This window comes from Periophthalmus magnuspinnatus, chromosome 18 (assembly GCF_009829125.3).
Source record: "Periophthalmus magnuspinnatus isolate fPerMag1 chromosome 18, fPerMag1.2.pri, whole genome shotgun sequence".
NCBI lineage: Eukaryota > Metazoa > Chordata > Actinopteri > Gobiiformes > Gobiidae > Periophthalmus > Periophthalmus magnuspinnatus.
Window position 1 is genome coordinate 23515091 of NC_047143.1, and position 144179 is coordinate 23659269.

Here is a 144179-nt window from a genome sequence, read left to right on the forward strand (position 1 = left end):
GCTTTTACAGCAAAAACGTTGTTATTAAATCAGACAAGAATATATATGATTATGTTTTTAAGTTAAATATCTCTTCTTGTACGTATTCTCTACAAAGACTCGTTCATTTGCCATATTTTAATTTGAAAAAACTGAAAAAAAAACCTAAATGCTGACTTGTTGACGACTAAAATAACGGTTTGATGCAGTCTGAATTTTCGATATTACTTATTATGAACCAATTGGCATGAAATGAATAAAAAAAATAAAAAAAATCTTGTAAACTACACTCCTACATTTACAATCCTCTACTCCAGGAAATCAACTGATATACAACTGATATAAGGATGGTGAACATTAACTTTTACACAAAGGACTCTTGTTGAAATTGAACTAAAACATTATCCAACAATTATAAAAAATCCACTGTACTATTTCGAGCTAAAAGGCCCAGCGCGTTCCTTCTCTTACTGTCCTCTCAGCTGTGATAATGTGGGCACAGAGCCACTCCTCAATCACCGCAGATTGAGTCCAGGTGCGAGTGTGTCCTTCCAAGAGCCGCCATGTTGAATCAATACCAATCCAACTCCAAAATGTATTCACGAGTCACTGCAAACTCTTACATTACAGGACGTCAGGCTTTATACTCCAGCAGCGTCCGATGCACAAAGCTACGTTGGCATTTCTATTTTAAATGTGTCCTCCTGCCCGACCATCCTGTTGTCCTCACGGCGTGCCTGCTGTTGCATGCTGGGAGGAGAATGTCAATAGGTTTTGTCAAGAGGTGTGGGTTAAGGTTAACTTCATTATACATATCTACTTGGAAAATGGAGATAAACTCAAGCCATGCATCCTGTAAAGTTTATAATCACGATAGAAAGTTTAACTGAGAATTTGAGGTAATTTTGGACTAGAAAAAAATATTGGATTTTTTTTTTTTATTTACATTTGACTCAACGAAAATATTAAATTGAAATAATAATTTAAATTTAAGTGTTTTTTTTGTTTTTTTGTTAAGGTTTTTTTTTTTTTTTTCAACATTGGGGATAATTTAGGTGTTTTTTTTAGTGGTTTTTTTTTGCCAATTTTGTCCAATTTCTATTCCTATTGCATAATACTACTAGCACTTACAGCTGGAGTACCCAATTTTATTTCTGTAAATGAGTAAATGTAGTTTTTCCGAACGGATTTGAGAGCGCTGGAATGAGTAAGATAGGTTTAAACATCTACTTTTTCTTCCTCTTGCATGGCGTGACTTTAAAGTTAGCAATTCCCTTTTAACGTTTACTGCAAAACAAATGTAACACTGTCTAATTTCCTCTAATACCCACATGCCAATCCTTTGTACAAAATGTCCAGACAGCTCAAGAATCGCTTCATCACGACTAACTTGTCATATTCAAAAATAAGCACTGACAAAACTGGAACACTTCCCACAAACTTCCCTTTGTCCCAAAACCTCTTCCTCATCCTCCTCTTCTTCTGAATAGGGGAAGTGTCTGTCCTTCACACTGTCTGATTTGCTTAGGACGGGCGTTGGCGTCTAATACTAATCTGAATGACAGCGCTGGATGTTCTTGGCTCACTTACAGAGGCTGGATCAGGCCTGGCCCTGTGACCTTCCACGCAAGAACAAGGAAAAGTTACAGAGTACAAAGTGTGGGAGGCAGCGGTGGCGACGAGGGTTTAGAGAGAAAGAGAGAGGGCAAGATGGAGGGATGTGGATAAAGGGATACAATGTGTGCCCTGTGTCCTTTTTGTAGCTTAGTTTGCACTTTTGTCAGACATTTATATAACTATTCTAATCAAACCCCTCATCATCGATCAAACATGAGAAATATTGACAGAATGTCCCTAGATTTAGTTTTATTGCTAATAATATTGATAGACGCTGCATCGGACTGATATGGTAAAGATGAAGCTGAGTCCAAAGGCAAAACTCTCGATTTACCGGTCAATCTACGTTGCTACCCTCACCTATGGTTATGAGCTTTGGGTAATGCCCAAAAGGACAAGATTGCAGATACAAGTCGTCTAAATGAGTTTCCTCCGCAGGGTGGCTGGTTGTTCCTTAAGCAGGGGCATCAAACTCATTTTCACAGAAGGCCATATCAACAAAATGGTTGCTCTCAAAGGGCCAGATGACAGAATAAGTACAGAAGACAGTATAAATGTAACTAAATATAACCAAATGTAATGTAAAATAAATGTAACTATTTTTTAATCTTGCTAATTAACCACATCCATAGTTATTACTTATTCAAGTTACAAATATTGCATGTAGATTTGCATAGATATGAAAAAATGGTTGTGCAACTGTGTATCTCCTGATAAACTGTTATTTTAAGACATACCTGGAGCCAGGACTCAGAAAATGGATGGATGCTAATAATAACAGATGGAGAGTTTGAAATGTACAGTACTACTTAGATATATTATCATTCACTTTCAGTTGATGGAGTTGTTAATGGAGTGTTTAGCTTCAGCGTATGTCGTGAAAATTATCTGTAAAATAATACCAAAACATACAAGAAGAGTGTCTATGTTGGTTTATTACGTTTGCAGCAGTAAACAAACGGTTCCACATGTGACAGACAGAGTTTCTTGCTGCACTGGACCCTGAGCAATGGGGTAACACACTTAAATACTTTGTGAGGTCCAAGCCCTTCTCCAAGTACGATTCACATTTAGGTCAGTCGGGCTGGACATTTGGCTTTCTTAACTCAAAGGAACCACGTTTACATTAGCGTCTGAGCACAGGTAAAGACGATCAAACAAAAGACGTGAAATAAAACCGCAGACATGTAAATAAAAACCTTTCGCCTTCTGTGAGACGAAAGGATTTGACTAAGACTAGTGTGGCTTTTAACACTTCTTGCTGTGTATCTTGGAGAACGGAAAAACAACACACAATACTACAATTTCCACCACACGTACGACATCCAATACTGATCTCTTCTGTGCAGGTGAGGGTTCAACGCCCAAGCCAGATTTTCAAATAAAACCTTCACCTCCAAATCAGTCTAAAATAATCTACTTCGCCCAATCATGTTCGCAGTTGAGCATTACAATCTCTCCAATCAAAAATCTTAATCCTTTTCTCACAATCAATATTTTCTCATTTTACCGAGCGTACCGAGAGTTTCGCCGAAGCAGAAATGCAAAACAAACCAAATAATCCAACAGCAAACCCGTACAAAAATAAGATTAAGCGTCGGTCAGCAGTTTGCAGCTTTAAGCAACAAGTGTGACGCTACGGCCAAACTCCGTCCCGGCGTTGTCCTTGTGGATCTGTCTGGCCCCTCCCACTGCCGCCAACATAAACAGCAGATAATTATGAAATTGGACATTTTCTTAAGGCGTAATTACCTCCAGTGAAGTTCTGTTTAAAGCAAATTAGCCTCGCAGGAAGTTGAAACAAAGAGTTAAAACAGGGTTAATTGAATTGTAAGCCTTGTCACTGAAGATTACCAAGTTGGAGAAACACCACTTTAATTGTGTTATTACCATGTGGATTAAGGCTTGGCTATTTTTGTCCCTTAATTATAGCCGTATTTAAGTCACAGTGATTTGGGCAGAAAATTTGTGACAATCAAAAACGACGAGAGAAGTTTCATTTCAAACTGTATAATGCTGGAGGATTGGATTGGCATTTTCAGACATAATATAGGGATTAAAGGATATATAGAGATAATGGGTAATTAATTTGACAGGAACAGACAGAAGAAGATGCCATCTCTGAATCAGTGGATCAATGCGTTCTGACTTTTTGCCTACACATTTTGGATACTGTTTTCAGATATTTTAACTTTTCGTGGAATAAGGTTGTGGATTGTGGTTCATTCTCTTACCCGTATTATTTCTTTTTGGACACGATTTACGTCTAAGGAATAACACAACTCGACAAAGTAGGCTTGGTCACGTTGTTCCGTTATTTCATTTGCCACTTTACCATATACAACTAAACAGCTGAACATTTTATTTGCTAAAACAGTTTGCTCATACTTACCTGCTTCACCGATTGGTCTACTCCAGACGAAGAGGAGGCGTGCCCAATGTCGGCCATTTTTGTAGTCTTTGGTCGAGGTCATGTGCCAGACCATGTGGAAGGGTGTTCTATTTGGAGTCATTTCTGTTTTTTTCTATGCATTTCTGTATTTGATTTAACTCATCTTGTGTTTGTAGCTGTATTTTAAACACATTAGTTAAGTGACTTGTACCTTATATGTATTTGGCTGCTTACCTGTATGGAAACATGGACTTGAATAGCGGGTGGGTGTAGTTGTGTGGATGTCGGGTTTATGCCAGGTTTTATATTTATATTTATTTTTAATTTTATTTATTTATTTCGAGCACATGTATCGGGTACACTTAAAGTACATTTCACAAATTTATCCTCCTCAAAAAGGACTGGGAAAAAGAAAACTTATTAAATCCCAACCCAGTCTTCATTTAAGACATAAATTCAAATAAACGATGAAACGTTTTGCTCCGACAAAGACAAAGATTTGAACTTTGAGAGTGTTTAAACAAGAGAGAAATGTGAGAAAATGTAAATGCCTGTGTGACAAAAGTGTATAAAGCGTGTGGTGAGGGGTTTGACAGCCAAAACCATATCGAATAATTGTAAAAAATAACGCTGATATGTTGCAGATTTTTATTTTTAGAACGTAACCCGAGGGACCACTGTAAAATACAAAAATCTCTAGATATACGGAAGCCCTGAACTCAATGAAAAGCCATAAGTTTAAAATGCAAGAGTTCAAGAGTGTACGGGCATCTGGTCTAAAAACAAGCGAAGTGAATTTTCTCCCAACCATTCGCTCTCTCAGTTGTTGTTGTCGTCGTAATGTTGTGATATTTTAGTGCCCTGAGTACTATAAAAATGTTTGCTTGCTCTATTTTTGTCTCGGAGTTTCATATCTCCCCATTAAAGTGTGGTGTCCCTCCTTGCACTGGCCGTCCAGGGGAAGCCGGGATGCTAGCACAACGTCGTTAGCCTAATGGACAGGAGCTCATGATGGCAGGAATGAGTGATTGCATTAGGATGCCATTTGCTCCGGACTGCACAACAACATAAAGGATCCGCAGGAACAATAACGGTCTGGACTGTCCCGGGAGGTGTTTGGGGCCCATAAACCCAGACGTTGGTGGTTCAATTCCAGCTCCACGCACTGCTGCTGTTGTTGTGTCCTTTTGTGTAAGTGTGATGTACATAGACGTAGATTAGAGGCCGCTCTTGAACCAGTCTAATCCAAGGCAGTTGTGGCAGGAGGGAGGGGCAAAGTACTGCATTTAGATAGTACTTTTGAAGGATCTCACAAAGCAAATATTGAGATACAGATAGCAAGGAGAAAGCTCTCGTTTTTTTCCTTTAAACACGGCTTCAAAATGCTTGAATAGCGCCATTAAGTCCAGATCTGAGCAAAGTAACACTCAGAACTGTACAACAATGAACTCATATCCATTTCCAGTGTATAAAACAGTGGAGAGGAGCAGGACTGTAGTATTTTTGAATGTTTGAGGAAGCCGAGTAGCAGAATGCACCGGGAGCCATGCTTTTTATGCTTAATGCTGAGGAAGAAGAATAAAATCTAATCATTTCTCTTCCAAATAGTGTCTACTGAAGCAATAGCAAAGCGATGCTAAAGCTAATGTATCAGAAAATAACCTCTCCACTACTTATGAGTCATTTACCATTCAGGTGTTGTGATATTATTATTTGCAACCCTCGCTGCTCTCTCTCCAGCCATAACACACTGTAAATGAGCTATTTATATGAAGTAAGCACAGACCCATTTTATTTGTCACTATTTTCAATGGAGTCATTAAATATTGAAGTCGTAATAATTATGCTAATTGTTATTGATGCTGCTCGATGATTGCCAAATAATTAGGCATGATGCACCACATTTCCAGCTTCCTGATCACGTGGAGTCGTTAGTGATGGAGGACTGGGCTCACTCGTGCTACCTGCAAATGGGATACAGAGTGTACAGCGCTTAGAATAGACTGCAAATACATCTGGTGGATTATGTGTTGGGATTATAATTGACTTTGATAAAAAATAGATAAAAAAAAACATGAATACTAACTTGATTTTATATTATTTAAAGGTCCTATATTATGCAAAATTGACTCCGGTGAGCTTTGAGCCATGGTATAACGCTGTTACCTCATCAAAAACATACCCGGATTTGTGTTTTGTTTCATTTACACATAATTGAGTGTCTACATCACTAAAGCTCAAAATGCTCTGTTGCACCTTGTGATGTCATGAAGTGGTCGTTTTCAAGTTAACACCTTTACTGTTTGTTCAGTAGAGATTAGCAATTCCAGGTCTAAAATCAGATCAAAAATATACCTGGAGTTGTGTTTTGTTTTATTCACACATTTTTGAGCAATTGTCCCAATAATCTCTACATCTCTAAAGCTAAAAATGCTCTGTTCCACCTTGTGATGTCATGAAGTGGTAGTTTTCAAGTTAGCTCAGTACAGATGAGCAATTCCAGGGCTGAAATCATCCAAATGATTCTAGAAATGAAGGTGTGTGGAGTTTAAAAACACAGTGGAGCACTTCCTGTATTACCACATGATGACATCACAGTGTGTTATCGGAGAGAAGAACTGAGAATAAATATGCAGAGTTAAAAATTTGTGAATGAAACAAAAACACACAACTCCAGGTCTGTTTGTGATGAGGGAACAACTTTATAACATCGATCAGAAAATAGAGTAACATGGGGCCTTTAAAATAAATGATTATGATATATTAATGATCAGGGTGTTAGTCAATTCATATTCAAAAATGCAAATAGGTACTATAATAAACATAAAACCAAAATTAGAAATACACTTTTGTTCTGAAATCCAGAGATTCAAAATCACAATACAATGTTTCTTCAGTTTTGTTGTGCTATTTTTGACACATATTTACATATATAAACAAATACATCAATAAAATAACGTCAAATCTGTCAAATAAATCGGTTATAAAAACAGCCAATTTTTATGTGGAATTTTTTTAATATTTGCATCTATTTGCCACATGCTGTTGCAGCGCCCCCTAATGGCTTGACTGTTCCGTACAACAGGAATTATGGATCACTAGAGAACTATGTACAGCGCAGTTTAGGTTCAACGATTTTATTATAATAATTTAAGTTCTTTAGTTCAAAAATGTGGATGATTAAAGCGTCACAAAGGAGAGACAGAGTTGGTTTTGGGCTGATCTTAAAATTCAAAAGACATTGTGAGATAGGGTCAACGATTCCCGAAACAGCCACAAGGGAAGCGAAGTTTGATACTACATCCTGAAAGAAACATGAGATCCTAGATGAGAACTATTACAATCCAGAACAAAAATACACACAACGCCCTTCACCTGTAAATAACCAAAATCCTTGCCTTTTGGCGTAGCTCCCAACTAATCCATCAACCAAATCCGAACGAACGCAGCTCACACATCATCACTGACACTTAACTCTGGGATTCCTTCAGGTTTCCATTTTGTGTTGTTGTTCTAATTAATACGCCACGTCTCGGGCACACTCGAGGTAATTACCGTTGTTTTTTTGCCAGGCAACACACAGCAGATGGTGATTGAGAATAGAGGGATGAGTCGCTCAATCAGACGCCATTTGTCTGTAGCTATTAATTATTCGGCGAAGAATACAACCAGTCCCCAAAGTTGATAGTTTGAGGGGGAAGAAAGATTTTGGCCTTCTGTCGCTCATTACGTTTAAATGGTGAAAAGCGCTAAAGCTAAAGCGGTGGATGGGGAGAACGGTGTTTTATTAGCGCTGTCATTATTGTCGCCCATGAGGTGGTAAATGATAGAGGCCTTATTGGTCCCCACTAAGAAACATGTGGGGTATTCTTAAAGGTCCTATATTACACAAAATAGACTCTTGTGAGCTTTAAGCCATGTTTTAATGCTGTTACGTCGTCAAAAACATACCTGGAGTTGTTGGACATGTTTGAGTAACCCTTTATTATTAGTCTGTCTACATCTCCAAAGCTCAAAATGCTCTGTTCCACCTTGTGATGTCACAAAGTGGTAGTTTTGAAGCTAACAGCTGCATTTTACCAGCTTTTTTCCAGTAGAGATCGGATATTCTAGGGCTGAAATGATCCAAATGACTCTAGCGAAAGTGTATAGAGCTTAAAAACACCGTGGAGCACTTCCTGTATTACCATTACTGTGTCTTAAACATGTGTGAATGAAACAAAACACACATTGTGGATTAAGTGAGTGTGGGGTCACGAATAGTCCTCACAGGTCTGTTTGTGATGAGGAAACATTATAGCATAAGTTTAGATTGGTTAACGTCATCTTAAATCTGGCGTACCCAATTTGTATTTCGCTAAATCGGCTTTTTTATTGTTGCTAGATGTGTTGTATTTGATGTATGTGCCATAGTTTTACATGTCTTTCATCCATCTACACCAAACTGTTATTCTTACTTAACATTAGCCTGTCCAGGGACTACACCTGATAACTAGTGTTTATGCTATAACCTGGCACAAAACATCTTTCCTTTTTTTTTTTTTAAGGTCAATGTAATGTTGTGCACTGTCCCTGTCAAAATAAAAGCATACCATACCATATTTTATTTTTGTAAATGAGTAAATTTTGTGTTTCCCCCTAAGAGTAGCACTTTATGACAAAATGAGACCACTGAAAACTGTCTGCCACTAATAATGAAGTATTCTTATTCCTCGTCAACCCGGATGTCAAAGCTAAAACGCAGTGCTCTGATTGGCTGTGCTTGAGACAGACCATCCCAATTTCCAAAAAAAGAAAAAAGATTACAAAAACTGTTCTCAAGCTGCGCACGAAAATTAATGAATGTGGATATTAACGGTGTGCCAAAGGGTTTGTGAGAGCTAGGAATGAGTTAGATTTATTTTATTTATTTAAAGGAACATTATTTAATGAACATGCAACGTAAATGTGCCAGAAGTAGCGCTACACTTAAGGTTAGTTAGACAGATTGAAACGCCTACTTCCTCCTTCTGCTGTGTGAAAATCAGAAAACCTGGCTTAAAATCCCGATCTAATCCGGCTTTAACCTGGAATTGGTCACTGTGCAGTCCTGATACAGTTGAGGTCGCGTTCACACTCATCACATCAGTATTGGGATTAAACAAGAACGAAATCTGTGACTAAACCTGGACCAGACTAGGACTAAGCCACGACTAGAAAGGGACCAAAGTCTGCATTAGGTTACACCATAGACTGTATGAAGAAGTGGATTAAGTGAGTGTGGCGTCACGAATAGCTTTCAGCTCCAGTCAAATGAAGCTCATCGACGCTACCGGTTATTGGGCGAATTTGGAGCGAAGTTGCATATTAGGAATTCCGACTGCAAGTATCTTAGCAACCGAAGAGCCAATCCGGAGCGAGGCTGTTGAAGGTAACGCCCCTTCCTGGCCACTCCACTGGTTTACTAAAGAGTGGGCGCTTAGCAACACTACCAATCAAACATGTTGCGAATGCTAGCGGGATCATATATGGGGATGTCCAAACTATGGTTCTGGGGCCAAATGCGGCCCTCAGACAAATTTTTATTGGCCCTCAGCCCAATTGATCATAATCAGTACTTTTTTACGGCAAATTTGAGTAATCCTACATATATAACCTAAATAACATCACATTGCATTGTCATATAGACCTAATATTAACATTTCAAGCCTTATTTAAAGTATGAAGTCAAAACTATGTTAAATACACCCACCTGAATTATCCACTGTTGAATATTTTTCAAGATATGGCACTCGGTGAAAAGAGTTTGGGTACCCCTGATATATATGAACATTTTAAAACTAAAATGATGAGCCTGACTGGAGCTGTTATGTAAAGAGGGGCAACAGTTTTTCAGTAGAAAGTGAATTGCAGCCAGAGTCAAAGAAGCCAGAAGCACACCCATGATCACCATTTCTATATATCGTCTATGGTTCACACTCACCCTTTGTATCAGTTTGTAGTTGGTTAAGACCTAATGGACTTATTCTGGACCTAGTTTAGTTTAGTTTTGCTCAAGTTGTAGTTTTGACCTGGTTACGTCAAAACAAAGTCCTCTGATTTAATCCTTGTACATTAAGGATAAACTAACTGTACCTACTTTTCTCTCTTCCAGTTAATTAAAGTTGGACGCCAAACATTTTCTGATATGGTGTAAAGCTGATGCCAAGTGAGATTTTGAAAAGCACAAAGAACGTGTTTGAGAGATGTCTGATTTGAGTTGATGGGAACACAGGGCGCTTGGGGAGATGTTTGGTTTTTCATATGAATCAGTGATACATGACTACTGCAGTACGGCCCTTTGTGACCAATCAGTCCCATTTGTTCATGTACTTTGATGGGGCTAACGCGCGTTCCCCGGAGCCAGTATGTTTCAAAAGTCACTCTCTGCTTAAAAGAGTGCACTTGGATACGATTTTAAACCCAAAAATGGCATAAATGGAGATCATGTTAAAGGTAGGCTGTGTAACTTTTCTGGTAAAGGGTACAAAACTTGTCTCCTGGAAAGTCTGACAGTATGACAGTAAACATCTCTCATCGTCTCAGTGGAAACAAGAAGGTGACGTCATCGGGCCAAGTTACGGGACAGGTCTGCGGAGAGGCGATCCCACTCATAGTATGAATATAGTACATGTTGTGAAGATGTTTTTTTAAATAGGGAGATATATGTGTTGTTTTTTTTTTAAATGAACAAACCAGGCAAAAGAATAATATTTGAAAATAAGAAGATGGCAGATCCTCACCAGAAAAAATGTCACCTGTTAATAATGGTTAAAAAGTGAGAATTTTGTTGGAAGCCATCTTAAAATACATACACTGCCTGGCCAAAAAAAAAGTCTCCACCAAAAAAAAAAGTCACACACTCTAATATTTCGTTGTTCCGCCTTTAACTTTGATTATGTCACACATTCGCTGTGGCATTGTTTCGATTTTGCTTCTGCAACGTCACAACATTTATTTCCATCCAGTGTTGCATTCATTTTTCACCAAGATGTTGCATTGATGCTGGTCGAGTCTGACGCTGCACAAAGCTTCTCCAGCACATCCCAAAGATTCTCAATGGGGTTAAGGTCTGGACTCTGTGGTGGACAATCCATGTGTGAAAATGATGTCTCATGCTCCTGAACCACTCTGTCACAATTTGAGCCCGATGAATCCTGGCATTGTCATCTTGGAATATGCCCGTGCCATCAGGGAAGAAAAAATCCATGGATGGAATAACCTGGTCATTCAGTCTATTCAGGTGTCAGCTGACCTCATTCTGCTGAACCTAGACCGGACCAACTGCAGGAAGCTCGCACCTATTTGCTTAGTTAAATCCAGGTGGTGCCTTTTTTTTTTTGGCCAGGCAGAGTATTTTATTTAGCCTGGAAGTGGTGTTATGGCTCCCACTGTGACTCCAACATAAGCAGAGGGTCACATGGGTCACCTTTTTATATAGTGCTTTTCAAGGCACTCTCAAAACATCAAGAAACCACTCACCCATCCACAGTCTCATTCATACACCAGTGTACGCACACTCTGGGAGTAAGGTGGGTTAAGTACCTTGCCGAAGGACACAACAACGGCATTCATCTGTGGGTCAGTGGATCTAACCACTCTACCGATGATGTTTATATCGAGAGCGGGATTCGACTCGCCAATCTTTGAGTCAGTGGACAAACGCTCTACCAACTGAGCTACTGTCGCCCGGTGAGACGTCTTCTGGGGAAAGGAGAATTCAAAGTACAAACTACGTCGTTGCGAGGGAAATAATGCTCAAGGCTCCCAAGTAGCACACACAGGCTACTCGCATAATTTGATATTTTTAAGCGATCGTTAACAGCTCCCTGATCCCGCTTCTCTGTTCTGCCATAATCCTCTTCATTTCGTTTCCTCTGATATTTTTGTGAAGTAATTATTAATCCCCATCTTTAATTACGACGATAGCATCTTAGACATAGTGCGATACCACATTGTTTTAAGTCATGCTTTTATATTACAACGTTTTATCATTTCAGGGGAAGAAAGGATGTCACCGAAACAGCGTTGGACGAGTCTAATTCATATTTTACCCAAATCTTACATAGTGACCATACAGTGTAGAGTGGTTTGAATCATTGGACAGTCAGAGCAAGTGTTGCCCCAATTCGGTTATCACCTCCTGGGAAGATCTTTGGTATGTTAATTCTCAAGTGGTACGTTCCATGCGCCGTTTGGTCCATATACTTGAAATTTAAGATCACCGGGGAGTAGACATAGTTCAACCGAGATCGATGTTTGCAACACTAAAAAACCTAGTCAGAATTAGATGTAACAACAGCACATCCACCACTGTCATGTGCCGAGATGTTGACATGACACTGAAATATTTTTGAGTAAATGTGGTGCTCGGCTGAGTAAAAAAAATCCTCCTCGGTTGTAAATTGGGAGTTGGATTGCTCATGTTCCACCCCACGGGCTTTAATTAAGCAGTCTCAGGTAGTCTAATCTTATTATCGGAGACTTGCTTGTTCCACACTCTAACCTGCTTACATGACACCCAACTGCAGCGGGGCGGTGAGACGCTCCCAAACGAGCTGTCATCATCGCACTGAGCTTCCTCTATTTTCAGAACACGAACCATTTACACATTCACCTCCACAGTGCCGCCAACAAAGGCCATTCTGTGAATACGAGCTGCAGCTGAAGCACAGGGGCGGTTCGAGAATATTGTAGAGTTAGGAATTTCCACCTGGAGTGAACTGTGGTTGTGGGTGAAGCTCCATCCACAAGGGGGCACTAAGGAGTCTAAGTGTGACAATTTATCATCGCTGGATATCAGTCATAATATTTGGACCATTGAAAGGTAAAAGTTAAAGCTTGAGTGTAAGAGAATGTACAACACAACTCATCGTCGCAAATGGATTTATTTTAATTAGATTGGATTGGCCTCTCTTTTAAACAATATTTCACTATCAAATCTGCACTCGGCTTGGGGAGGAAAGGCATTCTGAGCCAGGGGCGGCGCTAGGAAGGGGGTTTGAGGGGGCACTGGCCTCCACTAGAATAGCCAATGCATAGCTCCCCCAAAGATCCTCCTTTTCTCACTTTCATAGCACATTCAATCTCAACTAAAAATGTTCAAATGGCGACCAGAGAGTGTTTAAAATGAGACAACAATGAAAAAAACGATTCCATTAGGTTTTATGTCACTATATTTAAATTAAACAGCGAAACAAACATGTTGGGGGTGTTAAAAGGCTCTAAATGAACATGTTAAGTGAGCACCCACATTGAAGACCTTAGCACCCCCTTAGCTCCTCCAACCAAAAATCCCTGGCAGTCCGTCTAGACCTGTCACGATAACACATTTTGAACTACGATATATCGCCACTAATTAAATTTAATTAGTGCAAGACAATCCTGAGCTGCGACAACCAACAGAAATACCCAAAATCTCCCACTTTTGCAAAGAAATATATTGTTCCAGCTTTCATATATTGAATGATAAGTCGATATAGTTTGGATTATCGTGACAGGCCTCGCACCGTCCCTGTTCTGAGCTTCTAAAACTGGACAACCTCAGGGAAGGGGACACAAACAAAAAACAAAACAAAAACTGCATATGAAATAATTAGGCCAACTTCATTTTACTAAACAGAGCGCTAGTATAGCTGAGTAGTTCAAAAAGCTGTGTCCAGGGAGTAAACAAGAGGTAAGATTACTTCTACTGTGCAGTGCAGTTTGTCATTGGGGAGCACAGTGCCGCTGGGTGGACAAATAAGTGTACTGCAGTTTTTCGTACCTAAAACACCTCATCATTTACGTCTAAATGCTGATTACATCCAGCTTGAATGTAAATATCTCTTCACTAGCATTACCTTATAGAGGAAAAATCAACAAAAAAATCAACAGATTCCAGGTTTTATGACTGAGACAGCTAAGAGATTATATAGAAATTCATTCATGACAAAAAAAAAACAAAACGCTGTCCAAGTGTTGAAAACACATAAGCCTATCCTGGCTATACTACAAAATTACAAATGCCAATGGAATAATTCTTCCAATGATGTAATCTCAAGCCAAGAAACTGCATATACTGGCAGCTACAAGACCATTTTGTGCATTTGAGCAGCGCCCGAGACCCCAGCCAGACCCCCAATAATATAGAGCCTTACACAACAGCAGCAGTGGCATCAAACCCCATTATCTTCCAAGGCTACTACTTACGTCCAACTGGAGTCAGATAGCTACTTATCTCCTGGTTAATAATAAAAAAGACACATAACAGATAAAAATGCCGGACTATCGTGATGGAAAGAGAGAGGGGAAACAGAGGGGGGAGGAGAGAGATAGAGAGGGACGGTTGGTAGAGACAAAGGGAGGGAGGTTCTTAGGACAGTTTCATTCAGTGGAAAGGGCAGCAGCGGGGACCTCCTGGTGTAGTGGAGAAAATGAAAGGCCGCAGCTCTCTTCTCCGGGGCTAAACAGCAGACTTAATAAAAACCACAATCAGACCCCCAACCTTAAAGTTTAATGCACATTCTCCACATATTTCTCTTTGGAGAAAAATGGAAGACCCCCTGTGAAACTAGATTCCAGATTATAAGGCTTTGTCCACTACTCAATAACATATTATTGTAAAGAATTGTGGCATTTAATACTTATTTTATTTCATCCAAGGGTTTCAGAGTGATGGAAAATAGCACGGTTGTCATAGCAATGACATTTTTTTTAAAGGACTCAAAATGACATCTATAAACATGAACCTAAAACGAAAAACACATTTGAGGTCCATATCTGGGGCTCTTGACCATAGTGTGGTGCTAACCTTCAACTTTCAGTTATTTGAATCCAAAATTAATTCAATAGATATTCAAAAGTATTTCAAAATAAACTAGGAAAAAGTATTCATTTAGTCATTGTGAGACAAGGCCTTTTTTCAAACCATAGACCGGGGGCGTCAAACTCATTTTCACTGAGGGCCACATCAACAAAATGGCTGCTCTCAAAGGGCCTGATGTAACTGTATAAATGTAACTAAATGTGACCAAATGTAATGTAAAATAAATGCAACCACTTTTTAATCTTGTTAATTAACCGTTTCTATATTTATTGCTTATTCAACTTACAAATATTGCATATGAATATAGATATGAAAAAATGGCTGTATCTCCTGATAAACTGTTATTTTAATACAGTCATACCTTTTAATTTGTTTTGTCGCGGGCCATATAAAATGACGTGGTGGGACACATTTTGCCCACGGGCCTTGAGTTTGACACATGTGCCATAGACTGTACAGAGAAGTGGACTAAGTGAGTGGGGCGTCACCAGTAGCGTTCGTCTCCAGTCAAATGAAGCTCACCGAGGCTAGCAGATACAGGGACGAATTTGGAGCTGAGTTTCATATTTGGAACTCTGAACACAAGTATCATAGCAACACAAGAGCCAATCTGGACCGAGGCTGTTGAAGCTAACGCCCCTTCTTGCCCGCACCACTGGTTTAGCAGGGAACGGGCACTTAGCAACACTGTCAATTAAACCTTTTGCTAAAGCTAGCGGGGAGCGACCTCAAGAGAAAAGGCGCCTGATTTGTCTGTTATTAATGTTTATATCTTGATTTACGGACACAATAGCGAAATAAAAGCATCTGGATCGTGTAGAGCGGGTTAATATGAACATTTTAAGACCAACATGGCGAGGCTCACTTCAGCAGACAGAGATGGGTGACGACTTTTCAACGTAAAGTGAATTAGAGCCAGAGCCAATGGAGCCGTACGCACGCCGATGATCACTATTTGGAACGCTATGGGTTAAACTCACATAAAAAACATTGCGAAAGAATTAATTTTAAGTAATCATGACTGATCTTTAATAATTTCAAGTAATATTTTTGAATACAACTACGTCTTTCAAGATACTTAGATTTACGCGAGCACTAGAACAGAGACAGAAGATTATTATAATAAAGCCCCATTTAATATCAAGCACGGCATCAACTGACTATCCATAGTGCTAATGAAATTGTTCCCCCCAACTTTTTAATTAACTCGCGGGCTCGTGGTGGAGAGTCAAGTTGTGGACACAGACAAAGACGACAATGTGTTCCTTCCCCAGGTGAGATGAATTTCAAACAGGCAAAGTTATTCAGAATAAGGCTCTGATTCTTTATTAGGAGCCAAACTTCAGAGGGAGATAGATGTGGGCTGGGCGGGCCTGTGCCATTGTGGTTTGGAGTTTCATACACAAAAGGGAAGATAATAGGAACCAGATCGCAATTCAAACACGGGTACTGTTTGAAGAATAGGCTAATTTTGTATTAAGTGGCAAAGGAATAGGTAAACGATGTAACAGTTGGAGGCCGTGGTTTGAGTTGAAAGATTACTAATGCTAAAATATTGCTGGAGGTTAGTAATAAGGTACAGATTTGGTCCTGGTTTGAGATCTGTTAAGTCAGGTGTACCCAAACTGTGGCCCGGGGTCCAAATGCGGCCCTCAGACCAAGTTTTCTTGGCCCTCAAGCTTCCGGGCAAATTGGCCCATATTACCTAAAACAGTACTTTTTACTTTATATTACTGAAAATCTACTTTAACAAGCCCACCTCAAATATTTAATGTGTCCCACTGAGGATGTAAGCGTAAATAAAGGTCTAACTTGTAATAGTAACACAGATTTGAAGTATTCACTGTATCGGTGACCAGTCTATGGCCCTCAATCGGCCCTCAGCTGTGTTTGTGTTTCTATATGTGGCCCTTAATGAGAAAAGTTTGGACATCCCTGTGTTGAGTCCAGATGGAGACTTGGTTTGAACCTGGTCTAGTCCTAATCTAGTCCAGATGGCAGCAGTATTTGTGGCCGAAGTTGTACAACTTTTAGCATAATAGTAGCAGTAGTAGTAGCAGTTATGGTAGTGTTATTACTCATATAAGCACCTAAAGCCATCTCTATTCTATTTGTCCAATGATGTTGCTGTGATGTGTCTGGTAAGGTTTCAGCGCTATCTTCGTACCGACGGAGGCAGGACGATAGCTCCATCTGCAACCCGACTTCTTCAAGTGTGTGGGAGTAAAAAGGCCCCCTCGTCCCGGTTTAAAGGCTTGTGGGCACGTTTCCATATTTCGATTGCCTCCTTAATCCAGCGATGATGCTTGTTGTCTTTGGCCCAATGATGTTGCCTCTGTCCCAGTCCATAATGTGGGTCTTTTTATTCTCACACCTGGGATACTGTCCTGAAGAATTCGAACTGCAGATGGCGCTGTCGTCCTGCCTCGACGTACGAAGACAACGCCAAAACCTGTTTAAACCAGTTGATCGGACACATCACAGCAGCATCTCGTGACTACTCTGAGGAAATGCCCAAACTGTCAATTATGAAAACAAACTAAACCTTGGTATGAAAAAATGATCTATTACCACATTGCACTAAAAAGCTCTTAAGACGGCAATGTTTCCTCCAAGTTTTCAATGTTCCATTTGAAAAACTTCAAGGATCTCTCCTTGATGGTAATCGCTCAAAGCGGCACACCATAACGCCTCAAAGTGCCGCATGACGAGACATTTATCATACTAAAACGCCAGGCATTTCAAACACATTTCCCTTTATTGGCATGGTGAGGCTGATGAGAATTGCACATAAAAAATTAAAATTCACAAGAAAATCGTACAATAGGTAGAACCACAAAGGCATTGGTAAGGACTTGGCAGAAAAAGGCAACGTGGATAGGACACAGAACATCCAAAAAGACACACACACCTCCCTTAAAATCTCACGCACACTTGTACACGTAATGTCCTTCCAAAGAAAAACAAAGCAAGACAGTGTCCTCAATAGGTGACATTATCATTAAAAAGTCCGCCACAGTTGAAACCATAAGGTGTAATATATTGCTACTCTAGGCAATTTACAAAGCATTTTTTATTACAATGTTTAAAGCCACATCAATCAATGGGACACGACACCATTACCCAAATGCTATACAGACAACGGAAAGGGAAAAACAATGCTATAAAACACAGGTATTTTTTCACTTCCTTCTTTGAAAAATGTCTCCAATAGTCAAACTCCATAAAAGGAAATCTCTGATCAGCATAACTTTCATTATACACGTTTTTTTTCTCCTTCCTGTGATGAGAGCTGGTTCTCTCATTACTCGGAACAGGATATTAATTGAACTAGAAACTGCAAGGTTACCTTTTATGTCATATCTGGACTGTGAGCGGAGAGAGAGAAGGGGAAGAAGTGGTGCGGCATGCCTTAGTTGTGTAGGGTTTTCTCCTATAGGCCTATACATGCATCAGCCAAAACATTACGACCACCAGCACAATCAAATTTAAATTATGTGGATTACATTCTGTTGTTCCAAGTTGCTTATTGATTTTGTTAGATGTTAAGTCAGATGTCCTCCCTGGAATTCTTGTTGCGTATTGTGGGATTGGGGGAAAAAAACAAAAGAAAACGAAAAATCAAGTGTAGGTCAAGGTGTTCTCAATGGTATTGAAGGATGGCTCAAATGCAGAGGACAACAAAAGCCAACCTTAACCTTCAGATATTCACCATTGTTGGAGTGAGCTGCATCAATAAACATTCTCATTTTCTTGCCGCTAACACACCAGCACAGTGGTCGTAATGTTATGGCTGATCGCTGTATAAAACGGTCAAAAAATCGCCATTGAGAAAATCGGATATCCAAAGTGGTTCTGGACTAGCCATGCACTACACGTCAAATATTGTTTCCTAGACACACACACACACGTGAACGTTTTGCACACGAAGTACCACATTGTAATGCGTGCAGTACAATCACAGACATCTTTAAAGGGAAAAGCAGAGGGAGGCCAAGACTTACTGGAATGGAGTTATCTTAGCTATCAGCGACTGGGTAATGGGTCCAAAATCCCCCCCAAAAAATCACAACGATAAGAGCTAAAATACAACTCTGAAAAATAATTTATTGCTTTTTATAGATTTTTTCCTTTCATTTATATTATTATTAATCATCTTGCAATTATTGTGAATATTATTACTATATGTTATTATTTGTACATCAAATACAAGATCATTAAAAAAGTCAGGAAATGAATTGTAAACTTCTTGTTTGGCATTCACATAATCAAAAAAGCGTGAGTGCAGCCATGTCAGTGTTACCAGTGGGACAACTTAATAAAAATCCTGCAAAATTATTGTTATTGCTTCTATGTGGACTTAGAGACGCATGAATGAGACGTGATTTTGGCTGAAACGATGTGATTGTTTTTGGAAAGGCATAGAAGGTCACAAAATCCCCACCAAAAGATATTATTGTACACCCTGTCAAGTGATTGTGAGTTAAATAACAGAAAAATAAATACATTTTATGAGGTACGCCACATCAAATGGAGATCATAAATAGATTTGATTCAAAATAAATACATAAATATTTCGGATTAAAATGATTCGCTTGATCAAAAACCTTCCAAAGAATCAAACTGTATATGTATATGCTGATTGCGCTCAAATAATTCGTAAAAAAATGGGGGTCCATTTTTTAAAATCATGGAAAAAAAACGTTAAAAATGCGTTTTACACTGGCAAAAACACTGAATGAGAACGTTATAAACAGATAAAACTATACATGGTGACTTTTTAACCCCTTTCCCAACAAAATAACTTAAAAAAAAAAGGACATTGTTTACTGGCTCTCTCAAACTGAGCAGTCGAAGTCAAAGTCGAAGTTTTTTGTTCAATTTTTTTTTACAATCATGTCATGACAAAACATCATGTGGTGTACAGTGTTATGTAATCACTACAGATCAAACATTCTCAATTAAGAAACGTTCTCTTTCATTTAAAAAAGGCTGCGTTTTACAGTGCATAGCTGTAACAAATAAAGAATTTTCTTATCTGATATGTACATAAAACAAAAATATTACTTTTTATATTTGTAAATACACAGCTACATTTCAACTTCTTAAAATGTAGACACCCTTGAGAATTTTCTAAACAATTCCCACTTGTTTTGCAATGTAACACCAGATCCACACAGCAGATTTCTAAAATAAAAAGAAATGACAAAACAAAACAAATCTGGCTGAACAAGCTGCTACCCCAAAGGATTGTGGGTATTGTAGTGCTTAGAGAAAAAAAGACAGTTTCTTTTCCTTTTCTTCCTTCACAACAGCAGTTGAGTGCATTGAACCTGCTTTGAACAGATTCTGAGGGTTCACTGGCTTTCCCACAATGCATTGCTTCTCCTTCTTCATCAGCAGCTTTGTTCATGTAAACTTTATTTGATATATTCATTTTTCACGATATACGTCTATATTTTTTCTTCATATAAACTCTGTGAAATAGAGTGTAAATCTTCTCATAGTCTTGAGAAACAGTGAGGTATCGGAAGTCCCTCTCGCGTCATGTGACAACGGACGGCGGTTGCCCCTGACGACTGGTCGGTTACCTTCTCAGGCTGCGCTGGGCCTCTCGGAGCAAGCTGTCGAAGTCCAGGGAGTCGTACTTGCTTTTGGTGGAGGCTGGATCAAAGTCGTCTGAATGAGAGTCTAGAAGAAGCGACAAAAACACACAGGTCAGTGCAGGAAAAATATATGAAGGGAAAAGGGAACGGAGGGCAGATGGTAGGGCTAGTATCAGTATCAGAGAGGATGGAGGGTGTTTCTCCAGGGGTCACGGTTATTCCCAATTTGTCCTAAGCAATGATGGAAGAAAACAAAGTACAAGTAGTAAAGTACTGTACTTTGAGGTTTTTAGGTATGTGTACTTTGAGGTTTTTAGGTATCTGTACTTTGAGGTTTTTAGGTATGTGTACTTTTAGGTTTTTAGATATGTGTACTTTTAGGATTTTAGATATCTATACTTTTATGTTTTTAGGTATCTGTACATTTAGGTTTTTAGGTATCTGTACTTTTTTCTTTTACTTCACTACATTTGCGAGCGGGTGTTTGTACTTTCTACTCCACTACATTTTTGAACTGGACTGAAAAGTAAAAAGTACTTCACTTTTCATACGATTTGAGAGGTTATTTTTTACCTTGATCGTAGTAACATCCTGACTAAAGTGTTCAAATTCATCTTTTGGCTTTGAGCAAACAAAAATAAATACACAAAATTAATAAGAAACTGTTTCATATTGCTACTGTTGACCAAAATATGTAAATATATATATGGTTTTTTTTTTTGTTTTTTTTAATCTATACCACTACATTTACCTCTTGCCCTGAGCCCCTAAATTTCTCCTAATATATGTTTCAAGCATTATTTAACCTCCTGAGACCTGGTGTCCTCATCTGTTCCTCACACATTTTGGATTGTTTAGGCCACAGTGCAAATTTTTAGAAGAACAGCAACAAGAACATGTTCAATTTTGAATATTTCTAAGAGTTTAGAATATTAATTTTTTTGTTTATTTTTATTTTTTTATTTAATTATTTTTATTTAATTATTTTATTTTTATTTGTTTTTATTTTTATTTTTTTGTATTTTTATTTTATTTTTTATTTACTTATTTTTTTTATTATTTTATTTGATTAAAGCTCGGGTCTCAGGAGGTTAAAGTACGAAGTCAAAACTATGTTCAATACACCCATCTGAGTCATTCACTGTATTGACCACTGGCCCTCCGTGTCGAATATTTTTCAAGATATGGCCCTCGGTGAAAAGAGTTTGGGCACCCCTGATATAAATGGACGTAGCTAACCCGCTAGCTGCTGCGTTCCAAATAGAAAGTGAGCTTGGACGCGCTTCCTGCTCCATCGACTCTGGCTTCAATTCGCTTTCTATTGACAACTCATTCGTATTAACCCGCTCTACATGATCCTGGTATCTTTATGTTACTATTGTGTCCGTAAATCAAGATATGAACGTTAATAACAGACAAATCAGGCGCCGTACTTCCTCGAGGTCGCTCTCGTTACCGTTAGCAACAGTTTTGATCGACAGCGTTGCTAAACTCGGCTCCAAATTCGCCCGTTTAACCCTTAGCCTCGATGTGCTTCATTTGACTGGAGTTGAATGCTATTTGTGACGTCACACTCACTTACGCCACTTTTTTTTATACAGTTTTGAGTCACAATAAGATGTTTTGGTTTTGTATTCCTTGGATTCATTGTGTATTTCCGGCGCACTGTTCCATCTTTCTTGTCTCCTGCCAGTCTCCCAGGCTTTTACACATTACTGTAGGTAAAATGCTGTCTGTCCATCTCTCACGCTGCCTATTCTTCTTGATGAACCTGATAATACACAGCGCCTGTCTTATCTCCGCCTACAGACAGCTTCACAAATGGGACCCCCAAAGACCCCCGCAGCTTTCTCCCCCAGCTTTGAGGAATTGGGATGTCCGCCGCAGCTAAAAGACGCTCCGCTACTGATCTAATTCAATGACCGGCGGCTCAACTGTGTCAGACCGCGTGCACCTTGAGGAATGAGAAATACCTCGGCGTTCCACTTCAAACTAATGGACAGTGTCTCGGAAAACAAAAAAAGGGAACAAGATGGAGAAGTGTGGGTAAGGAAGGAGTCTATGCTATTAAATTCACTTTCTATCAGAGAAAAGGGGGACCAAAATAGCCCAATTCCAACAAAAAGGGTCTTTCAATTCAACTAGACTGATTAGTCAATTATAGTTTAATGTCTCTCCTCAAGGCTGTAGATTAGTAACTGTTTCTTTGTGTGCCAATTTTTCAGCACTTAAATTGGCTGGTTGCTTAAAGGAAGTGGTTTTCAAACTGTGGTGCGTGTATCCAAAGTGACTGGCCTGGTTTAATTCTCTTATTCTTGGTTTATTGCTGATTAAAAAACGGGGAAAAGTAACTTCCAAATAAGGCTATAAACCATAGACCAGGAGTCTCAAACTCGTGGCCCAGGAGCCAATTGCGGCCCGCGAGATGATATTTTGTGGCCTGCAGGACAATATGAAAGTTTAATGTTAGCGTGGAAGGTTCCGCCAAATCGGTAAACACCAAACACACATCGCTCACGCTGTGTACTCCTGTCACAAAAGATTCAACAAATAACGATGTATAAATAAAATAAATCCACAAGAATTGGCATATTTCCTCATGTATGTTGAAAACAGTGATGATGTTTTAACAAAGCTTTTTTTTGTGGAATACCTGATCCTCACCCAGACTCTGCCTCCTGCGACTCTAGCTCCAATTTCTTACTTTTTTCCTAATTTTCCACTTTCTATTGGAAAACGGTTGGGCCTTTCTCTGTAACTGCTGCTGTCAGACTCGTCATTTTGGTCTTAAATCAAGATCTGAACATTAATAACAGACAAATAAGAACCAAATTTGGATTGGCTCTTTGGTTGCTATGATACTCGCGGTCGGAATTCTAAATATGGAAGTCGGCTCCAAACTCGCCGCTATAACTGCTAGCTTCGATGAGCTTTATTTGACTGGAGCCGAACGCTATGGGCGACGTCACACTCACTTAGTCCACGCCTTTACACAGTCTATGGTCTAATACTTAAACCTCAACTTATACATAAGAAATATTTTCAGACATTACTGCGGAACTGGAAATGTATCAGCGACACTCCAAAGAATTTAGATATTATTTTTTGGTAAATATCGCCCAACGATTATAGCAGACGTCTGTATAATCCCTCAGTTGTCCAGGTCTGATCCCGAGCAAAAGACGAAGTTTAATGAACAGCGAAACGTTGATTTGTCCAGTTGACAGATTTAAACTCCGTCCTTTACCATTATAGTACACATAAACGTCTGGTTAATTTGGGTTCAATCAAACTTAATTCCGACTGCTTTTGTCTCAGTTTAGACCTGCTTTTATTCTGGTTTAGCTCTGGTTTAGGACTGGCTCAGTTTCGCTCCAAATCCCTTTTTTTTTAGTCTAAGGGTATTCTTATCTAAACATGGTAAGGGCACCGACTTAAACCTGTGTAAAACGTACAGCAACAGCTTCACGTCTGAAAGATAAGACCCTATATTATGCAGCTCTGACCTCATATATTAGTGGGAAAAACATGTCAGACGCAGGAGATGTCAATAACCCGCCTCCCATGTCACCTATAGATGGACATAATTATCTCTCCAGCCTTTTCCACTCTCCCTTCTGAGAAAACAACAGTCTATTTTCTTTTTGCGGCTTGGCTTAGGACCAGGGAAGAGGAGGAAGCCTTCATTTCATTGATAGCGTGCATTATTTATTAAAAAAAACAACTTTTGGCGGTATATCTGTATGTGGACAATATGGAAACCTTGATATCGGATTGTGCGTCTGTCTTTGCAAAATGAGCCGTCATGAGAATACAAGGTTGCATTAGAGCTTTTGGATACATAATAGTAGCAGATACGCACAAGTAAACAATGGAAATAATGGAAGCAGTACATGTAGTAGTATTATTAGAAGTACTAGTTGTAGTAGGAGTAGTAGTAGTGAATTACACGAGGATCCTGTCCCAAACCAGTGCATGAAATACGTAATTTGAAGGGTCAATCTGTAATTCTTTAAGCAAAACAGGCTATAAAAGGTTGACTTCAACACTTTTTCGGTCATATAAATCTATTTTTAAATGTTCTGTATCTTTAAAAAGCCTGAGCTGCAACAAATAAACAGCAAAATGAACCAATAATTAGCCATAGAAATGATCCGTTCTACCCTCTACAGCTCAAATCTGACGTTATTACATAAAAATGGCAAACAATACCCCACTTTTATAATGAAAATATATGTTCCAGCTTCCGGTCGATATAGTAATTATCATGACAGGACTATCAGGTCATTTTACAAGTTTAAAGAAACACTGTGTAACATTTTGGTAGTGGTGTGGAACATGGTCCTTGAAGATAAATATGCTTTATACCGTGGTTTGAGTCAGGTTTGTGGATATGCGAGCCCGCTCACAACAAGGCTGCATGTTTTTTGAGTTTTTGGGGTTTTTCTTAGTGCAGTAAATTAAACGCTTTTATTTTGGTTAACCTTTTAAAAAGTTACACAATTGGGCTTTAAGATGACGGACTGAATTTTGCACCCAGTCAGCTTACAAAATGTTAAAAAAAATGCCTATAAAAGGTTGATTTCAACACTTTCGATCGTGTTTTAATTAGCATTTTTAATTTATATCATAACCGGATTCGAAATAAAGACCATAATCAATCAATCTAATCATAGCGTTTGCGTTTTTTACTCAAAATTCCCCGTACTCCATCCTTAACTAATTAACTTCTTCATTACGTTACACATCCGCTGGTCTTTTCATGCCACTGTCAGACTGCACCTTGTTCAAACCCCACAACAGCTGGTGCCAGATGGATCCTCACTCGGGACGGGGCATACGGGGGTGGAGGGGAGTGATGTTTTTTTTTTTCGTTTTTTTTTTTCATCGGGACCTAACCTTGTTCCCACCTTCCTCTTTCCTCTTCTTCATCATCATCCCTTTGTCCTTGTAAAAAAAAAAATCACCTCCTCAACCCCTCCTCAGTTCTTAATGCGCTTGTGATCTCGGGACACCCACGCGTTTGGGATATATGTACAGCCAACATGAAAACGCGTCGCAAATTCAAAGGGAAAAGGGGGAGAGGAGCTTTTAAGATCTGCCTCCGTGAATGCTTTTCAGAACAACAAAGTAGAATAGGTGTGTTTTGTGTGCGCGAGTGTGTGCGAAATGTGTTTTTTCTAGAGAGGAAACTCATACTCGCGATGGGGGAGGAAGGTCCTTTTATAGGCGCGGTCCTCGATCGACCTGTGTGTCCTTAAATGCCTCGATGCTCGGTGGGTATGCCCTCTCACTTAACCGATAACAGTTCAATAAAACACAATCGAAATGGTTCAAACTGATCTGGGCATGCGCAGGGGGTGGTATTGGAAAAGGAAGTGATATGTCAAATAAATATGGAGTTTTTTCCTATCAGTGACTTTTTTTTTTTATAAACCTGTTCAGTTCTCAAAAATTCAGCCTCACTGTTTTTATTATAGCTTCATACATTATATTGCTAGATAATAACACATTTTGGATCACGATATAGAGGATTACAGAGAAGTATTGCGATAAACGATAATATTAAAACGGCTTTAGTCAATGACACAAAGTAATAATCCCAGTAAATCTATTTTTAAATGTTCTGTATCATTAAAAAGCCTGAGCTGCAACAAATAAACAGCAAAATGAACCAATAATTCATCCATATAAATGATCTACAGCTCAAATCTGACGTTATTACAAAAAAATACCTCACTTATGTAATGAAATTGTACCGACAATACCAAAATATACGTTCCAGCTTCCAGTTGATATTGTAATTATCATGACTAAACTACTACTAGTTTAAAAAAAAACACTGTGTAATATTTTGGTAGTGGTGTGGAACATGCTCCTTGAAGATAAATATGTTTTATGCCGCGCTTTAAGTCAGGTCTGTGGATATGCGAGCCCGCTCACAACAAGGCTACATGTTTTTTGAGTTTTTTTAGTGCAATAAAAACTTTCATAAGGAAAATAAACGCTTTGATTGTGGTTCACTTTTTAAAAGTTACACAGCTGGGCTTTAAGATGATAGAAGAACGTTCCAAATAGGAAGCTCCATCGATTGTCGCTCCTCTCTCTGTAACTGCTGCTGTAAGATTCATCATTTTGGTCTTAAAATGTTCGTATTAACTCGCTCTACGTGATCCTGTTTTTATTTCACTATTATATCCGTAAATCAAGATATGAACATTAATAACAGACAAATCTTTCCTCAGAGGTCGCTCCCGGTAGCGTTAGCAACCAGTTTGATTGACAGTGTTGCTAAGCGTTACCTTCAACAGCCTCGCTCCGGATTGGCTGTTTGGTTGCTATGATACTTGCGGTCGAAATTCCAAATATTGACCTTGCTCCAAATTCATCGCTATAACCTCTAGCCTCAACGAGCTTCATTTTACTGAAGCCGAACGCTGTGGGTGACGACGCTCCACTGCTATTATACAGTCTATGCCCTAAACAAAAAAAATGCAATACCTCTTCTGTTTCCTTAAATTTTGCAATCTTTCCCTTCTGCGTTATAGTGCTGACTCGTTGAAGCCGCACAAATATAAAACGCAGCTGCAGGGGGGCTGATGGGAGGAGGACTAAACAACACTACAGCACTTACCCAAGTCGGTGTAATGTGATTTGCCGAACTGCTTCTGTCCGCCAAAGCACAGCTCGAACTGGGGCTCGTGTGACCGGCGTAAGGTGTGTCCCTTCTCCATGGCAGCGAAGGCGTCACAAGTGTAGCGGTACGTGATGAAGCCAAAATTGTCCCTGGTCAAAAATAGACAAAAAGCCTTACGTCACAGAGATGCTGCTGCGGGGGTGACAATAAGCACACAGGAGGGAGGCGTTGACTTTAGCTATTTATATGCAAAGGAGAATCGATAAAAGTGTGTCTTTGGGGTGTGGAGAAGAGCAGGTTAGCGAGGCAGTTTTGTCAACATAAAAGCGGCTTTAAGAGCTGTGGATTTGATCTAAAAATGTGTCAAATGGGTCTTTAAATGCCAAACAAGGAAGTATATACCCTTAAAAGCGTCTTAACAATATAGAAGTGTTGCAGCGAAATACGCCAGAAGCTAACAAACTTTTTGGCCGTACTTAAAATGTTCTTTGCTAATGAGAGTCGTTTAACGGCGCTGGGGCCCTGAAGGTAAACACAAATGCATTGTATAAACATAGGCTATTAATTATAGCAATTAGCATATCAATTTAGCATGTGAGCTAAAGGCTAGGCAATCTGTGAACATAGTGCTTGCGTCTGGTTTAACAGGAATGGCTCTGGAATTGGCAATCTCTACTAAACAAAAGGCAAAAGGAGCTGTTAACTTGGAAACTACCACTTCATGACATCACAAGGTGGAGTATTTTGAGCTAGAGAGACTAATAATACGTATTACGCAAACATGTGTGAGCTAATGACACTATAACATGGCTCAAAGCGTCAAGCAAGAGTCAATTTTGTGTTATATACGAATATCGTTTAGCTATACATCATAAGACAGCGACGCAATTTCAATTCACACATTCAAAATAAGTTATAAACGTTAACCACTCTGCCACTGCTTTTCGTTGACCTTTTGCAACCGGCCCAAAACTTTCCGTCTGCATGTTCAAGACCAATAACACATATTTGAGCTGCAGACTCGGGTCTATCCAGAGGGCAGGAATGTTCTAGTAAATGTCCGCCGTCTCGCCCCCATCACACACACACACACACAGACGCACACCCCGGTCCCGCGGCCTTACCCATCATCCCTCAGGTTCACCGCGCATTCTTCAATTTCACCGAAGACTTCAAAGCGCCGTTTCAGCTCGGTCCTGGTGCAGTCCGACCTCAGCCGGCCCACGTAGACGGCGCGCCTCTCCTCCTGTTCGTTAACAAGAAAAACGCCAAAGATTAGAAGGATGGGCTGAAGTCTGCCTGTCGTTTCTACATGGCACTAATGAATTGGTTGTGATAACCCCCAAAGCCTCGACTCCTCCCGAGCGCCGCCACCTTGCCCCTTTCACTTTGTTTTGTTCCTCTCTGATTGCTTCTGCTTGTTTTTTCTTTTCTTTTGATCTGATAGCGTTGCAGTTTGGAGGTGCTTTCAATCTCTCTTGACGCTACAATTCCTCTTTCTCTCCGCCAAGTCATCAACCGGTGGCGGCACGCAGCGATTTTTATCAAATGATGCCGTGTCGCGTTTAAAACTGTTTTTCATGGAGGCTAAAAATAAAACAGAGGGGTGACTCAGCCGTGGAGCAGAAAGTTAAACAGCGCATTTGATTGGAAGAGTTGAGAGAAGTAATTAAAATCTGTAGGCCTAATAAATACACCTAATACTTAATTAACATAAAAGTACTCAAGAAGATCACTGCTTATTAAACGCACGTGTTTACTTTGCCATTACCGAGTTCCAGATGACCCGTTAAAAAGTGCACAGCTATTTGGGGAATGTTTGAATAAATTAGTGAATTCTTAAAGGGACCATTTATTGTTATAATACAGACCCAAAACACCATGTTCCACCTTGTGATGTCATTATTTGGTAATACAGGAAGTGCTCCAATGTGGTTTTAAACTCCATACACCTTCAGTAGAGTCATTTGGATGATTTCAGTCCTGGAATTGCTCAATCTCTAATGAAATATAATAGGTGAAAGGTAGCAGCTAACTTGAAAACTGACACTTCATGACATCACAAGGTGGAATGGAGCATTTTGAGCTTTGACTAATAATAAAATAGTTACTCAAACATGTGTGAATGTAACAAAACACAACTCCAGGTCTGTTTGTGATGAGATAATAACATTATAACATGGGGTAATATATGATCCTTAACTAAAAACGAAAGAGTTAAAAAGAGAAAAGAAGTTAGAAGAAAAGAAACAGAAAAAAGAGTTAAATACTTAAAATAATGAGGGGAATCTGTATTTTCGCTCACAAATGTAATGCCGTCTTTCCTTCTAATAGTATGATCAGTGGTGGGATTTAAGAAAGTAAAAGTAGTACTGTACTTAAGTATACATTTTGGTGTCTGTACTTTACTTAAGTCGATTTTTAAGTGGATGGTTTTTAATTTTACTTTACTACATTTGACAGCAGGTATCTGTACTTTATGCTCGACTATATTTTTTTACTGGATTGAAAAGTAAAAGTACTGTATTTTCCAGAGTATAAGTCGCACCAGCCAAAAGAAATGCATAATAATAAAAGAAAAAACAAACATATATTTCTCAAATAAGTTGCATCTGAGTATAAGTCGCTCCCCTGGCCAAATTATGAAAAAAGTGCAATTTATAATCTGGAAAATATGTCATTTTTTAAATTCTGAAACCTGCTGAAAAGGTTGAAGGTTTATTTTTAACACGTTCATAGTTTGACCAAACAAAAATATAAATAAAAACCTCAAGAAAGAAAAAAAAAAAGATCAGTTGAACCAAACGCGCTAATCTCAAAATCACTACATCTGAAGCTTTGTTAGACCACAAAATGGGCGAAAATACTTTTACTTTTTACTCTTTAAGTACATTTTTAAACAGGTACTTTAATACTTTCATGTGATACTTTTACTTGGGTATTTTTGTGCTCCGGTATGTGTACTTTTACTTAAATAACAAAATCGAGTACTTCTTCCATCACTCGTTTTGAGGTTCAACAGACAAAACATCACCCACACTGTAGTACTTTTACCAGACGCAGTACCGTTCCGATACGCAGTAATACTTTCACTTTCATAGCTATCCGTTCTTTCACCTCAGGTCTTTGTACTTTTCCACTCCCTTTAATGCATATACACTCACTTTGGTACAAAAATGCTTGCTGAATTAGTGGTTTACTTGCTGACAGCTGATAAATAGGCGGTCCTTTCTTGACGGCACCCCGAGGGCTATTCGTGTGTGTGTGTGGGTGAGCGGGAGAATGGGCGAAAAACACACAGATATGCAAACAGACAGTTGGAACAAGCATCTTTCACGAGGCCGACTCTCAAACCTGCTCTGACAGCCCGGCCTCTCCACGCCTTGTAATTGTTTGTGTCTCTATGTCGAAAAGTCTACGCCTGCCAAGCCGAGTTTGCATTACTGCGTCATTTACTGGGCTCTTTATCAACGGGTGGTCGCCGCTGGAGACCTGACTAATGTCATACTGAGACAAAGAGAGGGGAGGTATAGAGGAAATGCCAAAATTGCAAACTGCGTACAGGAAATATTATGAGTTCAAATTTGTTTTTCGTTTGCGTCCTGAGCTGACATTTCGTCTTTTCTTTTAGCGTTTCCATCTTGGTGTTGTCACAGCAAATCTCCGTCGCATGCGGGAGCTTATATTAACAAGTCTGTTCACGTTAAAATGTCGGATTTTGAAATATCAATACTACTGTCACTACGAGGCGACGGTGGCTCAGTTGGTAGAGCACGTGTCAAACTCAAGGCCCGTGGGTCAAATACGGCCCGCCATGTCATTTTATGTGGCCCACGACAAAGTAAATTAAAAGATATGACTGTCTTAAAATGTCAGTTTATCATTAGATACAGTTAAACAGCCATTTTTTCATATCTATGCAAATCCATATGCAATATTTGTAACTTGAATAAGCGATAAATATAGAAACAGTTAATTAACAAGATTAAAACATAACAACATTTATCTTACAGTTACATCTGGGCCTTTAAGAGCCACCATTTTGTTTATGTGGCCCTCTGTGACAATGAGTTTGACGCCCCCGTGTGTGAGTGTTCGCCCACTGAGATGAAGGTTGGCGGTTCGAATCCCGCTCTCGACACAAGTTTGAATCAGTATTTGTCTTGTGTAAATTTCTTCACACTACTGGGGCATTTTTGGTTATTTTTTTGTCTTTATGATAAGATTTAAGCCATAAAGATTAAATTAGCAACTTCTATGACTCATTAGAGATGCAAACTAACGACTAAAGTGTTTCAATCAACAGTTAATTTATCGCAGCTCATAATTTTTTTAACAATATTGCAGATTTAAAATAGTTTTTGTGGTTTAAATCTGCTCTCGGGTTATTGTGTCAGTGGCAGAAATGGGTCAATATTTACTTCAAAATTTGTTAAGGTGACATAAACACCATTGGTTAAGCGGTCGAATCCATTGACCCACAAGTTGGCGGTGCGATTCCAGCTCTCACAGATGAACGCTGTTGTTGTGCGCTTGGGCAAGACACTTAACCCACCTCTTCCCAGTAAAGTAAAGTATGAATGTGTGAGTGGTTCCTTGATATAAAGCACTTTGAGTGTCTTGAAAGTGGAAAAACATGACTATTTTCCATTTACAGATCCGTTTGCCTTTTTGTAATTTGCATATTTACATCGCATAACATTTTTATACCAGATGCCCTCTCAGTAAACACACAGAGAAGGGGCAGCGCTTGAATCATTTAAAACCTCACTTTGCAGCTAAGGTCTGAAGATAAAGCGCATTTAAAGCAACAGTTAAGTGCTATAATCGGACTTACAATAGCTTTTTGCTTCTGCTGGTCTTTCTGCTCTGCTCGCTCAAACTCTCGCTTCTCGTAATCCTGGAGATGTTCCTCCCTCATCAGGCGCTCGTGTTGGTACTCCTCGTAACTGTCGTACCTGAAAGAAACACAACAATACGTTTTATTTTTCTGATTCGTTGAAATAAGGATGTGGGAGATGTTGTGAAGAGAAGTAGTGAAATATTATGTTTGGACAAAGTAGTTATAATGGCAGCGGTAGTAAAACAAGGTACTTTTTTTTTTTTTTGAGTTTTCAGAGTCAAAGTAAAAAAAATAATAATAATAAATAATGGTCAGAACTAAACTCACAAACCAGAATGTGTGTCTGTGATATAGTGCAACATGAAACAATGAGCACTAACAGTAAAACATATAGAAAATGAAACAATATATCAAAAAGAAGGCTTAAAATAAATAAAAAAAATAATGAAAGGATAACTATTTTTCGATTTCTGATCTATGTTATAATGTTGTTTCCTCATCACAAACAGACCTGGAGATGTGTTTTTTTGTTTCATTCACACACTGCATGTTTAGGTTCTTCTCTCAAACTGAAAACACTGTGTTCCACCTTGTGATGTCATCATGTGGTAAAACAGGAAGTGCTCTAATGTGTTTTTAAACTCCATGCACCTTCACGAGAATCATTTAGATGAGGGGTGTCAAACTCAATTTCACTGAGGGCCACATCAGCAAAATGGTTGCACTCAAATTTACATAGAGGTGAAAAATATGTGTGTGTAACTGCGTATAAACTGCTGATAAACTGACATTTTAAGACAGTCATACGTTTTAATTTACCTTGTCGCGGGCCACATAAAATGACGTGGCGGGCCGCATTTGGCCCCGGGGCCTTGAGTTTGACATATGTGATTTAGATTATTTCAGCGCTGGAATTACCCATCTATATTAAATAAAATGTAAACGGCAGCTGTTAACGTGAAAACTACCACTTCATGACATCACAAGGTGGAACAGAGCATTTTGAACTTAGGAAATATAGACAGACTAATAATAAAACGTGGCTCAAACATGTGTAAATGAATCAAAACTCAACTCCAGGTGTGTTTTTAAGGAGGTAACAGCATTATAACACGTTTTAAAGCTCACAAGAGTCCATTTTGTGTAATACAGGACCTTTAATTACTCTCTAAGCGTTATATTGGCTGTAAAGGGCTGGACGTTATCGCGTATGAAGATTATGTGTTTTCATTACAATAAGAAGTGTACAATAAGCGTATTGGTTGTGGCGGTGATTACATTGCCCACAGGAGGGGCCCGTGGGAGAGGCGCGGTCGGGTGCCGGGCTGCAGCTGTCAGCACAACTTCACATGTCATTACTTTCTGCTTAGTTAGGGCTTCATCAAGACGAGGAAAAAAGTACAACTTCACTACACCTCCCCTTCTTCTTGCCCACCCCCCGGACCGGCTCTAGACTTGTCCGTTAAGTTTGTCCTGATGAGCGTCTCGGAGCTTGTCTGGTGTCATTAGGCACGTGGATGCTAAATCAGCTCAGAGCAGTGTCACTATGTTCCCCTGCCCCGCTCCTCTGCATATGCAATCACCGGAGTCTGGAGCGAGGGAGTGAGAGGAGACAAGCTAAAAGATTCAAAATGTGTTTAGAGATTCGCCTGTTCAAATGTGTCATAGTGAAACGAGTGACAATGAAGAGGACTTGGTACAGCCCGGCAGCGCATTTCAAAATACAGAATAGAGAAAGTTTTGTGAAATTCACGACTGATCCGCGCTTTAAATGTCTTATGTTACGCAAAATTGACTCTTGTGAGGTTTAAGCCATGTTATAATGCTGTTACCGCATCAAAAACACACCTAGAGTTGTTAGTATCGCTACATCTCCAAACCTCGAAACGCTCTGTTCCACCTTGTGATGTCATCAAGTGGTAGTTTCCACGTTAACGGCTACCTTTTACCATTTGTTCTGTATAAATTGGCAAATCCAGAACTGAAATCATCCAATTATTCTAGAAATTAAGGTGTTTGGAGTTTAAAAACACAGTGAAGCACTTCCTGTATTACCACATGATGACATCACAAGGTGGAACAGAGTGTTTTCTGTTTACGAGAAGAACTCAGGGTTTGTGAATGAAACAAAACACAACTCCATAGTATGTTTTTGATTAGAAAACATAATAGACATCAGAAAATTGCGTAAAAGTGTATAACCGTGCAAAAAAAACATAAGCACGGGTTTCAGACTGATGAAAAATTACAATCGTTGTCATAGCAATTGACAATTTAAAGCCAAATATTACAGCTATTGAATGAGAAAACGTTATAATGTTGCATATAACAGAAGCAGAAACCCATGACTCAACGGATACAGCTGTTGAGAACATGATAAATGAAAGGACACCTAATTTAAACCCATTTTAATCAGTAAAAAGAAGCGAGTTTGTATTTAATTAGTCCACATTTGGCTACCCTTTCCTGGAAGCATGGGGTCATTTGAGAGTTAGTGTTAGAAAGCAGTGCCCCCATCTGTATAATATGGCCTAGCTCAGCAAAGGTTAATAACTGAAAACAAAAATATCTCATGAGCAGTCCCACCTTTGCCTGCGGCTGAGAGGAGAGCGAGACCGAGGGCTTTTGTGAGTCCGGGAACGGAAAGTGCTGGATTCTGTGTTCTGACGAGCCCTGAAGACGACATATAACAGACATTTATAAACATTTGACCTACACAAAATCACAGGTAAGTAATAGTTTTCAAATGTACTTGCTATTACCATCAGAAAATCACTACTTCTACTACATTTTTTCAATTCTACTACATGAAAAGCTATTTTACTATGTAACTTTTCTGGTGGGGGGTCCGCCACCTGCTGTCTCCATGGAGATGTTATCGCTTTGCCTGGAATATCTCACAATATGTCTTTTATTCATTGTGTTTTTATAGCTCAAATGCTATGCTATTGCTGGAAAACATGCAGGGATGCCTCTCCGCAGATCTGACCTATACGTTGGGCTAGCGACTCCATGCTTAAGCCATGTTGTAACGCTGTTAACTCCTCAAAAACATACCTGGAGTTGTGTCTTGTTTCATTCACACATGTTTTAGTAACGCTGCGATATTAGTCTGTACATCTCCAAAGCTCAAAACGCTCTGTTCCACCTTGTGATGTCATCAAGTGGTAGTTTTCATGTTAACAGCTCCTTTTACCATTTGTTTTGTCAAGATTGGCAATTTCAGGGCTTTAAATCATCCAAATGATTCTAGTGAAGGTGCATGGAGTTCAAAAACACGGCGGTGCACTTCCTGTATTACCTCATGACATCACAAAGTGGAGCAGAGTGTTTTCTGTTTGAGAGAAGAACTCAGTTTTGTGTGTTAAACATGCGTGAATGAAACAAAACACAACTCTAGGTATGTTAGTGATGAGGAAACAGCATTATAACTGTAACACGAGCGCTTTAAGGTGGCAGACCCTCCGGTAAAGTTGCATACTGCAGCTTTAAATGTAGTTTCCTTGACCTCGCCTTATAAAAAAAGTGGTCTTGGATCAAACAGAACTTTCCATACACCCGATCCATGAGCACCTATGTACCTGTATTATGTAAGTTGCATGAGGCCTGGTCAATACTATGGACATTAGCGGCCCGTCTGACGAGGCTAACCCTGTACTCCTTACACTTCCTTTGCTCAATTATTGAAGAAGGAAGCCTTGAATAATGGAGGGAGAGAAGTTTGGGGGGAGCGCTCTGAAGCACAGGGATGGCAGTTTGGATAGATTGAGGATCTTACACAGTAAAACATTCATCACAGAACTGGGATTTTGAGAATTATTTTTGTTAAAAATCGATTTATCTGTACCAGTGAATGAATATAACAACCTTTTTGTAGTGTCATTTTTTAACTCCGGTCCCTAAGTACCCCGTCTGAAGGCTTGTCAGTGATAGAATTGAGTTACTGTATAATTTGTGAGCGAGATGTAGAACAAGAGTGTGTCTAAAAAAGGTTGAGCGATGTAGGCTGACCTCATAAACAAAGAGATTTTTTTCACGAATACGAATATTTGTACAACCAGTCATCTTTTCTAAGACTTGGCGTTGAAGGTTAGGTTAAATATCTTGAAGAAAATGTACGTGGGAGTCAGACGACATCGCTACAGTTTGAGGGATTTGCCATATAGGCGTTTTAATTAGACGAATGAGCTAAACAATATTAATTACGCGGAATTACATGGGGTTGTAATGGGTCTATCGTTATTGTTATTGTCAGGTTGCGCAGAATAAACCCCCCCATAGAAAATGAACTGCGTATCTCGGTAGCGTGTCGTAGCCTGACCTTTAAGTAATCAGATAAACAAATTCAAAAGTCAACACAACACAACAGCCACCGCACCGCCAGACGCTCACCAAACCGCTAACTGGCAAACTAATATCACCCACTTCTCCTCTTCAGACACTAAAAACAACAAAACCCCGCAGCTCTGATCAAAGAGAACCATGGGAAATGTAGTTTCTCACACAGCACTCTGATGATAGCAGTCTCTTTTGAGTGGGGTTTTTCAGACTACATTCCCACAGCCTGGATCGCGCTTTCATCTCTGGGGATGTAAAAGAGGAGGGTTCGCCACTCGGTAAAAAACAACAGCTGCCGCTTAAAACAATAGCCCGGCATCAAACAGAAAGGCAGCGAGTGAGAGAGAAAGATTTAAACAAAAAGTGGATGTTAGGGATACACTTCAATTCAAGTCCTCTACGGGAGACGGTGCTCTTCTGAAGTACAGCCCCTGGCATCTTTAAAGTACTGTTTATCTGGCGAGAGTCCATCTTTTATTAGACAGAAATAGGCTGGGCATCGGTCAGACTAACAGTTATTATGTCACAGGCAAAGGAGATGTAACACAGCCATATCGGTAGTTTTTATATGTAGATTTATCAGGGAATGAAAAGCCTAATGACTTTGTACAGGTATGTGACTGTAGACTGACAGAAGGTCAAGCACCACGCCACGACGCTCCAGGCTGGATCCAGCAGCTCTGATACTGCTGTTTCTGCTCTGAACACCTGCAGTCAAAGGTAAAGGATGAGACTGTGTGGGACCTACCAGGAGGAGGGGCGTCTGTCGGGTGAGCTGGAGAGAGAGCGCCTCCGGTGGTGTGAGGAGGAGCTGCGGGAGCCGGAGTGGGATCGGGACCTGGAGCGTGACCCGCTGCTGGTCCAGCAGAAAGGCCTGCTGGGAGAAAGGAGCAGGGAGGAGGGCGGGGACACGGAGCCTCGTGAAGGGGAGCAGCTGGATGGAGGGGAGGAGGAGGGAGAGCAGGGAGAGCAATCAAACAGGAGGTCCAGAGGAGTGCCCTCCCAGGGGTAGAGGAAGCGGTTCTCCCGCCCCACATCCAGGTCATCGTGGAAAGGCAGGAAGCCTGGGTGCAGGTAGCTGGACCCGGGCAGCCGCGGGGAGCTGTCAGAGGTCTCCTCTGGAGACAGAGGAGCTGCAGACTTCACTTCTCTCTCCGGGCTGTAGAGCGCTTGTGTGGGGATACCAAAGTGCTTGTTGAGCTCTGCTCGGATTTCCTGGTCGCGCATGAGTTTCCGGTTGTTGGAAGAGGATTGGTCACTTGGGACCTCTTGTGAGGGGTCTTCTGTCTCCTTCATTTGGGCTGCCTCCTTTTTGTGCTGCTCAGCCAAAGACGTGGATGAAGTGGACATTGGGGAAGATGAGGATGGCGATGAAGATGGGGGCATTGTTAAGTCCTTACATTCCACATGCCTGTCGTCTGGAGGAGTGACCGCTGCTGTGGTGCTGGGAGCGGTGGTCGTGCTGCCGTCCTTCTTGGCGTTTGCTGTTGCCTGGCAGTAGTCGTGGTCACTGTGTCCACGAGACCGCTTGTTGCTAGTGCTACGTTGGTCCTCGGCAGCGCCCCCTGCTGAGTGCAGGGAGAAAGGGAGAGCGCTGGCCGCTTTGCTCAGCTGGGCGTACAGCTCAGTCTGTTCGGGACCCTTCCTAATGGGGCCCCCGCCTGAGGCACCTGGGGCCGGGGCCAGAGCGCCGGGGCCCGCCTCGCTCTGCCTGGCTCTTTTGCACGCCAAGGCTGAGGAGGAACATGAAGACAACTTGGTTTTGAGAGATGCTTTGAAAGGATTCTCTTGACTGACTTTGTGTGGGGGCGTAGTAGGTGGTGTCAGACCTGAGGAGAAAGAGAAAGACACAAAGGTTTGTGAAGAACCATTAATTTAACTGGGGTCATAATCCAAATCTACCCAAATAGCCCTCAACTCCTCCCCCTGTCCATAAACTCAGCATGCTTTATGGGCACTGGCCACAGACACATGTCTGATTAAAATATTCACTTTCACCAGCCTTAATCCGGAGCTCAATTTTATTGCAATCTTGACAGATTAATGTAATGCTTGGTGTAACTTAATATGGTGGTGTTGTTATATGGGTGACTTGCCATCCGGTTCTTTTCTGACCTTGAAAAGATCCCCTTCTTAAAAAACACAACATAAAACCATGCAGAGGACAAACCTAATGCATCGTCACGTGTGAAACAGTATCCGCCCCACACTGGACACCTGCCAAGTCATCAGAATAAAACACTACGGCTTTTATCATTCAAAAGAGGTGAAGAGAGCCTGCTGTTTTCAACACTTTCTATATCAGACTGCAAATGAAATATCTATTTTTTTCTTCTTTTTATTACACTCCCACAAACATGGATCAGTATTTGCCCTCATAAAAGGTCAGAGAATACAGGCAACACAAACTATTTTCTTGATTTGTGGGTTACCATGGAGAAATATCTAAATTGTGCAAGTTTGGCCAAAGGATCGTCCTTCTTCTCAGATGCCATGTCCTACCCAACCCTCCCCTCTACCCCAACCCCTCCTCCTACAGATTTATAACCAGACAGATGGCTTTTATATAGGGAATCCTGAGATGAGCCTACTTTATAGCACTGTTAATGCACTCACACAAACGCACCATCGCCATTACTCTCGTACGCGCCCCGGTCTTGTACATCGCTCCTCTCTTCTCCCTCCCGTCTCTCTACCTGTCTACCCTCTTTGGCGTTTTGTCTCTCGTCTGTCTAACAAACATGCCCACACAGCCGTACCAGTGCACTCACAGTCTGGAGTCAGCCACTTTGAAACACCTACGCTCTCTTCTGTTCCTTCTTATAATGCACCCGCTCTTCCCTCCTTTGCAGGCGAATTGCACCAAATGACAGCTATTAGTATTAAATCCAGTGTTAGTGCCGGGAAGACAGCTTGGCAAAAAGACTGAGTGAGTGCGGCGGGTACGTAAATATTCACTTGTTTGCTGTGTTTGGAATGGCAGATCCAGGGGCTTAGCGTAGTCCTAGTTATTACTGGGAATGTCTGTATGTTTCTATGCAAAAATACAGTTTTCATATCCCCATAGTCTGTGGCAATAGGGATTTATAGATCCGCAAACACCACGGAGTATTATCCCTTATTTTTATGTATTTTGGTGGAACATTGGACAACTTAAAGGGCCCATGCTACGATATATATTCTGATCTACGTTATAATGTTGTTTCCTCATCACAAACAGACCTGGAGTTGTGTTTTGTTTCATTCATGTATGTATAACGCAGAAACTCTATGTTTATTTGAGTTCTTGTCTCAAACTCAAACACCTTGTGATGTCACGAGGTAATACAGGAAGTTCCCCACTGTGTTTTTAAACTCTATACACCTTCACTAGAATCATTTTGATGATTTAAACTCCTGGAATTGCTAATCTCTACTGAAATAAAGGTAAAAAGCAGATGTTAACTTGAAAACTACCACTTTATGACATCACAAAGTGGAGCAGAGCATTTTGAGCTGACTAAAACATGCGTAAATGAAACAATATACAACTCCAGGTATGTTTTTAACCTGGCATAAAGCTCACAAGAGTCAATTTTGCGTAATATAAGACCCTTAACTAGCAAAAAACTAACACTTTTCATCAGCCAATGAGAGCGCTTCTTATTGCATTGTGACTTTAGACTGTACTACATTAAGTGATCACATTAATAAGTGCGACTAAGTCTATAAAAGGCCAGTTTTGCTTCGGATTTCAATTTATACTTTGCCTTCATAAAACTGGCTACGTTGGGCTGCCGTAGTCTCGGTAAATAACGGCGATTATATTGGCCGACATACGGACATAGATTTGCTTGATTCCAATGAAACGGAAAGCGAGTGCGAAAAGGGAGGGGTCTGCACCACAATGAAGCACCATCTGTCCAAAACAATGTACGCGTGGGGTCATAAAGTAGCAGCCATTAGTGACGGGGGTGAAATAAATCAGAATTAGATAAATATGTGCCTCTCAGTCAAACCCGCTCATGATGGATGGTCCACAGATGCCGACACCAATCATGGAGCTGTCAGCGAGCGAACGCCAAAGAAGGAGAAAGGAGGCGAGTGTATCCAAATCATTTCCCCCGTCCAGCTGGAAATTGAGAGTGCAGACCTCCGAGCGAATAACAACTCCGGGCTTAAAGAGTTGATCCGGCAGTAAGCCATGCAAATAGCAACACACATGGACCACCCCAGTGTCATGAGATACAGTAATTAAAGACAACACAGCCGAGCGGGGCAAATCTATTAGCCGGGCAGAGATTAGGCCTGAACACTGAAGTCCCAATGGATTCACTACTGGTTTTTGTTCTTTTGGGTTGGTCAAAGAAGTGCACATCCAGCCACTTCGAAATACTGGTGTGATTTTGTTAAAAAGAAACTGTAGAAGCGTGAAAGTGTTGGACAAGTTCATTTAGAGCTGACTGACGATTATATTAGCGAAATGACCAACTTTGGGAGGAAATATGGTAAAAAACGTCTCTTTATTCATAACTTTTCTCATGTAGGGTCTACCACGTGCTTGTTATTTGTTGAAAATGTTCCACAGAGTGAAACTAAACGCATCCAGGTTCAGTTACAGGTCAGATCTGTGGAGAGGCAAATCGCTAACTGTGAAAAAAGAGTGTTTTACATGGTATTTTTAAGCAAGAAAACGCCTAGATAGAGAATGCCCGACTATAGAACATCCCAAACTATAACACCTCCATGGCAACAGGCAGGTGACGGAACTTCTACAGGAAAAGTTACATAGCGTATGTTTATTAATAGGCCTAACTTCAATAACAAAACCGAAGACATGCACAAGTTTTGTTATCAAGTCAATAAAACGAGCAAAAATCACATCGCGTTGTTTTAATACGCCTGGCAACAAGACAGGCTCATATCTACAGACGTTATCTTTCAATGAAGCCACTATTACTACACCACCTCATAAAGGTATAAAGTAATACTGAACTGGCATCGCTCCATGGAAAGTTCCAAGTAGTTTGAAGGTGAATTGTGGGACAACGTCAGCCTAACCTCCATCTGGTTATAAGTCACTGCACAATAATCGCCATTGTCATAAAATGTTACTTTTAATCCTCCGAGGACCTCTAACTCACGATCTTTCACCTTCACTTAGTGGGATTTATACTCACTAAAACGCTTAATATTCAATACAATGCATATATTCTCCACTAAATGTCCGGCTGTTTCTGAGAGCCGGCTGCAGGTTAGTTAAAATCACCCATGCGCGGTAAATGGGAGCAAATATTAACAGTTTGATTGCCCTCGAGATTTTTAGACCGTTTCCTTTGGGTCTCACCCGTCACGACCTTTGTCCTTAGACGCTTATAAACACAAAAGGGTTAAACGGCACTTTGTCCAAGGTCGGACGTCACGCAACAAAATTGAATTGGAGTAGGTAAACCGTGCAGAAACTCAGCTATTTGGAAAGAAAAAGACATTGCTGAGACTATAAACCATTTATAAGTTTGAATATTTATGTAGTATTAAAGGTATAGTACGTAACTTTTCTGTTTCTGTTTACTTATATCTCCATGGAGGCAAGCAGGTGACACTATACCACTGAGAACGCATGTTTTTCAAAGTATTTTTAAGCTAAATCCTAGATATACAGTTTAATATATATCTGCAGAACATTCCCAGTACAGTAATATTGTTTCCATGGAGACAGGCAAGTGGTGGACGCTCCATTAAAGTTACATAGTACATCTTTAAGTAGAAGTGTTGCATGCGTGTTTTATGTCAGATACCAACATTTCCCGCAACCCGCTGTTTTGTTAGCTCACGTATTTGGGTTTGCTACAAACTATAACCAAACCGATAAATACCAACAGGGTTTAAATGATTATTATTATTACCGTTAGAGAACAGCACGCGTACTTTATACTTACGCTGGACTCCCATGTCAGTTGATCAAATTGCGTACGTCTAGGGACATGGCCAAGATAGGGAAAACTGAATTATGCAATAAAACCAATTAAAACAATAACACTGCCAATTCAATTTCTACTGATGCATGGACTAAGCAAACCCGCGGTCGGAGCGCATTAGATCTGATAGCGGAGCGGTAAAGGGGGCAGAGGTGGGCGAGTGGGAGGGGCTTCTTGCTAATAAACCCCGCATGGAGATTGGCTACTCTAATCAATACCGTGGCACATAAAACTCTCCCTTCACCTTGAACTTTGAACTCTGATGAAAGCAGGATTAACCCATTAAAACCCAGGAGTGGCGTAAACCCAATGACTCATGTGAAAACGTTATATGCTGATTGAATTACTTTTGTCTCGCGGTGTTTTATTTATATATCTGCTTACCTGGAGTTCCAGCGATCTCCACGCTTAATGTGCGTTCAATGGTTTTGTTCTCAAACGGTGATCCCTTGTGGTCACTGCAAGACAAAAATGTGAAATGTATAACTTTCCAATCGAATGAAGGAATGTTATGCCTTTGTGAGATAAGTAATGGGAATGAGTGTCACAAAAATGCCTCAACTTGGATTCTAGTCTTGGATTCTACAGTTTTTTTTCCGTGTTTGTCTACTTTTTTTTTCCTGAAATAATGTGGAAAAACTTCTCGCACTTACTTTGGAGACTCTGGGGTCAAAGGAAGTGGCAAGGTGGTTGGTTTGGCTGCAGAACACAAAGGAGCATTGATAATTATTGATCTAGTCATAACACTCACATTCTGCAACAATTAATTTCAAATTGGCTCATTAATAAAGCAATTGTCACTACAAAAAAAACACCCAACCCATGTTAGAAAAAAAACGTCTATGGACACTACTTGCTACAAAACTTTGAGATTGACCCCATTCTTAAGCAGTATGTTTTTTAGACTGTCCACTCGGTGAGGCAGGATGATGTGATGGGATATGTATCACAGGGCCTAAAACGCACACGCACACACAGCTCAAATGAAGAAACCAACAAGCAAGACCCAAGATGGAGTTAAGAACAGACAGCGACGATGCCACAGACAAGACGATGACAGTGGTTTGAGCCCCTCTCTGGACAGTTAAGTCATAAATGGCATGCAGCAAAACGCAGAGGAGGGGGAGAGGGAAGAAAGGAGAGTCAGAGAAGCTTGTGCAGTTGCCCGAGGCTCCGGCCGCCTTGTGCTCCAGCAAAAGGGACATGGCTCTAAAGTGCAGCCCGGGCTCCCAGACTAAAGTCCATATTCAGCACACTCTGCTCAATCAGCCAAACAGGGTTCAAGGGTCAACTTTATGAATACAAGACATACAGTAGCAAAACAAGGCTCGCCCCGTTTCCCACCCCCTCCTTTTTGCTCATTTGAATTTTAAAGACTGCCTCTGGGACTAGCAAAAAGCATTGGCTAGCAGGCTGTTTGTTGTGGGTGCCCTCCCAATGACTTGTTAGATTCAAATTAGAATACATGTTAGTCGTGAAGTCAAACTGGGAAGTGGTTAGAACAGGAGAGGGAGAAGAGAGAGCAGAAATAAGGCCAGTGGGGGGATGCAGTCATGATTACCTAACAATGGGTGGGCCTGGTCGTCGGGGTGCCCGCTGAGTGCCTGCCTGTGTGGGTGCCCTTGCCCTGGTATGAAGCAGGGAGGGACAGGGAACAGTGGGCTGGGCGGGCCCTGTGAGAGCACTGCAGCCACACTGCTGCCCATGACATCATCGTAATCAACAACACCATCATCATTATCAGCTTCATCAGGCTCCTCCCCACTGCGGCCCCTGCTGGGCCACCCCAGCTCCAGTCCAAAGCCCATGTTCAGCCCTGAGTCTGTCTCTAGGTCAAAGGTCAGAGGGGACAGCAGGGGCCCAGAGCCAGGCTCCTCAGCCTCATGGTTCCTAACAGACTTTGTATCTTTCCGCTCTTCCTTGTCCATGTGTGGATCTGTTAGGAAGGGGTTCTCAGACCTGGGAGATTTTTGAGAAGAGGGGGGTGTGGGACTCGGGCTGCGTATGTGTAGCTGGACCTGGTACTGCGCAGGCTTGTGTTTGGAGGTGAGCAGCTGGCTGAGTAAGGGGTGGCCTGGCTTCTCCTCTCTTTTCTTTATGGTCAGTGTGATGTGTTTGCGTGGTGCGTGTTTGGCACCACTACTGTTCCTATGGCCTTGCCTGCCAAAGCCCCGACTAGCCTGAGTGGCACCTGCAGCCTCTCGGCAATGCCCACAGCTGTGACTCGCCTCTCTGGGAGGGAGGGAATAAGAATGCATATACCTAATAAAGCTAGCGGCGGCCAGGCGGGCGGCCTCGCCTGGCGGCCTTCCTTCTTCACTGGGCGCCCTGTGCTCCAGTTTGGGGCAGACATGGCCACAGCCCTGGGACTTCTGCTCATGGTGATCATGGTGAACATGGCACCGCTGCCACTTCCCAGCCCCAACACCAGGCACACTACACTCGCCTGCAGCCCGGCGCTCACCTCGCTGCTGCTGCTGCTGTTGCTGAGAAGACACCGACTTCTTCTTGGAGGCTGAACAGGTGGAGGAGCTGGAGGAAAGGGAGGAGAACGAGGAAGTGGACGATGAAGAAGGCGAGGAGGAAGAGGAGGAGGCACCTAGACCCAGGACACTCTTGTCTCTGCTACTGCCGGGCCCCCAGGGGCCCCTGGCTTCACTGGCTTTGGTGTGGAGCAGGATGTCATCTGTGGCTGTCAGGTATTTGAGCAGCTCTGTGCAGGGCCGTCTCACGGGCCGGTTCTGTTGGGTCGGACCCCCACGTGCTTTGCCGTTCCATGGGTTCTCCGTCTGCTCAACAGGAGAGAGACAGAAAATCATTTCATTTGGTTTAAGTGCAGCTGGCAGTAATAGGAATATTAGAGTTTTAAGTGCACACAGACATAAAAGAAGAAAGGGATGGGACTGGGGAGAGGCTAAAAGTGATTCAGACAGCCTGTGCTCAGTGGTTGCCCAACTGTCTGGGAGGCAATGGTGGGAGTGCAGTCCGCCCATCATCTTAATTGCGTGGCCCTTGGAGCTCTGTACGCACACTATGTCCTCCGGGAATCCTCATTCGCTGTGCTCCAGAAACAGATGACTCAAAGGCACAGTATGAAAATAGACCGTGTGTGGAAGGTTGCCGCGCTGCAATGTGCAAACACGCTATATACAGTCACACAATATCATCACATCCACATGCTCCTCTGTATCCACAGGATTTGAGGCACCGGCGAAAGCAGAACAAATACAGATTTCAGACATTTTTTCTCAAACAAGAGCAAATGATGACACGCTGGAAGCTAAATATGACACCCAACATGGAACGTGTCACGTCCCGATGCCAAACGCAAAGACATTACCGAAATCACACACCCCATTCATTCACATTCACAAGCACACGATACTTTAACTGACTGGCATTAATCTTAATCAGCCCCACCCTTTCAGAACACACAACTCTTTGGAGATCCATCTAATGAGAATTTCAAGTCTGGTATTTTGATCTTGTCATCTCAAAGCATCAATCTCACCACCCAACTGCCGGGCATATTTTTTTCTTTCCTACAGATTCCACACTCTACATGGGCGATAAGTGGAAGCGCTAATGAGACTACACTGTCTGTGCAGCGCCTGGAAAAGCCCAACAGCAATCAGCGTGTTTTCATTACGAGCTGGACTCCTGGGAGAACAAAACAGGGCTCTTTTAAAAGCGCCACCAAGACACGAGAAAGAATAAATAAACAGTAGAAAACATGAGAAGCGGAGTGAAGTCAGCGGAGGGGCAGAGCTTGTATACCCTCCACGGCTGCATTTGTCACGCTTTGTCCCTACCTTGACGACGGCAGGTGGTGGTCGGATCCGGTGGTTGCTGTTGGCTGCATGGTTGTGTGCCTTGCCACCTGTGTATTGATTATAGCTGAGCTGGGAGTTTGCAGGCGCCAGGAGGAGCTTCTTCAGCTGCGAGCGGACGAGGAACAAGAGAGGAAGAAGAAGAAGGAGAAGAGGGGAAGTGAGGTTATTCGGATGTTCTTTCAATTAGGCTTGTGTAATTCAAATGGTGCCGTGGTGGAGTGGAGCAGGAAATTATAAGAGGAGAAGTAATTAGATAATTTCACTGAAGACATTTAACTAAGTACATTTAGTAGTATCGTACTGTTACTCGAATGGGGGTGAATAGTGTATAAAGTACCACAACAAAACAGAAATAGAGCACGTAATAAGTGAACGAATGCATGAATAGAGGGATAAATGAATGAGTAAATAAAGAGATCGCCCTGTAGATGAACTGAAATCTCTAGCATTATACTACACCCAATACACTGTACCTGCATAATTTTACTTCAGTAGTAATATTGGGAAGTACCGGTACTGTTTTTGTCGTATTGAAATAATAAAACTCTTACTTAAAGGTGCTATATTGTGCAAAACTGAGTCTCGAGAGCTTTAAGTCATGTTATAATGCTGTTATTTCATCAAAAACATACCTGGAGTTGTGTTTTGTTTCATTCTCACACGTTTGTCCACATTGCCAAACCTCAAAACGCTCTGTTCCACCTTGTGACGTCACGAAGTGCTAGTTTTCAAGCTAACGTCTATACCTTTTACCTTTAGTTCACCAGAAATTGGCAATTCCAGGGCTCAAATTATCCAAATGATTCTAGTGAAGGTGTGTGGAGTTTTAAAACGCAGTGGAGCACTTCCTGTATTACCACATGATGACATCACAAGGTGGATCAGAGTGTTTTCAGTTTGAGAGAAGACGTCAGCTTAAACATGCAGGGTTTGTGTGTTAAACGTGTGGATGAAACAAAACGCAACTCCAGGTGTGTTTTTGACGAGGAAACAACATTATAACAGATCATAAATGTGTAATATGGGCACTTTAAGTATTTCATTTGTGAGATTGAACGGACTGATGACCCAGGTCACGTTTTCCAGTGTTTCTCATGTACACAGCACAAAGCTTCTCTAATGTGTTGGAATAAACAGAGCCGCCAGTTGGTCTAAAGGTCATATAGAAACAACCAGTATGGAACCAAAAGCTAATGACATTTTGTAACAGTCACAAGACTCCTGCTTTGTTAAATCATTTGCAACTTCTTCCCGTCTCGCGCGCACGTCCTCAACCTACTTTGAATTGTAAAAGTTCTTTTTGTTCTTATCTTGTTTGTTATTAATCATAGAATCTAGTGTTTGGCTCCAGAGAGTTTGAATCGAGGTCCTAAATTGAAGCAAAAGCAAAGATGCAAATTCAGAGAAAAAACTATTTATTATTTTAGTTTTGTTTTTTCAGGGCAGAGGCGTCTGAGGCTAGACATATTTTAACTTTATTAAACCAAAGTCAATACCAGATAAACAATGTGGAAACATGGGCTTAAGAAACAGCTGCGAAGTTATATAGTAAATCTTTCACAAAATACAAGTTAGAAAGTACAAAAATAAAACACTAGTACCACCAGTGCTGCAAATCCTGTGTGTGTGTTTGTGTTTTGAGTAGTTTTGAGTAGTTTTGAGATATTTCGGTTTAAAGTTAGGACCAATCGTATACAATGGAAAGAGGGAATTGTTTTTTTACTCATTGAAACCTAAGTAATGCTCGTCTCAAATACAGAACACACACTTTTTCAATACTATATGAAGATTTGAGTCTGATTCCTGATGAATCTACAGGATTTTCAAATGATTGACAGGTAAATTAGCCAATCAGGGACATGCACAGTCCATCCGTATTGGAAATAAAGGAAAAAATATCACAGAGGGCTGAAAAACATGGTGGATTTCTGCAGAACAAATGGGTGAAAACTCTCTTAATCTGAGGTGAGATGAGATGAATTTGATTTTATTTATAAATCATGGTTGACCAATGAGCTCCTTTGTTTTACATGTGTCACTAACAAAAACAGATCTGATTGGACAATCACGTTTGACCAGGATTAAGACGCAACGGAGGACGTGGAACCAGACTGATATCGATCTATATAAAACATATAAAGAGAGATCATTCTGGCAGGCAAGCAAACCTCTCCGCAAGTGTACAGAAGGTATTCACGAACAAGAATATACAAATAACTTTGGAAAAACGTCAGAGAGAACGGTAATACTAAAGGGACAAATATAGGAAGTGTTTAGATTTACATATTAAGCCAAACAGTGCTTACAAGCTGAGTAAAAACCCAATTTGTAGTTGGTTTACTTTGTAGTACAGAACAAACACACTTTGCAAAACCGGAGAGATTTCTGTTCTCTTTTATCAAATACTTTAATTACGTCCCGGTTTGAATCCAGAACCCCTGACAGTTACATGCACAGTTGGCCCGAGCACTTGTTACTCCACTGAGCCCCTGCCATAGTCACACTGTTACGTAATTAGAACCACATCCAATGCATTTATTCGTCTGTGCTGTGTTCTAGCCTCAGCGCACAATGTGGGAAATGTGTCTGAGTCGGTTATGTCCACACATCAGTGGGAAGAATAGGGCCTTCTGCTGCCAAAGGGTTGTCAAAGTGCCTTATCGGTTGTTCAACATAGACTGGCAGCGTGTAGCCGTGGCTGCGAGTCTCCAAAACCACATGAATTTGGATGCGGGATATAATGACGGAAAAGGGAGGGAGGTGGGGGGCGGCGGCGGCGGTGGTGGTGGTGGGGGTTCGGTCTTACCAGGGAAGGCTCCTCGGGCTCGGGGGTGTGGGGGGAGCCGCAAGGGGAGGAGGGGCAGCTCTGGTCACTGGCATTGGTCACGTCTCCGTCTGCCAAGGCCTCAAACGAAGGCAATCCGTCCTCATCCACCGGGATACTGTCCAGGGTCTCTGTAAGCACTGCCAGCAAGTTGGCCTCATTTTCCTCATCTATCTTCTTAGGAAGCGGGAATAAGAGGGAGACACACACAGACAAATGGAGAGAAAGAAGATATAGGACATTTTAGTCAAGGGAAGTTTTGTTTTGGATGTGCTGTTGTCTTTAAGGCTTGCAATCTGTTACTAAACTTTCTACTGTCATATACTACAGTTATTACTATACAAATATGGTCAACAGTTACATTTTTATATAGCGTTTTTCCACCTTCAAGGCATTCAAAACATTTCACACCACCGACTGACACATGGATTCATACACCAGTGTACGCAGACAGACAGTGATGTTTATGTCGAGAGCGGGATTCGAACCGGCAACCTTCGGATCAGACGACAAACACAACCCACTGAGCTAATGTCGCACTATGTACTAGTCATAAAGGAACAATATATGCATCTCCTATTCTGTTTACTCTGCTGAACCGTATAAACATAACAGAAAGAGTTGGATTAGTAGCAAAATACAGGGTTGTCAAAAGCAACAAAAATCAGAAACGAATCGATATTAAAAGTAACATCAAAACTAGACACTCATTTGAACAAGTAGTGATACTAAAAAGACACATTCACAGGACAGAAATGAATCTTTCCTTAATAGTTTTAGAATGCTCTTGAGCTGTATCAGAACAAGTATAAGACACGTAGACTTGTATACGCCCATGGACCTCTATGGAACCTACTGGACGACTGAGGGATTACACAAATATAAGACCACATGGGAATATAAAAGAAAGTAACATCATTTCAGGAGTATAAATTGCACTGGAGTATATGTCGCACCAGCCAAAAAATGCATAATAATGAAGAAAAAAACATTTCACATATAAATCGCATCTGAGTATAAGTCGCACCCCTGGCCAAATTATGAAAAAAGTGCGACTTATACTCCAGAAAATACGGTACTATGAGGTAATGTTGAAAATCACATTCTGTTACAGGGGTGTCAAACTCATTTTCACAGAGGGCTACATCAACAAGCTGGTTACTCTCGAAGGGCCTGATGTAAGATAAAAGTAACTAAATGTAATGTAAAATAAATACAACTACTTTTTAATCTTATTTTAATATTTATCGCTTATTCAAGTTACAAATATTGCATATGGATTTGCATAGATATGTTAAAATGTCTGTGTAACTGTGTATCTCCTGATAAACTGATATTTTAAGACAGTCAGACCTTTTAATTTACTTTGTCACGGGCCACATAAAATTACGTGACGGGCAATGTTTAGCCCACGGGCCTTGAGTTTGACACATGTGTTCTTTTGTCTGAAGAAAGTGTTTTTTATAAGCATTGTGGTATCAGAATCGGTATAAAATATCGAGTTTATTCCTGACAAAACTAGCAAGATATAAACCAAACAAAAAGATGCAAAATTAATACAAAAAGCTCGATTTGTTGCATAATGAAGCCCCTTTAATAACGCTGCAAGATTTATATTTTCATTTATTTTGTTACCGTAGCAGAGCAGTTCACATTCTGGCAGCTTTCTTTAAAAACTAAATTCTGCTTCTTGCAAAAGTGAGTCAAGCCCGTCACTCATATTTTAAGCACGCAGCTTACTGGACCAAAATAATATCTAGCCCCGAAAAACCCATTACGGAGGCTGACAAGTAGCAAGCATCTGGGGAAGAGAGGAATAGGCTCGGGTGAGCTGCGGTCCGCAAACAAACATTGAATATAGTGAACCTTTTTCACTTGTACATAGCCCAAACAAGATATTTAAAATGTGTTAATGGGGTTGTCTAAAGTATCGGAAATCTGGTACTAATCGATAACAAAACTAGGATCGAAATGAGATATTTGGTATTCAGGAACAAGAATATACGGATAACTTCACTTAACAAAGAACTCTGTCATTCTAAAGGGACAAATAAACTGTAGGTAGAGTGTAGATTTGGGTGTAGGTTGGGTGTAGATTTACATATTACACCAAAACACTAATCGAAAACCCTCAAAACTAATATTGAAACTAAATATTCAGTATTCAAGAACAAGAATATACAAATAATTTCACTTAACAAAGAACTCTGTCATTCTAAAGGGACAAATAAACTGTGGGTAGGGTGTAGATTTGGGTGTAGGTTGGGTGTAGATTTACATATTACACCAAAACACTAATCGAAAACCCCCCAAAACTAGTATCGAAACTAGATATTCAGTATTCAGGAACAAGAATATACGAATAACTTCACTTTGAAAGGAACTCTGTCATTTTAAAAGGACAAATATACTGTAGGTAGAGTGTAGATTTTCATAAAACACACTAAAACACTAATCCTCAAAACTAGTATCGACACTAGATACTCATCTGAAAAAGTATCGATGCTTAAACAGGTTTTAAGAAAGAGCGTTTTTTATTAGCAGTGTGGTATCAGAATCAGCATTAAGTATCGACTCGATTCCTTAGTATTGAAATTGAGTTTGAAATAGTTTTGATTAAGCTAACACTAACTTAATCAAAACTAGTACTTGACCGTATGGTAATTATACTTTTGTGCTGAAAATTACATTCTAGAGTCTTTTTTAGTCATTGTGGTATCGAAATTAGTATCGAACCGATTCCTACGTATCGAAATCCAGTAGGAAATTTCAGCACCGTGACAAAACTGGCATGGCGCACTACGTTACGTTTTTGACGGCGAGCCCAGCATCTGTTCGTCGCTATGGAGATGTCATCGCTTTGTCTGGAATGTTTCACAAAATGGCATTAAACTGCGAATTCATACGTTGCACGATACTTAACCGAGACATATTAATTTTCGTCAAAACCGCCCGCCCCTAATGATGTTGTACCCGATGCTCGTGAAAACTCAGTACTTTGAATGTATTTATATATTTATTTTGCGCGGGTGTGAGCGAGGCAGCTTGCTCGTGCCGCTCAGCTCCACTTTGATGTGCCAGAACAGTTGCTGCAGCTGGCCGGTTAATGGCCGAGATGATGCACCAAATGTGAGGAAAACAGACACAGAGGAGCGTGGAGTGGTACCAGCGGGGACTGGAGCAAGACTTACAAAACACAATTTGCAATAATGTCGGTTTTATATTAAGCGAATCCCATATTTTCTTGGTTAATATCGGCGAAGTCTTTAGGGAGCCTTTCGAAAACCGTAACAACTGCAGTTTGATTTTAATTAAGTAATATCTGATTCTATGTGTCGTAATGCATGTTTCTGTTATAATTCCAAGCTTGGACTTTATGTTTATGTTTTTAAATCTATCCCATCTGGTGTTGTCTGCTACTATTCGTACATTTGAAGTTATAGGAACCGTCTTCTATGAGTAATTAAAGGTTCTATATTACAAAAAAATCAATTATTGTGAGCGTTAAGCTGTTATAAAGTTGTTATTTCATCCAAAACATACCTGGAGTTCTGTTTTGTTTCATTTACGCATGTTTAAGTAACCCTGCATTATTAATCTGTGACATCTCCAAAACTCAGAATGCTCCGTTCCACCTTGTGATGTCATGAAGTGGTAGTTTTCAAGTTAACAGCTACATTTTACTTTTAGTTTAATGAAAAATTGGCAGTTCCAGGGCTGAAATCAATCATCCAAATGATTCTAGTCGAAGTGTATGAAGTTTAAAAACACAATGAAGCACTTCCTGTATTACCACATGATGACATCACAAGGTGGAATGAGGTTTTTCTGTTTGAGGGAAGAATTAAATAGCTTAAATATGCAGAACTTGTGTGTTAAACATGTGTAAATGAAACAAAAAAACACAACTCTAGGTATGTTTGTGATGAGAAATAGCGTTTTATAGGCTCTTTAAGCAATTCAAATCAAAAATATCACATCTTTTGAATGACGAAAAGGGAAAGTCCTACATTTTTTTGTCTGAAACCCATGAATTAATTCACTGTATAGGACTAAAAGTGTCCTAAAAACGTCTAAAACTCTACATAAGCACCAGCACAACTTGTAATTCACTAGCTGCTATGTGCTACAGGGAACATATTTTGCAAAACCAGAACAGAAAACCTAAAACTAAAACCGGAATTGGAATTGAAATGCTAACAATACGCCAATAATAATAAGTAAAAGTTGCCAGTTACGAGACGCTATTTTGCATGTGCGAGTTACAGTAACAACCCGGGGGACTTGAAGCCAGCGGAAAGATAAACAGCCTCATCACCATGGGACGCTGCGTGGCTATCCCAGCAAGAACAAATCCTTCCATGCACACTATTGGATTAGCATTGGCCACTGTTATGCTAAGGGAAATCCTAACCTCTTAGCTAGCATTTCTACATCTCACATCGCATCCGAATCACGCGTTCGCCGGCGTTTCCTTCCTCCTTTTTCCATTTCGGGATAACGGTGATATCTTAGCGCGCAGTCAGGCACAAAAATCATATGTTCATTTAGCCGATTTTCACTACAACGTTATTAAAAATGATTAAGGGGACATATTTTGAGATAAGCCCGCGCAGCTTCGGGGGGGAGGGGGCTACGGGGAAACCTTGTAGGAAATTGCCTGGTAATACGGCGTGCTGTTTAATTACTTGCCAAATCTAAAAAGCCAGGAGCCGGTGTAGCTAAAACGGTTAGCCTTCTCCAGCACCGCGACTTATTACCTGAGCATTAAGCGGCGGGGTTTAGCGGGTGATAGCGCTTTTCTTAGACTAAATATACGGCCCTGGACGAGCAGCGAGCAGTCGGATCATTTTAGATTATGACCAATAAGTGACTAATATGTGAGCCATCTGTGTAACCTCTGAGGAGTAATGTGCAAGTATTTCCATAGTTGGCAGGAAAGAGGAAAATACTGTGAAAAAGTACATGGGCACTAAAGAGTAAGTAAACCACGCTACTGCAAAGACTACTACTACTATTACTACTATAACTACTGCAAGCCGTACTACGACTATTACTACAAGACTTACTACTACTGTTACTACAAGACCTTCTGCTACAACTACTATTACTACAAGGCCTACTACTACAAGGCTACTACAACAAACTAGTACTACAAGGACTACTACTACTACTACCACTACTAAAAGCTCTGCTACTACTACTACATGGCCTACTACTACTACTACAAGACCTACTACTACTGTTACTAAGGCCAACTACTACTACTACTACAAGCCATTCTACTACTACTACAAGACTTACTGCTAGTACTATTACTACAAGACCTACTACTACAACTACTACAAGCCCTACTACTACTGCTACTAAGGCCAACTACTACTACTACTACTACAAGACATTCTACTACTACTGCAAGACTTACTACTAGTACTATTACTACAAGACCTACTACTACAACTACTACTACAAACTAGTACTACAAGACCTACTTTTAGCACTACTAATGCAACTACAAGCCCTTGTACTACTACTATTACTACAACACCTACTTAATAATAATAATAATAATAATAATAATAATAATAATAATAATAATAATAATTTTATTTATAATGCACTCTTCATTAAACAAAATCCAAGAGTGCTACTACTACGACTACTAGGCTGCTACTACTAACTACTACTACAAGCCCTACTACAACTACTACTACTTCTACTACTATTACTACTACTACAACTAGGCTAGTACTACAAACTTTTACTTCTACTACCACCATGGTTACTACTACCAACACTCCTACAAGTTGCTCTACTGCTGCTAAGGCCAAAACTACTTTCCCATATGTCCACGCCTATTTCCAAGTCCTAACATTATCCCGTTTATATTCATATGTCCATTTGTGAAATGTAAAATAGTTAGTGAGGAAGGTTTCTAGGATTGGGACTATTCCATGGGAGTAATAATTTCAATCCCATCTGAACAACTCGAGCATTGGAGTTCCCACCGGTGCAGTGTATGACGGAGGAATAACCCTGGAGGGACTCTCATATTCTCAAAGAGACACTTGTAAAAGTCTAAGTCGTGACCGCACTCCTCCTCCTCCTCTTCTTCTTCCTCCACCTCCTCCTCCTCCTGCTGCTGCTGCTGTGGTGGGTCTGTGGAAGTCACTCTCAGGCCAAGTGGGGATTTAGAACTGGGCTTCAGAGCAAACCGTAGTGATCTTTTACACAGAGGACGAACAGGATGTAATACGAGTGTCCACAAGGGGGCGCACTGAAGTAGCCATCTTACAGTATACATATGCAAATCAATACTTGCTAGGACACTGATTTATTTAGACAATCCCAGAAGGCTAACTGCTAACTAGCTTTGCATGTTTCCAGCATTCAAGGTACAGTTATATTAATTGTGTCAAAATGTCAGTCTTAATTTTGCGTACTTCTACTACTACTACTTCATTAAACACTTCATTTCGATACTCACTACTCTCCACTGCGCCACAATGGTAATAAAAAACACTCTTTTTAGACAATAAAATGTAATTATCAATAAACCAGCAATGCAGATGTTACTGTCAACATCCTCGCACCGGATTGTCTCTTTGGTTGCTATGATACGCACGGTCGGAATTCCTAATTTGGAAACTAGCTTAACTCCCTTAGTCAACTTCTATAAACTGTCTAAGGGAAATACTAGTCCAGATAAAGCTCAAGATCAATCTAAAACTGTCCTACGTTTGATATTTTACGTTATTTCTATCTTTTTACTATCTTTAGCAACAATTAGCATCTCGTTTTCTATATTTTTAGCAACCCTACTCAACACTACGGTTTAGAAGAGAAGAAAGCACGTTTAAAGGTATTAGCACATAATTTAGCCTTTACTAACTTCTTAAACAAAACGCGAGTATTGTGGGAAAGGCGCCTAAAAAGGTGGATGCCAAAACAACCTGGCGACGTGCTGCCAACTCCGTCCATTTATATTGATTAGAACAGCAGCTGCTGAGAGGAACAGGGGGCAGTGGGAACAAAGAGAGGGGAGAAAAATTGTCTCGGAGGGAACACTTTCTTGCCCATCCCGCTTAATGGACCTCGCCGAATTAAAGAGATCTTAACAATCCTGGGCTAATTGTGGGATCACGATATATTAACCCTGCTGCAATTCTAAAGGGTGCCATTTTCAGGCTGTTTTATTCCAAATGCTTCAATTAGCCATAAAGCATGTTGGCAAGTGCTGGCATGGTCTTTTTCTCCTCCGCCTTCCGCAGAGCTTCCTGTGTGGGTGAAAAAACAGCCAAGTCCAGTAGTTGATTATTAGGTGAGGCCCTTTTGTTATCAGACGATCCTGCCTTTGAGATTGTCCTTGCCTTTAACTCTTTTATTGAGTTGCACCACGGCATTGTGTACCCTGAGATACTATTCACAGAGCTGATAAGAGGGGGTGAGGTTTTGAACAAACACGCGGCCTGGTACGCGGGGCAAATAGCCAAATTAAATCCGCTAATTAGTTCGTGAGGATTCCAAGCTAGCAATCTGTTTGCCAGGGATCACGTTTTAACAAGTGGTTTCATAAGCTATGTTTACTTATTAAAATGAGTTGCCAGGAAGATGTTTGAGATAGCACATTAAAGAGAAAGATTATGTTCCAAGACGGAATAAAAGTGGGTGTCAGGAAAAGCTACATATGCTAGATTAATTACGCTATTTTTGCAAAATTGTAAAATAAAAGGCTAAAATAAACCTCTAAAACATTGGCATATTTGTTCGAGTATATGACCAGTAAAGTTAATGTGACATAAACAGCCAGATTAAAAACGAAATTTGGAGTGTTGATAGTAAACGATTGCATTTTTATATCGTTTTTCCACCTCTAAGGCACTGAAACTCACACACCGGTGTACGCAGACACTGGGGGCGAGGTGCGTTAAGTGTGTTGCGCAAGGACACAACGACAGCATTCATTTGTGGGAGCTGGAATCGCACCGCCAACCTGCAACCTGTGGGTCAATGAATCTGACCGCTCCACCAATAATGTTCACGTCGAGAGCGGGATTCGAACCGCCGACCTTCGGATCAGAGGACGAACGCTCTACCAACTCAGCTACTGGATTCAAACACCACTATTTATTTAATCATTTATTCATTTTAGCCCTGAATATTCGCAATTATCAATTCAAACCGATTATTTCTGACATCTCTACTGACAGATTTACCATCGTTTTTTTTACAATCATCATAAGAGGAGAGCATTGTTCACATTTCAAAGTGCTAACAGCGAGCCAAAAAGATAGAGCAAACATCCAGTGGACTGCCCTGCGCTAATCTAAACCAGATAGGCAGAACATGTGACCGCCACTCATAGATATAATATCAGACGTTTAATGGGTCATTTGGTATTTAAAGTACATTTTATTCACACCACTCCTCGCTCTTCCTCATCACCCACAAATAGTAACCAGCTGCTAGTGACACAAAACATCCCCAAGAGAGCTAACTCGGAAGGAACGGCGAAAAAACCCCCCATCTCTGACACTTTAATTACTCCATCCAAATGCGTTTTCTTTCTTTCTTTACTCTTAGAATTCATATGGTTGAGGTTAAGTGACTGCGCTGACCCTCTAATCGGAGCACAATCAAAATTCAAAAGGCGTTTCCGCGGCGGAGAGTGTATATACCGCCACGAGAAACGCAAAGGGGGCTATGGGGATGTGGTTTCGATAAACAAATAACGCCGTTCCGTTATTATCCACGTCGCCCCCCCCTGATTTCGGAGCAAATAAATCAACGTCAAAATCTTGCGGTTGAGGCGTTAGTTGGGAATGATGGCGTCGGCTGGTCGTACGGCGGCGACATATGGCAACGGAAAGGCGAGGGAGACGAGGAGGAGGTGAGGAGAAGAAAAAAAAAAGGGGGGAGGTAAGGAGACAAATCACGGAGACCGGTCATTTAGTAGGCGCTCACTGAGATGGAGAGAGGGTGATTATGGGATGTACGGAGCGCGGCAGCCATACATAATACTGTTAAGTCCCCTGTGCGCGGCGGTCTCTGAAGATGTTCCAAATCATAAAACTAAATGCGAAGACGACATCGTGCTCGTGGTTAAGATTGGCTCGGTAACACATGGCTTAAGTAGTGTTCGGATTCACTACAGGGCTAATATTCTCTCTTATTATTCCCAACTCAAATGGTCCGAGATGGAACGAGATACAGATTTTGGATGTCGGAAATTCAGGCGTTGGGGCGTTCTGTTTACTGGGGATTCTCAACAACCTTCCGACCACAGTAGAGGTACTAAACGATGCAGTTCAGACGCAGAACTTCCGAAATTTTCCAAAGTAAACTAAAAAGCGGCGGATAAACGTTGTTGCTTTGTCGTGAATCGTGAATGCTCCACGGTATGGCATTTAACATATCTTTGGAGATAAGCAGGTCAGATATGTAGAGAGGTGACCCGACTCAAAATAACAATGCAAGGTTTTCAATCTGTAAATATGTAATTAACGTAACGATAAGTTTCATGACATAACATGGCAAACAAAGCGAATAACAGCGCCATAGCAACAAGAAGGTGGTGGACCCCTCCTCCCACCAAACGGGTCGTATAGTGGAACTTTAAAGCAGACCTATTATGCAAAATCGACTTTTTTAGAGGTTTTAATCATGTCATAGTTGTTTCTCTTTCTCATTTACCATCTCGAAGTTGTTTTTGGAGTGATTTGTGCATGTTTGAGCAATCTTTAATCACTTATTTTCAAGACGCCATACTGCTGATCAATTCACGTTTTCGCCAACACCAAAACGTGCCCCCTGCTCTGTATTTTATCTTCTTATTCGTAGGATTCGGCAGCGTTGAGTAGTCATTTTGGTACAAATCAAAAACAAAATCTGCAATCTGCAAACCGTCATCTGCAGCTATCCACAGGAGGAACCGACTCTTCGTTGCGATGATGTTTACGGGGCGGTTTTCTAACACGGAAGTCAGCGAACTTGTTTCTTTTACAAGTCATTTTAGCTGATTATTGTGACTTAAACCACTCATTTGAACATAGTGAGGTTCAGATCTTAGCCAGCGAAAAGAAACGGTTTGAGAGGGGAGTTACAGAAGCTATTTTTGTTACGAAAGAGAATCCTTCCTTAAACAGAAATGGCGGGCTGAGACATAATCTCTCACCGATCTACAACCCTATCCTCAGACCCAAAACAGAGAACAATAGCAGGGTCGTTAAAGGTTGAATAGGGTCGTTTAAGATGAAACTGAAGACAATAGCTGTTTACAGTTTCAGATATAAGGCAGTGTCCACCAGCAATCTGACTAAAACTGAAGAAGCGGCTTGGATGAGCGGCGAAACGTCTTCACTCCTACAACAAGATTTAAACTTCGTCTTTTGTTATTGCGATTTAAAACGTGCAAATTATAACGTAACGATCCACATGTGTCACAGATTAAAAGCACAACAGGTCTGCTTTAAGTGCCAATATTTTATCATCCCCATCTACAAATACATCGCCCGTCCAACTTAAAACTCCAGCCATGTAATTGTTATTCCGCCCGGCACCACCATTACCTCTCCTTTAAATACAAATGGCAAAGTGCATTGAATGAAGAAGAAGGAGATGTCTGCTACTGTTTGGGATTCTACGTGCGCTTCATATCTGCGAGGAACCCACCCATCCACCCACCCAGCCCTGCAGTAAGGCCTCAGACGCTACATCTCCGGGGGACCATTTGAGACAGTTAGAGTGCGATCAGATGAGCAAGTGAGGGAGGGGAGAGAAGACAGGAGGAAAGAGAAAAGGAGGAGGATATGGGGGAAAAAAAAATGTTGACATAGGTCGTAGGATCCAAGATGGCGGCCCAGGGGACGTTAGCCGATTCGCTCGCTGACTGGTACCGCCGCTGTAGCTGGTTAAAAATCTCCTGCCTTACACCTGCTGACTTCAGCTGTTCCTCTCACATGGTTTCACACACGCTCGACTTTTTCCAGGTGCATGTGTTATGGGTCAGGAATCACTCACTCACGCACTCACGTTTGCCTCTCTCTAAAGCTGCAAATAAAAATACTCAGAAATATTCGAATCGATAATAATTTAGTTGAAAACCAAAGGAAATTGTCGGCTTCTAGAAGGTTATACGCACGTTTTTCACAGATTATAGCTCTCTCTCAGATCTGTTATGAGGTTGAAGTTGGTTGATTTTTCATTTATATGGAAAATAAAATATAAGTAAAGAGGAGGTTTGTTCCTTTGAAGAGGTAAAAAGCAGTTATGACAAAGCTGGAAGGAAAATAAGAAAGCAGGGCTGCCCGTCGATGAATTTGAACACGGCAACATCATACAATCCTGGAATATTGTACACTTCAAGGTAAGACTTTCGGAGGTTAACAAAAACACTCAAAAGGAGCTCATTCCTGTGCCTATGTGCTGTTTTTTTAATATTTTGATACACTATATCTCTCTTCAACGCATCTGTCACACTTATCCTCACCTTCTTCTCCAATTGGTTGGCCTCTGTACGGCTCGGTGTGATTGACAGCTGGACCAATCACAGCGAAGTGTCAACTTGCAGAACAAGCAAATGACTTTATTTATCTTTTCAAAGAAATAGAAGGTCCAAAGCTTACATCAATCATTATGAAATCAAACTTGACTATAAATCAATCCTGAAATTGTGAACTGGTTCCAAGAAAATTGTCATGTTATCCTCAATCATTCCAAGTAGAGTTGTCAAAAGGAACGAAAGATACTAATCGATACTAAACTAGTACTGAAACTGGATACTCATTTGAGCAGGTATCGATACTAAAAAAGTCACATTCACAGGACAGAAATTACCCTTTCCTGAATATCTTTAGAATGATCTTGAGTATAAGACACATAGATTTGTATACTCCCATGGACACTATGGAACCTACTGGACGACTGAGGTATTACACAGATATAAGACACATGGAAAAAGAAAGTACAGTGGCCCCTCGTTTATCGCGGGGGTTACGTTCTAAAAATAACCCACAATAGGCGAAACCCATGAAGTCTCAGCTTTATATTTTACAATTATTCTATTTTTTTTTTTGCTGTAAAACCCCTCACCACACACTTTATACACTTTTCTCACACAGGCATTAACATTTCCTCACATTTCTCTCTTGTTTAAACTCTCTCAAAGTTCAAACCTTCGTCGGCTTCTTTGTCGGTGCAGAACGTTTCATCGACATTGTGGGTTTCGTCGTGGAGAAAACTAATTGCAAACATACAGCACTTCAGAGTCACACTGAGATCCAACGTTTATGTAAATTTGTCTGAACACATTCTGTACTGTACAGGAGACACGGCACGGAGGAGACTGATGGACAATGGTCTACAGTCCAACAGCCAATCAGGACGCAGAACACAATGCACGCTCATACGATGTAAAAAAAGGTAAAAGGTGAACTACGATATATAGCAAGGGACCACTGTACTACGATTTAATGTTGAAAATCACATTCTATTGTCTAAAGAAAATAGTGTTTTTTATTATGATTGTGGCGTCAGAATCTGTATTGAGTATCGAGTCTATTCCTTAGTATCAAAATCGAGTATCGTGACAACACTAATCCCAATGGACACTCTCAAACAGCTAATGAAACAATTCCAAACCAAGCAGGGAATATAATGGAGCCTATTCGTCCGTCTCCCTGTTGTTTCCTTAGAGCAGCTGGCTAACTCTTTCAAATATATGTTTTCACTAACACCACTGCATCACCGGCACGGCAATAATAGACCACACACACTTTTGTTTTGGCTACCCCTTTTCTCCGATCGACTTGGTACGGCAAAACACTGATTGCTGTGATTGTTCCAGCTTGGACTTACCGTGGAGATCACAGCGGGAGGCGTGAGCGAAAAAAACAAAAACGGAGGACTGGGAGCCTCATGTTTGGAATATTCAGCGAGATGGGATGAGGAATGGTGCTTCCCTCTGCCGTTTTCCGCCTAATGGAATGCAAATAGCTGTTTGCTTAAGTCGGCAGCTCGGAATGTGCACCACTAAGCAAGGGGTCTTTGAACACACTGTTACACTGTTGATAATGTGATGGAGGAACAGAGGGCGGCCAGGAGGAAATCGACTATTTTTACTTCACACGCTGCTAAACGGACACAGCCACAAACCCGGGTTCAAATCAACCCCTGAGCATGTATATGGAACAAACATAACATGAAAAGTACTGCTTAGAAGAAGTACACGTTTACTATGATAATATGTGTTTATATCGTGAATTTTTGCATTTTTTTTTTTACTGGTACAGCATCTACAATTTGGTCACTTTTGCTACAATTCCTACTACTTCTGCTTCAAACTATATAACTACTACTCATCAAAATACCACTTTACTAATCAGGGTTGCCGAAACATTGATACTGAGATGCTAATACTAATCCTATGCATGGTATTATCTGTATATTTGTTTTGTGCATCTACAATTTGGTCACTTTTGCTACAATTCCTACTACTTCTGCTTCAAACTATATAACTACTACTCATCAAAATACCACTTTACTAATCAGGGTTGCCGAAACATTGATACTGAGATGCTCATACTAATCCTATGCATGGTATTATCTGTATATTTGTTTTTATGTGAAGCACTTTGGGCAGCTGAAGTGCGACGTATATAAATAAAATTAACTGAAATAATTGACAGGAAAATTTAAACAAGATACTAGTTTTGGATTGGTTGAAATCTTAATCCATATCAGAACTAGTATAAGATCACAAGGTATAGAGACAAAAACTACAATATTTTCTGGATTATAAGTCACACTTTTTTTTCATAGTTTGGTTGTGGGTGTGACTTATACTCTAAAAAATGGGTTAGGCGTTATAAGTCATTTTTACTTCAGCCTAAACCCTTTCGGTCATGATAGAAATGTTATGTACAAAATTATACAAGGTGAATAATGTTGGATTTTGAATGTAATGACCGAATAAAAAAAATAAAAATAAAAATGCTACTACTAAATACAGTATTACTTTGGTTTGAAAATTACATTCTGTTGATATTGTTTTATTATCACTGTGGTATTGACTTTTCTTTACTGAAATCAAGTTAAAATGTGGCACTTTTCCACCTTCAAGTCACTCAAAGCGTTTTACATCAACGAACCGCTAAACCATTCACACACACGTTCGTTCATTCGTTTATTCATGCACCAGTGTACGCAGACATCGGGGTGTAGTGGGTTAAGTGTCTTGCCCAAGGACACAACAACAGCATTAACCCGTGGGAGCAGGAATCCCAGTAGATATGACAAAAACAAAAACAAAAACAGGATTCAAACCAAAACCCTTGGATCAGAAGATGAACGCTCTACCAACTGAGCCACTGTTGCCCGTTACTACCACTCTTGCTACTGTTTAACTTGAGTCATAATACCAATCCAAACCAAGAGTTGCCTAGACTAATACCAGAGTAATACCAGTCATGATTTTGTGCAATTAAAGCTTTGACATTTACATATATTTGCAAAGAAAGCCGTGATCATTATTGCGTTTTTTTACAATCCTCCGCTGATCTCACGGACACAGACTCCTGGACACGGGCAGAGGCAGCAGCAGCAAAAGCCAATGACCTTTTCGGGCAGTGCCAAGCCCATCCATGCTCTGCTCAGTTTCATTTGTCTCTGTAATGTCTTCCTCGGAATGCCGCCAACGCTTGGAGAGCCGGGATGGAGTGGACACGGTACAAGGGTGAGCTTAGACAATGCAGGCGTCTCATATCCATGTATTGTGTGTGTATTGTGTGCATAGAAGATAAAGGTGTTGCAATATGTTCAAGAACGATATGGGCAATATGGAAAATACGGACAGTATGGACAATATGGACAATATGGCAAAAGTCCTGGTTGAGGTTCAAGTATCCAACAGCAGAACTATCACCACATACCACTTTTTTACAAAATTATACAGCAAATTTCTTTAATTTTTTTGCGTAATATGTTTAACGCTGCAGGGATTTTGATCTCAAATGTATGATGATCGAAATAAAATTAAATTGTGAGAAATTTCTTTATCTATTTTAGATATTAGCAATGATACGCAACATTTTCTACATGCTAAACAATTTCAAAACCTAGAATGAGACCTGGAATAACTGAAATACCTCATCTCTTCTTGTTTTTAGTGACAAAATCTGAATCAAATAAACATGTTTGAGCTGATTTCTACATAACAAGAACATAAAAAAGATAGTAGACCAGGCACTCCCAAACTGTGGCCCAGGGGCCAAATGCGGCCCTCAGACCAATTTTCTTGGCCCTCAAGCTCCCAGGTGAATTGGCCCATATTACTTTAAACAGTACTTTTTTCTGAAAATCTACTTTAACAAGCCCATCTCAAATATTTAATGTGTCCCACTGAGGATGTGAGCGTGAATAAAGGTCTATGGTTCAGTCTAACTTGTAATAATAACGCAGATTTGAAGTATTCACTGTATTCGCTACCAGTCTATGGCCCTTAATTGGCCCTTAGCTTTGTCTGTGTTTTTATATGTGGCCACCCCTGCAGTAGACGAACTCCTGAACACTTTGCTCCAATCCCAAACCTCGGTAAACGCTGAAACCTACATCGTGAGAGCATCTGATTATTTAGCTTTCCTTGGCTACTTGGTCCTATTGTTAAAGAACCTTCATCGTACTGTATGCTAATGGAATCACGGGGCTAAAAAACGCACTCCATTTTCCTATGACGGCGTAAAAAGGTCACCTCTTCAATTTGCACTCTGCAGCGACAGGGAAACACCTGAAAGCAAACGATCTTATCAAGCCTTCACCAGCCTCACCACTCACCTGCTGTACAAAAGCTATTTGCTGATTACTGAATAAATGCATTATCTTTTACCTTGACTTTTCGGCGAGCGGATCGGGCCAGGTATAGGCTGCCGCTACAGCAAAATGTCCACCACTTATCCGTGTCATGACTTTCCCGGGATGTTATCAAAGATTTCTTTTTTTATCTTTTCTACTGCGTATGACTAGCATGTGAGCCAAACGCTTAGGACTCCACGAACCTTTGATTCCTGTGTAGTCTTAAATCTAGTATTACGAGGATGCGCGAGGTAAAATAACATCAAAGCGGCGTTCCATCTCTCCTGGATGAGGGAAAAATGAAAGCTAAGGAATTCTCTGTAACATCAATATCGAATTCTGTGATCTGCTCCCTCGTGGATTCTTCTCATGTAGCTTTTAGTTAGATTTTTCTACACTTTACATATAGCTGACCACACCTGCTCCGAGACTGTGCTACGCGTGCCAAATGTGTAAAGATCAATGGCCATCGACTACAGGAAAAGCCCAGACACTTGGAAATCTGCACTGGCTTGGCCCATATAGTCAAACAAATCAACGCTAAAGAAAAGAGCGCTGGCATGCAATTCCACCCAAATAATTGGCAAAAGAATTCACGAGGAAGCAGACCGTTTTGGAGCTTGGACAGGTCAAAAACCATCACGGCCTGGGAAATTAATTTTACCACAGCTACGCAAACTATTACGAAAATAAAGGTAAAAAAATACAACGTTTGTTCCCTGTTGCTCCCTATAGTCGTAATAAATTTTTATGCTAAGCCAGATGAGTCCAAATTCAGTGGCAATGGAAGAAATAAGTGGGTTTTTAATATAAAAATCAAATAAAAATAAAAGATACATTGAAAAAGAGATGAAAAACCAGCCACTGCATTCGTTAAAAGTGTCCGGTGTGACTTGTCCAGCTGGATGTTGTTGCTTTGCCTGGAAAGTTCCGCAATAAAGCATTAAACATATTGATTTGGCATATACTCAAATACTTTTTTATTGCTATTGCTGTTAGTTGCTATTATCGTTTATATATGTTTAATGGCGAACCGTGGAACATTCCAGGCAAAGCAATACGACGTACACGGGGAGAAGTAGCGGGTGGAAAGTTCCGTCGTGCAGCTTTATGTCGGCCCCAAGCTTGAATAAATAACATCTACTTAGAAATGTCACCATAATTACAATATCGACTTCAGTAAATGATAGATGGAATAATTACTTTAGGGGGTCAGTACTTTTACGTTGTACTAAAGGGAAGTTTTTCTTTTTTTTTTTTTACTTTTCTGAAGATTTGTGCAGTAAAGCGTTGAATAAATACCTTTTATGGCTCATTAAGTGTCTCATTGATACGTTGCAGCTCATATTCATTAAAAATACTGCACATATAGAACTGTTTTTGGGGTCAGCGGCGTTGGATAATACCGTTTATCGTCTACGTTTTCGTACTTCCACATTTCGTGACAAGGCTACACACATATTATAGCTACTTTCCGCTGTCTGGGCAGTGTATATTTCTCACTTTTGCACCCATTTTGTACATTCACTCATTCGTCCCAGCACAAGTATAAAGGGAAGTAGCGGTTTCAGATGGCGATGAGCAAAGACCCGCTTCCTCTCCTCCGATTGGTCGAGGAGTGAGTCATCCAGTCACTCCGAGAGCCTCTTGAACTATTTGAAGACTTAAATGCTTCAGGGGGAGGTATAAGCCGCAGATATAAACATGCAGTGCACATCACACAGCTTACTCCAAACGGGACGGCTCACTCTTCTCTGCTCGGATGACAAAGCTCTCCAAATTACACTCTGGCTCTTGTACAGTACAAGAGCCATATGCGAAAGGGGGCGTAAATAAATATGCGTAATGCTGAAGGGATTTTGAGCTCAGATGTACGTTTTTTTGACAGACTTGTTCAGTGATACTCGCGTTCAGATGTTTTGCCAAATCTGCTTCCGTGTGTATGCTGTCCAAATAAAATGAAATTGTGAAGAGATTTCTTTACCTATCTCAGCTATTAGCAACGACACGTAATACTTTCTACATGCGGAACCATTTCGAACCTAAAATGAGACATGGAATAACCGAAATACTTCATCTCTTCCCGTTTTTAGAGACAAAAATCCAAATTAAATGAACATATTTGAGCCAATTTCGACAAGAACATAAAACTATCACATTTTTTGTATTGTTTTATGTATGTCTGCTGCTCGTTACCATGGAAATGTTATGGTTTTGCCTAAAATGTTCCCTCGTATGGCATTAAACTTTCATTAAACACCTGCAGTTGAATGAATAAAACCTGGATTACTTTAAAAGAGCATAAAAATTATATATTTTTTTGTTTTATATATGTTTTCTGTTGAAGGGTCTGTCATTCCCTGTATGTTATCATGGAGATGTTATTGCTTTGCGTAGAATATTCCACAGTATGGCATTAAACTTTCACCGTGACAATGTAAACGCCTGCAGTGGAATAAATGAAACATCGATTACTTTAAAAGAACATAAAAAGTATATAATTTTGATGAAGGATCTGTCATTCCCTGCTTGTTACCATAGAGATGTTTTTCCTTCGCCAAGAATGTTTCACGGTGTAGCATTCTCGTCTCCATGGAGATGTTATTGCTTTGCGTAGAATGAATGAAAGATGGATTATTTTAAAAGAACATAAAAAGCATCACATTTTTTGTTGCATGGAGGGCCTGTCACCTGCTCGTCACCATGGAGACGCTGTTGCTTTGCCCGTAATTTTCCACAATATGGCATTAAACATCCACCATGAGCATGCGAACGGCTGCAGTTGAACAAATGAACCTTGGATTGTTTTAAAATCACAGTAGAACTTTGCAAAAGGACACAAACTGACAGCAGAACCTCCACTACACAATTTACATAACAAAGCCTCCATCGTACTACACAAAAATCTCCACAACTCCCATTTCCAAAACACCGGAACATAGCATTTAAACGGATTATCACAGCAAGTCTAACTACGAATTCACAAGCACTGGGCTCCAGACTCATCAAGCACTCCGCACACCTACACTCTCCCAGGATCGATGGCTGTTTCCTGGATGGAGGAAGTTGCCTGTGGCCCAGCACTAATCGCGCTTCACTATCAGTCATATCTCCCTCTGATTGAAGGCCGTTTCTCTCCTCCTTCTCTCTCCTCCTGTCTGTCTGGGTTCCCCTCCTCCTTCTCATCGCAGAATTACCACCCAGACCTAAACCTGTCATGATCATTACTATAAATATCGACGTATCTTTCAGTAAATGACAGCTGGAACAATAGTTTTTGGTTTGAATCTTTAATATAAGCACTTTTTCCTTTGCACTACTGGGAGTTTTTGGGATGTTTTTTAGATTTGAGCTGTAAAAAGGTTGAATTAATAACTTCCAGGACTCATTTCAGATGTACTAAAGCGTTTCATTCAGCTCTTTATTTATTGCAGCTCATGATTTTTTGGCAAAATTGTAGATTTAGAAGCGTTTTTGTGGTTTAAATCTGCTCTTGGGTTATGTCAGTCGTATAAATTAGTTTGAAAATGATCGTTTATTGGTTGTTTTTTACATCGAGCTTCAAAATTTCTGATCCAACATTGGTCAGGCGTTTTTTTATCTGTATGCAAACTTCACATCTTTTGACCGGAAAGACAGAATTCCTTGCGTGTTGCGTTTCAAAGAGCACACTATTAAATAATACAGAGGGGAGCCAGGTTTTATCGCACGGCATCGTTGCTATGTGTTACAGTTTGTGGGGTGGATTATTGGCTTAGTATTTTGGCCAGGTTCAAGTGAAACGGCCCTGAAAGGCTCTTAGTAGAGATTACCCTGCTGCTAAAAATAGACATTCTCACCAAATTCGCAAACACACACACACGCACACACACACACACACTACAACAAAACAACACCGTGATTAAGATCTGATCAGCGTTGATTCTGTCTCTGGCTCTGTTTACACAAAAAGTCAGAACTTCATTTGGATTTTTGCAGTCTGGATGTATGGCAGTTGACGATATCTAAGGTACATATTGATTTAAAGGTGACAAAAAAGACAAAACTGACTCTTCTGAGCTTTAAGTCACATTATAATGCTGTTATCTCATCAAAAACATACCTGGAGTTGCATTTAGTTTCATTCACAACCCTGCATTATTTGTCTGTCTACATCTCCAAACCTCAAAACGCTCTGTTCCACCTTGTGATGTCACAAAGTGGTAGTTTTCAAGTTAACAGCTACGTTTCACCTTCTGTTCAGTAGTAGATTGGTAATTCCAGGATTGAAATTATCCCAAATGATTCTAGTGAAGGCGTATGGATCTTAAAAACACAGTGGAAAAACACACTTCCTGTATTCCCACATGATGACATCACAAGGTGGAACAGAGTGTTTTCTGCTTGAGAGAAGAACGCAGCCTAAATCTGTGCGTTAAACATGCGTGAAAGGAACAAAACACAACTCCAGATCTGTTTTTGTTGGGGAAACGACATTAAAACATATCAGAAAATAGCATAATATGTGCACTTTAAACATACATTTGGCGTATACGTTAAACTACTACTACTACAACAGCAACTGTGAATATAACTGTACTTTTAAGCTACCCAAGGACACCACCACTGGATATATAACTACATATTTTGGCTATATAACACAGGGACACAGTGATGAGAGGCGACAAGGGTTCAGCTGGGTCCATCTGCAGCAGGGCCCACTGGGAGCGATGGAAGTGTGATAAAGGGGACAAGTCAATCCAGCAACACCAAACAGCCAGCCAAACCAAAACACGAGCTAGCTTTTTGGCCACGTCCTGCCCTCATCCCTCCTCCTCCTCCTTCTGGCTCCTCCTTCAAGCCAACATTGTCCGAAATATATCTGTTTAGTCGCTTCAACCATAAACAAACGCTTTCGCCGTCGGGAGCGGGAGGGGGGGGGGGGGGGGGCCTTACAGTGCATCGCCGATCTTGTTGTGAAGTGGATTTGACAGACGCTGCGAGACGGCACAACTTGGGACATCTTGAGCTCGCGTCTCATTTGTGTAGAAAGCGCCGGCAGTCTGTATGTACGAAGGGACCGCGGGTTGAGAATACACTGACAGAGAAGAGAGGAGGAGGAGGTGGAGGGCGGCGAGGGGGAAGCGTGGTGAGGGGTATTTTAATAAGGAGTCACTTGAAGAGTATTATTTTATACAGTGCGATATGGTAATGCGCGCACACGTGTGGCAGCCCGAGCTGGAGAACGGGTGCGGGCGTGGAAATGTCAGAATACATTTGCAAAATAAACATTCAGGAGGGAGTAGCAACAGGGACAATGAGGGTGGCTTTTGTATATATGTATGTGTTGGGGGAAAGTGGGCGGGTTTTTTGTTCTCTTTGGTCGCGGTGTCAACAAATACTTTGCTAACAGAGAAAAATATTTGGGGTAATCAATGTAATTTGCTTTGCTTGCAAGCTAGCTACATGTTCTTGCTATATAAAATAAGATATTACAACCGGAACTATGAAGACACATCGAACGGGGATGTCCAGATTAATCAAATTATTACAAATTTTGTTAATCTAGATATTTAAAACGCAATCTTACGAACAAAAACAATTGAATTTATATTAAAAAATGTAAAACCGAAAAGGAAAATGCTTTTTTTAATAAGGATTTGACTGTTATTTGGACCTGATAACACGAATAATCATCAAAATTGTAATGTTTATTCTCAAAAACTAAAAAATATATTGTGTAATCCCTGGTAAATGGTCACGAGATGTGAGAGCTGGAATCGCACCATCAACCCGTTCATCGGCTGGCCTGACCGCTCAACCAACAACGTTCATGTCGAGAGCTGGATTCGAACCGGCAACCTTCGGATCAGTGGACAAACAACCCTATCAAACCAGACGGATCAAAACTGTTCGCGTTCTTTCCTCTCAAAACGAACATTCGCGAAATCTCTCAGGCGTCTCCAAACCGCCGACAAACGTCCCTGCTCCGTCCTCATCCGCATTTTTCACGCAAGTTGTTCCCTAAGCTCTCTAAACACGTCCCAATCAATATAATCTGCTTTGCTTACCGAGCATCTGTCCCAAAACGAGCAAAGCAAAGACCATAATGCTTTTGAGAGGCCCGTTGTCACGTCCTGCTGGAGTGGCGCCTTCCCCAACATGGCCGACCACATATGCTCCTCACATGTCACTGTACATCATCCACTAATGCTCTAAGCCCTGGTATTTTGATTTTACTACCTGCAAAGCCCATAACCTTTTACTTCAAATCCCCAGGCTTTCACTCATCCTGGCACCGGTCCAGACATTTCCCACTTTTTAGCATGCATCTGTCGTCTATAGAGATGCTATCCTCAATTTTATATGACAGGGTTACGCCTTCTTTCTTTGGACTATTGTCTGGCCTAAAAATAGAAAAGGCAGAAGGAACAAATCTATAACGATGCCATTACAAAAACCCTTATACACATGATTTAGCCTTAGCCTGGACAAAGACCCAACTCATGATGAACAAATCGTTTATTAAAGCAGACCTGTTGTGCTTGTGTCTGACACTCGTGGATCATTATGTTACAATTTGGGCGTTTTAAATCACAATATTCATTTAAAACGACTTAATAAAAGAAGCGAGTTCGCTGACTTCCGCGTTAGAAAACTGCGGTGTCCGATGGAAGCTGACATCGCCGTAAACGTCATCGCAACAAAGAGTCGTGTAGCTGCAAATCACACTAGCGAGACCTTTTTTTCATTTGTACTTAAGTGATTACACGCAGCTGCTGAATATCACTGAGTAAGAAAATCAAATTAAAGAAGTACGTCACAGTGGGCGTGTGCCGGTGACGGTGAAAACGTAGACCGATCGGCAAATAAGCGATTAAAGATTGCTCAAATATGCACAGATCACTCCAAAAAACAACTTCGAGAAGGTAAATGAGAACGGGAAACACAACTATAACATGATTAAAAGCTCTGAAAAGTCGATTTTGCGGCACAAGTCTGGTTTGATAAAAGTTCAGATTTGATAACTCCTTAACTAACACCCTAACGCTATCACAACCCGTTAATTAAGCCGTTACTAAACCTGAACTATCCGTTATCATAAAGCGTCTTGTTCATGCTTTATCAAGGCTTAATTAAATCGTAGTTATAAAAGCGGTTTCAAAATGAGTATTATTACACGATATTACTCAAGGAGAGCTGATGTCACTTCTCATGCTGCTACCAGTTAATCTTTTTTATTGATCATAAAAGTGACTAATGGCCTAGTAATGCCTTTGGTGGAGGATGCACTACTACTGCTACTACATATTTTGACGTGATCACGAGGTTTTAGAGTGTTTGTCTACTGATTTGAAGGTTGGCGGTTTTGCTCTTGACATAGACGTCGTCGGTTGAACGGTCGGATTCACTGATTCGCAAGTTGCCGGTGCGATTCTAGCTCCTACAGATGAATACGAATGCTGTTGTTGTGTCCTAGGACAAGACACTTAACCCACTTCGCCCCCGGTGTCCGCGTACGCCGGTGTACGAACGTGCGTGCGAATATGTGAGCGGTTTCTTGACGTAAAGTGCCTTGAAGCTGGAAAATGTGACCAATTACCGCGCATAAATGTTCCATAGCTATCATGTCATCATCCCCACCCCTGGCCAGGTCACAGAGAAACCCTGCGTTTGTTTCCTTCCGTCTGTCATCAAAACTGCACTCGCTTTGATCCAATTCACGCGGTACAATCAATAGCTCCCACACAGCAACTGCAAATACTTTTGTATCATGGTACGTGTCGAACGGCTACCTAGCATCCCTCAGCGGCCCTCCAAAACAAACGCTCGCCAGGCCTCCTCTCTCCCACGTGGCATTTGAACGCCGGTCCAGTGGTTTAAAAAGACATCGGGTCACGCTTCTGTGCCGTTATCTTTGGCAGTACACTGGGAACTTATTGGGAGTTAGCCGCCCCTTAACAACAGTGGCTCAAAATAGCCCTCGGACTTTCACGGTCGCGCCCGGTTTTGAAGAGGTGTCAGGCAGGCACACACCGGGCCAGGACCTCTTATTTGGGTGTATGTATTTGGAGAAGGTGTTTGCTTTATGGGGGGCTACCGCGGAGGGGTTTCATTCTTCACATTCGGTGTCAGGAACAGTTCGGACAGTGGCAGGAGACGGAAAGAAAGGCCAGCCAGGGGACGCATCGTGATCCAAGAAGCTACTCCAAGTTTTCCCCTTTAAGAGAACATAACATACTACTTCATCGCCCGTACTGTACATCATGAGCTAAAAGAGTCACAGAATACCAAGCGATCAACTAATACTAAAAGGGCTGTTCTTCATGTAATCAATCTTAATCCATTTTCAGTACAGATATATCGTAAAAAAGGAGATATTAGGGTCAAAATGAGATGTCTGTGCACTGTCTGTATTTCATTATATCAAACTCAAGGCCCGTAGCCCAAATGCGGCCCGCCCCGTCATTTTACGTGGCCCGCGACAAAGTAAATTAAAAGGTATGACTGCTTTAAAATATCAGTTTATCATTAGACACACAGTTAAACAGTCATTTTTTCATATCTATGCAAGTCCATATGCAATATTTGTAACTTGAATAAGTAATAAATATAGAACCGGTTAATTAACAAGATAAAAACATATTGACATTTATCTTACAGTTACATCTGAGCAGCCATTTTGTTGATGTGGCAGTTCGTAAAAATGAGTTTGACACCCCTGTAAAGCATTTGTATTGTCCGCACACCAGTAAGTAACGTTAGCGCGCTGTTAGCATGTTAGAAACCAAGCCTCTTAAAGTCACGACGGCGCTTATAAACTCATCGAGGCGAATAATTACGATGCTGGGAGTGCGTGAGGAAGGCGATGAGCGAACAAACTACTTCTATTTTTACTTTTTACTATAAGGAGTCGCCTCAAAATACAAATCCATGACATCATGTTTTCTATGTGAGGTACAGATCACCTCCACAGCTGACTCGCACTAATGAAGTACACATTTCCGGACTTGCTGTTGTTCTCAACTTGGGTATTTAAAAGAGGGGCCCTGTCATGACAGCTGCACCCAGTTGTTACATTTGTTCAGTGTAAGAAGTGTTACCAACGTGCTAATACGCTCCACAGTGCATTGTAATGTGTAGTATGTAGAGTAAGGAGGAATTAACATACGAATGAACATTGGTTTTCAGCGATAACTTCAAGCTCAACAAAGAAAACATGTTAATGGGGTAAATTACGTTATTCTAGACAGATTTACAGCCCAAATTCGACCTTCAGAACCCAGGTACATCATGCGCAAGTCGTAAATCTGAATAAATGATAAAGTTGTGCCAAGTTATACCAAGAAGACCAGGGCATCTGACATAAAACCAAATTGCATGTCAGACAGTGAAACGCTCAAATATACAGTACGCTTTAATAGGTTGTTAGAGTGACTTCTAATCCCGGCCCCGTGATTGGTTGCTTCCTCTTAGCGTGAGCAGGGGCCAATCAAAGTGTGCAGGAAGTCAGAGCTGCAGCCTCAGCCCTGTGATCCTCGCCGAGCTGCAAACTTTCCCCCTGTCAGATTAAGTGGGATTAGCTCAGTCCTGCTGTATGATGAACCCAACGCCTCATATGGTGACTTGAAACTTTCCAAAGATGGAGAGAAGAAAAAAAGAAAACTCCCTGGTCAGGCAAATATATTAGAAGCTTTGGAAGTGTTGATTAGAAGTCTTTCGTATAATGTGCCTTCTTAGTGAATATGCCCAACATGTCAGCCAAACAGTTTACCGCAATTACTGTAAACATCATGGTTCCCGACGACAACGGAAGCAACTGCATTTAGCTTGACCTTTGACCTCACCGTATTAACAAATGCAGCACAATATTATCAGATTACAAGTGTTATATGGAGGGCTAATAAACGTACAGATATGTTTTGGTGACTGAAGTATTTACAACTTAATAGAGTCGTAGAGTAGAAAGACTAAATAGATTTCCCCCTTCCTGGTTTGACAATCGCAAAGAACACAATCATTTCTAGTGTCCTGTGTTTTAATTTGTCACACATCTACACGCTAAGATGGAAGAAACATCGAACGAATCATCGAACGAACCGATTTGTGAGTGTTTTTTTACCAATACGCAGCATGAACTCAATGTAATTTGGCCTTGCACCATCCATTGTGTTCCTAAATTAGACCTTGGCTCTCCTCCTCGCTCACATGCACAAACTTATTGGTATTTATATCCATCCCCTGAGCTACTCACTGGGCTGGGAGCCATATCACTCCAAGACGACAGCAGAGCAGTCACAGCACAAGTACTTAGGCCTATCCTTGTATCGTGGACTATGTGTGGACTACCGTGTAAAGTCGAGCTAGAATAGGTGCTGGCTGATCTCGCCGAGGCCAAAAGTGGAAAGAATTTACTCCCTTATCAGCTTTAGAGTCGCAAGCAGGAGCCAAAAAACATGACAAGACCGGTGGTACAAACACTTTTTCCCTTCTTTCTCCCTCCCGAGGCATGGCTAAAGCATCCAATCTCGCCTCTTTCTTGTCTATCTCTGCCACTGATAAAGGCCTATAATGAACTGGGGACCGCAACAGAGTCCCAAGACTGATGGTTTTATGGCCCTGGTCGGATCATCGCCCTCTGTGGACTCTCGGTGAGAAAAGAAACGCCACGGTTAAGATGTGAAGGAAGGGAACGGGGAGGTAGGGAGAGAACGGTGGACGCAAAGATTGAAGTTTTACACCGTAACCTTTGAGAGGCGTTTTGCAACATGGTACAGAGTTTACTGTTTTGTCTGATGTGCGCCGCGTTGCTTGAACCTGAACTGAAATAAATGTTTTGATAAGAGAAGCCTAAAGTGGCGGCCAGGATCCAAACGAGGGACAAAGGTCTGCAAGCTCTTATCACGGCGCTGTTATCTCCTCTTTTGTACTTGGGGGCAGTAAAAAAAAGAAAACTTGTTTGTAAACTGGCTTTGGCTGGTGCTTAAGAATGTTATAAATCAAACGCATAAAAATTACATAACGCAGGCATGAAAATAAAGACAAAATAGAGCAATTTAAGCGACGTACTTAAGCAGACTTACCTCAAATAGATTGGACGCCTCGTTGCCATACTGCGAGGATATGATCTCCGATTGGTCACTGTACCATTTGAGGCCACCCAAGAAACTGTCTGCATCTAAGTCACTGACGTCCAGCTCGGACAGGTCAAGTTCAGGGAGGTCGGGGCAGAGGGGCTGGTCTTCGCCAACCAAGGCAGCGCACTGGGGGAAGCACACAAAGCACAATTCATCACCATTTTGAAGCATTTTTACACTTTAAATGACACAACTTTGCAAAATCAACTCCTTGTTCGACCTGGAGAAGGCACTGTGCTCCCTCCCACAACTCAGCGTCACGGTGCATGCCCTAAACGCTATTCCCTGTTAACATTTTGTAATTCACCAGCTACGTTTATGCTATCTTGCCAGTGTGTGTCTGTATGAAGCAGCTGCTACCGTTTCCTCCCCCTATACGCAAATCATCAGCTCCGCTCGGGCTGAAAATGAAGAGCCACAGTCCCGGAGGCAGAAGCATAACGGAATAACGTGGGAGGTGGCAACAAGTGCAGACAGCTTCAGGTAATAATAAGAATAATAAGAATGATGATGATAGACGCTGTTTTTGGTGAAAAGGAAGGGTTTAGGGAAGATTCTGGTCTCAATCAGGCGTTTGGATGTGCCAAATTTGACAGTTTACGCAGCACTTTGGCAACTTTCAAGCCATTATCAAGCAGAATTCACACCAGAGCTTTGGTTTTCACAGGCACACGCAGGACAAAACGGGATGTCAGGATGCATTTGTAACACGCTCTTTTATTAGTTCTAGCACACGCTGTAAGAGCGAGAGACACATATACGACTGATATCCACTGGCAGTGCGCGAGGTATTTGGCTCTTAGCGCGTGCAGGGGATGAGAGAGGAGCCGTGCCAAGTAGGCAAAACCGCTCAGACACCGGTGTCACACTTCATCTGTCCGCGGAATGGCAGAAGCACGCGAGGCTGTGCGGGGAGGCAAATCCGCGTGAGTGCGTCGCGTCTCTGTGTTTTAGTTTCCATTCCACAGAAGATGCGCCAAAACACAGGATCAACGGAACGGCAGTCAGGGGTCTAACTGTCTTACACCCAATTATGTCCCCGGACTGCTCGAACTAATGAAATAGCGCCGCCAGACAGATGAGCGAGCACAGCAGCAGCAGCAGCAGCAAAAGCGCATCTGTGATTTACGCACGCGTGCCACAGACAAGCACTGGCTCCGAGAGAAGATGAGTGCAGGAGAAACAGTGATCTACGACTGCACGACTGCAACACAATGCAAGAATTACGTTTGCAAAGTCGCACAGCCTCCCCCCCTCTCTCTGCCTTTAAAATCCAGATGCACCTTTTACTTTTAATGATGGAAATGACGCTGCGTAATGGCAATGTGCAGTTTGTTAAAGCAACACGAAAAGCAAAGTGAGAGGACGAATAAGTATCCTTTTGATGTGCGAGGTGATGGGGGGGAGAGAGCTTTTACGCACAGGATACAGTGGGGATAGGCAATGGGATGGAGCGTTACTCTCTGCCTTCTGCCGGGGATGTTAAACCGTATAAGGCTCTACTGCTCCTGTGCACAGCCAAAACACTGCTCCGTGCAAAGTGGACAAGCTGCACATCAAAGGGATTGTTATCGTCGTCGTTAAGTGGCAAGCCAAATACCTGACTTTGAGACATTTCAGTCATTTTTGGCACCGGTGCGCGTGGAAAAGCTCAGAAAATCCACTCAAAAACACAGAGAGAGATCCTATAGGAAGAGATAGTCCCAGCCCGTGCACGAAATATCATAACTACATCTGTAACTGAGAAGAAAAGACGTCCCCTCCGCTTGTCATATTCCCGTGTTGCGTGTATATCTCCCGCATCCTCAACTCCTCAAATCCAGACGCGCACTAAGCAGCAGCAGCACAGCAGAGCGCAGATATAGCGAACCACTGTGAGGGAGAGCAGTCAGCGCAGTCCAAGGATCCAATACGAAACAGTCCACACAGATACAGAGAAGTCGCTTTTTTTTTTTTTTTTTTTTTCTTACAAAGATGCTCTCACCTCTATTTCTCTCCACACCGAGTCCTGGTTACACCTTTCCCACGCCATCCAGACACTGAATGACGGTCCTTGCAAAAGGGTTAAAAAAGAAGAAAAAAGAAATAAAAGTAAAAAAGAAATCCACACGCGCTTCCCTCTCGCTCGCGCACAGGCGACTACTGCTGCCCCTCGCCGAGAATGAACCGAGGGCACCTGTCTTACAACTGCTTTCCATCACATGACAAAGCTATTAAAAGTAGGCAGGGGAGTGACTTCTCTGCGCGCACTACTCGCCGGTGACGCGCAGAGGAGAGGGCGGGGACTAGAGGGGCTGCTCGCATAGTAAAGAGCGCACGGCACAGAGAGAAGCAGTGGAGAGATTTAAAGAGGACAGCGTTTGCCTTTGATATCAGCTGGTTTATCTGTGCGCAGAGGGACAAAAAAAAACCGCATGTAAACGAGCCAAAGGGAGCTGGAGGTGTGCACTGCATGCGCCTTAAGCCCCAATGGAACCAAAGCTTTTACCAGAGCGTCAAAAGTGTCCAAAACGCGCGCTGGGCTTAGAGACTAAAGGCAAGGCAAGGCAAATATATGTGTTTGTACAGCACAATGCGTACACAAAGTGGTTTACAGAACAAGAAAGACAATAAAATCACAATACAAACAGAAATAATCATCAGAAAAATGGACATTAAAGACGAAAAGTGCAGAATAAAGCCCTTTCAGTCCCACTTTGACTAGGTTAACAAAGCAGATTTACTGTAGTCTTGTTAGTGTCCAAAATGTGCACTGGGCTTGGAGACTTATGGCAAGGCAAGGCAAATATATGTATTTGTACAGCACAATGCATACACAAAGTGGTTTACAGAACAAGAAACACAATAAAATCACAATACAAACAGAAATAATCACAAATCATCATCCCAAAAATGGACGTTAAAGGAGAAAAGTGCAGAGTAAAACCTTTTCAGCCCCACTTTGACTAGGTTAACAATGTAGATTTAGTGTAGTCTCGTTGGTACAGTTAGATATTAGGCTAAACGGGACATTGTGGTCAACGTCGTTTGCCTAATGGCGCATCTAATGGTCTTAACGACTTTGAAAACGTTTAGGGTAAATAATCATTGCTATGTTGCACAAACTGCGGGTTATTTCGCCGCCTGTAGAAGACCACGCGATTAAGAGCATGTCGTTGCGCGCGTAAAGCAAAAGAAATCTGATAAATAAGTACTCGGCGTGCGTCATGTCATGAATTTGAATTGGATAATGTATACGAAATGCGTCTGTGCGTATCTGTTTTGCGTGGATAATCTGAAATGTGTCTGTTTGTTGTGGTTTGACTCCAAAGTGAAAGGTTCTAGCTCAAAATCCACACAGAAGAAATGTGGTCTTAGTAAAGTTAGTTCTTCGTTCATTCAGTGGCGAAAAAAAAAAAAAAAGGGACAGGTGGCCCTATCACTAGTGTATACAGTGTCAACAAAACGTGTATAGGCAACATTAACCTACTAAAATCAAAACAGAAGGTTTGTGGACACGATAAATAAAGCCCTAGCCGCCAACAGAATTGCATGTTGTGTAAGAATTAAAGTACCATTTTTAAAGAAACGCTGCGACACGGTAAACAGTAAATACACCGCACAACTCTTCCAAGACCTATTACATTTGTCGGAAATAAAAATACCTACAATTTAGTTCTATAATAAACACGCTCACTTACTCTGCGCGAACTCCATAGGCTTGTAAAAACATAAAATCCACTTAAGCGTGCAAGGAACAACTGTCCGCTTAAATGAGTGAACCCCAAACACAACGCAAAATTGCATCAAAACCTGTAAAATTGGTTCAGAAGACACCGGTTGTCCATGTCAGTGCTGTATATGCCCTTTGTGAGAGTACGGCATTATGGATACGGGAAGGTAGCCATGCTCGTAGGTATCTCAGGGCATTTGTACTCCTAAAATCCATACATCTGTCATGTTTCCACACGGGCACCTCAAACGGAGCAGGTGGCGTGCTCAGTGACCTCACACAGCCCAGATGGACCAGTCGGCACATGCTGGAGAGCAGGGGCAACAGGGGAGTGACACGGAGCTCGATGGTACCTGGCGACCACTGTAATGCATATAAATATAGTGTGTAGTAAAAATGCATATGTCTGATACGGTCAGGAGAGGGTCTGTGTAGAAAAATATGACAAAAACCCCCACAAAAAAAGCAGGAAGTAACTAAAACAGAATATGCCACCAATTCATAATAAATACACATAAATAATATTTAATAAAGCATGAATAGAGACTTAATTTATTTAATTTTTAACTTAATAGAAACTTAATTTACACTGAATAATATATGAATGAGTTAGGGCAGGCATGTCAAACACATTTTCACTGAGGGCCACGTCAGCAAAATGGCTGCTCTCAAAGGGCCAGATGTAAAATAAAATAAAAAATAAAACTACTTTTTTTACTTTTTAATGAACTGTTTCTATATTTATTACTTACTCAGTTCACAAATATTGCATATGCATTTGTCTAGATGTAAAAATATGGCTGTGTAACTGTGTATCTCCTGATAAAATGACATTTTAAGACCATCATACCTTTTAATTTACCCTGTCGACGGCCACATAAAATAATGTGGAGGGCCACATTTGGCCCATGGGCCTTGAGTTTGACACATGTGAGTAAGGGTAATGATTAAGTAATTACTAGTCTGAATAGGGAAGACATAGACTGTTATTTTGGACATTTTAGCATATCGGCTATTGGACTATCGATATTTTGTTTTGACCGACCCGCTGCCTAAAGTGTAAACTCAAAGCACTTTAGTAAGAAGAGATTACTGCACAAAACCCGAATACTGTACACTGCTCCTTTATAGATTTGTGGTAAAAATGGAGGTGAATGAGTAGAAATTTTAATGGGAAAAATAATCAAACTTGACCATGCATATGGGGTCTGCTCTGGATTCTAAACCATCGGTATCGGCCATGAAAAAAACATATCGTCAATCTCTAGAAAAGGTTCGTCAAAAGTATTGAAAATCAGATAGTAATCGGTACTAAAACTAGTATTGAAAGTAAAATGATTGATTCACAGGACAGAAATGAACCTTTGAATGATCTTGAGCTATGGAACCGACCTGAATGATTGAAGGATTACACAGATATAAAGCCACATGGGAATATAAAAGAAAGTACTACTATTTAATGTTGTAAATCACATTCTATTGTCCAAAGAAAGAGTGTTTTTTATTATCATCGTGGGATCGGAATCGAATCAAGTCTAACATTTTTGTATGGTAAAAACACTGAATCTGTCTGAATCTTTCACAATAAACCTTTTTTTTTTCAATTATGAGTTTAGTTTTTGTTGTTTTATTAAATTATGTCACCCCCAGAAATTTGGGGGGCCGGGGCAAGAAACCTCATATGGGCCCCCCTAATATAAATAAATAGAAAAAAGGGTCAAACTCTGCAATCTCAGCGCTTAAGACCCTGTGACCCGGGACAACAAACCCCTTTATTCCCCCTTGACGACTCCCCTGCTCAGAATTGACTTTTATTGTTTATGAATAAAAACGTACTAATTGTTTCAGCATTTATAATTCCCTATAAGCTTTTTCTTGTCAGTAGAGGTTGCGTCACACCCGTGCTTCCCATACGCAGTGATCTATACTTTCAATTTGCATAGATTTCAAGCCAGATGCCCTACAGTAACACTGGGACTGATACAGAAAAGGATGCTTGATAAAATTAGTTTTCATTCACACATTATCCCAACTGTAGATTTTCATTCCTCCCCCTAAATCTGTTGGCACAATTCTTAAAATAAAAATATTTCTGGTACATTCTGTTACAAAAGCACGAGTCACAGTCAAAAGCCTTATCAGATTGTTCTGTTCATGCCAATTAAGACGACGCCAGCTAAATATAGACATAATGTTATGATTCCCTTTGCTCAATGGCCTTTGATTCCCTTTTTCTGCAACACTAGCTAGAGGCTGGATATTTATGTATGCGCTGCTGGAGATTTGTAGATACAGGCATTATTTGAAAAAGTGGGGGCTCGGCAGCGCAGGTAATCTTTGAAATGCCAAACCTTTTTGTTTCACTTGCAGAAAGCTGATAATGAATGGCTAAGTATGAGGCGAGTGCGACGCGAAGGGCAGAATAAAACAGGTATAATGCAGAGGAAGGGGGGGGGGGGGGGACGATATGGCGGCAGATCGCTTCATTCTGCTTCATGAGATGGCCCCGGGTCCTGTCTTCACACTGTCCTTGCGTTTAACCATTGGTATATATATATTGTATGTCACTTCTCAGGGGGTTTAAGCTATAGGGTGGGGTGTGAAAAGTTGCTCGCACCTTTTTGATGGATAGCATGTTGACATGTGACAGCCGCTTTGGACGGGTGAGTAAAGCGCGAGATTATAAAAGCAATTGGAAAAGGTTTAAAACAGAAATGCACAAATACAGTTTATATGGACCTTTATAGTGGTTACGCTGTGTTTAATGGAAATGGAACAAAATATCTTGCCGAAAATCCAGTTCTTAAGTGTGAAAACAAATAGACTTGTGGAAATCTTACTTAATTATATATCGTTGTTTATTAATGCTACTTTTGTCTGGAATGTTTCACAGAATTGTATTAAAGTCAACTTTCTCCATGAAGATAAGCAGGTGACGTCACACTGTCGTAAAGACGGACGGAGGGACCAAGGATACAGACTTGGGAAACAGTTCGACCGAGTTTATTTGCAGATACAGGAATGTGAATGAAGGTGGACAGAGCAGACAGTTGGGAGAAGTGTCGTCTTGGAGCAGGTCGTGGGTCGCAGGGTCCTGAGGCTGAGGTGTTCGTACCAGATGCGGAGAGCTGGGTCGGAGGCGGAGGGGCAAAGCGGCTCCAAGGAGTGGGATCACGGTGGATACACGGACGAATAAACTGGATCGTGACATGAAAGACGAGCCGTGGAAATACCGGGAGATGACGAGAAAATACTGGAAGGCGACAAGACGATCCTGGACGATTTGATCCTCAGTCCTTTTCGACTAACAGGTGATTGATTAGAAGCAGGTGTGCGGAGGCGGCGCTAGAGTCTCCGCCCAGCTCCAGGCTCAAACACAGAAGGGAGGGGGAAAACAGCACTGCCCCCCCCCCCCCAAAAAAAAAAAAAAAAAAAAAAAAAAAAAAAAAAATCAACAAAAAAACAAATCCTAACACACACAGAGTAAAAGAAAAAAACAAAAAACACATTGGTTTCATTGTTTTTTAAGCAATCAAAAAACTGCAATTTAATAACTGCTAGGTAGATAAGTTTAATGCTATACTGCGGAACACATGGAGACAATAAGTTGCTCAGCCTTCCACTAGAAAGTCACATAGTGCAGTTATAAGGGTTATACATTCCTTATAGTGCGATAAATTATGCATATGTCTATTTATGACCATCGTAAGGGGGTTTTGAGGGAAGAAAATGGTGAAAAAAAATCACAAAACATAAATAAATCACTACATCTCATGAGAAACTGTAAAAATCAACAAAGATCATGATCCTCAACACGTAGATTCGTAAATGATCTGATTGTTATACAGCACTTTTCTACCTTCAAGGCCCTCGAAGCGCGAGTAGACACTGGGCGTGCGTGAGTAGACACTGGGAGCGAGGTGAGTTAAGTGTCTTGCGCGAGGACACAACGCCAGCATTCATCTGTGGGAGCTGGAATCGCACCGCCAACCTGTGGATCAGTAGATTTGACCGCTCAACCAACGATGTTCACGTCAAAAGCGGGATTCAAACTTCCGATTACTGGACAAACTCTCCACCGACTAAGCTACTCACCTCAGATTAGATGTATATTTAACAGAACTCAACAAAAACATCTTTGTTTTTCAGTTGTATAAGTCATTATCACTCCTTTTTTCGTAAATGAGGTACAAGATGAGCGCTGATACAAGACAGCCGCTCTCCCTCGCACTAAATGTAATCCAACTTTTTGTACACTGCTTCTGGCACTTCTCAGAAAGCAAAGGCTCTTAATGATTAAAGCATTTCTCCCTGGAGTCATCCGACAAGTGGAGCTCTCCAAAGCCAAAACGGGGCTAATCCACAGATAATTATCTTTGTTTGAATATTCAACCTTAAGTCTGATATTTGCATTTCTGGCCCTGGATTGAGAACGATACAAGATTTCTTTTTAGTAATATTAGATCCATCTTGTTTAAACCGTCCCACTGAATATTAAATCATGTCTTTAATTCTCCGTCTGGCAGTGGCGAGTCGAGGTAGTCCGTTTACGTCCGTGCAGTGTTTTTTTTTCTTCCATAAATTGCGTCGCTATCCCTCTGAGATCGAGCTGCTGTAAAGAGTGTGGGGGTAGATTCATATCACTTTGTTGCATGCCACTGCTCCCAACAGAATCCATCCTAACATCTGGCCGTTTTAATACAAGATGGACGAACGCAAGGAATTAATTGAGGGCAGAGGTAACGCAGAGTAATGTTCAAGGGACGGTTAATGGTTTATCGTTTATCAAAGCTTAATTTTGGGTAATTTCTAGAGATTTTTTTTTTCTTCCATGTGTAATTTTTGTCTATATCAATTCTACCGTCCATATAAAATAACCAATATTTTTTTTTGCAGAAAGGTCCTGGATGAACAGTACGTTTTCCCCACGATTTGGAAGCGAAAAGTGTAGTGAAAATAATGCGTTTGTGTCAATTACGCCAACTGTTTGTCTCCTTGCGATATCGAGGTTCGTCTTTCGCGGTCTCGCTGTTTCGTGGATTTTTTTGTGTGAAATTTTGAATGTGTTCAGCCAAAGTTACATGAACATTCGATCGCAGGGTGACTCTTAAGTGCTGTACGTTTGCAATTTGTTTTCTCCCCGACAAAACCCACAATGTCGATGAAACGTTCTGCACCGACAAAGGCGCCTACGAAGGTTTGAACTTTGAGAGAGTTTAAACGAGAGAGAAATGTGACAAATGTTGATGCCTGTGTGAGAAAAGTGTATAAAGTGTGTGGTGAGGGGTTTTACAGCTGCAAAACATAAATAAATAAAACTAACTACTTCACGGATTCCGCTTTTTACGGGTTATTTTTAGACCGTTGTATACCATTGAACTTATCCATCTCTATCTCCATGGAGACAGCAGCGCAGTCACACCACAAATTTGTGTTTTTAAGGTATTTTTGAGCTATAAAAACATCTCAAATTGAACTTAATGCCATACTGTGCAAACAAAACAGTAACATCCACAGGGACAAGCGGATCCACACATGCTCCCATCAGAAAAATCCCACAATGCAGCATTAAATAAACTGCAAACCAAGCTCATTTGAATCCATTCACGTATGTACGACTGTAGTGGGCTGTGTATTCCACTTCAGTCCACTTTTAGTCCATTGTTTAGTCCGTGCTGTAGCCAGGCGCTGTGTAGTGACTGAGGGATTAAGGGCTCATGAGGAGATTCCGATACAGCCATAATGTTTGTTCTTTATTACACCACTGCGGAGGAAGTGGTCATATTTCACCAGTCCCTATTCTTTATACAGGATGTAATGCCATACAAAGGCTGGCGACAGGAAGCGAAAGAGGATACACGGGGCGAATATGAGATTCTGATGCAGTGTCAAATGATGGCAGAGCACCACTTCATATAAATTTGATAAAGCATATGAGATAATAAAGCAGCATTCTTGGCTCCATATATCTGGAGCCTGCCACGGACTGCTGTGCAAGCTGTGCATCACAAGCTTCGAGATAAACAGCGTGACACCACAAATTATGCCAGCGCTCAGCCTTTGACATACAGTAAGCCACTGCTCCGCTCTTTGTGTGTTGCCGTGGTCGCCTCGGCTGTCCAACGTGCCGCATGTAATCCTTTTCCATCAATGAACTCCACTGTGTCGTTTAGCCACTCGCAGGACGGAGGCTGCTAACCCTGCGGAGAACCCGGCCTGCGTTATTAAGGCACATGGCACAAAGGGGCTGGGTCCGGTTAGCCCCGGTCGAGCCGCGAATTGGAAATAGCCTCGGTCACATGCAGCGGCTGGTAAACAGAACAACAGGGACGTGGGGCGCGCGCTAGGGTGGTTCCAGCGTCTGCTATGTTTAGAGTGGATGAGGGATTCAATTTTGATACAAGTACTATAGATAAACAACAAAAACACACTAATTAGAAAATGTTAGTTATATAATGTCAATTAACGCAGCACTATGTAACTTTTCTGTGATGAAATGGACCGTATTTTCCGGAGTATAAGTCAAAAAACGCACGATAATGAAGAAAAAAACTCGGTTGTCAGGAAGATGTGAAGTCATACACTCAGATGCGACTTATACTCAGATACTTAGTGACTTATTTGGATTTATATAAGTCGGACCCCCAGCCAAACTATTCCATTTTGATATAAATACTACAGATAAACAACAAAAACACACTAATTAGTTATATAATGTCAGTTAAAGCAGCACTATGTAACTTTTCTGTGACGAAATGTACCGTATTTTCTGGAGTATAAGTCAAAAAAGACATAATAATGAAGAAAAAACTCGATTGTCAGGAAGATGTGAAGTCATATACTCAGATGCGACTTATATTCCAAATAAATCACTAAATATCTGAGTATAAGTCGCACCAACGGTCAAACTATAAAAAGAAAAAAAAAGCTGCAATTTATAATCCGGAAAATACGGTACCTGTTCTCCATGGAAGACAAGCTGCTCTCAGTAAACACGTACCTTTTCAAAGTATGTCCCATTAAAAAACACCTGTACTTGAGTAAATGCAATACATATGAGTTTAACGCGATATGTATTGCATTTAATGGCCGCCTATTGTTCTCTTTGTTCCTGTTTGTTTTGGGTCACTCCTAAAACGATCATGTGAATTCCGATTAACTACATGGACACGTTACAAAAAAATAAAAAGGTAAACATTTTCATATTCTAAATTAGATTAGAATTTAATCAAAACCTTTAACGTGACCAATTCAATACACGTTTTTTAGAGAGACGTGGGCACTGGACCCAAAATCTTCTTACCTCAACTCCAGACTATTTCCAACCGTTTCTTATTTACTATTTTGCTCAGTTTTAAAGGAACACGGGGGGAAAAAAAAACCAGCCGTCCTACCCGCAAATAATATCACGGTCACACGCCCTAGTCTGCTTAAAATTGACAGCGAGTCATACAAGATTCATGCGGAAATTGGAGGCACGGAGAGGTCGAAGCGTGAACGTGCGTCTTCGAAATGCTTCTGTGGAGAAAACGCCACTAAACACGCGCTCTGGGCTGGGACTTGTGTGAGGAGGCACTTTCTGTTTTGCTTGGGTATAGCGCTCTCAAGGAATATTAAAATTTATGAACCGTGAGGGGAGCAAACACGTACACACACATGCACAAACAAGACTCCTGCGCTTAAAAATGCTTGGAAACACAAAGTTTGAAATTGCAGTTAAATTCCAACAGATGCTCCGTACCCGCCGAAGTAACTGGAGGTGATGCGATGAGAGGAGACGCCATTAAGTCTTTGCCTCTACTTGAAAATACAGCTTGTTGCCGTGCTGAATACCTCGAAAGGCATTTTTTGGAGTTTAACTTACTCAGTCAAAAGCAATGGGCTGTAAAACTGGAGTAATGTCAGTAATTAGAGGAATTACCACTTTTCTGACACTTGGATAAAATAGTGCTTGCATGTAAATATATGCGACTAAATCAAGCCCAAAATCCGGCAGCGGCAATAGTGAAAATGGAAAATACAGTAGAGTAAGTTTCATTGCTAGCTGAAGGCAATTCTGGGAGCGTCTTATCTGCAAACTTGACAGAGCTCTAGTGAGTCACAGAAATGCCCAAAGCAAAACAGATGTTGCTTGATTTTTAAAGTAATAGAACAAAAGGAGTTGAAGAGTTGACAGGGAAGTATCGCCTCACTAATAAAGATCTTTTATCACTGCGATCAATGTAGTCAGGGGTGGATGGAGTGTCTCTTCCAACGACCTGGGAGAAGTTCCAACCAGCAACCGTCTAGTTTGTGGGCAGTTCTCCAGCTTTGATTTATGACGTTTCCTATCAGTTCTTTTAAGGCGTGGGAATTGGATGGATGGACATATACAATTAGCGATTCTTTTTGTCAGACAGGTGTGTTTCAGTCTTTCCATGGTTCATCTCTGACATGTTAGTGCCATATGAACCATCTCGGACTTTGAGGGCTTCAGGGACCAGTCTCCTGCTGGTGCCCAGAGGCAGGACTAAACCAGGACTAAACATGGGGAGCGTTTCAGTTTTACGCAGCTGAAACCTGGAACTGTCTTCCTGAAGATGTGAGACAGGCCTCTACTTTGACAATCCTTAAATCCAGGCTCAAAATTGTTGGAGTGAAGACGTTTCGCTGCTCATCCAAGCCGCTTCTTCAGTTCTGTTCAGATTCCTGATGGACACTGCTTTATATCTGTCTGAAGTAAGGTGCTAACTACGCTGAAACTCTAAACAGCTATTGTTTCCAGTTTCAGCCTTAACAACCCTATTCAACCTGTAATGTCAGCTTATTGTTCTCTTTGTTCCTGTTTGTTTTGGGTCACCCCTAAAACGATTTGTACAGTTGACAGATTTAAATTTCGTCTTTTGCTATGTATCAACCTGGACGGCTGAGGGATTACACAGACCAGACACCTTCTGTTTAGCTTTTAATGTGTCTGAAAGGTTTTTCTTCTGCACTCTTCACTTTTAATGTTGATTTCATGATGATTATTTACGTTTTTATTTAATTCCCATCCCTACTGTCTCGACGCCTTCCTGAGGACTGCATCCCGTGTGTGTGATAAGGTGTACGCTCTCTCGTCACGATTGGTCTCACTTCTTGGACCTCGTGGTGGTATTTATTACTTCCCGCACGAATGACCCTGGCGTTGTTCCAGACATGTAAAGCAGGTAAACAAACGCTCCCATCTGACAAAAAGTGCTAATTGCTAATTCTAAGTTTTAAACTGAAGACAGAATGAACCTTTACTAAAGATAGATGGACAGATTCACGACACATTCAGTTGATAAAAAAGTATATTATTGTGATAAAATAAACTTGCATATGGTATTTAAGTGCAAAAAGACATCGTTGTACTTGAAATTATGTTGTAGATATATGTTGGATTTAAAGCTAGTGCACCAACTCCCTTTTAAACTTTTAAAACGTTCCTGTTCATAGTCACCCAGAAGACAAAAACGGTTTTAAAAAAGTGAAATTTTATTGCAATTTGGTTTATACCGGCTACGTGTTCTTATATTAGCGGAGGGCACTGCAGCAATGAGCCATTCCGGGTACATCTTTCTCTGCAAACTGCTCGAGGCTCCGGTGGGTCACCAAGAGGCCCAGAGCTGAACAGATGTTGCTTGATTTTTAAAATAATATCACGAAGGGGGTTGAATACCTTGACGGTGCAGTCCTTATGTACTCTTAGCACTGGAGGAACGCCAGGGAAAAGAACTGGGTCAGATCAAGTGCACTCCGCGCTAAAACGGCATCTAGGGAGGTGGTGACACACAGGTAGAAATTTCCAGAGCAGCAATGCAAAATATTTTCTTGTATCATGGAAAGCAGAAATATTACACCCTGGAGTCCAAACCGCAGTCTAATTATTTTTAGCAGTGAAAAAGATGCAGAGGAAAATGCATGTGAGTTGCAGTTCTTTCATACAGCCAGCATACGGGGTGTATTCCACAAGCCTGGAAAAAAATCCTTACAGCACAATAAAACTGATTGTATCATCACCTTTTTTCCCCTTACCGAGTGCGTTTCTACAACTACTTCTCCAACACTCCATCGCTACCTAAAAGACTAGCATGTTCCGCTGGAGTGTACAATGATGGGGAAAAAGGGAAGCAGGGATAAGGGGGACAGAGAAGGCACACTCAATACGTTTTTTTCTTTTTTTTTTTTTTTTGCCAAGGCATCCTCGTGAAAAAGAGACAAAGGCGGCAGATGGATGGAGATGGCACTAATGCTGAAAAGGCGCGGGTGATAGTCAGTAACAAAAGGCAAAGAGGGAGTGAGCTGATAGACTTGGACAAAGACAGGGGGCATGAATTAGAGCGAGATATGGAGCGGAGGGGGAAGTCACACGGAAATGCAGCGCGGAAAAAAAAGAAAATGGCGCAGATTGAGGGACAGGAAGTGGGATCTCTTCTCCAAAGCTGTTAAAGTGAATGTGACAGGTTTGCATGTTTTGTTTTGCGTTTTCTTGCGTTGTTTTTTTATTACATGGTTCGGTGGGACGGTGGGACGGTTCCTGCTGTGAATATTTATCATAATTTCACATCAGCTGAGTGGCAGTTTGTGGAGAAAAAAAGTTTAAAAGTACAAAAATACAGGAAGTAGAGCTGACGTTTAAAACAGAAACCTGATTTTATCCAAAACGCAGGGACAATTTACTCAAAAGCAGGGGAAGGGAATTGACCGGGAGGACAAAGGGGTGTGTTTTCCCAGACCCCACGGTTTTAGCTGCCCAGAATTAGACCTTCTTCCCATTAATTTATATTCAAAGGGGGCCCATGTGAATCTTCTTGCCCCGGACCCCCAAATTTCTGTCGACGGCCCTGCTCATAACCAAGGCATTGTTTGTAAGTTAAATAAATGCGTTGTTCTTATTCGTGTACGTAACTATTTTATATTTTAGACAAGTTTAAGGCATTGTTAACGTTATGGTTGCTAGGTAAACTTATGAATTACCTCTTTACTTTACATCTGCTGCCTGTGTCCAACCAGGAAGTAAAATTATAAACTTCAATATAAACGCTAGAAAAAATCTGCAAGTTTTTTTTCTTTTTTTTAAAGATCTTAACTCTTTTTTCTTATCTGTCATCTGCATTTATCAGTCCCCCTACCTTCACCTTTTGCTCTATAAGGCCATGTCCGCTATCTCCACGACCATCTAAACACACAGCGCTTAACACTCCCCCCCTCCCCTCCCCCCTTTCACTCCCAGATCGAGTCATTCTGGTCACGCTCTTAAATCTCGCTGCTTACGATGTATATCTGGCTCACATGTATTCGTTTACAGGAAGAGATGCGTTTTCATGCGGGCTGCCAGCGCGACCTCATTGCCCCCGCTGGTTTGGAAGGGAGTTGCGAAAAAAAGCTGTATTTTGTGAAAGAAAATAAGTGACGTCAGACGAATTTGTAGAGGAGACATTTGAGGACATGGGGGTTTTGTGTGTAAGCGATTAAAAATGCTGATTGACTGTAGTACAAATGCAGCCAGAATTTGTACTGTTACTGCAAAATAGAGTACTTTTACGTATTACTGTAATGGAGTAAAAGTACTAAAGTAAATGTCCTTGAGAAAACTATAAGAAGCAATCGCAGTTGTAGTAGAGAAGTAATAGTAGTAGTAGTGAAAGGTACATTGAAGTTACAGTAAAATAAAGACAAATGCATGAATATATTTTTCATAATTTAGGAAAAAAACAAGTTATTGCTTGCTTGGTTGCATTTGTTCGCATTTTTATATAGCATAACCCTCGGATCAATGGACAAACGCTCTACCGACTGAGCTACTGTCTCCCAGCCAACTATTTAGCCCGTATCCTATTGTCTATAAAATACCTTTTCACTTCCATTTCAAGTGCCAGAAATCAGAGAAGTTTCTCCAGCCATCCTCTATTCCCTCCATCTTTACCTTTGCCCTCGCTGTCTCCTTCCCGTCTCCCGTTTTCTCTCCCATAATGCCTTTCTGTGCGTGCTTTCCCTCCGTCCGCTGGGGAACTGTCATGGCGGCCACGATAAACAGGATTAATCAGTGCTGGCGTTGGGCACTTTAGTCCAGATGACGGGCGTAATTAAGAAGTAATTGGCATGTCATCTGTACATGAAAAAATACGACGCACGCGAGCCAGATGTACCAGACAAGAACAACCGTGTCCTCTGCGGCAGTGATGTCTTCCTTTCATAGACCCTGGTGGTTTCGCCGTGTGGGAAAAAAAAAAAACAACTTTAAGACTTAATTTGAGGTTTGAATGTTGATGTTTTGTACGACGCAACAATGACTGCCCACGCCACGGTTCCAGAAATAAACTTCCCATTCATTTTTCTCATAGACTTTCTGAAAAAAAATCATGTTACAATTTCGAATACTCACTCGGGGATAATCAGCTATGATAACAGGGGCCTAGCAGCAAAATTTGGGGCCCTGGGTACAAATCATCATGGAGGGCAGGTACTTTATGTTGTCATCTGCTACGTGGTAACTAATATTCACAAGCAGGGGTGTTCGCATCAAAATTTGGGGCCCTGGGTGCAAATCATCACGGCCGGCCCTCACTACATGTCGTTTAATGAAAAAAAAAGCCCATTACAGATTGTTTTAAGGGCCCCTTCCTGGATAAACAGTACCTTTTACCTCCCAGAACCTGACCAGGCTGTTACTGCGCTTTCCAGTGATTACTATAAATGGGGCCACAGTAGCTCGGAAGTGTTTTGTTCTCTGATCCGAAGGTTGCAGGTTCGAATCCGACTCCCAGCTCCTAGCATGACCATCCACAGAAGAATAATGCTGTTGTTTTTTTTTGACGAAACACTGAATTTGCTTCGTCCTGGTGTCTTTGTGCACTTGTAAACGAATGTGTGGGTGATTGGGTGAGTGGTTCCTTCCTGATTTTGCACCAGATGCCCTGATATAACTCTTTATCAAGGTCTAGGGCTATGACGGAAAAAAAAAAAAAAAGTTCTCAGCGTTTTTAACACCAACAGAAACAGATAAAGAGAAAAACCTTCACACCTCCACACAGTCTAACTCCCTCTCTTGTCCACTTATTTACACGCTAACACACTTGAACAGTAATTCGCTAGCTTATTCATTTATTTACATGCTAACCCACTTAGCGCTGCTAGCATTCTGCGACTTACTCATTTATCCACATCCGGGGTGACACAGCATTCATTTATGCATGTGGAAAGTTACTGTTTAATTAAGCACCTCTTTTCACTGCTGCATTCACACAAAGAATAGGTTTATGGGAGCTCAGTGTACGCCGTAGGAGAGCCTTGGGAGATGGCCAGATGCCCTTTCATGTTTTGGGTCACTCCGGTTGCAACAATAGGTCTGAACTGGGCTTATCTCTCCTTGTAAACGTGAAGAACAGATTTCATGGCTCATGTAGGACGCTTGGCCAGTTTCCCTTTTTTGCACCTCATATTTCTAGAGGCGAGGAAAATGCAAAAGAAACTCGTCTCCAAGCGTTTAGGTGATATTTTATCTGAGCTCTCAAGACATAAACCTATTTGTTATTATTTCAAAGATACTTAAATGCAGCGCTAGACCATTTTTCAAGGCAATGGCAATTTGCCTTTCTTTGCAGGTTAGATATTCTACCGTGAATTCATTTTGCTCGGGAATAGGAAAGGTTTTGCATATGACAAATCGCACCGAAAATGTGTCTTAAAGTGCGCTAAAGTTGGCTCGCGTTCAAAGCCACGGGTTTTGACTGGTAACCTCGGATAGCTGCTGGCTAATCTGCAGTATGCCCCCGATCGCAACAGAAAAGCCTAGAGGCACGCCAGGGGAAGACAGCAGCAGGGACATAACAGCAAACTGCTCTTTGAGAGGAACCACTTCGGTCTCATTGCGTCAATTTTGTCTTTTTTCCAGAGATGACAGAGACCCAAAAGTGCAAATTTGGATGGAAAATTTGGAAAGTTACGATATTTGGCTCATTCTGGCCAATTGAAGACATGATATTTTTAATAGATTCTTTTTTCAGACTAAAAGTTTAGCCCAGAGAGGTCGCGTGATGTTGAGGCGACGTGTTCGGTAAGCTGGTTTAAACAGGTTTTGGCGCTGTCTTTCTACCGGTCGAAGCAGAACGATAACGCCTAAACCTTGGTCTGGAAAAGAATCTGTTCACATAAATTATCAGATCACCAGATTAACCTTATTGGATTAAAGAAACATTACAAAAGATGAATCTCTCACAGTGAATATCGGATACTACTTTACCTTAATTGGCCTTAATAAAGCATGAACAAAGACTTACTTCCTAATGAGCAAAGCTAATAGGCATGATTCAGGCTTAAGGGGTAATGGTTAAAATTAAGGTTAGGATGTTAATTACGTAGTTTCGAAGTCTGAACTATTCTTAATAAGCTATTTGTTCACTGTGAATTAAGTCGTTAGTGCTTTAAGGCTTTTCAAAGTCTTATCAAATATCATCATTTACCAAAACTCTTGACAGCAGCTAAATAAAATGCAAAGATGTTCATAAAATAAGCAGTGGTGGAAGGGATGTTTAGGTATCTGTAGTAAATTTTACAGTTTTACAGATACTTTTTACTTTTAGGTATCTGTACTTTCGACTTCAGGACATTTTTTAACTGGACTGAAAAGTAAAAAGTACTTTTCATATGATTTGAGGGGTTATTTTGACCATGTTCATGCTTCAGCTTTGAACAAACATAAGTAAATACAAAAATTCATAAGACAATATAAGGCATTGATGAGTACTGATACCGTTGACCAAAATCTGTATCAGCAGCACTACGTTTAACGCTTTATCCAAATCTTTTTACCTTTACTTTTTAGTCTAAGTAAATTTTTAAACAGGTACTTAAGCAAAAATATCACATGGAAAAATCTACTTGACTAACTTTTTCTATATCTGTACGTTTCACTTAAGCAACAAAACTGAGTACTTCACCACTGAAAATAAGATTAAAAGACAAAAAAAAACATTAGTCTCAGCTTTGCAACCGTTCAACTGTTGAACTTTTAGCTGTAACTTTCCACTAAAACCATTTGAAAGTTAAAATCCTTGCCTAAAATTTTCCTAGACCATCACATTCCTGGGGTTAAAGTTCTCGGTTACAACTTACTTTACGGAAAACTCCACAAAAACATCCTTTCAATTTCCGAATGTGTTGCGGTTACGACCCGTTTCTATCTTAGGACTGTATTTAAACAAGGCCACATAGAGGATATTTAACCTTCTGATTGTTTTATGGCGTCTTGACTAAACACATTTGATAGCGGGTTGCATAGTTCTTGTTCTTTTATCTGTTTAGCGTCTGTGTCTTTGTGACTCAACAGTAGAGTATGTTCTGATACACAACAAGCCCCGAGCTGTAAAGAGTTTCATTGTGGTAGAAAAATTTCCACATCACAGTCGTACAGTACAGCATGTAAACATTTACAGCGACGCAACAAAACAGGTAAACCTATTATGGATTATTATTGATAAGATGTCGCAAGATTTAATGAAGACATCATTTAAAAAACATATTACGCGGGAAGGGAGACAAGTTTTTTAAGACCAAACTGTACAGAAGCGCTTGTTTGTTTTTGTGTTGTTGTTTTTTTTGTTTGTTTGTTGTTGTTTTTTTTCATTTAATTGAGTTGAATTGAATTTTATGTTATTTTATTTACTTGTTTATTTATTTATTTTATTTTTTATTTATTTATTTTATTTATTTATTTTATTTTTTATTCATTTTATTTATTTATTTATTTATATTTATTTATATTTTTTTGTAAAATGGATTTCTTACAACCAGAAAATATGGCAGCACCTCTTTTTAAAACTTTAAAAACCAGCTTCTGTCAACGTGCCCACTTGAGTCATGTGTTATGGGTTGGGTCAGTACAAAATGTTTTAGTAAATAATTAATTCCATTTTTAGCTTACGCAAGTTTTGGTACATTACTTGCCTTCCAAAGTTCGAAGAAATCACAATTTTTAATACATATTTAAAAAACTAATCTTCACATGAACATACACTGATTATTAATGCCCCACTGCTTAACATTTTGTCAAATATGTAAATTAAAATCATATTATTTAGCTCATTGTGGGTGATCTATGTGATAATGTTGTTTCCTCGTCACACACAGACCTGGAGTTGTGTTTTTTTTTTTGTTTCATTCACACATGTTTAACACACAAACCCTGCATATTTAAGCTGAGTTCTTTTCTCAAACAGAAAACGCTCTGTTCCACCTTGTGATGTCATCATGTGGTAATACAGGAAGTGCTCCACTTTGTTTTTAAACTCCGTACACCTTCACTAGAATCATTTGGATAATTTCAGCCCTGGAATTCCCAATCTCTACTGAACTAAAGGTAAAAGGAGCTGTTAACTTGAAAACTACCACTTCATGACATCACAAGGTGGAACAGAGCATTTTGAGCTTTGGAGATGTAGGGAAAACAAAACACAACTCCATATCTGTTTTTGAGGAGGAAACATTCTAACATGGCTTAAATCTCACAAGAATCCATTTTGCGGACTAACACTAGACTGAAAACCCACCTCTTCTCCCTGGCATTTAACACCAGCCAGATGGGATATCTTCACTTTAACGCAATTAAGTTTAATTTTAAAATATCAATTAATGATTTTGCGTTTTATACCGGATAAAGTTTGACTCAAACATGCGTGAATCAATCCAAATCCAAACCAAATCATAATAATATAAATAAATTCAACGTTTTCTTGTTAAAACACAATGCACAGAATGTATAGAATCAGGCGTACAAACTGATGAATACGACCTGTATGAATTTCACTGCAGGTATAGCTCCCCCTATAGCTCCATACTGCGAAAACCAACAAGACTCTACCTCATTGGACAATCTTTCATCCAATATAATTAATGACAGTGCATTTTTAATTACCCATGTGCGCTGGTAGGAGCAACGGCATTGTTTATCGAGCCCACTGATACCCATATTAACAAAGTTAGCTTAATGATAGAGGTATTTTACCTAATAGCATTTTTATTACTCCCGCTAAGAATGAAGCAATTAATTAACAGCGGGTGGATTAAGCCCCGCGCCTGTAATGGCCTACCAACACAGGACATCATAAGCAATCGTCACAATCATTTATAACGCTACACGTCAGGCAGGCCGGAGACAGCAGGAAAAATGAGGAGTACGGCATATGTTTGATTTTTCATTTTAAGAAGGAATCAATTATGGGGACTGTCGCAAAAGCTTAAGTAAAACAATGAATAACACAGTCGTACGAGTTACAGGTCGGATCTGAGGTAAGGTGACTCTGCTCCGAGGTAGAACACGCACTTTTTTAGCAACAAAAACACCTGCGATGGAATAAATGCAACAGAGAAGTTTATTTCCAGACTACGACACCAGTATCGGAAAGGCAGGTTTTTATCAGGTACAAAAAAAAAGAGACCACATCGCCCCAGCTTAGCTCAACTTCATTAGCTGCCCGTGAAATTTATAACAGATTTAAAAATGTTACTATTTGTTTTTACCGATGCTGCCCCAAGTTGCCCGTCTGATCTCCTAGTTTCTCAGATCAACCTTGCAGCATTTACTGAGCGTTCCTCCGTCCAGTCTCCAAACCAAAGGCGATGGAACCTTCTCCGTCATAGCCCCAAAACTCTGGATTGAGCTCCCGATCTACGTAAAGAACGCTACGTGGACTGATCATTTTAAAACTCACCTTTACGATCTGGCTTTAACTAGCGCTGTGGTTTGTATTCCTGCGCAACTGAGGGATTACAGAGACGTTCCATACTGTAGTACATTCCAGGCAAAGTACAGTGTTTTACGGAGTATAACTCGCAAGTCACACCAGAGTATAAGTCACTCCGTGGTATAAGTCACTCCGGAGTATAAGTTGCACAGGAGTATAAGTAACTCTGGGATATAACTCGCACTGGAGTATAAGTCGCACAGGAGTGTAAGTCGCACAGGAGTATAAATCGCACTGGAGTATAAGTCGCACTGGAGTATAAGTCGCACTGGAGTATAAGTCGCACTGGAGTATAAGTCGCACTGGAGTATAAGTCACACAGGAGTATAAGTCACACAGGAGTATAAGTCGCTCTGGAGTATAAGTCGCACAGGAGTATAAGTCGCAAAAGAGTATAAGTCGCACAGGAGTATAAGTCGCTCTGGAGTATAAGTCGCTCTGGAGTATAAGTCGCTCTGGAGTATAAATCGCACCAGAGTATAAGTCGCACCAGAGTATAAGTCGCTCTGGAGTATAAGTCGCTCTGGAGTATAAGTCGCTCTGGAGTATAAGTCGCTCTGGAGTATAAGTCGCACCAGCCTAAAAATGCATAATAATAAAAAAATAAAAACATAAATTTCACATATAAGTCACACTCCCGGCTAAACTATGAAAGAAAGTGCAATTTATAATCCGGAAAATACGGTAAAAGCATCTCCGTGGAAACACAGCGGGTGAAAAAACCCCTTGGCCACTACCAAAAAAATTACATAATGGATCTTTCATTTTCGTTTCCCACTACAATCTTACAGGCCCGACTATGTGTTAAAAAGCTCGTTTTGTGTGCAAACTGTTGTCCTGGATTTTTTTGTGAGCAGTTTAATTTGATTATATAGAAACACCACGTGAACAGAATTCCGTGTTGAGAATCATATCAAACACTGGATTTTAAAGACACATAAAAAGCCTATAATCTTTTAAGCTCACTTTTCAATGCAATCTTCCATTAATACCTGCGTTTTCTTTTGTGGCCGGCGAAACGCACAGACAGCAGAACTGATGTGGCCTATTACTGTGATTCTGAATGTGGAAAAAAGGAACGGGGAAGTGCAAAATAGTGCCGTTTTTGAGCGCTACGGCTAAACGGACATCCCTCTGAGCTGGATTCCTTTCACATCGAGAAAGAAGGACTAAAACAGTGGCTGCTGAGAGGGACAATACACAAAGACACACAAAAACACACAACCTGGAAACATGCAACAAAAATGGAGCCATTACAGCGTTATTTTTGTGTTACTAGTTACTTAAAGGGCCGTATTACACTGTTTTTTGATCTAGTTTATAATGTTTTCTCATCACAAACAGATCTGGAGTTGTTCTCGCAAACAGAAAACACTCTGTTCCACCTTGTGATGTCATCATGTGGTAATACAGGAAGTGCTCCACTGTGTTTTTAAACTCCATACACTTTCACTAGAATTATTTGGATAATTTCAGCCCTGGAGTTGTCAATTTCTACTGAACTAAAGGGAAAAGATAGCGGTTAAACTTGAAAACTATCACTTAATGACATCACAAGGTGGAACAGAGCATTTTGAGCTTTGGAGATGATGACAAACTAATAATAAAGGATTACTTAAATGTTTAAATGAAACAAAACACAACTCCAGGTCTGTTTTTGAGGAGTTAACAACAATATAACCTGGCTTAAAGCTCACAAGAGTCAATTTTGCATAATATAGAACCTTTAAGTGAAAGTACAGGTACTGGACCAAAGAAAATACTCAAATAAAACTAAAAAAAGCTACTTAAGTAAAAGTATTGAAGTGCAGGTTTAAAAATGTAACAAGTCATTTTTAAGTAGAAAAGTAAAACATATTAAACACAGACTTTGAGATTTAACAAAACTTCAAATGTAGTGATTTTGATACAGATTTTTGCGTAATTTTGTTCAACAGAAACAATTGAATATTTTTTTCTAGCTGTTTTTAATTAGCATATTTTTGTTTGCTCAAATTATGAACTTGATAAAAATAAACCTCCAGCCTTTTCAGCAGGTCTCAAACAATCAAAAAACCCAAACTTTTACTCTTCATACCTTTGCGTCGGATTCCTTTCACACCGAGAAAGAACGCCAATCCACACATACACACACAAACACACAAACTCGACAAAACACGCAACAAAGAGGCCGAGATTAGCGCATTAATTCAGTGTGAGGGAATGGGATCCTGGCGTACGTTTAGAGGAAGCGTCGGGGGTTATCTGGCGACTGCGTTTTGACGGTGTACCCAGTTGCCCTCTTCATACAAATTCAAATGAGGGTCGTACCCCGTTTCCCGTAACCAGCTGCTAACTGTTGTTTTCCTTTGATAAGCCCCACCCTCTGCCACAGGAGCGGGTACGTGGGCGGCAACAACGGGTCCAATAGTTAAGAATTTGAAAGCTGGATAAAGGATAGTGTATTTTTGGGGTTTTTATGAAACGTAGAGGTAGAAATTTAGCCAAACGTAGCGGGTTAAAGGTTCTAAATGATACAAAATGGACTCTTATGAGGTTTAAGTCATGTTATAATGCTGTTACCCTGTCAAAAACATACCTGGAGTTGCGTTTTGCTTCATTTACACATCTGAGTAACCATTTTTTATTAGTTCGTTTACATCCGCAAAGCTCAAAACGCTCTGTTCCACCTTGTGATGTCATAAAGTGGTAGTTTTCAAGCTTTAACAGCTACTTTTTACTTTTAGTTCAGTAGAAATTGGCAATACCAGGGCTGAAATCATCCAAATGATTCTAGCGAAGGTGTACAAAAAAAAACAACGCAGTGGAGCACTTCCTGTTTTACCACATGATGACATCACAAGGTTGAACTGAGCGGTATCAGTTTGAGAAAATGACTTAAATATGCAGGATTTTTGCGTCAAACATGTGTGAATGAAACAAAACACAACCCCAGGTCTGCTTGTGATGACGAAACATTATAAAAGATCAGAAAACAGTGTAAAATGGGCTCTTTAAACACCTAAAAACGTCAAAATAAAGTAAAATAAATAAGATGTAATAACAAAAATTACAAAATGGTTCCTTCCGGGCTTTCTCCACTTACGCCAACTGCAGGCACCACATCGTATCATGCCCGTGTCACAAACGAAGGGGAAAATTGTGCCTATAGAAACAGTGAATCTGGCAACCCGGAGTCCTCATTAAAAATGCACTAGCGCTGAACAGTGTCATTAATCTAAGCGTGGTGTATTTAGCGAGGGTAGCCTTGTGTGGAGTCTATAAAACACGGCAATTAAAGGCGCTACTTTTGGCTTCATCAAGGCCCAGTGGAGCGCAATGGGCCAGAAATGTGAAAGATTCCTACACAAGTCAAAGCAATATTCAAAATGAGATACAGTAAACAGTGCGGCAGAGTGGTTAGCCCTCCTGTCACAGAGCAGTCTCATTATGGGACATAGATTTGAACGTGCTGCGATGGATTACTACGGTTTACTATGTTTGTGTTGTTTTATTTTAACGTATGTGCTGTTAGGAAACATGGTAGATCATAGTTACAGTTTTGGGGTTTTCACTCTAGTTAACATATCGTAAAAGTTATTTCTTTTTTATGTTTGACTCCATATTTTCTTTTAGTCTGCGTTGCAACAATAGAATTTTCATACTGTAGGAGGGGTTAACTTAACCCTCATGAACTATACTGTTGTTATATTTAAACAGTGGTGGACGAAGTATTCAATTGTGTTAGTAAAAGTGCAGATATTGGAGCAAAAAATACGAAATAATAATAATAAATAATAAAAAAAGAAAAAGTATGAAAAATAAAAAAAAATAAAAAAGTATGAACATATGAAGAAATAAAGTATGGAAAAAAATAAATAAATAAAAATCAAAAATCAAAGAAAAAAAGTATCAAAAAATGAAAAAATATGAAAAATCAAAGGGAAAAAAAGCATAAAAAATCGAAAAATTAAAAAAAGTATGAAAAATTGATAAAAGTATTAAAGTGCATGTATTTTGCGTAGACTTTGGGATACTTTTGAGCTAATAAAGCTTTGATTGTAGTGATTTTGATAAAGATTTGTGCTGAATTTTAACAAAAACGATTGAATGAAAAGTTTACCGCAGTAGAAAGTACAGATACCTGCTTTTAAATGTAGTATAGTAAAAGTAAAAAGTATCCACTAACTAACCAACGCTATCTAAAATGTGAGAACTTTACTACTTTTACGTGGTGATGTTCCACCTTGCATTTAAATTGACCATTTTTACATGTCTGTTTTTCATGTAATAAACGTAAATACCACATAAACAAGTATATCTCCGGATCTCCCTCACAGCCGTATAAGCACAGGGGTATAGAGGTATGTAACAACTATGATAACATCATCTTTCCACCCGATATCGGAAAGAAAATCTTTTAATGCACTATATACAGCCGCCCGATAATGATCTGATGTATCCATTCCTATTTCAAGACACCGGCCGGCTTTTAATAGACTCGAAAACAAGGATATCACGGGAGCCGCATACCACCCACCTTATATTACACTGATACGAGGAGCCGCGCCAATGCGAGAATGTAAACACACGACAACACAAGACGACCAATCCCGGTAACCTAATCTATTAAGGACAGTTAGCTTAGTTGTGTTCTAGTTGGTAATATTTGTCATACAAGATTCGGGGTTGACATTCGATAACCACGTCTGTCATGACATCATTATGTGTGAGCGCGTGCACGAGCGACTTATAGCTAAAGCGGGGTGGGGGTCCGGTGAAGGAGGGGAGCTGGGGTTGGGGGTGGAGGTGCTGTTCAAGGAGAGAAGTGCTAAGATGTGAGCGATGGAAGCATGCTTTCAACTGCAACCCGAGTAGGTTACAACGTAGGAACATCACATGAGCTGCCGGGGCTTTGATGGCCCTACCGAAGTGGACAGAATAGCTCTCAATGCTCCGACCCATAGCAACAATGTAATTCCTTTTGTGGTCTAAAGAAAGAAAGTGCATTGATTTTTGGACATGTTTTTTTACGCTTACATTGCAGAAGAACCTGAACTACAGTACTGTATGTGAGAGTTTTAGTTTCAGTCGGACAAGAGAAGTTTGACATGAACCTGATGAGATGTTGATATTTGGTTCACCAGGACATTTTAATATTGAGTTTTTATCGGTCCTCCATCTACATTTGAAACTCTGAAGGTGCGTTCACACTTGGAACATGGAACTAAACCAGGACTAAACCAGGACTAGACCAGGACTAGACCAGGACTAGACCAGGACTAGACCAGCATCTAAGTCTACAATTGGGCTTAAGTCAGGACCAAATAATGACGTGTGTGAATGCACCCGAAACACATGTGTGCCCAACCAAATCAATGGATGGTGTTAATTCCTATGGACTTAACTGTCAAATTAAGATATGAAACACAGTGATAGTAGCGGGTATCAAACTCTCAAACTTGTGGTTAGTGTGCAGATATTTACATCTACAAAACAACAACTTCACCATATGAAAGAGAAGTGTGTGCAAAAATAAACTGCAAAATCCCATCTTTTGTGTTTTAGGGGCGACAGCGGCTCAGCTGGTAGAGCGTTTGTCCACTAATCCAAAGTCTGGCGGGTCAAACTCCACTCTCCACATAAACATCATTGGTTGAGAGGTCAGATCCATCGACCCACAGGTTGGCGGCGCGATTCCAGCTCCCACAGATGAACGCTGTTGTTGCGTCCTTGGGCAAGACACTTCGCCCCCAGTGTCTGTGTGCACTGATGTATGAACGTGTGAGATGTGCTTCCAGTGACTTGAAGATGGAAAAGCGCTATATAAAAACAAGGTCCATTTATCTTTTTTTTTTTTTTTAAACCGTGTTAGTAAATATATCCTTTGCCCTTGTAAAAAAAGGAAAAGCTAAAATCTATGTCGCCATACGGTGCGCAAGTACGATCACCACAATGAACCAAGGAGCAGATGCAGGAAGACAGGCCTCAAAACAAGTGCATTTAAACTGGAGTGTGCGTCTGTGTGCGTCTGTGTGCGTCTGTGTGTGTGCTCTGTATGTATCCCGTGTGTGAGGCTATGTAAAGCTGTCAGCATTTCCATATCCTAATAATAATTACCCTTTAGCTCCCCACCAGCTGAAGCCCAGGCCAAAGATATACCCTCCTCCCCATTATGATTTTGCATTAGGCGTTTGAACCACATGCTGTACAAGATAAATCATTTCCTATATGTATGGAAACTACACTCTTGAAGATAAGAAGTCAACTCCGGCCCCTGTTGTTTACACGACTCCCTTTTATGGATTTTTATGTACAGTGAATCATGACCTTGAATAAGATTAGTGAGTCAATAACATGGACACTGTGATAAGAACATGCTGCTGAATTGTTTTGTTATAAATGCAAGCTTTGGATAATGAGACTGGGACGTGATGCGGCTAAACGGGGAAAGTACTGCGTTAAGTACTGTGTAATTAGTAATACTGTTTTTTATTAAAAGTCTTAAGCAAAATGTAAAAGGGACAGTGTTGTTTTACTCCGTTTATGATATTTCTAGTTTAGGCATTAGGTTTTTAGACTTTTTTAAAAATAATTATTCGGACATTCCAGCCCAGCAACCGTCTTAACCAATCAGTGATCACCCCTTCTCACTCCTCAACCAATCAGGATTCATCAGCCACCGTCAGAACTTTTAGTCGTAGTCAGTGTCGCTCCCGCCGTCTTTCGCAACTTTGGACTTTTCTTTCATTTCATCTGCGATTGTTCATGTCTCCTTGAGAACGTAAGTCATTATTATTATTATTATTATTATTATTATTATTATTATCTAATCTGGCCTTAATAATTTCAGTTTCTTTTGTTCGTATTGCTGTTGCGTAACTTGCGCCGGCGATGCATTCACGGACCTGCAGACCTTCGCATTTTCACTGTACTCTGCTGCCGACCGTGGTGCGTTCAAGAATGCGCCCGGAATTTTTATCTCAGTTTGTGCCGTTTAATATTTATTCTGCCTCAAACTTAGCATTAGCGTTAGCATTGAGACACAAACATCCCTCTTTCTAAACATAGAAGTGTCCCCTGTTGAAGTATTTGTTTTATTTGCGTGGTGTTTAACGTGCTGTCAGTGACATCCACACGCAGCTCCCTGTCCGCTGTCTGACCCCAACCCCCTGACCTCTGACCCCTGACCCCTAACCCACCCGCAGCTCCCTGTCCACCGCCTCATCTATAAATATTTATTCATTTTAGCGTGACTCGTGCGTGCAAAAACCTCATAGAGATACAACTGGACAGGAAGTAGTGACGCTAACATTTAACAGGACATGTAGAACGTAGAATGTCATGATTTTAAATTTGAGTTTTATGATTATGGTTTGATTATTATTGACCCCACAACCAGTCGACAGTGAAATGTGATTCCCATTGTCTAAATAAATTACCCTTTCTCAAGTATATGCAGTGGTGGATGAAGTACTCAGTTATGTTGGTTGGGTAAAAGTACAGATATGGAGCGAAAAAATACGTAAAAGTATCATATGAAAACAAGAATTAGCGTATCTGTTTAAAAATGTACTTAAAGAGTAAAAAGTACAAGTATTTCGTGCAGGTTTTGAGCTCTAATAAAGCTTCAAATGTTGTGATTTTGATAAAAATTTGTGTTGAATTTTGTTCAAATGAATCAACTGAATCAATCTGTTTTTTCTCAGCTGTTTTTATTTGTATATTTTTGTTTGCTCATGACTATGAACGTGTTAAAGACTGATAAACCCTCAGCCTTTTCAGCAGGTCACATAACAATCATGAAAAAAAAAACAACTTTAACTTTTCAGTCCCAGTTCAAAAACGCAGTGGAGTAGAAAGTACAGATACTGCTCTCAAATGTAGTGAAGTAAAAGTAAAAAGTACACACTGTGAAATGTACTTAAGTAAACTACAGATACGTACTTCTACTTTATTGCGTTCCACCGCTGAGTTTATGAATAGCGTAAATGTGTAAATGTGATATAAACAGCAGTCACACTTTTGCAGTTTTTACGATTATTTTATGACCGGAAAAATAAAACTGACCAATTAACGAATAATGTATCTGAGCATGTGCGAATAAAACAATGCATTTCCTCGTCTTAGCCCCTGCCAGCCTCACACCGGCACAACTGCTCCTCCTGAATCTTCACTTGTCCCACTGCAGGGCAAGGCAATTTGGCTCCTGTGCGAGTCTACAGTGGCTGCTCTGGGAATGGATTTAGTGATTCTGATCTTTTTTTGTGCCTATGCTCTTTGTCTCCATTGTGAGGACTGAGGGAAAAAACACGTTTGACCGAAGCCCAGTCAATTATCTCCCAGGTGTTTGACTGAAGTGATTGTAAGCGATCGCGGCGGTTCCCACGAGCCCTGGGCTGAGACCGGCTGGAATTAGCCAGGAACAAAACCCAATTCAGCAGAAGTGAAGAAACAGCAGTTTTGAATAAGTGCGGCCGGAGAATGCACAAGAAAAGACTCGCTGCACAAGATAATGTCGAATCTTGGCTCCTTTTTTCTGCGTCCCCCGTTACACACAGCACATCATATAGACTTCTGTTAAACAAACTGGAGCTGGGATTGTGTCTGTGCCGTTTCCACTGGCTTATTGTGTGGAGGTTAATTACTGGCATGGCATGAGAAAATTACATTCTCAAAATAAAGTGTTAAGATTGGCTGCTCGGCTGGTTATTTTAAGTCGTTTGTGCTCCTCGTATGAGATAGCTGAGAAACCAGATTTACAGACGTGTTCCATATCAAGTAACCCTGTTTCAAGTCCACTGTAACTGCCGGACTTGCAAATTAGCCGCCTTCGCTCCCAGATCCTAAACAGCATTTCCTCACGGAGATTAAGTTATGGCCTGTTCCTCAGCACACACACTGTTGTAATAACATTTCTATTGATAGCAGTGTCTTTTCACATGTCTCCCTCAGAGAATTCAGTCATGCTGAAAGGAAGAATTTCCGTATAGGGAAGATATTGTGGAGATTGACATTTAGAAACAGAGGGGGAGGGCGGTGGAGGATTTCTCAACCTTCAGTGGTCTGAGCGAATATGTCCATAGTGGACAGAGAGCTGGCACATTCCTAAAGTCAATTCTTAACCACTGTAGAATGGTTAACAGGGCGAAGACTCTAACTGCGGGGCTTAAGCAGGATTGCTTAGGTTTGCATGACCCTTATGATGCGAGGCTTCAGTTCCCAGGCAATGATTGTGCATTTTCCTCCCTGTTGGAATCTTATTTACTCTCGCCTTCCACATGAGATGGCCACGTCAAGCATGGTTTGTGTCCTGTGCACTCTCACTCGGCTGCTCGTGCTACATGCCAACTCACACACATCAAGGCTAATAAATATGAAGCTGGAGGAAACTGCCTTTGCCTGGCAGATCATGGCTCGAGGCAATGGCTCGACTAGCAACCCGAGTCAAACCACGCAACCAAGTCATCAGAGATTGTAACCGGGATACAGCTCTGCAGCACACCAACAAACTACAAACACATAGACGGTTTCTGTAGCAGTGTGTGTGGGGTCATGCATTTCCCTCACGACATGTGCAACATCTTATTTATCCAGGCTTGGGACTCGCACAAAAATCCTGAAATCTTTGCTATTTTCATCCATAAATAGTCCTAACCAACAACTAAGCATGTCACGATTAATCAGTGAGTCAATAATTGGGATTATAATCAGAACTGAAGCATACTAGAATAATAAAGTCATCTATAATCTACCTCAATCTACGTCAATCTACCTCCTAAAAAGTAAAGTGCTTTTCATCTGACCGTTTAGGCTACATTTACAAGTTTGATTTCATAATATAGAATTGTCTGTGTAATCCTTCAGTCGTCCAGGTCTGAGCCATCGCAAAAGACCAATTTGAATCTGTCAACTGGACAAATCATTGTAGGAGTGAAGACGTTTTGCTGCTCATCCAAGTCGCTTCTTCAGTTCTGGTCAGAATGCTGGTGGACACTGCCTTATATCTATGTGAAGGGAGGAGCTAACTACACTGAAACTACACCCTATCCAACCCTTAACGACCCTGCTATTGTTCTCGTTGTTCTGGGTCTGAGGATGGAGTTGTAGATCGGCAAAGATGATGTCTCAGGCCCCCACTCTTTTTAAGGAAGGATTGTCTTTCCTAACAAAAATAGCTTCTTTAACTTCCCTCTCAAATCATTTCTTTTCTCTGGCTAAGATCTGAACTTCACTCTCTTCAAAGGAGTGGTTAGTGTCTTTGAGATGTAGATGCACAACAGACTGGGGTCCTGAGCTGCTCTCACGCCGGTGTTGGTACATCCTCTTAGTTTCTCCAATGTACCTCTCACTACACTGAACGGAGTAGACCACATTACTTAGTTTATGGCTCGGGGTTTTGTCCTTAGGTTGTTTTTTTAATATAGAACTGATTAACAAAAGTGAATTTTATATTTCTTCTCACACAAAAATGTAATATTCCAACACGGTTTAGTCCTGCGATAACCACACAATCCAGTAACGCGTTGTGCGGCTTCACCGTAACATTTCAACCGCGTACATCCCGTGGTTTTCACAGACTCTTGAAACAGCAGCGTCCTCCTTCCTCAAACTGAATCAAGGTGGTCTCACACTGAGCCGGGAGAGGCCTTTACGGTGAGGGAATAGGGTGATGAAAGCTCCATATGTCCAGCCCTGGTTAACGGGAGGTGTGTTTAAAGGGGAGGTGTCGTGAGGGGGGAGTACTGTAGCCTGACCTTGGTTTTGAGTGTGACATCCTGCGCGGAGGGGTTAAAAAAAATCCCTTTATTCCTAATGACCCTCTCAAATGCAAAGAAGTGGCAGGCATCAAGCTCATTTGCAGAGTCACCTCCCGGCCCCTCCGGTGTCGCCCCCCCGCTCACTGCTTTCACACATTAGCCACTTAAATGTCAGATCCAAATAAATGGGGATTCATGTGAGGTCCGCTGCACTGAACTAAAACGGCCAAAAGCAAAACATCCGCTGAAACGAGCTGGTGCGGTCGCCATGACAAGAAGGACAGAAATAAGGAAATAAGGAAATGCTTCGCTTCTTTCACATTCATCTAAACTATAAACTGTGACGTCACCCGTAGCGTTCGGCTCCAGTCACGTGAAGCTAATCGAGGTCGACAGTTACGGGGCGGATTTCCATATTTGGAACACTGGCCGCGAGTATCATAGCAACCAAAGAGCTAATCCGGAGCGAGGCGGTTGATAACGGCCCTTCCCGACTGTATCTCTGGTTTAGAACGGAGGGAACGTTGTCAATCGAACGTGTTGCTAACGCTAGCGGGAGTGACCTCGGGGAAAGACGGTGCGTTTGTCGAGTTTAATATCACCCTACATTTTGTTTATGCACACGTTTGTTCATTTCCAGTAATTTTTCAATATCCAACTATCCCGACTTTGTTTTGTTTCGTTTTTTCAGTTAGTTTACTGTTAATTTAATCACCACAAACGCCTGTTACATTAAAGATATTTTATTAATTAAATGTAGTAAATTCAGTTATCTTCAGTTACGATACATCCCTCTACTCTAACCTGAATCTGCACACGGTCCAGACAAAGAGGGGGCGTGTCCTGTGTCGGCCATTTTTAAAGGTGAAGAATTGAGTCAAGTTCTTTTTCTTTTTGCTTTAATGTCTTTTTGTATTTTGTAATGTTTAACTGTTTATAGATTTATTTTAAAGTCTAATCAGTAAAGCTGTATAGTCTAAAGTTGTAGCGACCGCACCTGAAAAGTAAATGGTGTTTACCTTCTGGGCTATTTTCTCAGTTTCTTAATTTTTTCTGTTGCTTTTTGCTAATGTTGAGCACAGTTATTTTTGTAAATATGTGTTATTGCTGCTTCCTTCTTCGACCACGGGCCAGGTTCCCCACAAGGCGTCTCTGATTTGTCCGTCGTCTGTATCATAGCAACCAAAGAGCCAATCCGGAGCGAGGCCTTTGAAGGTAACGACTCTTCCCAACTGCATCGCTGGTTTAAAACAGAGAGAACGTTGTCAATCAAACGTATTGCTAACGCTAGCGGGAAAGACCTCAGGTAAAGAAGACGCCTGATTTGTCCGTTTTTAATGTTCATATCTTGATTTACAGACAATATAGCGAAATAAAAACAGCAGGATCATGTAGCGCGGGTTTATACGAACAAACGACGAGTCCGACAGCAGCAGTTACAGAGAGAAGTGCGACGGTCTTTCAATAGAAAATGAATTGGAGCCAGAGTTGATGGATTTTTCTACTTGGAACGCGACAGCTAGCAGGTTAGCTATGTCCATTTACCTATACAGTCCATGGTCTAATCTGTTGCGCTAAGTGGAAACACAAAATGGCCGCACACGTGTAGAAGTGAAATGATTCTTTCGTGGAGGTGCTGAATCTGTCAGAGCTTTGTCTATATGCAAATGAATACGACCCGCTGTGCTATCTGATAAGAGTTAACATTAGCTCAATCTCCAGGTGTGTAGGATTCACGAGGCTCACTCTTCTACATAAACACTACGATAAGAAAAGATATGCTGATAGATTGACAGGTATTTCGACTGACTACTAGAAAAAAACAAACAAAAAAACTACAGAAAAATGTACATATTTTGAGGAACTGTTTTAACCGTGACACCCAAAAATAGCATACAAGAAAATAAAGTATATCTCATTGAATTTTGGTTATTGCTTTGCCTGAAATGTTCCACCGTATGGCAATAAACCTATTCCAGCAGCATCATCAAGACAAACAGGTGACACCACTCAGCTAAGTTACAGGTCAGATCTGTGGAGAGGCGACGCTACTCACTGTAAGAATGCGTTTTTTTTTTCCAAGGTGCAAGATCAGTGCTGTACTGTGAAACATTCCAAGCATAGAAATGACAAGCAATCTTGGTGGAGCAATAACATCTCCATGGAGACAAGCAGGTGATGTTACCAGGCCAAGTTACAGGTCAGATCTGTGGAGAGGCAACCCTACTCACTGTTAGAACATGTTTTTGTTTTTTTTTCCCAGGGTGCAAGATCAGTGCTGTATTGTGAAACATTCCAAGCAAAGAAATAACACCATGGAACATTCTAAGTGAAGCAATAACATGTCCATGGAGACAAGCCGCTGACACCACCCCAGCCAAGTTACAGGTCAGATCTGTGGAGAGGCGACCCTCCACTACTACCTACATAATAACTGCAAGATCAATGCGATACTGCGAAACATTCAAAGCAAAGAAATAACACAGTGGAACATTCAACGTGCAGCAATAACATCTCCATGGAGACAAGCAGCTGACGCTACCAGGCGATGTTACAGCTCAGATCTGTGGAGAGGCGACCCTACTTTACTACTATTTAATAACCGCAAGATCGACACTGTACTGTGAAACATTCCAAGCGAAGAACTAACACCGTGGAACATCTAAGTGAAGCAATAACATCTCCATAAGACACACCTACACCCCACACCAGAAAAGTTACATTTAATGCTACTTAGGTGGGCACAGAGTTTCTTTTACCCCCCCAAAGACTCGGTTGGAAGCCTAATTTCCCATTTGTTTGCAAAGGCCACTTCCATGTGTGCCATCCCTCTTGTGTGAACCCCTGTTGCCAGCACACAGCCCTGTGATCTGGCCACTCACTCTGGTCCACGCTCTAGGGGCCGGGGATAAAGAACCCTTTTCTCCCCCCCCCCTTCTCCTCCTGCCTCCTCCCTCCTCCCTCTTCTGGCATCCCTCCAAGCACTGCTGTTTTAACAACTGGCTGTCTCAATCACTCTGTCATTTTAACTCCTTCCTTTATGGCGTTCTTTCCTCTTCTTCTCCCCTTAAGTCTGTTCCTCTTTCACCCTGTTGAACGTGCCGTGTTCCTCCTCGCTTTATAGAGTGTCACGCCGGCTGATTATCACTATTTAGCAGTTATCGCCCCCTTCCACACCAAGCTCGTTAATTAGCCCTAATAGTCGGCAACTTTTAAGGATTCACTGGTAACAGCCACTTGTAACGCACATGACATTTGGTTTTATTACCGCTCGTGTTTAAGCTAATCAGAGGCGAGCCAATTGTAGCCGACGTGTCCGCGGTTTATCTGGTGGGGAGAACAATGGCGGGCGCGAGGGACAATGAGCCAGAGAGCGCGGTGTCAGCGGAGATTATAAACAAATGTCCCTGTAGGAGCTTTCCTGGGGGATGTCAGATCGCCATATTGTGGGGCTAATGAGATGGTGACACACTGTACGCTGAGGTGTTGTAAAAGGCTTTCTCCGGAATGCTTGAACGCTCGCGGGCCGATATCTTGGCAGGGTCAGGTTGAGGTGAGGAACACGGAACACAAAGGAAGGCGCGGGGAGGAGGAAGTTGGTAAAACAAAGATGAGAGTTAGCGAGATAATGTCTGAAGGATTAAATGAGCGATTAATAAACCCAGTGTCGGTACAAATGAACTCGATTTTGATACTGAGGAGTAGACTCGATACCCAATATTGATGCTACGATGACACTCTTTCTTTAGACAATCGAATGTCATTTGCAACATTAAATCGTAGTACTTTCTTTTATATTCCCATGTGGTCTTATATTTGTGTAATCCCTCAATCGTCCAGTAGGTTCCATAGTGGTCCATGGGCGTATACAGGTCTAGGTGTTTTATACTTGTTCTGATACAGCTCAAGATCATTCTAATGCTATTCAGGAACGGTTCATTTCTGTCTTTTTTCAGTATCGATACCTGCTCAAATGAGTATCTAGTTTTGATACTAGTTTTAGTACCTTATACCAGGGGCCTCCAACTTTTTCCTCCAGTGAGCTACCTTTACAAAACGTCAATGCCAGAGAGCTACTAATTTTAGCAGACACAAGAAATTGAGTAAATATTATTGCCACCCCAAGCCTTAGATGTTCGATACTTATAAAACATAAACCATTGTTCATTTATTAGTCCACAAAGTTAAGCATCAACGTGATACATCCACCCATCCATTTTCTTCCGCTTATCCGAGGCCGAACAATGATAAATAATCCCATTTTGGTTATTCAGTACAAAACATATACCTTAGAAATCCTTTGGTGAGCTACATGGAAGAGGCTGGAGAGCTGCTGGTAGCTCCCAAGCTGCAGGTTGGAGATCCCTTATACCCACAATACAGTTCTGTTAAGACCAGGTTTCGTCCTTTGTTAGTAAAAATGTCCTGGTGATATGGTGTTGAACTCTGCCAAATAACCCTGGTTTTGTTTTGGTTTTAATGCAGTGGAGCATGGTTAGATCTTATTTTGACTTGATTTATTTTCTTGACTGACTATGAAAGAAACTGGTCTGAAAACTTTGAGAATCACCAGCTTTATTAGTGCAAAAGGCCCACTTCTTATATGAATTATAAGGAAAGACCAATGCTAAAAATACCAAGAGGACAACTAATTTCCCACGTCTACGCCTTGTTTCTAGAAATGTTGATAATGGTCAAACTTAGCACATGTTTGAGTATAAATATAGAGCACACACTGCTGTTCAAGAGAAGTCCAAGTTAGTCATTTTCCAAGAGTGTAGTAACAACAACAACTGGGTTGGGTTTTATACTTTAAACATACGACTTTGCTTTTTTTTTTTTTTGTTTTGTTTTGTGCCAGTGGGCATCAGTAAAACATAAAAAAAAAAAAAAATCCTAAAAAAAATGTATATATTTGTCCAAAAAAAACCCCAAAAACACACAAAAAAAGATTGTAATGGTTAGAAATTGTGAAATTTAATGTGAAAACACAAGTCAAAAATGCGATTAGTGGTAAAATGAAGATATGAAAAGACAATTCATGTTAATGTTTATTTTGTAAAACATTTGTAAAACATATGAAAAAAACAAAACAAAACAAAACTTATATATTTGAGTAAAAAAATTAACTAAAAAAGATTGTAATGGCTAGAAATTGTGAAAATAAATGTGAAAACACTAGTCAAAGATGGAATTAGAGGTAAAATGAAGATATGAAAAGACAAATAATGTTAATGTGTATTTTGTAAAACATTTGTAAAACATTTTAAAAAATGTAAAAAACTTATATATTTGACTAAAAAACTTAACTAAAAAGATTGTAATGGCTAGAAATTGTGAAAATAAATGTGAAAACACTAGTCAAAGATGGGATTTGAGATAAAAATTAAGACATGAAAGGACTATTAATGTTAATGTTTATTTTGTAAAACATTTGTAAAAGATAAAAAAAATGTAAATAACTAAACAACATATATATTTGACTAAAACAATTAACTAAAAATTTGTAATGGCTAGAAATTGTGAAAATAAACGTGACAACACTAGTCAAAGATGGGATTTGAGGTAAAATAAAGACAAGGAAAGAATTACTGCTACTGTTTATTTTGATTATTTTCTTAAGATTTAAAATGTCGTGAGTGTTACAACTAAAATTAAATATCTTGGGCGTATCATCACTGCGGACATGGCAGATGATGATGGTATTTATAGACGCTGTAGGATGCTGTTGCGCAGGTTTGCTTCTTGTTCTGATGATGTAAAGCTGATATAGTTTAAATCATATTGTACACTGCTGCACGCTGCCCACCTCTGGACTCATTAGAGAAAAGGCTGCAGGTGGTTTATAATGAAGCTTTGTGGGTGTTCTCGAGGAGGCCACGATGGACTAGAGCGAACGAGATGTTTGTCACTTTACAAGCTGCACTAAGAACTTTAATGTACGGTTTTATTTGCAGCTGAATAAGTGCGTGTTCTCCTCATTCTCTTTGTTATATCTGTTTGTGACTTGTTAAATCTCATCTTTCCGTGTTTAAGTCATACGTTCTTTCAAATTCCCATGCTCATTCAACGCCTCATTTTCCACGGATGTCCCCGCTAGTGAAAGCAACTCCAAATATTTGTGCAGGGCATCAGCGGCGGCTTACATGGGCAGACAGCACGTTCTCAAATAAATATTGGCGAAAATGTTGGGGAGGGATTTTGTTAATTGATGCTGTCCTCTTCCCCTTTTAATCACATAAGCCCTGGCTGAATCTTAGTTTAATTCTCTGATAGAATGTATTTTTTTTCCCGCGACATTCCGCCGTGCCTCGTGCCGAAAGCCGATGGGATCAAGGTCTAATCCGGAATTTCAGCCTCTTTCCAGACGACATTCCCAACTTGGTCAACCGAACACTTGGACTTGGGTTAAACTTTACTGGAACTGATACTGTTGCTTTCACTGTCTTATTAGCAATAACATAAGCAGAACGTACTTGATCCTGTGATTAACTGCTATTTATCCAGCGTATGTTAGCTTTTCTGTTGAACCGACTACACTACACTCGCATCAGAAGCTAACATTTTATATTTCCAGTGCATAATAAATCTAACGTTAGCCAAACTCACTGCATTATATAAAAAGATAAAATATTGTGTCGAGGTGCAACCATGTGATCAAATCTGGAAGGTGAATTCAAGGTGGCGTCATATTGTTTTTAATGCCCGTTGCTTATTGGCTCATGGGCCCAAAAATAATATTCTCTTCTGCATTACTTCCTCAATAGCGCCTCCCACCATTTGACGTCAGAATCTGAGCGATAGCTGCTAGAGCGGGGCTAGGGCGGAGCTAAAGCTAGAGCGAATCTAGAGCGGGGCTCAGGCAGGGCTAAAGCTAGAGCGAAACTAAAGCGAATCTAGAGCGGGGCTAGGGTGGGGCTTGGGTGGGGCTAGGGCGGGGCTCAGGCGGGGCTAAAGCTAGAGCGAAACTAAAGCGAATCTAGAGCGGGGCTAGGGCGGGGTTTGGGTGGGGCTAGGGCAGGGCTCAGGCGGGGCTAAAGCTAGAGCGAAGCTAGAGCGGAGCTAAAGCTAAAGTGAAGCTAGAGCTGGGCTAGAGTGGAGCTGGAGTGGGCACAGAGTGGAGCTAGGCTAAATCTTACAAAGCTATCTTTTAGGAGCTTTGAGGATGAAATATTTTAAATGTTCATGTTGTGAAAAAAGAGAAGACTCCATACAAAATCCGACCTTTGTGAAAGCTGTGGATGCCCTGTCAGCCGAACATGGGCAGTTTCCAAAAAATTGCATTGTGTTCTATGGGAGAATTCTTTCTGAGCCCAAGCTTGTGGAAGTTGCAGTACCTGGAGTAGCCACTTGTCAATCCCTGCATGGGCGAAACCTTTAATTGTACGTAGCATTTTTTAGCTTTATTTTCCACACTTTTAAAACTATAGTAAATGCTTCACAAAATACCCCCAAAAATATAGTATTTTTTACATATGGATTTTGGAATTTAGCCTAAGATCTACTTGGGATAAAAACTATTTATTTGTGATTTTGTCATTTAAACTCACTACATTTACTCCGATCCCTTGATGTGAACTAATGGCTGGTTTATTTCTGTTTCCCAGTCCCATAAGGTCTGAACGTTGAGTTGGTAGAACTGGAAAACTGGCACAGGGAGTAGAGGGGGAGGGGCTGTCGGAGCTGGTTATTCCGCTCCCGTGGATCTCATCAGGTGAGTCCTGACAAGTCCTGTCCTCGGACACGTCCCACCTGAGCACCATGCAGCGGGGAAAAAGAGGGGGAGGGAGGGGGAGGGGAGAGAAACAGGACAGAGAGAGAGTAAAGGGGTGGGGGAAGAGGGAGCGGAGGGTGAGAGAGAGAGGACAAGGGAGAGAGGAGAGAAGAAGAGAAAAAGAAGAGGGGTGGTGAAGGAACAAAGATGGGGGGTGAGAGAGGGAGGATACATGGGGAGGACAGGGGGGTGTGAAAGACGGGAGAGAGGGGGAGGAAGAGAGAGAGGGGCATTGGGAGACGAAGGAATGAGAGGGAGGGCAGAGGGGAGAGAGAAGGAACAAAGAGAGGGGGGAGAAAGAGAGAAGAGAAAGGGGGGGTTGAGAAGGGAGCGAGATGGGAGGGGAAAGTGGAGAGGGATAGAGAGGGAGATGGAGGAAAAAGAAGGGAGAGAGGGGGAGGTGAGAGAAACAGGACAAAGAGAGTGGGGGGAGAGAGAGGACAAAAGGGGGAAAAGAAGGGAGAGATAAAGAAAGGAGATAAGGGGAGAGAAAGAGGAGAAGGGGGAGGGAGAAGGAACGAAGAAAGAGGGGAGAAAGAGAGGGGGGTGAGATGGGAGAGGGAGGATAGAGGGGGAAGGCAGGGGGTGAGAGAAAGAGGGGAGAGCAAAGGAACAAAGAGAAGGGGGAGAAAGAGAGCGAGGGGTCAGGAGGGGGGCTGTGTACTACTGTCTTATCTGGTCACATTCAGTGTGTGTCCCTGGAGGAGCTGATCACATTTGGGCCACAGTTCCTGTGTTTAAGTGGCTAAACTCAACTGTGCTCTTTTATCAAATATGTCTTTTGTTTTGGTTGGGTTTTTGCATTAAAAGAAACTGAGATAAGGTTATCATGCCCAAAGCCGCAGATCAATTTCCTGTATTTTTTCCTTTCTTCCCCTTTCTTTTTTTTGTTACATCTTCATTTAATAATGTAATACAATGCTAAAAATCTAATAACATTCATTGTGTGAGCAGCATGCACATGAAAGCGGTAATAGTATTGGTTTTAAAATAATTACTTAAAGTTGTACACTACCTGCTTATGTCGACTTTGCCTTGAATGTTCCACAGTATGGCATTGAGCTAATCCATCTTGCATTTGTTCAAAGTTCAAATACACGTTTATTTGCTCAAAAATACTTTAAAAAAAACATGGGTTCTTACTGTCAGTGGGGTCACCTTTCCACTGATCTGATTCGTAACTTGGCTTTGTGGTGTCACCTCTTTGTTTCCATGGAGATAAGTGCATAATAACACACTGTGGAACATGCAAAAAAGCAACATGTCCATTTCCAACACGCAGATGGACAAAGTTCTACCAAAAAAGTTGCACAGTGTCCCAACTTTTCTGAAACGGGCTCGTGTGTGTCGAGTGTTTCAGACGTCCTCTAAAGCACTGACAGTGTTTGTGATTCTAAAAGAGGCGTGTAGCAGCATGCGTTAGCTGATTAACTGTTCCACAATTAGCTGGGAGAGCAGGGGGCGGGTGGAAATGTCCATCCCTGTAACGCCACATTGCCGAACTGGTGAGGCGTGAGAGCACCACAGAACGGCCCCGATCCCGCTGACAGGGGGGGGGGGGAGTCAACAGCCCCCCGGGACAGAGAGGCATCAGAGCTCCACGTCAGGATCGGGAGAGGACTGCAGACATAATGGTCATGTACGGTGAGATAGCAAAAGAGATGGAAATAATAGAACTAATAATGGATTGGGTTTAGATAGCGACAACTAATGTACACACAGACCATATTCGTAGTATACAAGGTAGGTAAAGTATCTTAACTAACTGCTGCTTCACTGCGGCACCGGGTATTCCCACCGGTCTCCCATCGTGCAAACCATGCCCAGCTTTGATTAGGTTACAAGATCTAATGACAAGCAGGTTTGGCCAAATATAATAATTTGTTGCATACAGTCGTCCCTCGCTATATCACGGTTCACCTTTCGCGGTCTCGCTGTTTTTTTGTGGAATTTTGCATGCTTTTTTTTTTTTTTACATCGCATGGACGTGCATTGTGTTCTGCGTCCTGATTGCCTAAGGGACTGTAGACCATTGTCCATCAGTCTCCTCCGTGCCGTGTCTCCTGTCCAGTACAGAATGTGTTCAGACAAATTTACATGAACGTTGGATCGCAGTGTGACTCTGAAGTGCTGTACGTTTGCATACATTTGTTTTCTCCCCGACAAAACCCACAATGTCGATGAAACGTTCTGCACCGACAAAGACGCCTACGAAGGTTTGAACTTTGAGAGAGTTTAAACAAGAGAGAAATGTGAGAAAATGTTAACGCCTGTGTGAGAGAAGTGTATAAAGTGTGTGGTGAGGGGTTTTACAGCAAAAAACATATAGAATAATCGTAAAAAATAAAGCTGATACTTCACGGATTTCGCCTATTGCGGGTTATTTTTAGAACGTAACCTGCGCGATAAACGAGGGACCACTGTGCACTATGTCATTGCTAATTAAATATAAATATGTGAATTGGACATAAGACAATGAATTACTAATATTACACATGATTTGCATTTGTGTAAGTTGCCTGTAGATGCTTTTTCAGGCTTGGAACTGGCACAATAAACAAAAGATTGGTGGATCTGTCCCAACCTGGTGCATTTCTGTGTGGCCCAGTGTGACAAGGTATTTTTACGTGTTTTCAAAGATGTGGAGTTTAACATTTAGCCTGATAAAGTTTCAGTTTTTCCAGCATAGTGGTCTAATGTGAGATGTTGACCAGTTTGGACAGCGTGCTCAAGCCGTGCATAGTAAAAGAGCAGAAGATGTAAATGAGTTGTGTGAACATGGGGTTGTATTCCTGTGCCTCTAACCCTGCAGCGTGTGAGCCCTGCAGGCCTCATCATGTGAACGGGCCTGTTCGTGCATGTGCGCCCAAAGTTCACATGTGTTAGCTTTACGTCTCTGTTTGTATTTATAACCGCTGCCGTTTGTGCCGTGAGGTTACACTGTTACAGCCCACCGCTCGACCCCGCTCCTGCCCTTTAGCAAGGCATTCTGTCCCTGTCTCACACATTCTGCTCCGAATACAGCTGTCCGCCTCATAAACAAAACCCAACAGCAAATCTGGAGTCAAAACATCACATGCACATTGTGAAGGATACTTGAGGACATGCAGTTTGCCATTTTGGTTGGACGCACAAGTAAAGAAAACAGCAGTCCTGCATATAAAAAAATACTCAAACAGTCAATACAATCCAAGCTGAACCCTCTACTTCCATTACAGACTTGATAAACATACTGTAAATAATGTGTAAGATTTCTAAGGCGCAGTGGGTTGAGCATTTGCCCACAAACCACAGGGTGAATCGTGTGAACTTTGCTCAGAGCACATACAGCTGTTTGCATCTTTGACCTATCACCTACATTGCTTAAACCGGTTAGAATTTTTCTCTGGTGGGAATAGTGAGGTACACCAAGGTATTTAAGGAGCGTTCATTTGCAAAAACAGATCTCTTTGTTTTAAAAATGTGTCATAATGTTGTTGTTTTTTTTTTCTTTTTGAGACCATCTTAAACTTGCCTGCAAATCCAGAACGATATCGCTCTTTGTTTTTTTATACAAATTGATATCAGTCTGGTCCCCACGTTCTCCGTTGCATCTCACACCCGGTCAAACGTGATCGTCCAATCAGATCTGTTTTTATTCAGTGACACATGAAACGAAGGAGCTCATTGGTCGCCTACGATTTAAAAAATAAAATCGAATTCACCTCAGATTAACAGAGTTTCATTTCGCCCATTTATTCTGCAGAAATCCACAATGTTTTCCAGCCTTCTGTGATAGTTTTCCCTAATTTCTGATACAGATTGGCAATTGGCTGATCCACCTGTCAATCACGCCCAAATATTAAAGAAATGCATATTCTGGATCCCAGGCAAATCTTAAACAGTAACAAAAAAGCATGGAAAAATATTTGTACTGCATTAAAAATAGATTTGGCTTTTGAAAACTCCACTGAAATCCCAAATAAATCTGTTTTCCATTATTTGAAAGTGATTACTGATGCTGAGTCTTGCTGTCGCTCCGGTGGGTTAGTACGTAAAAAAAAACCTAGGTCCATTTCACATTCATTGCCAATCTGCACCACGCCTGTAGACATCACCAAATATGTATCCCACATGACACCACGAGCGCACGGACCCTATCGTATGTGTGCCCGCGTGTTAGAATAGAAAGGCACGGGGTTGACAAAATGCAGACGCCAACACTACAAGACCAGCGCAGGGGGGGCCCACAGCTCAGCGGCTGGAGAAGGGAGGAGAAGGTGGTTGGTGGTGGGCTCTAAATCTGTGAGAAAACGTCTAATCCCTGGATTGCTGAAGCTTCGGAAATCCTGGAAATAGATTAGGAGCTCCTCTGGCCCGGGCGTCTTTTAATAAGTCTGCCCGTTTGGCTCCAAAGTCATGTCACAGCACTTGCATAATGTGCCTAGCCGCCACTTCTTGTAATTATCGTTTCCCCTATTTGCAAAATGATTCAATAAACACTGATCCACGTTGCCCCGCGCATACTGACGAGCCTCCGATGGGTCGCGGACAAAGGGGGGCATTCGTTCTAATCCGAATACAGCAGGGGTCCGAGGGGTGGGCTAATCGAATGAGGACTGACCCTATCGACGCTGAAGATCTTTGGACGTTTTTCCTCGAGCTGGGTGGTTGCTGGGCTGAAGAAGGCTTAAATACATTTAGACCCGTCCGCATCAGATAAGGTAAAGTTGCGACGCCAGTCCACAACTTTATCTGCGTTCACACATCGGCAAACTTTTGGTCCCTTTTCTGCACTGTTCTCCGCTGCCGAAGATGCCTCCGATATCTTTTTGGAAAGCTCAGTCATCTTCATCTGTTTCCTCACACTGGGATTGCAGGTCCCTCTTCCTCTCTGGCAACACATGCACTTTTGTCCCCCAGTGTGAATAGTGGGTAGTGTTAATGTTGAAGTATTTAAACTGGCTTTTAAGACGACTGGGGGATAGTACAAGATGATTGAGTTTGCATAGTTCTTGCATAGTATTTTATTTACTATCTGCTCACATAAAATGATGTGGAGGGACACATGTGTTCTAGATAAACAGTTGGATTTAAATTTACTTTTAAAATATTTTAACTATACTTGTTTGTACTTGCACTTTGCGTTGCAGCACTGACATTTCTCCATTGTGAGACATATAAAGGTTCTCTCATCTCATCCCATGTCAACATTATAGACTTGAAATGATTCCCATGTTGGCGTCATTTGACAAAACACTTCACATACACACTGTCCACTTCCTTCAGTTTTGTTTGTGTTATTTTATTTCTCTGTTTGTACCCATCCAGGACAAACACTGGAATCAGACCATAGACTCTATATATAAATGGACATATCATAAAAGCCTTTTTTTTTTTTTTTTCTCGTCTAGTTGACAGATTTAACTTTTATGATGGATCAGACCTGGACACAGACATAAATGGACAAAGCTAACCTGCTAGCTGCTATGTTCCAAATAGGAAGCTAGCAGGGACGCACTTCCGGCTCCACTGACTTTGGCTCCAATTCACTTTACATTGTACAACTGTCACCACTCTCTCTGTAACTGCTGCTGTCAGACTCGTCGTTCTACTTTGTTCGTAAATTAAGATATTTTATTTTGATTTATTTCATTATTTTGAGTAGTAATAAACACATGTATCCAGTACACTTAACACACATTTCACTTTTTTTTTCTCTTATTTATGAACATTAATAACAGACAAATCAGACCCTGAGGTTGCTCCCAGGCACGTTAGCAACAGGTTTGATTGACAGCGTTGCTAAGGGACATTACTTTCAACAACCTCGCTCCGGATTGGGTATTTGGTTGCTATGATACTCGCAGTCAGAATTCCAAATTTGGAACTCGACTCCAAATTGGCCCCTGTAACTTTTAGCATCGATGAGCTTCATTTGACTGGAGCTGAACACTGTGGGTCACGTCACACTCACTTGGTCCACTTCTTTACACAGTCCATGGCTCAAATTGAGGTATTTCTATTTTACAGCTCAATAAAAGGACCACCAGCGTTTCGTATTCAGAGAAAATTAACACAGTACAAATTTGTGACCAGCATAGAGCACCCGATGAACTTGTTTAATATTGTGAGTTGAGTCTGACATTTGACCTGGCCCACTTGTTGGAATAGATTTCTCAAATGCCTTTCTAAAGCAACCTTCAGGAGAGCAGGGAGTCAATAAATACCTTCACCTTTGGACGATCTCTGACTCCGGACACAAGGAGAGGGATTATTTTGGACTTCAAGAACAAGCAGAGCTCAAAACGAAGGCCAGAGAGGTTCACGTTTACGAGGGAAATGGTGGGAAATGTTATAGCATTTAAATCATCCTTTTACAAGACGCTGAATCCTTAAGACGCTTGTCATCTTGCAACTATTCAATCTTTGTTGACAAGAACAGAAATCAGGATATCTGACAAGTCGCTAGCTCCATTTTATACGCTTCCACACACACAAGTCCTTAATAATTAATAATCCTTATCCTTGAAATGCGCTCTATTGAACTTTTCATGTCAAGGGCCTGTTATTTGCTCGTCTTGTTGGAGATAGTGTTGTTCTGCCTGGCATTAAACTTAAAACAGACCTACGCTGCCTGGCCAAAAAAAAAGTCGCCACCTGGATTTAACTAAGCAAATAGGTTGGAGTTGCTGCAGTTGGTCAGGTCTAGGCTCAGGAACAGTCTGTGCTCAAAGAATGAGGTCAGCTGACACCTGAATATACTGAATGACCAGGTTATTCCATCAATGGATTTTTTCCCCCTGATGACACGGGCATATTCCAAGATGACAATGCCAGGACACCACAGAGTCCAGACCTTAACCCAGGGGTGTCAAACTCATTTTCACAAAGGGCCACATCAGCAAAATGGTTGTTCTCAAAGGGCCAGATGTAACTAACTGTAAGATAAATGTCACTAAATGTAACCAAACTTAATGTAATATATATATTTTTTTATCTAGTTAATTAACCGTTTCTATATTTATCACTTATTCAAGTTTCAAATATTGCATATGGATTTGCATAGAGATGAAAAAATGGCTGTTTAACTCTGTATCTAATGATAAACTGACTTTTTAACACAGTCATACCTTTTAATTTCCTTTGTCGCGGGCCACATAAAATGACGTGGTGGACCGAATTTGGCCCACGGGCCTTGAGTTTGACACATGTGCCTTAACCCCATTGAGAATCTTTGGGATGTGCTGGAGAAGCTTTGTGCTGCGTCAGACTCGACCATCATCAATGCAACATCTTTAATTTAATGTAACACTGGATGGAAATAAATCTTGTGACATTGCAGAAGAGAAATCAAAACAATCCCATCGGTCCAACTAAATATTAGAGTGTGTGACCTTTTTTTTGGCAATGTATTAAGCAAAATCAACTTTTCCAAAGCTTTTAACTATGTTATAGTTGTTTCCCCCTCAGTATTTACGCACCCGAAGTTGCATTTGGAGCGATTCGTGCATGTTTGATCAACCTTTAATCGCTTATTTTCAAGATGCTCTATTGCTGATTTCACTGCTACCGCCAATTTTATTTTCTTAATTGATTCAGACTCATTTTGGTACAAGCTCGACTCTTTGCTGTGATGACGTCAGCTCCTATCGGACACCGCAGTTTTCTAACGCGGAAGCCAGCGAACTTGCTTCTTTTATTAAGTCATTTTCGATGAATATTGCGATTTAAAACGTGCAAATTACAACATAACCATCCACAAGTGTCATAGATTATAACTATAGCGCAGACACAAACACAACAGGGCTTCTTTAACTATCCGCGGAAACAAGCAAGCAAGTTACGCGTCAGATACAGCCAGCGCTACTCATAACTGAAAATCGTTTAATGCCGTGTGGTGGAACATTGCAGGCAGATCCGGAATATCTTAGAATTGCCAGAAAGTTTACATAATTCGTAGATGAGTCGATGATCTGACTGAACTATGAATAACAAACACTAAAATACACTGATGAATTTAGTATTTAACAATCTAAACTTGAAAACGTAATAATAATCCAACAGAAATTAGTAGTTTCCGTGTATATATTTGTAATCTGTCTTGCCGAATCCATAATTGAACAATGGTACAGAAATACAGTAGATAGACTTCATCCTCAACTATTAACCCAGCTTCCTACGACACGTGTCATCTTCCACCTATTCATTCTCATCTATCGACAGCTATCCAAAGCTTCACTGGACAACGCTACACTTTTATAATAGCTGTGTCAAAATGACTAATATTAGCTTACCGTTAGCTTAATCAATTCAAATGACTAATTGACCAAGAGGAGGAAGTATTGATGAGCTGCTTTATGATCCTTCAAAAGAACTAAAAGATCTGACGCTGGTATAAATAACTTGCTCCCTTCTGTTTTGCTCTGCTCCTGGCTTTGTGCTGTCTGGGCCTTTTTTTGCCAAAATGAGGGTAATGTGCTATGAAAGGTATCCCAGATTTCACACCTTCTGGGGCCCTGGGAGATGGAGCGGCCAGCTGTCCATATTATAGCACCCGTGTTCCTGGCTACCCCCGGCCAGAGAGCCACAGGCAGCCAGGGAGAGACAGGAAGGGAGGCGCGGGGAGGGGAGGGATGAGCAAAATCAACAACCGAAAGGAATTATATTTTAAAAGCAGTAAAAAGTGCTGTCAAAATTATAAAAATACATAAAACTGTTTCAATTGTAGCGATTTCAATTCACGTAAACGCAGTGTTTTTATATTCCCTTGTCACCTGCTTTTTCCGAACGTTTACGCCATTGCAGTTGGTTAAATCCAAAAGTCTGGCCAGTAGGATCTATAGCATCAATATTTAAGCAAAGAGCTGCAAGAGAAATGGGGTGGAAGAGTAGGAAGAGACATTAAGCTATATGTTAAACAGCCCATATTACGATATTTTTTTGTTTTAATGTTGTTTCCTCATCACAAACAGACCTGGAGTTGTGTTTTGTTTCATTCACACACATTTAACACACAAACCCTGCATACCCCTGCACCGAAAACACTCTGTTCCACCTTGTGATGTCATCGTGTGGTAATACACGAAGTATGTTTTTAAACTCCATTAAATTACCCAGTGATCTTCAATAGAGTCATTTGGATAATTTAAGACCTGGAATTACCAAACAAAAGGTAAAAGGAGCTGTTAACTTGAAAACTACCACTTCATGACATCACAAAGTGGAACAGAGCATTTTGAGCTTTGGAGATGTAGACAGACCGATAATAAACTGAAACAAAACACAACTCCAGGTGTGTTTTTGGTGAGGTAACAGCATTATAACATGACTTAAAGCTCACAAGAGTCAGTTTTGTGTAATACAGGACAGAGCTGAGTACATGTGCAGTATCATACACCGCACATTTTGGATCTTTTACCGTAATTTTGTCCCACAATTCCAAGCATGAACGTAATTTAAATAGCTCATTGCAGATAATGACTTTGTTTAACTGGCAGTCCTCCATAACCGGACTGCCTCAAAGCTGCGTAAGTAAATTGAACGAAGAACCAGGGCTGTTTACAAATTCTATTCTTACCTAACCCCTTATGTAAATCCGACTATTAGACGTATTATAAGTAAATCTCTTGAGCAAACATTCCGTGGCATAGTGAACCTCGCCTTCTAAAGCCATTTTAAGTAGGACATATTTTCACTTTATGTGTCAAACCGCTTTTAAAACCATTCCCGCTTCTCTCTGGCACCTCCGTCGGCTCAGGCTGCTAACACCCGGCCAAAACGCTGCCACTGTACCTCCATTGTGCTGTACAGCTTCAGGGCATCATTTCCAACAGACCCGCCATCGAAAAGGGAACTGGATCAAAAATGGCCGCAGTTTTAGCCATGAAGTCGGAATGTTATTGTAGATGGAATCACGACAGTTTGTATTCACCTCATGTAGTAGTAGTATTACGTCTGGCCAGAGTATATTGTTTTCCAAAGGCCAGTGACAAGACGGGAAAGACAATGAGCTGAAACGCACGTGATCACAAAGGGAAAGGTCGCGTAACGCAGGTTTTGCTTAAGGTGAGTTGAAGAGCTGTGTATTTACAAGAATAATATGTTAATGGGGTTTGAATGTTTTAATCTGCTTCCATATTGTAGCGTTCTGGTGCGAGGAAACACACCGAATTTCTGTTTTTCTGGGTAATGTAGGTCATAAACTCACGCCAAAACGAGCAAAACGACTGTAGTCTCAATTTGCAACAACCAGGCGCCAAAACAGACCAGTAACGCCAATAGAACTGTCATGTTAACTTGTCGGGAAGTGTCACGTATAAAAGTAGTTACATTAACAACACATAAAGAGCTACAACAAAAGGCGTCAACTCTGAGCGAAACACAAACTATTAGCGAGTAATGAATGACTATATTGGTTGTTGAACGATAGCTGCAAAGTTAGCCAAATGATTTATTATGTAATGCTTTTTAAAAATGTTTGGGTTTGTTAGAGACATCGAGAACAAGGAGGATTTAAAACTCCACTAATTTTCAAATGCCATATGAAAGAAAAATCATCAAACCTGGTGCAGTTCAGTTATTTAATGATACGTAATTTAAATTCGGGTAATCAAGGTAAGTTTTGCACAGCACAGCTCCTACACGGAGTAATTCAAAGTGCTTTATGGAATAAGAAAGACATTAAAATCACAATACAACAAATCAAAACATTAATAATCATCATACATTAACATTAAATTTACCTCTTTTCAACAACATCACTGCACATCATAATATTTTTTTATATTTTTTTCAATAGCACTGGTCCTTGCTCCACCTTGTTTGGGATCCACAAACCACACTTTTTCAATACTTTACGAAAATGTGAATCTTCTCGTTTTGAAATGACCGTGATTGACAGGTGGATTAGCCAATCGGGGCACGTATGGTCCGCCGTATCGGGAAAAAAATGAAGGAAAAATATCACAGGGGGTTAAACTCTGTTAATCTGAGGTGAGATAAATTTGTTTCTATTTGTAAATCACAAGCGACCAATGAGCTCCTTCGTTTCACGTGTGTCACTGAAGAAAAAAACAAAAACAGATCTGATTGGACGATCACGTTTGGCCGGGCTTGACTGATCAATCTGTACAAAAAAATACAGAATAACATCAGTCTGGATTTACCAGGGAACGCTCCAATCATCCTTTACCTCTAACACAAATGCAGAAAATATCAACATTATATAAAAGTCTAGTTCATAACACAACACTCTTGCAAACTCGCTAATTGCTAATTCGCTTCAATAACTGTCCACATAGTCTTAGAAATCACTTAGGCTGAAGAGTTTCCACTTCAAATTAAATGTTCAGAGACTGGGTCAAGTGGCAACCTTTTGAGCATAAATGATCAAACATTCAGTCGCTAGCTTCAGAGCGCGCCGACTGAAATAGCGTCGCTAAGGGTCACTGAAGGAAACCCTAGAACTTCTCACCTGACTGGAAACCCACTTATTGATTGAAGACTGCTCATCGGACTATATCAGCGATTGATTGACGGCATTCTAATCCCGCCCATGGGTCTGCCTCGGTGGCTTCATTTTACCCCTCGCTGCCTCCCGCTGGTAATCGTTTATGCTTCATTTCTGACAACACGTTTTATACGGCAGAAGATGAGGGAGAGGATGGAGAAGACCTTATTTGCTTCACTTTAAATCAGGGGGATTAAGTGTGTTAGCGATTGAGCGCGAGAGAGGAAGAGAGAGAATGTACGAGAGCGAGAGAGAAAGAGGGTAAGCGCGTACAATACAACCCCATTCAAAAGTGCCAGAAAAACCGAGCAAATAAGCCACAGCAATTTATTCCTAAACAACGCGAATCGTGTTCTTTTTGTTCAAATGAGCGTTGGGTATTCAGCCTGGTAGAATGGGAAAAGACTATAGAACAGACACTGGTTAGAAGACAAGGAAGCAATGCCAACACGCCTAATTATATGCTATTCATGTTCGCGCTCATCACTTTGCAGGGAAACCAGAGCTGATGTAGCCGTTTTGTGGACGCTAGCTAATTGTGCGAGCGACGTCGTGTGCTGCCAGTGCGCGAGCGGCTCTCGGAGGCCGTCGCGCCGTGGTGAGAGAATGAAATCAAACTAAGCTCAAGGACTTAACAGGCCAGCCATGTTTTTTGGAATAGTAATAGCAAATCAAAACCGGTTCTAGCAACGGTCAATTAACGGCAGATGCGACCGGGAATTTGAATGTTTGCGTAGATTGAGTGCGTGTGCGGGAGGCTTGCTAACTAATCATAGACAGTGCAAAGTAGTTAGCATACAAACCAACAGAAAGTAGTTTGAATTAGTAGCTGGAAAAGTAGTTACTGACAGTGTTGGGAGAAAGACTGAATACTGAATACCTTCTTTAAAATGCATATTGTCAAAAAAAAAGTTCCATATTTGCTGTGTCAGTGATTTGCTGACCACAATAATCTTTGTATTTTAAAGCCATCAGATATCCAATTTATAACTGGTGCTATCACTTACTAGCCCAAAGTTCAACTAGCAATAGTGCTGATGCAGGTTTATGGAGATGTGAATTTCACCGCTCCTTTGAATTTGGGATCATATACTGCAGATAATCGCTGTGCATTTACCTCTACAGACTGTATATATGACGCAATGTAAATGTTTTAGTTGTGGGAAAAGCTAATATCAAGTTTCCCACTCTTGTTCCTCACAGTCATTAAGTCATCGTGCTTCGTAGCTGCGCTGATGGCCTCTTAAATCCCACTGTACTGGCTGTGATTGTGGCTTTTCTGATTCTGCAGTCTCCCAACAACGAGACGTCCCAGTCACGCACTTCGGGGCATTTTAAAGGAGTGGTCCGTGCCTTCAGATGAACAAAAAGTGTCTGGTGACTCAGTGAAAAAGTTTAATAACGATAAAAAGCGCATTTGTGTGATATTCCCTTTTTCTCGTCTGCCCTTGTCCTCGTTGTCGTTCGTCCCATATGTCTCAGAGTTCTGTCCTGGGGCGAGGTTGGGTCCATGCGAGCGTTGGTCTTTCTCACTCCCCCCGCTGCAGTCTGACGGGGCACCAGGTCCTGTGTCCCGAGCCAACACCGCAGTCTTTAAGTGGCTTTGAGATGGGAGAAGTGATAGAGGCTAAGCCCTTAATAGCCATTTCTCTGTAATCTTTCCTATGAAAGGCTAAACTATGGGGGTATTGATTTGTTTGAAGAACAAGTGAAAAAAAATCCCAGAGAACGGTGAGAAAAATACTCCATCAGGACGGAGCATCTTGAAATGTGACAAAGCTGTGCGGCGGCCAAGCAGATAAGCCCGGCCTGAGACCATTTGAGCCGATAAACGCCGCGTGCGCTGCTCTGAGTGGGCAAAACAAAGACACACTCATCAAATTGGGACTTGACAACACTTGCAAACAGTGGTGCTCCTTTTGGCCTTTCCTGCACATTTGGTGGCCTAACATGGCGTCGCATCGAAGGCTTTTATAGCGGCTTCAGTGTGGGTGGCATTCGGATAACAGCTTTTGTTTTAGCAAGCTGGCAATTCTGTAACACTTTGTAATAACTACTGTTTGAATAGTCTTAATAAAGCATGAACGGAGTGCGGAAAGAGCAGATATTTTAGAGTAAGAGAGATTTGGACTTTGTAACTACACTTAGATACTACATACTGTAATCAAAGGCTTTCAAAGTGGGTTCAGTGTGGGTGGAAATCAGCTTTTGTTTCAGCAAGTTGGCAATTCTGTAACACTTTATATAATAACTACACTTTGAATAACCTTAATAAAGCATGAACACAGTCTTCATGCATAAAGAGCAAATATTTGAGAATAAGAAAGATTCAGACTTATGTAATTAGTAAGCCTGAATTCTTAATAAAATGTGTTTTGTTCATGCTTTATTGAGGCTAATAAGCTCTGTGCACAATAGCGTTCGGCAACCTCACTGTTAGCGTCACTAAAGTCCCTCACTATATCGCGGTCTCGCTGTTTCGCTGATTTTTTAGTCCAATTTTTCATGCTTTTTTACGCCGTATGATCGTGCATTGTGTTCTGCGTCCTGATTGGCTGTTGGACTGTAGACCATTGTCCATCAGTCTCCTCCGTGCCGTGTCTCCTGTACAGTACAGATTGTGTTCGGACAAATTTACATAACCGTTGGATCGCGGTGTGACTCTGAAGTGCTGTACGTTTGGCAATTTGTTTTCTTTCCGACAAAACCCACAATGTCGATGAAACGTTCTGCAGCGGCAAACGTTCCGCGCCGACGAAGGTTTGAACTTTGAGAGAGTTTAAACAAGAGAGAAATGTGAGAAAATGTGTGAGAAAAGTGTATAAAGTGCGTGGTGAGGGGTTTTACAGCTGCAAAACATAGAGAATAATTGTAAAAAATAAAGCTGATAATTTGCGGATTTCGCCTATTATGGGTTATTTTTAGAACGTAACCCGCACGATAAACGAGGGGCCACTGTACTGTACTTCCTGTCCGATTTTATCTGAAGTTTTTGCAGAGTCACGCTAAAATGAATAAATATTTACAGATCAGACAGTGGACACGGAGCTGCGGGCGGATGTCACCGACGACACGTAAAACACGACACGGATAAAACGGAAACTTCACTGGAGGATACGTCTGTGTTTAGAAAGACTCGTGTTCGTGTCAGTATCATTCCTGTTGCCTCAATAAAGCTAAAGACTCATATTATAATTGCACTGAACATGGAGCGTCTATAGAGTTCACATTCGGCTTATACTTAAACGTTCACCTGTCTTTTTTTGCTGATATAAAAACATATTTCTAGACTCGCTATTCAATCTCACGTTAGTTCCCAGCCTTTTTCCATTTTTCAGTTTTGCGCTAACCTCTCTACCGCTGTACTCCTGCTAGCATTGTTGTCAAAATGTCAATAGTAATACAATTGATATTTTCTCCCAAATTTGAAACACTTCTTCTGAACCACTTTTTCTCCAGTTATATTTTGCATTTGCCATCCTGAGTTCTCCTTTCACATGCCAGCCCTCATCTCCCTGTAGATTGGGCCCTGTAGGATATGTAAATGGAGCTATTATTAGAATCGGCAGCCACGGAATAGTTCTCTTTGTAGTACCAAAGAATACATAATTCTACTGTTTGATTATTAAAGGGACAGTATGCCACGCACTACTGCCTGGGTATAAAGAAAGATCATATATAGTGCAAAAAAAAAGTGTAAAAAGCATAAAACGTCCGTGTGGTGCCGTGCGAAAGTTGCAAGGTTTCTTTTTACAAATGAATATGTCAACAACAGGCTGAAAACTAAATATAGTTTTGTTAGTTGTAAGTTTAGGAGGTTTATACTGACTGCATGGCCCTCGCCCTGTCCTGAAGGAGTCAAACTCCAGCCCTCTGTCATGAGTGGACTCTTGAGTTTAACGCTGCAAATGGGTGAATGTCAGTCTTAGGACATATCTACAACCTGTTGGTCCTATTTTTGTCCTGGTTAATCTGGGTTCAGTCCTGTTTCAGTCCTGGAACAGTCCTGGAACAGTCGTGGTTCAGTCCTGGTTTAGTCCTGGGTCAGTCCTGGCTCAGTTTTGGTTCAGTCCTGGTTCAGCCTTGGTTCAGTCCTGGTTTAGTGCTGGCTCCGTCTTGGTTCAGTCCTGGTTCAGTCTTGGTTTAGTCCTGGTTTAGTCCTGGTTTAGTCCTGGTTTAGTCCTGGTTTAGTCCTGGTTCAGTCTTGATTCAGTCCTGGTTTAGTCCTGGTTTAGTCTTGGTTTAGTTCTGGTTCAGTCTTGGTTCAGTCCTGTTTTAGTCCTGGCTCCGTCTTGGTTCAGTCCTGGTTCAGTCTTGGTTTAGTCCTGGTTTAGTCCTGGTTTAGTCCTGGGTCAGTCCTGGTTTAGTCCTGGTTTAGTCCTGGGTCAGTCCTGGCTCAGTTCTGGTTCAGTCCTGGCTCAGTTTTGGTTCAGTCTTGGTTCAGTCCTGGTTCAGTCTTGGTTTAGTCCTGGTTTAGTCCTGGTTCAGTCTTGGTTCAGTCCTGGTTTAGTCCTGGTTCAGTCTTGGTTCAGTCCTGGTTTAGTCCTGGTTTAGTCCTGGTTCAGTCCTGGTTCAGTCCTGGTTCAGTCCTGGTGGGAGTGTAGGAGTTCACTGTGGTTCTCCTTGAGGACTTAATAAATCGGGCTGCTCTGGGACAGTTATCCATGTACTTGTTCCTATGCAAAGTTAAATCTAGTTGCCCTTTTTTGACCAATGACTGTTTTACTGTTCGATTTTCTAACTTTCTTTTGGTATAATCAACAATTTTGTGAAGCCCTGTACGGGTGCTGCTGTTGTGAATTTGGGCAATGCAAAAATAAATGGAATTGTGTACATTGTCTCAACTGAAGGAGCATAAAGACCAGAACTGTAGTATGTTTATCTCTGTCAGTAGAAACATCTTATTGAGAAATGTTGTGTATTCTATCCAATAGGTTCTTTGTTCTTAGTCTTATAATGTAGCCAGCTTTGTAGTATTTAAATTATAGCTGAGTTGAATTTCAAATCTACATTGTTGATCAAACTAAATGGTAGATGGTTAATTTTTTATACAGTGCTTTTCCACCTTCAAGACGCTCAAAGCACTTTACATCAAGGAACGACTCTAGGAGCGAACAGCATTCATCGAATCGCTCCAACTTTCAGATCGGTGGAGAAACTCTATTGCCCAAAAAACTCAGACCCAGGCATAAACTGTCCTTGTGTTCTGCAGTTCTTCCTAACGTTAGTTCATTTTAGCCTTGGGCATGGGGGCAGCTGGTCAGAACTTACTTTGGGACCCTGGTTTGACACATTGAGTCATCTGGTTGTCCGTCTCCACCAGCTCTTGAGCAAATGCCGGGGTTGGGGCCAAAACAAACATGTCATGTTGCACTTGTGCCATCATTAAAACAGCTTCTTTACACAGCGCCAACGAGTTTCCAGGGACCTGACCAAATCAAGATGAATTAGTGGGTTTTTCATTCAATTTTGAAGAAGAACTAAACAAAGCAACACCGAAGCAGCAAGCCAACACATGTTACAATTATTTATGCAGCTACAGAGGCCAAATGTCTCATTTTACTAGATAATAGGCTCGGTGCACAGCCACACGCTAGCTAACTCACTGTGTCTCAAAGCTAACAGTCACTTTTATTAAAATCAGAGCATATAAAATAACCTATTAAAATTCAAATTGATTAAAATAAAGATGACCCAGATATTTTTACATGTAGAATACTTCAGTTTGTGACGTTATTTGAATATTGATTATGCTTTAGAATTAGCATTAGCGTTAGCATTGAGACACAAACATGTCTCTTTGTAAACACTGACCTCCTCCGTTTTCCTGAAGTATTAATTTTAATTGTGTAGTTTTTAATTTGTTTTCAGTGACATCCACATCCAACACTCTGTCTAATGTCTGACCCTAACCCCCCCAACCTCTGACCTCTGACCTCTGACCCCTAACCCACCCGCAGCTCCCTGTCCACTGCCTGATCTTTAAATGTTTATCCATTTTAACGGGACTTCGTTAAAAACCTCATAGTGATCAAATTAAACGGGATATAGTGACGCTAACAGTGAGTTTGCCAGGTTCTGTTGTGCATATTTAAGTTCATTTTAATTGGTAATTTACTGCTGTTCTAGACTCATATATGTCTGTAACTGAACAATACTTAACTCATTAGCTTTTTTTTATGTATTATCCTTTATAGATCGAGCTCTTCACATTCATTTTCATGCAGCGACAACAGTTTTACTCGAAATCTGAACATGTTTCCTACTTGCTCTCCAAACTGAAACCTGCTTTTTCTTCATGTAACTTAATTTAACTCAATTCTCGTCCTCACAAACCACCACAAAAGAACTATAAATACAGGTTAGCACTCCAGCCGATAGCCCATCCGCTCTGGCCTTGTGTCTCTCCCCCCACAGTCATTAACCCTCTTGTTTAGTTTATCTAGCACACACGCGGCTCTTGACCTCTGACCCCTGGAGGTTACTCATTACTGCGCAGTGTTCTGGGGTGTGGGGGGCTCGTGTCGGGCCGGGTCGGTCCTCCTATAAGAGCCGGCAGACTGAGACTAGTTGAGTCAATAAGCCAGTGAAGGCCAGTGAGAGGGAATTAGCGAGAATTATCATTTACACTGGACAACACACTGGCAAAGCGCTACGGGGAATAGTTTGGCCATCGCAAAATGTCGAAATGGAGCAGGAAGTGAGGTTTAGATACATGCTAGGATGCTATTTGCGATAAAAAATACCAAAGTTGTTTCTGTTCGTCCGCATGGTTCGTCCGCACCTTAAACTCCTGAGCAATGCAAGTTATTTTCCATAAAAACGTGTATGTGTATAAATATATATACTCACAACTAATTTGGAATCCTGATGAAGATTATTATTTTGGGGGTGAAGTTAAATGTTTGAATCATAGACTGTATATATAAATGGACATCGCTACTGTAAGTTGCTAGGCAGCGCGTTGGAAAATACAAAGTGCTCATGGGCGCACTTCTGGCTCCATTGACTCTGGCTCCAATTCACTTTCTATTGAAAAGCTGTCACCCTTCTATCCATAACTGCAGCTCTCAGATTCGTCATTTTGGTCTTAAATTGTTCGTATTAACCCGCTCTACATGATCCTGGTATTTTTATTTCGCTATTGTGAGGGTCATTTGACTGGAGCTGAACGCTTGACGTCTCACTCGCTTAGTCTACTTCTTTACACAGTCTGCAGTTTGAATAATACCGGAGATGTTTTTGTGAGATTTTTTTCTGCAAAGAGGAAGGGTCAAAAATGAGTTATCCAGTGATGTGTTTCCTGTGAATATCGGTCAGTGCTTTTGTATTATTGACTGACTGTTTCATTGTTTGTTTTTGCGTCAGCTAAATCCACTATTTTTGGCGACTGCTCTTGTGGTATCGGCCTATACAAAAACATATCGGAAATAATAAGGCGTCCTTGTTAAGTTGTACAGTTCTAGTGCGATATCGATGGCCATGTGCAGGTTGGTGGGTGGTTTGGGCGTCGGGTGCCCCTGTGGTAAAAAGTCCACGGCGGCCCTCGGAGTTGTTGGCTAATCGCGTTGTTTGGCTCTTGCGAACGAACCTTCCACAGACGTCATAGCTGCTGCTTATGCAAACATTATAGTACAGTGCACTCCACGCGCTGCAGGTGGACCGGGCGAATTACGCAATCACACACACCACTTGACGGAGGAGAGGAGGAGAGAGAGAGAGGGTGAGAGAGAGAAAGAACAACACATTTCTTTTCAGTTCAGTTCAATTTTCAATCACTTAAACCAGCGACAAAATTGTACAAGGTAGTGAATGAAAACGCCAGCGTATTTTCAAAGTACACTTCAAAAGAAAAAAACACTAAATAACAATGCAACAAGCACAAGGGAAAAGGAAATCAAAGAAAACAAAGAAACAAAAACAGAATTTACAGCCATGTTTCTCAGCTAAAGAGGTGTACAATTACAATACCCTCACGTTTTCCCTCCCTTTGCCTAAACAACATAATAAATACAGGCTTTTAAGTCCAAGTTACTGTTCTGTTGAACCCAGACAAAAGAAATGCGTCTCCTAATGTCTGCCTTAACTGTTCTGGTAAATCTGCACCAAAACCTCTTTTCTTTGAGCAGCTAAAGAACGACTGGACACGATCTGGAAGTGTTTTAGCTTTAGTTTTAAAGCAGACCTATTCTGCAAAATCGACTTTTTCAGAGCTTTTTACCATGTTATAGTTGTTTCTTCTCATTTACCCTCTTCAAGTCTCATTTGGAGTGACACGTGCATGTCTGAGCAATCTTTATTTTTCAGAAAACGCCAAATTATGTACAAGCCGACTGTGACGCACTTACTTTGCTCTTCAATTTTATTTTCTTAATCAGTGATACACATAGAATCGGTTACGTTGCTTTAGTCATTTTGGTACAAATCTGCTACTCATTAGTGTGATGTGCAGCTATGCATAGGGGGCGGCGACAGCTCCACGACGCTTTGTTGTTATGACGTTTACGGCGACGTTAGCTTCCATTAGACCTTTATTCACGCTTACATCTTCAATTCGACACATTAAATATTTGATATGGGCTTGTTAAAGTAGATTTTCAGGAATGTACAGTAGTATTGTCTGGGCCAATTCGCCTGGGAGCTTGACGGCCGAGAAAAATTGGTCTGAGGGCAGCATTTGGCACCCGGGCCACAGTTTGGGCATGTCTGTTTTAGATGAATATTGTGATTTAAAATGTGGAAATTGTAACGTAATGATCCACAGGTGTCATCGATTATAACTATAGCAGACACGATTTTTGATGTTATATTTCCAATCAATCAGGATATGGGTCAAAAGAGTGGAAGGGGGAACAGGAAGAGAACGCCAAAACTCCTCTACAATAAACGAGGAGACAGATAAACCCGCGCTGATCATGAGTCCAGCTGTTTTTGACCCACCATTTCTGAACGCAAAGTGACCGACAGCAGCGCACACACTCACACACTCCCACGGCTCACGGATTCTCCATTCTAAAGAGCGTGACTCACTCCGCCTCTTGGTACTTAAACGCGCAGCCCAGACGGACGCTGTAATTGGCTAATACTAAACAACTGAAACAGCGCTGAACATTCCTCTGGCGTATACATTCTAGCGTTATAATGATTGTATATTGTTACTGCAAAAAAACAGACAGAAATGACATTTAAATCCGAGCGTGGTGCCTATAGTGTCCATAATGACGACTAAGGACGCTACAGTCAATCCAAACCTAACATAAAATCAGCAGTGGTCTTTTGCGAGTTTTCTTAAACCAAAAGCTACAAAAGGTAAGTGCATGAAAAAGAACATAATCTTTTATATCTAATGAGTAATATTTGTTAAAAATGAACCAGAGCTTTATAGTTATAGCGCCAGGATATGACATGATTTCTAGCCTCTGCATTAATATTGAAATTCAGTGTATGGCGGTCAAAGGTGCCAGTTTATTAGCTATTTTACAACGTCCTGAAACGTGACCGGCCGATCTGATGAGGCGGCTGTACGGTTACTTTAGGCAGGGGCATCTAAACGCAGCTTCAAAGAGGGGCTGGTTTTGATCATGTGATAACGTGCCCGGGGGCTCATGGGTAGACTCCAAGTATTACACTGTATATTATAAGAAAAAACACAAATTAACTGCTAATGTTAAATCGAAATATCAGTAAATTAATAAGCAGATGTATGCAACTTCATGTTTTTTGTTTTTTTTTTCAATATCTCAAATCACTTTTTAGCTTTTCTGTGAGTCGGATCGCCTCTTCACAGATCTGACGTGACGTTTAATGCCGTATTATGTAACATTCCAGGCAAAACGGTGACATCTCCATGAAGGAAATCAGGGGATGGACTCTGCACTAGAAGCACTGCGACGTTAGAGGTCCTTTATTACGCAAAATCGACTCGTGTGAGCTTTAAGCCGTGTTATAACGTTGTTACCTCCTCAAAATGCTCTGTTCCACCTTGTGATGCACTAAAGTGGTAGTTTTCAAGTTAGCAGCTACATTTTGCCTTTAGTTTAGTAGAGCTTGGAAATTATACAGCTGAAATGATCCAAATGATTCTAGTGAAGGCGTATGGAGTTTAAAAACACAGTGGAGCACTTCCTGTATTACCACATGATGACATCACAAGATGGAATAGAGTGTTTTTAGTTTGAGAGAAGAACTCAGCCTAAATATGCCACATTTTTTGCACAACTTCAGGTATGTTTTTGATGAGAAAACAACATTATAACATAAAATAGAGCAATATGAGCCTTTAAATGCAAACTGCCCTTAAAAATTGCTAATATTCTCAGAAATTCTGCATTTTTTTGTGTGAAATCCGATGTCACCATTCCTTCAAAAGCAGATGCATTGCACACAAAGTTTATAGAAAATGCCAGAGCTGCAGTATATTGTTATTTGATATGTCAGGAATACAGCAACTATTGTGCCAGCGGACCATATAAAATGTTTGGACAAGCCTACGAAAGCCTCAAATTGAACGAAACTGGAGTTTGTGCCCACTTCTGTTACGTGATCGTGAGCCAGAATGTCAGTGAGCCTAACTGTTGTCCATACAAAGCAAACATAAATACAGGCCTCGAGGTTGGCCCCCAGAAAATGTCACAAAACCGGTCAAAACATGAGTTAAAGCAATGGGAAAGTGGTAGTTAAGGCTATTGTAACACCAGCATGGTAGCGGCATTAGCACAAACAGAGTAGATGAATTACCTAGAAAAAGTTCAGAGCCCCCTTTTTCTGAACATGCTGTGAGATAAACATTATGCTCCTGCAGCCAGCTTCCACCACGCACACATAAACAGCGAGCGGCTTTTTGACATTTGGGAATTGTTTGTTTTGGTGGATTTCAGGCAGGCAAACCCCACCTGTGGCGGTGACTGTGTTTTGGGTCCCGACTTGTCACACTGCGCGAGGCGTCAGGAGAAGTGCCCCAGGCCAAAGCGGCTCCTGTTTAGCCCCGCAGTATGCCCGTTTGTAATTGGCCAAAACGCCAGGCGGCCCGTGGCCATTTTGTCAGTTTGAATAATTGATACGGGCGCAAAATAAGCTGGCACAACGGTCTGCATTTATACATAGGCATTTCCTCTTTTTGCAACCCCGTGTGCTGAGTAGGTTGAGTTCACTTCACATCACGACGTTAGAATCCCTACGGTTTAAACTTGAGATGAAGGCCAGGTCAGAACACTGTGGTAGAATTTGCTGTTTAAATGTCAGTTTGCAGGTTTGTTTAACTGGTATGTGGCTAATATTACTGGTCCTATGAACAGAAAACAAAAACTGTCACAAAGTTTAACATCTTTCAGCATAAAGAAACAAAAGTGGCCAATAAAAAAGATCACACACAGTAATATTTCATTTATATTATGGCATTTGCTGTGGCATTGTTTCGATTTCGCTTCTGCAATGTCACAAGATTTATTTCCATCCAGTGTTGCATTAATTTCTCACCAAGATGTTGCACTGATGATGGTCGAGTCTGACGCTGCACAAAGCTTCTCCAGCACATCCCAAAGATTCTCAATGGGGTTAAGGTCTGGACTCTGTGGTGGACAATCCATGTGTGAAAATTATGTCTCATGCTCCTGATCCACAATTTGAGCCCGATGAATCCTGGCATTGTCATCTTGGAATATGCCCGTGACATCAGGGAAGAACAAATCCATTGATGGAATAACCTGGTCATTCAGTATATTCAGGTGTCAGCTGACCTCATTCCGCTGAACCTAGACTGGCCCAACTGCAGCAACCCCAACATATTTGCTTAGTTAAATCCAGGTGGCGACTTTTTTTTTGGCCAGGCAGCGTAGTTGTCAATTGAAAGAACTTCAAGCCATGACATTAACATGACAGAATATGGGCCAAATCCCAAACAAACACTGATAAGAGTCAAAGTTGATAGATTTTTACTTGGATATTTCTTAGCAAAACACTAAATCTCCCACCGAGTTATATAGGCCCACCAGCTGAGATTATAGCCCCATTCTCGCGGCGTTACTTTTACCTAGGGATGTCTGTAAAATTGAAACCCCATGACGTCTGTGTTTTTCGTGTGCATTCGTATGGGATAAGCTACGTCAGTAAACTACCTGTTTTTAGAGACTGTATTCCTGAAATGTTGGACTGGCAAACACCAAAAACGAGACAAGAACCTTTCCATTCATCATGTCGCCGACGTTTCTTTAATTTCAAGTTCGTTTGCCGTTGTTTCTTAGCATCGTCGAACGGAACGACATCCACACAGTCACATTTCTCATGACACGGCCGTAGTGTGTCTCTGTAAATCAATTCACGCTGATGCAGTCCTCCTTTCAAACTTTACAAACTTTGCACCAAAAGCACCTGAACTTTTCCTTAGAGGCTCCTTGCTGCTGGTCCTCAGTTGCCACGACAACGGGGCTATACTGCCAGGTCACGTCTTAACTGCAGTTTTATGTTTTTTTACCTTTTTAATTGTAGAAAAAACAACAGCTGGATTACAGTACGCTCCGTGGCAAATTAATATTAGTAATTTAATTTGTATCTGGACCTAAAATGGGTCGTAGAAACGTTTCCAATCCGTATGAGCGTTTGCACGGGACTAGAAAGACTTGAGGAACTCGGAATTTGCAGAATTACAGGACGTAAATTCGAGGGAAATTTTACAAACATGAATGGTTCGCATGGGACTAGAAACAGAAACAATACTCATAATTATTTCGTTTTACCAGAGGACCTTAGGTAAAACTAATCTTGTACGAACAGGGTTTACGACTTCATCAAATTATCTAACGTGAACGCAACCTACTCTGTATTCAGCTTCACGCAGATTAACATCTAAAAACACTGAGCCATGTACCATTAGCCCCACTAATCAATTATAAGACATATAGAAATGAGTGAAGATACTGGCAAATGGAGATGAAATTGGTGCGATAGCCGGTCAAATTAACCGGCGCTTGTTAGGGAGGCGAAGATGAGATTCTTGTCAGATGGTTTCTAGCTAATACGGGTGTCATCACTGTACGCTCAGTGTTCACATTGTCAGCTTTGAAAATCACAAATGGGTTAATAATAAAACAACTTCACGATTTTGCGAGTTCGGGGCCGTCCGCATCCGTCAGTCCGGCGCTTTTCACCATCTGACGTGCCCTTTTCAAGTTGCCTCGATAAATAGATATTGTTTCATTTGCTTTTTTGGCTTTCTTTGTGTCCTAATTAACTTTCCCTTTTTTCTCGCCATGTTTTCAAAATGAGTTTTAGTGCTTGCTCTGCCTTGTAATTAGGTAGAGGAACAATGCGGTATATTATTTTGGCCTTGGTTTTATTTTGTAGCGATTCAGAGGCTAGGAGAGAGGAAGCGGGAGAGGGAAGCGAAGGGGGGAGCGTAGCCAGCACCCTTGGACTCCCTGTTGAGAGAACATAAGCTGCGTTACAGGGCTACCAATGTGCTACCCGGTTTGTAATGCCAGATTAGCGTTGGCGTTGTATTGTACTTTTTGCCATGGCATCATCGCGAAGGCCATGTGCATGTATACAGTCTAATGAACTGTCAAGCGCTCTTATGTGCTTCAAACGTGATCGAAACGGAATCAAAGCGCCTGAATGGGACGACGTGTCTATGCAAATTAGCTGTAATTGTGTGTAAGAAACATACGGAAATGTTCCATGTTGCGTGGAGGGTATTTATAGTTGGGTAGTAAGGGCTGGTTTAATAGATTGGCTGTCATTTATAACCAGTATACTGTATGTGTGTTATGGTACTTCTAAAGCAGCAGGAGTAATGAAGACGGAGGCAATATTGAACCAGGACGACTTCTCTAATCCCATCTCCTCAGCAACAACAAAACCATTTCGCGTTCCTTCCCATGCTAACTTCTACACGTAATTTAGCAATTCTACAATGTTCCATCACTAAAAGGTCTCATTTGTATGCAATTGTCCTTCATTATATCGCGGTCTCGCTGTTTCGTGGATTTTTTTGTGCGATTTTACATCCTTTTTTACATCGTATGATCGTGCATTGTGTTGTGCGTCCTGATTGGCTGTTGGACTGTAGACCATTGTCCATCAGTCTCCTCCGTGCCGTGTCTCCTGTACAGTACAGAATGTGTTCAGACAAATTTACATAAACGTTGGATCGCAGTGTGACTCTGAAGTGCTGTACGTTTGCAATTTGTTTTCTCCCCGACAAAACCCACAATGTCGATGAAACGTTCTGCACCGACAAAGGCGCCTACGAAGGTTTGAGGTTTAAAGAGAGAAATGTGAGAAAATTTTAATGCCCGTGTGAGAAAAGTGTATAAAGTGTGTGGTGAGGGGTTTTACAGACAAAAACATATAGAATAATCGTAAAAAATAAAGTTGCTACTTCGCGGATTTCGCCTACTGCGGGTTATTTTTTTGAACGTAACCCCTGCGATAAATGAGGGACCACTGTTTTGCGTTTCTTCACCTTCAAGTCCCTCAAAGCACTTTACATCAAGGAACCACTCACCCTTTCACACACACACATTCAAACACCAGTGTACACAGACACTCTATCAATAATGTTTACGTCACGAGCGGGATTCGAAACCGCCAACCTTCAGATCAGTGGACGAACGCTCTACCAACACCGCCACTGCTACTTCTATCTTGAACAGGTTGCACATGTCACTTATCAGCCCTCACGCCAAAGAGCTACCTCCATAACTCCTCATTATATCACAACTAGTTTATTATCGAGTCCGTAAGTTACCGTTAACAACACGAAGCGTAACACCTAGCAACAGCCCGACTGATTCTACCCTCTCCGACTCAAACAATCAATCACTCTCATTGCTCTGTGTAATTAGTTTCTTATCTGCTTGCTAATATGCATTTATATGAAACATGTTATGATGACAATACAAAGGGTAAAAGACATGTATTTGGCAATGCGTTTGACAGGGATCTCCGCGGAACATCGTCCTTCTCCGAGCCCGTTCCTCCTCTCCCCGTGCATTGTTTTGGCCCGCAGCGATTGTATACGTTTAGATTGACTGGTGGATGGGGGGAGTCGGGAGCTCTCGGCGTCGGAGGGTGGTGGGAGGTCGGTGGGACGGGGTGGTGGTGGTGGTGGGGGGGTAGATAACACATATACAGACAAGGCCCTGATCACCCGGGCTGCACCTCGCCTAAATATTACACAGCCTGTACCGGCACCTTCATACCTGAGAGGGCATGATCATTTCAGTTGCCTTTTTATATCCCCGTCTCCCGCTATCTCTCCTGCTCGCTGTGCCTGCCACTCAAACGCTGATTTTTATTATATATATATTTTATTTTTTCTACCATCAATTTTACTGTGGCACAAAATGAATAAAACAGAAATAAATTAGCAATATTTTTGACTCTAGTGACCAAAATAAAATTAAAAAAAGTTTAGAAATAAATAGACAAATGCAAAGATCTTCAGCTATACTCTTTGCTATACTATAATTATACTATTTTTTAAAGTGCAATGTGTAACTTTTCTGTTGGGAGTGGATCCATCTTGTCTCAGTGAAGAGCGTACCGAAAATAGGAGGGCCATTAAAGGTTGAATAGGGTCATTAAGGCTAAAACTGGAGACAATAGCTGTTTACAGTTTCAGACAGATATAAGGCAGTTTCCAGCAGTAATCTGACCAAAACTGAAGAAGCGGCTTGGACGAGCAGCGAAACGTCTTCAAACCTACAACGATTTGTCCAGTTGACAGATTTAAACTTCGTCTTTTGCTATATTGCCAAATAGTTCCTCCATATCGCTTTAAAGTTGTGCATTTATTCAATTACAGGTGTATTGTTGAAGGGATACCTTGAGATATTACAGCAACTTGCTTCTCCACAGATCTGACTTGCTACTAGACCTGGTCGCACCACCTGATTATCAACATTAAGACGGGTAAGTTCAAAGCTATAGTGTGAAATATTCAAGGTAAAGCAATAACATCTCCATAGAGACTAGCAGGTGGCAGGCTATCGTATCGAAATCTTATGAACCTTTAAGTGTACAGGCAGGGGCGGTGCCAGAGGGGGGGCTTCAGGGGGCACCAGCCTCTCCAAGAACGACCAATGGTTCCTCATAGTTCCCCCAAAGATTTTTGTGTGTGAGGGGCAAAAACTGAAGAACTCGTCACCCCCACTGCTCCTCGAATCAAAGATGTCTGGCACCTTCCCTGTGTACACGATATTTTCCCAATGTTGTCGAGTTTAAAGATATTTCTCCTCAGTTTCATATTTTTCAGATTACCTCCCTGTGCGTGTTCTTTTCTCCAGGCTCAGGTTCAGATCAGGAGTCATCCCGGTGATTAGGAGGCGTCGGGAAGAATAGACATGCTGTTCCTATCCAGCGTTGTATGTCCTGTCAACACCAGCTTCGGACGGAATGGAATCAGATAAAAAAAAATAGTCCCGTGGGGGAGGGAGTCATTAAAAGCACAGCTAAGACACATGACCTGCCGACTACTGTAAAGCCGGCTCGCCCTTCACGTGAACTTTACCTCACTTGAGCTGAACCGAAGAGCGCCTGACGGAGGAGGGGAATAGCAAGAAAGACCTGATTCACAGTGGTTGAATTAATACCAGGGCCCCCACCTCGCACGCACACTCAAATATTTGGCAACATACGGAGTGAGTGATGTGACACTTTTGGCAGGGGGGCAGGCAGAGGGGGCACGGAACAACCCGGCGCACTCCGAACGGGCCAAGACGAAAGCAGTTCCAACAGCATTCTTCGGTATCCCGCTGAGATTCTGCCTTTTCTTCTCTTGCGGTTCATGAACTAATCTTCTCCGAAACAGATTAGCAACTGTTATGTCAGAAACAAAACACCTGAGAACACGCACAAAGGGATTTACTGTCAAAGAGAAGCCAGTCGAGGAAAAGTTGAAAGAAACAA

At 41.1% G+C, this 144179-nt stretch overlaps 1 protein-coding gene across 4 annotated transcripts; it reads right to left on the minus strand.

Annotated features, from left to right (window-relative positions):
* Window positions 1-17552: 17552 nt before the first annotated feature.
* On the minus strand, window positions 17553-78000 carry ppargc1a (peroxisome proliferator-activated receptor gamma, coactivator 1 alpha). 4 transcript variants are annotated; one of them, XM_033983273.2, is made up of 13 exons: window positions 77799-78000; window positions 75761-75940; window positions 48834-49025; window positions 46007-46132; window positions 44659-44983; window positions 42848-42893; window positions 42579-42652; window positions 36986-38066; window positions 34486-34572; window positions 31894-32014; window positions 28181-28302; window positions 27054-27205; window positions 17553-20504 (listed from the first exon to the last, which is right to left on the minus strand). In XM_033983273.2, the coding sequence occupies exons 1-13, from the start codon at window positions 77844-77846 to the stop codon at window positions 20401-20403; spliced, it is 2658 nt and encodes an 885-aa protein (XP_033839164.1). In that variant the 5' UTR covers window positions 77847-78000; the 3' UTR covers window positions 17553-20400. The 4 variants fall into 4 exon arrangements, with proteins under 4 accessions (XP_033839164.1, XP_033839163.1, XP_033839161.1 ...); XM_033983272.2 differs by having other exon boundaries at window positions 48834-49028; XM_033983270.2 differs by having other exon boundaries at window positions 43756-44983; window positions 48834-49028.
* Window positions 78001-144179: the final 66179 nt, after the last annotated feature.

What these genes read in the sequence shown, in the direction of transcription:
- ppargc1a (XM_033983270.2), bottom strand. Translation starts at nt 77,846, where the DNA reads ATGGCGTGGGAAAGGTGTAACCAGGACTCGGTGTGGAGAGAAATAGAG. An exon ending in AGGCGTCCAATCTATTTGAG is followed by an intron (nt 49,029 to 75,760) that starts GTAAGTCTGCTT and finishes CCGCTTCCTAAG; the next exon opens with AAGATAGATGAGGAAAATGA. An exon ending in CACCACCTGCCGTCGTCAAG is followed by an intron (nt 44,984 to 46,006) that starts GTAGGGACAAAG and finishes CCTGTTGAGCAG; the next exon opens with ACGGAGAACCCATGGAACGG.